This window comes from Mytilus edulis, chromosome 11 (genome assembly GCF_963676685.1).
Source record: "Mytilus edulis chromosome 11, xbMytEdul2.2, whole genome shotgun sequence".
NCBI classification, from domain to species: domain Eukaryota; kingdom Metazoa; phylum Mollusca; class Bivalvia; order Mytilida; family Mytilidae; genus Mytilus; species Mytilus edulis.
Window position 1 is genome coordinate 59,055,015 of NC_092354.1, and position 144,179 is coordinate 59,199,193.

A 144,179-nucleotide genomic window follows, 5' to 3' on the forward strand; every position below is an offset into this window, starting at 1 on the left:
TCCCGGTTGATATAACGATAACATGCTTTTAACGTAAATATGACAAGTAGTTATAAGTTAAATATTTTATTAAAATTAAATTTATCATTGAAAAGTGTTCAGATATAAAAATGCAAGTCATTGTATCAGTAAAATAATGTTCGATGAAATTTTAATTTGAACAAGTGTTTAATACATTAGAAGGCTACTAAATTATTTGATAGCTTTTGCATCGCTGTTACGTGTGTTATCCATTTACAAATTATTGGGTAGTGTAACAAATATAAAGCTTTGAGTGAATTTTTATTTGAATAATGATGTTAACCCCTGCGACATGAATTTTGCCGTTGATGATTGCATAAGATAACATGAAGATTTGTATGAAAATTTTAAAATCCTTTTAGCATTTATACAGCGCAGTGCGGATCCTGATGATACAGACAACAAAGAACGGATAGCATTGACTAATATATGTCTTTTAGGGTGTAAAAGAACTAAAAGAGGGACGAAAGATACCAGAGGGACATTCAAAATCATTAATCGAAAATAAAAATAAACTGACAACGCCATGGCTAAAAATGAAAAAGACCAACAGACAAACAATAGTACACATGACACAACATAGAAAACTGAAGAATAAGCAACACGAAACCCACCAAAAACTAGGGGTGATCTCAGGTGCTCCGGAAGTGTAAGCAGATCCTATTCCAGATGTGGCACCCGTCGTGTTGCTTATGTAATAACAAATCCGGTAAATACTAAATGATGATTACACACGTATGAACTGCATGACACTGTTGATCTGAAATAACAAAAAATAAAAAAGATACTTTTTGTTCTTCACTAATGTAGTGTCGTTCAAAATTATTTAAAAAAACAATAAAAAAACATCTCTTTTTTGATGTGGACTGTTTCATGGTAAAATTGCTGTCCTATTCTAATACCCACATTGTGCAGTGGCAGTCAAAACTATCTAAACTTTCTTTCCAGACGGTCTTAAGGGGGCTCCTGGGTATAAATGAATTTTTTTTTCTAATATAGGATTTCGCTATATAAATGAACTTTATCATATACTTAAAAGAAAAATGAAATAAAAAAATGGGGTCACCGTTCATTTAAGCTAAAATCTGCCTCTAGAAGAAGCATACATTTTTGTTAATGTCCTTTTTTTCTGTTGACCTAATAGGAGAAAAAGAGGAAATATCGAAATAAAAAAATAACCTAATATAAGAAATCGCTTAAATTTTACAATTATTTAGTTTATGTACAGCTTATTTGAAAACAATAATAAAAAATATAGGTCACCGATGAGTTAAAAAAAATATTTCAAATTTAAGGCCAAAAAATGGCATTTTTGCACCAAAGGGAGATAATTTGGAGCTTTTTCAATTTTTAAAGTCATCTGGGGCCAAACCAAATATTTTTTTTGGGTTGTTTTTTTGTACCATATCATAAAGTAACAACTAATAGTGTAATAAATAAAATTTGTAATGAAAAAATAAAGGTTTAATTTTTTGCTAAAATTTTTGTACCCATGAGCCACCTTAATTACAGTACCTGCCTTTTTGGTGTTGTTTTTAGATTACATTTTGTATTCTTATCCTGTACATGCAGCACATATCTGAGACTGGAATTTAGGCAAATTTCAATCGATTAGAAGTTCGAAAAGGTACACATTACGTAGATATAGTAAGATGTGGTATGCGTGCAAAAGAGACAAGTCTCCATCCGGGTAAACCATTATAGGTCAAGGTACGGTCTTCAACACGGAGCCTTTGTATCACACCGAGGAGCAAGCTATAAAGAGCCCGAATAAAATACTAGCGTACAACCATTCAAACTTGAAAACTAACAGTATAATCTATATAAAACATGAGAAACACTTATGAATCAAATCAACATACGACAACTACTGAACATCAAAATTCTGTCTTAGGACAATTGCTAACAATTGCAGCAAGATTAAACGTTTAATGGTCCATAACCTTTTCCCTTGTGTGAAACAATAGTGTACCATAACAACATAGAAAGACTCACTATAAAATATCAATTCGAATGGCTTAACTCAATTTAAAAACGAAGTAACACAAATGAACATACACTGAACAAAAATATATGATCTATGATACACTGTAAATACAAAGTTGATAAAATTAGGGATGGATAATTAAAGTAAAAGTGTTATACCGCTGTTAAATTCTTACAATTATAGAAAAACATCAATTTTGAAAAATCTACGTCATATTATACACAGGTACATTTTTAAATGAAAATAATGTTGTTGTTAAAAGCTAGATAGGGTCTTTTCCTCCATCTTAAATTTTGAAATACCAGAAAAAAAACGGTCTACATCTTAAATAAAATGAGAAAATTTTGCAGTAGTAGGTAATTCATGTGTAAGAATTTTCATTTCAGTATAGAAAATGACATGCGTCAGGCGTAAATATAAATTTTCAATCTTGGTCTTAATAATGATTAGATATATGAAGATGTGGTATGAGTGCCAATGAGACAACTCTCAATCCAAGTATCAATTTATAAATGTAAACCATTATAGGTCAAGGTACGGCCTTCAACGCGGAATCGTGGTTCACACCGAACAGCAAGCTATAAACGACTTTGAAAAATTACTAGTGTAAAACCATTCAAACGGGAAACCCAACAATCTAATTTATATAAAAACAAGAAACTCGTATGAACTACATGAACAGACGATAACTACTGTACATCCGATTCCTGACTTAGGACAGATGCAAACATTTGCAGCGGGATTTTGTTTATCATATTCATGGTTGTTTTTAACAAAAAAACAGAACAGTGTTAAATGATTGAATTGTTTTCCAACTTTGCCATATAAAGGGAGGCAACTCAAATGTTGGGGCATAAAGTTACTTTTACAATTGACTGTGAGGAATTTATATTTTTAATTATGTATCAAGAAACAGTTCCCGTGAACCCATTTTTTTCTTATCTGAAAGCATAATATTAGAGATACCTTCTCATGTTTTATCTCAAAATTCTATGGTGTAGTTTTCGTTTTATAGCAGAAAATTGGGTTTTCCATGCATGATCAATATGAAATTTGTCAATTTTACACAACCTATAGCGTGAAAATAAACCTCGTGACCCATTCTTTTTTATTAAGTTTAAAGGCATCTCGTATGTGGAATGTCGATATAAAAGGTGTACAAGTGAACCCCAACCATCGGAAACTGTCAAAGGTTACAGAGACATTCACTAAAGTCTTTCTGAAGAATACACTTAACATCCCACCAGAAAGCGCAGATAACATGCTTTTCACTGCAGTCCTCCGTCTACCGTCTGGTGATGAGGACAGACACAGTATTATGCTAAGCCTATCGAGTCTGATCGACCGGGATGACATTCTAAAGGCAGCTATAAAATCACCGCCTCGCTCAGGATATAGTATCATGCCAGATCTACCGCTCAGTCTCTCCGTTCGCCGAGGTGAACTTTTGAAAGAACATCGGAATTGTCACCAGAATCCAGAAAAAAACAACGAAATTGGTATACCTACGAGATGCTCCATTTCTGAAGCTTGTCACCAAGCGTTCATAGATTATAACATTTATTAACAATGAGCATAAATAAAATTTAGTTTTTTTCAGTTAATCTATATTCCTACCACTTTACAAACACATTTTCTCTCTGACATTTGATTATTTCATTAGAATAATCTAAATATTTAAATTGAACTGAAGTAGCCTTGTAGGTTTCTTATATTGACCTATCCTTCTTCTCTTATACTAGTCTAGTCATTTGGGTGCACTGTATAACCTACTGATCACTGAGATGGTTTGTATTGAAAGAAAAAAATGTAACCTGTAAATTTACATTTTGCCTAATTGTACCACATTGTGTCTTGAAAGGGAGTTGTGTCAATGACATTCATAACACATCTTCTGAATTTTAAAGCGAATCTGTTTTGAATGAAAAATTAATTGATTTCCAATATTGATTTTTTTTTTAACTCAAACCAGTTGAATCTAGAGAAAGTAATCTCCAATTATATATGTCATTCAATATCAAGGTTCTTGGTGTTTCTATGTTTGTTCAGTGTGAGCCAAGGCTTCGTCCGTGTTGAAAGACGTACATTGACCTATAATGGTTTATTTTCTTAAATTGTCATTTGAATGGAGAGTTGTCTCATTGGCACTCACACCACATCTTTCTATATCTCTGTATCAATTAAAAATAATTTTATACTCACTTACTGTCTTGTTAACTAATTAATTAGCACAACAACCGATTTGTTTTTGCAAGGCTAATTTAACACCACAAAGAAACACATACAACCCATACACCGTAGCGATTATATAAGACATCAGAGGAAGTTCAGTTTACACAGTTATGAGAACAGTACTAACTGTTGACCAGGAGCTTTTAATTAGTTTATATCAGTACATTATCAAAATGATCAAACAAAGCTTTGTTGCTTTTGATAAAAAAATAAAAATATCATTAATAAAACAAACTTCAAAATTTCATAAAATTATTTTACATGCATAAAAAACCTAATTATCAAATTTATACATAATCTATAAAAACCGAAAATTCATTATCTGATTGTTTTCACAAAAAAATAATTATTTTGTTATTTAAAGAGGAACATTTTAAAATTAATTACTACAGAAGTGATAAATAGTTCCCTGGCTAAGGTACATTGTAACTATAAATAGAAAGTATCTGTTCTTATCTCTATCTGCATCTGTTATCACTCGGTATCTTAAAATTTCATATTCAATATCTATTTAATTACATTTTTAATAACCATTTTTTTTTTATTAAAGTTGCAATATTTAATCACAAAAAATAACTGTAATTTAATCATATGCAAGAAAGATTTCCCTTTAATTTCAGTAAAAAAATAAATAGCTTGCTTTTTACATCATGTACATCTTCCCTAAACTTAAAGTCTAAAATAAAATGCTATTAATACTATTTTTAAAGATTTTATTTTTAATTATTTTCGTTCAGAATATAAATCGCATTGTTTACATAAAATCTTATCTCATATCTAAACACAGCTGGTTTCAACGTTTGACTCTAATTAAAATACACGCATGTAGGTTAATATTAGCAGCTTGTAATCGTGTGCAAGGAAATATTATATTATAATAAATTTCAGATCATACGTAAAATATCTCTATAGCAACTTAAGATGCTAATGCTTAATATTCAACAGATTAGTAAGTTATTGCGCATGTATTTGAAAGGTGGTCATAGTAGCCTGGGATCCGGCCCAATCTAGCTGCGCGCCGACTGACAAGATAAGCCAGGACCCCAGGCTATGGTCATAGAAGCTATTGCGCATGTATTTGAAAGGTGGTCATAGAAAGAACAGAAGTGTTCCGAATAACATCCGGTGTTCCGAAAGACTACAGATATCGTCCAATATATACGCAAAAAACATGTATACGCGTGACCTGACTAAATGACAACTAAAAATATTAAATCAGTTTACATCATTAGAATGCAGCCCTGTTCGGTCAGAATTAGGACGTTACAGAAGATGCCTCGTTTAAAGAATGCTATGCATAATGTCGTGCAATTAACTCGCCAATAAATCAAGCAATCTACCATGCATACATACAGTTGTCGTCTGTTTATGAAGTTCATATGTGTTTCTCTTTTGAATGGTTTTATACTAGTATCTTTTGGGGCCCTTTATAGCTTGCTTTCCGGCCGTACCTTGAGCTATAACCAAATTTTATTTGCTAATTGAAAATTAAGCGGAATAAAATAATTTAAGACAGCAGAGAAGATAATTCTGTTTTAATTGGTTATTACTAACCGACTTAAATAAAAGAGTGAGCTATTAATACTGTAAATGTATGATGTCTCTAGTCTGGTCAAAGGGTCAGAGTGTCCTACTTAATTAAACGATAAATTGTTGAAATTAGATAACATGTTTTCACGTGCAGAGAAATTTCGCTTATGACCAATGCATCTTTCTTATTGGTCAATGATCTTGCGGTTCAGTACGAGTTCACGTGTAAGTGTATTGTGGTCACTTCCTTTTATCATCAGCATTTGATGTGTTAACTTGTGATTCTTATCAAACAATTTGTTCAAAATTCCCACCCACATACCGCCCTTAATGTTATCTTTTGAATTAGATATGTATATATGTTTATTTATGAGGCAGATTTGTCTCCCCACCTTTGCTATTCTTTGTCATTTATTCAATTGACATGATATTAGTTGATGTAATTTCGTATTAATTATGTATTATTATTTCATATTAAATATGAACTTTTATGTCAAATGTGTTATTTGCAAAATGTATTTTTTGCATTTTATGATTTTGAATAAATGACCTTTTTCCGTCAGTTTAGTTTTTATATCATATAGCAAATCAAGCTCAGACTCTGGCTTGTTTATACATAGTATGTTTATGATATCTAGCTGTCTGTCTTAAAATGGTTTACTTTTATAAATTGTTACTCGGATGGAGAGCTGTCTCATTGGCACTCATATAACATTTTCCTATGTCTATGTTTCGATCCCATGTATTTGATACCGAATCATGGACATATTTTTTCCGACCGTTTTTAGAGACTAGATACAATGTGTTAAATCAGTCAACGAATCAAGAAAATAACTAGGAAATCAATCATGTTTTGGTCCAAAGTGTTGAAAAGATTATCCATCTTAGCTTATTCCTAGAAACCAGGTCCCATGTGTTTACTAAGTCAGTTCACAAACCGATTATTCAATCACCCAACTAACCAATTAATCGATTAGTCAATTAATAATTTATTTCAACACCATGTATTTAATAAGGATCACATTTTCGTTAATACCAGAAGAACTGGTAACATGTGTTTAATTAGTTAGTCAAGCAATAAACTAAGAATTCAATGCTTCTTTTTGTAAATTTATTGGGGTGTAAATGCGGAAGCGCTTTATTCTTAAAGTGTCCGCTTTTACAAAACTATAAGAATATTAAAAGGTACATTCCATACTTATAATTACATTTTTGTTTATTTCGGATCACAAAAACACATTTCCATCACGTTTCTTTTATTTACCTGTGTACTTTGGTATGGCAGCTTGTCTCATGAATGTACTTTTCATTTCGAAATAAACCTTTATTTCAAAATGACTTGAGATTGCTGTTATCCTATCAAAACAACGTACTATAATGAAAAATATATGTAATGCAATTTTTCTATCATGTTGCTAAGAACTTGGACCGTTTACAATTGATTTGTGTTTAAATTGAATGTGGATACTTTGATCTATTAAGTTAGGCTTTTTGAAACTGGTTTCTAAAATTGTTTTAATTTTATGCTGTTACGTGTAACAACACTGTCCTAGGTTATGGGAGGGTTGATTTTTATTTGCATGTCCCAAGATAGGAACCTGTAATTAAGGGGTCGTCGTTAATTCATGTCTGTCACATTTAGGGTCTGTCTCCTTTTGTGTGGAAAAAAATATTGATTTTGTTCTGATTATATTGTTTGTTCTTTCGCCAGTTTTATTTCTTAGGAAAAGAAAATTGCAAGATGTCGCTAAGATGTTTGGTATATGATACCGAACGAAAAATACGCTTTTCAAACTAAGAAAATTGCAGCTGAGAAAAAGAATAAGTTATTTCTGTTATCATCTGTTCCATGTGTTAACTTTAAATATTTCATTTTAAGACAGAACATATGTTGTCAGATGCAAGTAGACTTGCATGGTAACTAAGTAGCTTTACTAGTGATTAAGATTTCATGACGGGTGCCACATGTTAATCAGGATCTGCATTAGGGTTCATGAACACTTAGAAGCTATTCCAGTTGTTAGTTGGGTTCGTATTACATGTTTATTTACTGTCTTGATTTATTTGTACTGTTTGTATTATTATTACCATGGCATTGTCAGTTTAGTTTCGACTTTTGAGTTTGAACGTCTCCTTTGCATCTCTCGCCTCTCTTTCATCGCTTTGTCATAGAGTATTACAGCAACTTCAGTTTTACATTTGAATGAGTGACAAAAGTGTAGAACATAGAATAGTAGTAAACTACTGCAGAGTATGTTGTCAATAAATTCTGGATTACTAAAGTCATCATACATGTTATTTATATTTTTCAAAATGACAGTCATATCATTTTTTCATTGAGAAAAAAAATGTGTTTATTATACCTTTATTTGCATATTTTTTTATATACTATTTTGTGTTAGTGTAGTTTAAAATGTTTTCAAATACCACTTGACCTTTCGAATCTTTTGATATTTTTTTTTAAATGTCATTTATACCTTAATTGTAAATGTTCAAACTTAACACACAATTTTTCTGCAATATATTCATTAACCGGATTTTTGTGACAAAAATGTCGGTTATTGATTTGGAGATGTATGGCGGTCGGCCGGACGGTCGGGCGGCCGGGCGACCGGGCGGTCGGCAACCAAATGTTGTCCGTGCATTTACTCACGAACCGTTCAACCAAAGCTTTTAAAATTTTAATATGTTGTTACTGACAACAAAATGAAGGTCAAGTTCAATAATGACGATTTTGACTTTTACCGTTCAGGAGTTATGGTTCTTGAAAGATTGAAAAATGGCTTTTCCAGTCATGTCCGTGCATGTACGCATGAACTGTTGAACCAAAGCTTCCCAAATTTTAATATGTTGTTACTGATGACAAAATGGAGGTCAAGTTCAATAATGACGATTTTGACTTTTACCGTTCAGGAGTTGTGGTTCTTAAAAGATTGAAAAATGGCATTTCCATTCGTGTCCGTGCATTTACGCATGAACTGTTCAACCAAAGCTTTTCAAATTTTAATATGTTGTTACTGATGACAAAATGGAGGTCAAGTTCAATAATGTGGATTTTGACTTTTACCGTTCAGGAGTTAAGGTTATTGAAAGATTGAAAAACGGCTTTTCCAGTCGTGTCCGTGCATTTACTCATGAACTGTTCAACCAAAGCTTTCCAAATTTTAATATGTGGTTACTGATGACAAAATGGAGGTCAAGTTCAATAATGTTGATTTTGACTTTTACCGTTCAGGAGTTATGGTTCTTGTGATATTGGCAGGACACAAATAAATGTTAATAAATCCGGTTTGCTGTCGTTGTGACAGCCTCTTGTTTTGATTCTGTCATCCAAGGTCATTATTGGATGGTTCTACGCTAACATTCTACAATAATTTTATATAAATGACACATTTCCTATTATTAAGCAAATGACAAAGTACCACAACTGTTGCTAAAATCGACACTTTAAATACTTGAAAATACTTTTTTCATTAAGACGGAAGACAAATGTCACTAGCAGTGTTCATTGAAAAATATTTCAAAAACAATAAAATCCAACATGTTGGTTAGCTATGGTAAATAAACTCATCATAGATACCAGGACCAAATTTTATATATACGCTAGACGCGTGTTTCGTCTACAAAAGACTCATCAGTGACGCTCGAATAAAAAAAAAAGTTAAAAATGCCAAATAAAGTACGAAGTTGATGAGCATTGAGATCCAAAATTCCTAAAAGTGTTGCCAAATACAGCTAAGGTAATATATGCCTGAGGTAGAAAACATAGTATTTCAAAAAATTCAAAATTTTGTTACAAGTTAATTTATAAATATAACAATATCAATGATAATTCATGTCAGCACAAAAAGTGCTGACTACTGAGCTTGTGATCGCATTTTATTTTTATTGCAGCTTGACAATGAGGATATGGTGAGAGGGTTTATATTTCATTTCTATTCGCCAGTACATGTTGAGTTTGTGCCAATGTTTTTTTCAGTATTCGCTTCTTATTTTAATTTCTTCAATGTATTAGTAGCAAGATAATCTTCGAAACTTGTATGTTGATCAAAGTGTAAAACAGTGATAAATATCTTCTTTCTTATCTGTTCCATTCGTTCAGACAATATTGTGTTCTGCATTTATAGTTCTATACCCAAGAGGAAACATATAGTATGCACCAGATATGTACGATAGAATTAAAACATTACAAAATTTCTAGTAACCTATTTTCACCTTCCCTCTTTTTATTAAAAGTGCAGACGGTTGTTTTCAAATTTAACGTAGAACCATAAATTTTGTGGCTATTTCGGTGTATAACTCGGGCTACATATAATTGTTTTCTTTTACAAATTGTGACTTCGGTGGAGAGTTGTCTTTTTGCCACATCTTCTTATATCTATATACTTGCCTTTAATCATTTTTTAGAGTCGAGGTGGCGTCTTTGCTTTGTCGTTATGATTAATCCATTACATATTTTGCTACGGTCAGAAAAGGCTTCATTTAGTTGGTATTAGTAGAAAGAAAACCTCAAACCAATCAATTTTCGCGAGCGAGTTATTTTAGTGATTTTCGCGAAGACAAAAAATAACGCGATACAAAGTGTCACAATTTTAAAAATCGTGAAACTAAATTGCCGCGAAATGGGATAGTAAGGACTAAAGGCAAAATAAAGTATCTGCAAATACAAGGTGGTAAATATTAGCTATATTGTAGACTGTTTAAGACTATTAATATATGGTCTTTTTTTTTTATTATACTGAGTTTTATCTTATTAATAATTAATACTCATATCAATCAATGGAATAAATTAAAATTAATATGATTTTTTTTTATATTTAAAACGGAATGCTTGAATCAATAATCATATAGTGTCATGTAAAGCGTTGGAAGATAAAACAAAATGTTAACATTGATTCAAAAAACATAACCATGAACATTTCAGTTCCCAAAACTTAACATGCATTAGGCAGTTAATGGCAATAAAAAAAAATGTATAGTCTATATCTGTTATGATCTCGTCTGAATTTGAAATATTTGTCACTATTAATATTACGCAATCAAAAACTTGTAAAAGTGCATGGTTCAAGTATTTCCCATTAACCAGAACAAAATTTTTTCAATATCAAATAAACTCATTATAGATACCATGACTAAATTTAGTATATACGCCAGACGCGCGTTTCGTCTACAAAAGACTCATCAGTGACGCTCGAATCCAAAAAAGTTAAAAAGGCCAAATAAAGTACGAATTTCAAGACCATTAAGAACCAAAATTCCTAAAAGTTTTGCCAAATACAGTTAAGGTGATCTAAAATTTGTAAACAGTAAATTTATAAATATAACCATATCAATGACAGTTCATGTCAGCACAAAAAGTGCTGACTACTGGACTTGTGATACCCTCGGGGAAATAAATCTCCACCAGCAGTGGCATCGACCCAGTGGTTGTAAATAAACTCATCATAGATACCAGGACTAAATTTAGTATATATGCCAGAGTGACGTATATGAAAATGATTTTCTATGACATTTTGTGATATTTGGTCTCTTCCTTAATTCTAGGAAAATCGTCATTGATATAATTTTAGTATTGAATGTTTGTGTTTAAACAACGAATATTAACATGCTTGACCTAAATTGACATTTCAAAATAGGGAAACTTCAGATTATTAAGGTTAAGTTAAGTTTAAAAATGTTCTGAGATGACATTTCAAACTAATATTTTAATATCCTCAAGGTTTAGTTGATTTTAAAAATCTTTCAAAATGAAACTCAACGTCAAGAACGTTTGTAGTTTTTAAAAATGGAATAAAGCTCAAAATGTTTTGTTCCGAAAATATCGGCGGAACAATAACTCCTCTCAATAACAAACGGAGTAAATCTAATAAATCTGAATCAAATAACAATACAATTTATCATTAGAATATATGTTCTAGTCCTACACTATTGGCAAAATGCATTTAAATGTACAACCAAATGTTAAAACTTGATCATTTTGCAATTTTTTATGAATGATAAATATAGAAAAAAGTATTGGAAAAAAGACAAATGGTGTATCTTTTCATGGCATTAATGTATTGCCGGTATGTAATAACCCCCAGGCAAGGGTACAACTTCAATTTCTCTGTACTTCATTTCAATAAAACGTTTTTCAAGATTACATTTTTTGTCTTTATGACGGCTGCTAGTAAATCTGCCTTAAATTTTTCCTGCTTGCTCTTGAATCCAACACTGCGATGTCTTAAAGACCTCAAGACTGATTGATATCAAAATTGGGTCACTAGTACTCTTCTGTCCGGTTGTAGGATTTATGATGCGAAGTGGTACAGTTTGCTTTTGTATTTTGTATGAATGCGCTGTCAAAACCAATAGGAAAATTCGAATTAACAATCTGCCCTTACTCATCATGCAGCAGACATTATTCTTTCGATTTTTATTTTGGGGTTACTGACTTATTGACAATGTTTACGTCAACTTCACATCTAGTATTTGTCACAATTAAACTAGTGTATAAAATGTTAAGATAATAAAGACAACTTGAACTATGAAACACCATCAATGAAACCCTTGTTTGTTATTAGCTTATATAATTACATCGAAGAGGTGGTCAGTAATATAATTGATTGATTGATTGTTGGTTTTGTAACGTCCAGAGGAAAATATGTTATTCATGTTTATGACAAGAACAAACTTTCAGTATTACAATAGGAATGTACCGTAATATAGACTACCACTGGAAACTTAGGTTAAACAGGAAGTGGAAAACATCAAGTTTTGGTGATGTAAACTTCACAACCCAGTTCCCAAAACTTAACATGCATTAGGCAGTTAATGGCAATAGAAAAATATCTCTTTCTACATGTATAGTCTATATATTTGTTATGATCTCGTCTGAATTTGCATGAAATATTTATCACTTAATATTACGCAATCAAAAACTTGTAAAAGTGCATGGTTCAAGTATTTCTGATTAACCAGAACAAAAAAAATTTCAATATCAAAATGATTTTCTGTGATATTTAGTCTCTTCCTTAATTCTAGGAAAATCGTCATTGATATAATTTTAGTATTGAATGTTTGTGTTTAAACAACGAATATTAACATGATTGACCTAAATTGACATTTCAAAATAGGGAAACTTCAGATTATCAAGGTTAAGTTAAGTTTAAAAATGTTACGAAATGACATTTCAAACTGATATTTTAATATCCTCAAGGTTTAGTTGGTTTTAAAAATCTTTCAAAATAAAACTCAACGTCAAGAACGTTTGTAGTTTTTAAAAATGGAATAAAGCTCAAAATGTTTTGTTCCGAAAATATCGGCGGAACAATAACTCCTCTCAATAACAAACGGAGTAAATCTAATAAATCTGAATCAAATGACAATACAATTTATCATTAGAATATATGTTCTACTCCTACACTATTGGCAAACTGCATTTAAATGTAAAACCAAATGTTAAAACTTGATCATTTTGCAATTTTTTATGAATGATAAATATAGAAAAAAAGTAATGGAAAAAAGACAAATGGTGTATCTTTTACTTTATAATCCTGGTACTTTTGATAACTATTTATGGCATTAATGTATTGCCGGTATGTAATAACCCCCAGGCAAGGGTACAACACTTCAATTTATGTACTTCATTTCAATAAAACGGTTTCAAAGATTACATATTCAGTCTTTATGACGGCTGCTAGTAAATCTGCCTTCTTGTAGATTTTTTCCTGCTGGCTCTTGAATCTAACACTGCAATGTCTTAAAGACCTCAAGACTGATTGGTATCAATATTGGGTCACTAGTACTCTTCTGTCCGGTTGTAGGAGTTAACAATCTGCCCTTACTCATCATGCAGCAGACATTATTCTTTCGATTTTTATTTTGGGGTTACTAACTTATTGACAAGGTTTACGTCAACTTCACATCTAGTATTTGTCACAATTAAACTGTTGTATAAAATGTTAAGATTAAAAAAAAACCTAAACTATGAAATACCATCAATGAAACCCTTGTTTGCTATTAGCTTATATAATTACATCGAAGAGTTGGTCAGTAATATAATTGATTGATTGATTGTTGGTTTCGTAACGTCCAGAGGAAAATATTTTATTCATGTTCATGACAAGAACAAACTTTCAGTATTACAATAGGAATGTACCGTAATATAGACTACCACTGGAAACTTAGGTTAAACAGGAATTGGAAAACAATGAGTCCGGACCACTCCAAGAATTGTAACAATGGTTTTCTCAGATAACCCACATTTGCAAGTGTTTTACTGCTTGTCGGAAATAGACATGTAGTGACCATCTTTCTATTCCCATTTCAAACTTGGAGCAAATTAGTTAATGGTTTGAATTATTATATCCACAACAGACACACTAGTCTTAATATAACACGTGCATTATATTATTTGTATCTGCCAGTATGGTTTGTGTTTTATTGGGTTAAACTAAATCTATCATCGTGTCGGCCTCTAAAATGGGCATTGAGCAATAGTAAAGCAACTAAAGATAGTCAGTATACAATTCAAATAAAAGCTTCTTGTATTTACTAAATATTTAACATCTATCAAAATTAAAATTTGTGACAAAACAGGCCGGGGCTATTCTTTTTCAACAACATATTTTCATTAAAATCCAAGTTACATCAAGTTTTGGTGATGTAAACTTCACAACCCAATTTCCAAAAAGTCCTCGATTATGACAGTTGTTATCATTTTATTTGATGTGTTTGGGCTTTTGATTTTACCATTTTCTTAGCACCTTTCCATTTGTAGTTTTCCTCGGAGTTTGGTATTTTTGTTATTAACTTTTCTCTTGAGAGTCCGTCCAATTCGCCGTTTCAAAATCTAATGCATCCTGGGTAATATTTTCAAAGGCATACACCAAAGCGTTTTGATTGGTTTAAAACGTTATAAACAATGGAAATTAAACCAATGACGTAACATTATTTTCACTTTGGGGTACGAACAATGAAATTACCCATGATGCTTTAGATTCTGAAACGGCCAATTGTACAAGTTGGCCTCTCGTTGAATCTATATGTATATGAATTATATTTTATAAGTATTAAACCCAATTTAAATTACAAACCAAATAACAATATCAAATGGTACCCTTAGGGTGAACGGAGTATAAACGAATGTTCTTTTTCTAGCCGTTCGAAAAGAAAAATGATTATGTGGGGTATCCATTATTGACGTTACATCCAAAAATTGTGTAAGGGCCCGGGTATAATCTACGATCTGAAAAGGCCGAAATTGAAGAATTTATGCAATGAAAAAACATCTTTAAAAGTACTTTAGTTATACCTTCAGACATATTTGTTCCGATTATCTTGAAATTGCTGACAGTCAAAAACAAATCATTTAGGAATATAACTTCCATAGACAATGATAAACATACAAGTATAAAATATTTGTCAAAAAATGATGAATCGTTTTTCCAATTTTCATTAAAACATGTGTACAAAAATGTGAGAAGTTACCAAGATTGGTATTCAAAAGCATATGTTGACTATAAAAAAAAGCTTGCAAACATGTTACATAAAACTACGAAGAATTAACATGAACAAGATAAATATCAATAACCAAAGGTTTATTCTGAAACTATTGAATTAAACATTACATGTCTTAAATGATGCAATCATCATTTAAGTTATTGCAGTCATAGACTAAGACTGTAATAAACTACGTATATAAAAACATGATCTCCTCCGCTGAACCAACATCCTCCAAGTTGACACTGCCCAGTTTCAAGATTAATTCAAATTAACTTAAATAAATAGCGGTTGATTATTTATGTAGTATGTTTAAGACTTCTAACTTGACAATGAACGTCGGTTGAAAACAAAACTTTACGACAAACAGAATCCACCACGAATTGGTTGACTGTTATGGAAAAACCGTTTCACAGATGATATCGGATATGTTTTTTATGACATGACTACATTTCCTACATCTGCTTAACCTTTCGGAGCACCTGAAATCACCCCCAGTTTATGCTTGGGTTCTCATTGCTTAGTCTTTGGCTTACTACATTGTATCTTGTGTCTTATGTACTTATATTTTTCTGTTTGTCTTTTGCTTTTTAAGCCATGGTGTTGTCAGTGTATTTTCTATCTAATGAGTTTGACTGTCCCTTTGGTATCTTTCGCCACTTTTCATAGACTTATGCCAGCAAGTTAAGTTTATATTGTGACGTTATTATGTTCTTTTCATTTACATATTGTGCATGCTTAGTACCTACCAAGATATGACAAATGACCACTATTGATGGGGTATCTGGCATGGAACAAGAACACAAACATGTAGCTGCATAATCCTTAACTCCACATAATCCAAGATAATTTGTTATTGTGGAATCCGACATTGGTATTACTTTTACCGTGTTGTTTCATGTTCAATCTTTTTACTTGGGTCACTCAGATCTTTTTATCATTTTTATATTGCTAAAAAGCCAAAGGTGCGGAAACTGTATCACACCAATGACATGGAAATTACCGGTGAGTAACGAATGTTATGTAAATATAGGATCCTCAAAGAAACCATGATTGCGGATTTACAATGATAAAATATATTGGATAATTGGAGGTCAGGATTATACAGTGCAATTACAACAAAAGGTAGGACAGTACTGTACAATATTTTTATTCCGCTAATTCTAAAACGTCATATTGAATACATGCGGTTGATAGTTCAAAACTTTTTGACAAAAAACACGGTGTCAATTTTATCTGACACCGACTATAGTATATAAATCATACATTAGTAAAATGACAAAAATACCTAAGAACAAGGAAAATTAAAAACCTTCCATGTCAAGGTGTAAAGCTCAAACACAGAAAACAATTGGCCATAACAGTCACATTCCTGTCTTGGTACAGGCATTTCTTGAAGTATAACATGATTGATTAAACCTGGTTTATAAAATTGAGAATGGAAATGGGAAATGTGCCAAAGAGACAACAACCCGATCATATTTACTTAACCTTTCGCTTGTATGACAGTAGCGTAAATTTCTTTTGTACTGATAATAATTTGTGAGCAAAACAAAAACATAAATATTTAAAAAAAAAAAGTTCCAAGTTGGGGTACAGTAGTCATCATTGTGTTATAATCTTTATTACTATAGTGTTTCTCAAACATGCTAAAAAATAAGTAAAATTGAGTATCGCGGGCAATTCAAATTCCGGCCTCAAATCCAGACCAATCAAATTGTTGAAATTATAACTGTCTCATTAAAATACGCATCAAATTTTTGTCACTCAATATTAAGCTATCAACAACCTAAGACCCATTGCATATTGAATTTTGTCTTCCGAATTAACCAGAACAAACATTTTCAATTATCGAAATCATTTTCTGTGACATTTTGTAATGCTAACGTTTTTTCCTTTATTTTGAAAAATACGTCATAAGTAAAATACATTATTGGATGTTTGTGTGAAATAAACTAAAATAAACCCTAAATGACATTTAAAGAACGGAAACAACAGATTTCAAAGCTAAATTGAGTTTAAAAATGTAAAAAAAATGTGTCATTTAAGATGTCAGCATTTGCTCAGATTTAGTGGAGGTTCATTATCTTTCAGAATGAAACTTACTGACAAGAACAAAAGAAAAAAAAAGAGCTAAATATGTTTTCATTTTATTTATTTGATAGAAATAATCATATACATTTTTAGCATCAAAGGCACGTTTTCTGGATTTACATTAAGCAGAAACGCTGAAAGCCAAATATTAGAATGCCAAACATGTTAAGAGCAGAAACAGTTGAACAACAATTTGACCATAAAGGACTTAAAAATAATACAACTATGTTTTTAATCCAATGTGTCAAGGCATTTGTGAAAAAAGCAAACATGCGAATTATTTTCCCAATTAGAATTGATTTTGAGCAAATAATGATACATGATCTCCGTGAATCTATAAATGCTATAAATTTTCTACATTGATAAGAGATATAGAAGGAGGTTTGAGATCTCAAATAAACGTGATTAACCCCGCCTCATGTTGCGCCTGTCCCAAGGCTTGTATGATTTTTAACTTTAGTTTCTTTTATATATTTCGGAGTTTAGTATGACGTTAATTATCACTGAACTATTACATATTTTTGTGTAGGGCCTTCCGAAGCACGGCTCTGGGTGCAGGATTTTCTCGATGTATTGAAGACCTATTGGTGGGCTTCGGCTGTTTTTTTTTTTTTTTTTGCTCTTTGGTCGGAGGGTTGTCTCTTTGACACATAACCCATTTCAAATTTTAGTTTTATACAAAAATGTAGAAGATTCACAATGAGACAACTCCTAGCCAGGTAACAGATAGATAGTTTAAAAATTGTAAAATTGTATTCAGAGCTTGTTTATGTAAAGTGTTTTAAAAATAGATGTTGACGACGTGTTTTGTCTCTTTTCAAATCTGATTCGTTATTGCCTTTTAACCTAGATAGACGCATTTGTTGGTTTATATTTGAATTGGTGAACTATTTGTCGCGAAACAATACGCAAACAAACAAACCAAAATAATTCCCAAGGTGACTTTTGTTTGTGTAATTAAACAAAACCAATATTTTTAGCTATTAAAGAGTTATTTTCTTTTACATCTGCGATATTTAGTCCTATCCTTTTTTCAGGAACTTCGTTATTATCCCCCCAAACAATATAGACGGTTAACCTTTGTGTTGAACTATCAAATGACCTTTAAAAACATTTCAAAAAGATTATGAACAGATATGCACGGTTAAGTTTAGTTTAAAGTGTTCAAAACGACTTTTAACAAAGATACTTTAAAATTTTAATGTGTTTGGAAAAACAAACTGTAAGTTGTCAAACTAGATTTGTTTTTGAGTACACCATAAGTTGCCGACTAGATGTGTTTTATAGAAAACTTAGTTACCCACTGAATTTGATTTTGTGAAAATTGCAATTCGTCCACTAGATGTGTTTTTGGGAAAACTTTTATGTGTTTAAAAAAAAATATGTAAGTTGCCTACTAGATTTGTTTTTGCGAAAACTGTAATTTGCCCATTACATTAGTTTTTGAGAAAACTGTAAGTTTCCCACTCGATATGTTTTTTTGGGAAAATTTTCCTTTGCGCACTAGATCCTTTTTTAAAAAAAAAAACTAAAATGCCCACGAGATGTAAACTGTAATGTGTTTTGAAAAAACTAAGTTTTTTTTTTAGAATAATGTAATGTGTTTTTACTTTTATTTGTCATATAAATACAATTTTATTATAAAATCATATGAATATGTACTATAAATACTTATACACATCATATCAGGGCATACCTTCACCGCAGGGTCTTTCAACTAATTTAAAATTACAAATATTGTTTCATTCTTAAAAGAAGTTGTAATATATTATACATGTTATAAAATATAAGAAATGTTGAATAAATTTAATTTAAAATGATTTTCATTTTCATCACGTTATCTTTTATTTGTATATAAGAATTTTGATTTAGACTTGATTAGTATATTGGAGGACCTCTTGTCTAATTTTAAAAATAAACTTTAAATGTTTTTTTTAAATTTGAATCAGCTCACGCCGCTACAGCCTTTTTGCGTTGAGGCGACGAAAACAGAATACCAATCAAGCAATCTATCAACTAATTTGAAATATGCTTAAAGGATACAGGACTGAAACCGCGGACAATGAACATTTATTCTTAAAATTCTTAAGGTGGTACCCAACACTTTTGCTAAAATTAATTTGGCTCGTTTAATTTTCATAAAATTTTGACAAAATATATACTTTGACCCTTTAACAAAAATATAAAAATTTCAAAAATTTTGAACCAACCGTTTTGTCAGAAAAATTACACTAGTTATATAGTAGTTTGACAAACACCAATTTTGATCATTGAGAAGCTTACTATTCCCTTTACAACACAACGTAATTAAATCATTAAGCTGATTTTACAGACTTATCTCCCTGCAGTGTTAGGTACTACCTTAAATGTCAAAATGCCTACGTTGTTCAGCAAGATGAGTGCTTGTGATACCAGACGAATGTCTATTAAAGATTTATCATAAATGTACACACACAGTGCGGTAATTTTCAATTCAATTATCACATGAATCTAATAAATTGGGGAAAGAAGAAAACAAATTGTGATATTAGTTCAGAATTTATATTGGTGTTTGGCATTACGAAAATCTGTACATACATGATTCATATTAAAATTATTATTTCCTGTATTTGTGCTAGTACAAATAGCAAAAATAACGTTTAAATTGTTATCATGTTTTTGTTGTCGACAAAAGTTAATAACAGACTTATCGTTCAAATTCTTTAAACGTTAAACAGTTAAATAATTTAAGGCATAGTGTTTCATATCAATTTATTATTTTTTATTGTTTAGTGTTGCCTACAGCAAGAGGCTATGTGCATAATATCCGATGCACTACTGACGCCCTTGGTTAAATTTGATAAAAGTATACATTGCAATCACTGTACATGTACCCTGGCGGCAAGATGAATTTGTTTAGAAATAAATCTTTAAATAGATGGGAACTCTCCTCATGTGAAGGTGACTCGGGTGCACCATTAACATTAAGGCTAGCACCTCTTATCAAAATCAACTTCAACAGAATTTTACATTCATAGACAAACATAGTATAGTGGTAAAAAAATACGAAAGGAATTACTGAATTGTGTACAGTTTACATCAGCCTAGGTTAGTAGTGATAGGCCACTAAGTACGACTGCATATTTGATTTATAAATAATTCTTTTTCTTTAACACATTATTAATGTAAAATGTAGGCGTAATCATTTGATATATTCTTGAAAATTAAGTATAAAAAACAGAACGCTAACATCACCCTTAAATATTTGCTAAATACATATGGCAACAGACTTTTGTTTTTAGATAAGTTTAAAACAAATTTATCGAAGTTGACATCTGCTCACCCTTTCGTATAGCATTAAACTTAGTGATTCTGTTTTTAGGTTGATTGTTTGGTAGTTTTGTCACGGAATAGAAGTTCCTTCAATGGTACATATATTCTGGAATATTATTTCCACAGGAATAAATATTACAGTATATGTTCCTACCGGAATAAATGGTATAGAATATTTGTTCCAACAGGAATAGATATTATGACAATGTTTATAACAAAGTTTCCAATGGAACTTCTGTTAGGCGGAACAAATATACGTTGACAGTTTCACTCGCCACAGGCCGGTTGGAGAACTGCGTAAGCAATTATTCATGTGCCGGTATAGTGTGCTGAATGTGCTCTTTTGTATACTAACTTACTATAAAATAATGTTCATAAGAAAAAAGCGTGCACACATATACAAATATTCGTGTCTTTAATTTTAATTCTTATTATCACAAAATACATCTGAAATGACTCTCATAAATTGTAAAATAATTTAAATGCATTTGACTTACTTTTTTTGTTTTATATGAATATTATAACTTGAGTGTCCATGTGTCTTATTTAAAACAGAGATAACAAATTTGGGTTTTAAACTATATGTATGTATATTATATATGTCAAATACACTATATCGATCTACAATGTGTTTTCATTTGATCAGTGTTATTTAAATGCGCATATACAGACATTTGTTTTACGGGTGAATAAACTATAGGAAACGTATATGTAAACAATTTAGTGTTTACCAATAATTTGGTGCATTTAAATAGTGTGGACTAATAAAATGATCAAAACAACTTTTTGACTATTATTCAGGACATAAATCATGACAGGTAAGTGGCAAAAGAAGCCGGGGTTATAAGAAAGTGTGGTATGAACGCAATGAGACAACTCTCCTTCTAAGTCACAATTTATAAAAAGTAAATCAGAATTATAGTAAAAATGACGGCCTTCAACACGGCGCATTGGCTCAAACCGACCAGAAAGCTATAAAGGACCCCAAAAATTACTTGGGTAAAAACATTCAGACGGGAAAACCAACGATCTAATCTATATAAAAACGAGAAACAATTATGAACCACATCAACGAATGACAACCTGATTCCTGACTTCGGACGGGTACAAACAAATGCAGTTGGTTTAAACGTTTTAACAGGCGCTAACCTCCCCTAACCTGAAACAGGAGTGTAACATTACAACATAGAACACATTTTATGTACATTTTCATGTACAACGTAATAACTTACGATATCGTTGAACCCGGAAGTTATATTAACTTGAAAAAACAGTTTTAGAGTTCTAAGAATGATATCAAGAATGTTACACTGACCACATGGTTGCTTAACCTCAGCGAAATAGTTGTATTCGATGCAGAGAACATCCGGTTTGAAATTACCATTGAAAATAACCATTGAAAATAACCATTGAAAAGTACATTTACCATTGAAAATAATCATTGAAAATTACCATCATACTGATTACATATTCATTAGATGAATACCAGCTAACATTAACAACTTCCAAAGTAAAAGTGCGCTATCAAAAAAAAAATCATTTCAATTCGTTATTCTTACTTTGAGAAAGAGTGTTACATGTACAAATTATATACATTTAATGAAATTTCCAATTGGTGAATATATATATATATCTCACTTTCTTTTTCTTCGTCTTCACAAACTTTTGATGTAACTTCCTTATTTAGTGGTACATTTACAAAAAAGGGATTGTCGAACAATGTAGTGTGAACAAGGTAGTTTGAAGTAACTGTTTTCAACTGAACATTTAGCAAAATATAATCGTGTCTTATTCTTATTTAGCACAAACTAACAACAACACAAGTTCAAGAACAAAAAATTACATTAACTAAAAGTTTGGAAAACTTAATTAAAAGAGGCCCATCAGTTGTATGTTGTCCATTGTTCTTGCGTAAATGATACGGGGCCTCGGTGATCGAGTGATAGTTCTAAGTAGTCCAACTACTGTACATTAGCCTGTCAACAATCAGACCAAGGATTGAGAGTTCTAGTCCTATACGTGACAGATGCGTTGGATGATAAAACATCAATCTTTCAGCAGATCTGGGTGAACATAAATTATTTGCTTACCCTCCAGGAGCATATGAGACCATCCCCGGTTTTTGGTGGGGATCGTGTTTAGTTTCGCATTCTGTTGATTGTCGTTAATTTTTATCGTTTATTGCCATGACAGTTTCAGTTCGTTTTGATTCGACTGTTGAATTTGGTTATCCCTTTGGAATCTTTTGCTCCTAATATACAACAATCGCACTATATTAGTTAGATTTTACTCTTAAAAACAACTGGTACATATTGATCAAATATTTTACCAAATTCTAAATAAAACAGCATATCTTAATTCTGATGTATATACGAATACTTTAAAAGGAGTCGATTAAACCGACTCTTACCAAAGCGTCACTGAAAACGACTCTTACCAATGCGTCACTGAAAACGACTCTTACCAATGCATCACTGAAAATGACTCTTACCAATGCATCACTGATTAAGACTATAACCAATGTCTTCTTTTATTTGCATCAAGCCACGAGTTCATGGTTCCATCTCTTTTTATGATAAATTCACTAATAGCAGGCATTAATAGTAATTTTGTCTCAAGTTTAAATATAAAGACATGTCAAAACAACACATTAGCATAGCGTGTGCTTAAAAATATCCACATACAAATGTACCTTTAAGTGCATATAAAGCGCATTAGTTCCTGGAAGTCCAATAGTACAAAAAGAGCTGCAGCCTATTCCAGAAAAAGGTATATGCCATTCAACCTTTTTGAGTATTGGACAAGGGCTTAACAGGTCCTCTAGAATTTATGTTGTACCAAATTATAAAATGTTTTACATATCTTTTTAAAGTTATTGCTATGCGTACAAACTAATTTGTGTTCAATACTTTTTTTTCTAATGTTCCTTTTGACAGAGACGGAAAAGCGGTCCCTTAACTTTCGAGGATTTCAATTTTGATGGCATGCATGGTGTCACATTTGCAGCAGTTTTAGATTTGCTTCTGTGTAAGAATCTGTCTTTTTAATTTTGATAATATTTGGATTATCCTAATGGATAAAGTACATGTCTAATGGTTTTATTTTTATTTTAGAAACAGAAAGACAGAAACAAATAAATAAAATGTATCTAAGCGGTATAATATTTCTTGGATGCATGTGTGTTTGTCTAGCCTATGGAATTCTAACAGCTAAAGAGATAGGAAATTATGACGAACAGGAATTTGACGAAGACATCTTTCAAAGTCCCTGGAATAGAATATATATTGGAGCTTTTATCATTGCTGGTGTTGTAAGTATGAACAAGTAAATGTGTTTTCAAATATTTCTTTAGGAAAAGTAGTTATATACAAATGTAGTCAGAAGTCCAACATCCTCAGCTTTATTTGCTTTTCAATACAGATTTGTTTTTTCTTATTACGAATTTCCTACAATACAAACTATAAAAAGACATATAAAATGTCAAATTAAATTATTTTTTTGACGGTCAATAGCTGTAGAAAATATTTTATAGATATTCGTAACAATATTGTTAATGCAGAGCACCATAACCATCTTTAAAACATTTATCTTGATTTTTTTATACTTTTAAATTAAATTGATGTAAAATGTAGCAGGGTATAATCTCGCACTTTAAAGACTGAATAACTATTCAATCGCGTTGTGTATAAAGCAGCTACCATTTGATTTTTAAGGTGTGTGTGTGAGGGCGGGGGGTGGGGGGAAGGGGGGGGGGGGGGGTAGGATGAAATTTGAAAATAAGGCAGGATGACAATTTAGAATAGAGTGAAAAATAAAAAGGCAGGACAGAGCCTCCCCCCCCCAAAAAAAAAAATAAAATGGTAGCTTTCTTAATTACTAGTACATGTCCATAACCAAATGCATGCATCTTTCGCATTTCATTTCATATGTCACACAAATCTATTATCACATCATGCACGATATTTATAATGCTTTAATAAACATAAATTATTCACTATTATTTGAGTCATTTTGTCTTATATACATGTGTTACAGTGTTTACTCCATGTGTTAGTTATTTGCTGTATAGCTGATCACGAAAAGAAGAACAGACGTAAAGAAGTCGGAGACTGTGTATGTAGTTAATGTATATCTTAAGAAATATGATCGAGAAAAGTAACTTCCTGTGAATAGTTAAGATTTATGTTGGTTCTCTCAACTTAACACTTAAAAGCATCTGAAGAACCGACATACATGTATCTACCTAGTTTTTATACTTTTACAATTATGTAATGGAGTTTTATATGACAGCACAAACGGTTCCTTTTTTTTTTTTATCTTTGTTCATATATCTTGATTATTTTACAAAGTATTATTAATATTAATAGTATTAACAGTTCCGTGACCATAAAATGAGGTCAAGGACAAAGAATGCATGACTGACGGAAAAGCTCTTAACATAGCGTATTTCACATGCAATACAAGGTATGACCCATCTAGTAGGTCTTCCACCTTCTGAAATTGTGACAAAGCATGTACATCTGAACATGTAAACAGGACTACCAGTACTGTATGTATGTCACAACTTACCCCAACCTCTGTCTCAACGTACCCCGCATACGGGGTAGGTAGTGACATGCGACAACCCCCATTAAATCGTCAGATGTTGTGACGAAGTCAGTAATAGGATAAATATATTCTATTATGTAATTACAAAGTCAAGAAAGATTCTAAAGTTCAAATGTTCGAATGTTCACAAACTGTCTTTAAAGTTGAATTGTTCGAATGTTCACAAACTGTCTTTAAAGTTGAATTGTTCGAATGTTCAATATCTCACACGGGCACGTGATCGTATAGTGGTATAACTGTTCGTTCCTGTTAGAGTACTTCGGATATTAAGCGCATATGTTCCAGCCTACCCACGAGGGGGGAGACCTTGGCGGAATCTCCGGTACCAATCTCTTGTACCAATCTGTCCTCCTCGTCCAAGTCCAAAGCTGGATCTTATATAGTCTAGTGTCCATAAACATCGGCCCATAGCTGATGGCCGGTTACGTATTAGTCTGGATGTTGAATAGTTCTTGTCTGTGGTTAATTGTCAAACTGCAATTAACCCCTGAAGAATACATGTTATTTCACAGTATACATGGTCATTTATTGGCTGCAGGTTATATGTTTATAATATTCGTACAGATCGTTATTAAGTGTCCAAAGGGTACATGTCATTGAATTGTTCGGTTATGCTGTAATTAATTCCTTTTTAATGAATTTCCTAATTAATACTCCGGTAATAATAATAATAATTAATGATATGAAACACAATTGTGTTACATATTATGCCTCCTATACTTATGGAACGAAAGTTCAATAAAATACGGTATTTTTCTTCCTGTAGGTTATTTTAATAGCTATTGTAAGGTTTCCGGTAACCATCACCACATATCTAAGTTTATAAAGTTCTACAAGTCCAATATAATAAGTTCATCACATTCATCTAGTCCAATATCTGGATATATTTACACGTAGTTCATTCGAATCATAAGTTCAATATTTCAGTATAAATAGTTCATGTTTTATTTCCGTCACCATCATAGTATAATGTTCATCAACTACTGGAAAGGGCGCAAATCTGTGTACAAGTGTCAGTCATCATCATCTTCATTACGAAGTAGTTGGCGCATCTAGCTGGTTAGTTCGTCCTTCTAAAGAGGCTGTTAATAACATCGTCATTGGGTTAAGTTTCATCCTTGATCAATGGCGCAGAGGAAGACATCAGTCTCTCTGGAAGCAGTAACATCTGTTCCAACCAATTGCGTTGACACCATGTTGTGCCATCGGTTCGTGGCATTAGAACTAGAACTCGCACCCTTCTTTTTGGCTAACCAAGATATATTCTTAATAAATTAACAGTACAAAAATATGGCTATTCCAATGCAGATCGCACCTTAACCCCACTGATAAATTAAAACTTATTTCAATTTGGAAAACTAAAAATTGTCAACTTCCCCTTTGTTTCTTTTTTTTATTATTATTATCAATCGTCTGGTAAATCTCCTTTAGTTCTCTTGATTATTCAAGGCTAGCTAAATTTGATAAAACACTTTCTTTGTATCAATAAAAAAAAAAACTATCAAGTTATCTGGTTAAAACAAAAACAAAATAAACAAAAATAAATAAATCTTGTATACAACTTCTACAATTTTGAGAAAATGTACCTAATAAAAACAAGATATGTTTATTTATTCATTACTTTTAAGATATACATTTATATATAAATTTACAATCAAATAAGTTAATCAATCATTTAATGTAACACCTACACACATGAAAAAAAAATTTTTTTAATAAAAAATTATATTTTACCTTGTTAGCAATTGTAATACTTTTATTTCTTTAACCTTAGTGCCTCATTATTTAATCTTAACTCTTAGCTCTAAATATTAAAGACCAAAGATTTATTCTGATCACTCTTTAAAAAGCAAAACCATTTAAGATTCCTTTGATAAAATTTCAACTACGTCATGTTACTGACTATTTTTCATATTTGACAACAACAACACCAACAACACCTTGTTGCAAAAAAAAATGTCGTTCTCCTTAATCTTTTACATTTTTCCAAAATAGTATAAAGTGTCCTTATCATAATGATCCCTTCCCTTTTATATATCTAATAATTTTTTTTTTCATTTTTTTTTAAATTTCAAACCTACTGCCTATCCTATTTATACATTTCAATACGGCTCAGCGTTAGGGTATAAATTGAAATCTGATTTTAAAACTTAACTAACATCTTAAAAGCTAAAACAATTAAAAAAAAAAATATGCCTATTTATGAACAAACTGACACATCGTTAAGATTCTTTTTTCAACTCCTTAATTAATTATTTCCTTATTCTTATCTTAATCTATAATAATAGTCCTCATGATTGCTTAAGAAAAAAAAAAATTTTTACTTTAAAGCTAGTTTTCCTTTAATACCAATTATCTATTTCACTTAAATTTTCTCATTAAGTTCTGAAGTTCATATGTCTCTTATTTTTTCTTTACAAATGTCAGTCTACTACAACAATACTAGTAAATCCCTAAGGGCAAACATATCCATGTTTTTCTTTAATGTGCTACTTTATGAAGATACTTCTCTTAATCTATTAACAATATGCAAATATGGCGTAATCTAACACCATAAACAACTTGCGCCATTTAATAACTTAACATCACTTATGTTAATCATCCGAAGAAGGGGTTGGAATCTAAAATTATAGACTATTTGTTTTCTCTAAACAAATGTGCGTACACACTATCCAACTGCATAAACCCATTAATCAACAATGGCTAGAATACGCAAACAATTTATCCTTAACTTCATCTACCAAAGGTTCTAAATCAACCTTAATTTACACCGGTGCTCTACTAATTTTACGTAAAACATATGTTTTCTAGAATAATTGAATGTATCTTAAAAAAAAATAACCCATCATATGACCAGAAACCACCATTACATACGGAAAAAATGCTAATGTATCAGACATTTTATCTTTTTACATATTTACTTTAAACGAAAAACTAGCTTCTCTAAACTTCACAAAAAACGGTTTATTTTGAAGAATCATAAGTTTAATCTATCCTATCCCTTAAACAACACGTACAGCATAAAAAATAACACAAAAAATAACCTTTCATTCTTATCATGAAAAAAATATGTATTCATAATTTTTAAATTGACCTATATATATATAGTACCTAAAAATACCTAATAACAAAAATCGTGCCAACCACATTTCGTGAAAAAAACATCAGATTTTAAGCCTTTTAAAAGTACAGCCTCAATCCCTTTAAAATTAAAAACTTTACTTAATATGTGTAACATCCTTTGAAAAGCCTTTTCTTCTTTTTGTACTGACATAGAAATATCTTGATTTTCCATTAAGAAAAATGAAAGTAACTGAGTTCTTACCTTTTGTATTCCTTCGCGTTATTTTAGACAATCCAAGTCGATCCTGGTCAAACGGCATCAAATCGTGACTTATGTGACGAAGTCAGTAATAGGATAAATATATTTTATTATGTAATTACAAAGTCAAGAAAGATTCTAAAGTTCAAATGTTCGAATGTTCACAAACTGTCTTTAAAGTTGAATTGTTCGAATGTTCACAAACTGTCTTTAAAGTTGAATTGTTCGAATGTTCAATATCTCACACGGGCACGTGATCGTATAGTGGTATAACTGTTCGTTCCTGTTAGAGTACTTCGGATATTAAGCGCATATGTTCCAGCCTACCCACGAGGGGGGAGACCTTGGCGGAATCTCCGGTACCAATCTCTTGTACCAATCTGTCCTCCTCGTCCAAGTCCAAAGCTGGATCTTATATAGTCTAGTGTCCATAAACATCGGGCCATAGCTGATGGCCGGTTACGTATTAGTCTGGATGTTGAATAATTCTTGTCTGTGGTTAATTGTCAAACTGCAATTAACCCCTGAAGAATACATGTTATTTCACATTATACATGGTCATTTATTGGCTGCAGGTTATATGTTTATAATATTCGTACAGATCGTTATTAAGTGTCCAAAGGGTACATGTCATTGAATTGTTCGGTTATGCTGTAATTAATTCCTTTTTAATGAATTTCCTAATTAATACTCCGGTAATAATAATAATAATTAATGATATGAAACACAATTGTGTTACAATGTGACTTAAGAAATAACTTTAGTGGATTCAAATCCTTTTAAAAATGTACACGAGATGTTTATCTAGTTTGATAGGTCTAGTGAGAAAGCTGCGTATAATTGATTTGTATGTATAGACAAGAACATAAAAAGTGTCTCATTCAACCCCGGTCTCCCCTACAACAAATATTCAGCATCTGTAATGGCCGATAAATATAAACAAAATGGAGATATTGGCAGAAAGCCGCAACCAAACGAGACAAAAATAAAAAAAAAATGCATTTAGAGATAAAAGTACGGTTTTAAACAATATACGATTGTCTATAAAATGTTAATCTCTAAAACATCCTGATTCTATATAAGATTTGACCTCATGAAACAAGGCGTTTAAATGGTCTGTCTTTAACACAACATTATTACCAATTACAAAAGTCCACTACTAACAAGGTTCTTGACTTTGGACAGGCACATGTACGTGTGGCAAGGATAAAGTAGAGAATCTTTGACATTCGGGGAATTTTTGTTTATTTAAAAGATAAGTATTTATTAATGAAAAAAGGTTAACGTTGCTACAATTCTCAAAGTAAAGAAAATAATCAAATAAATCTACAAAAACACATTTGGCAACCAAGCATGAAATGGAATATTAAGAAGAGCAAAGTTAGGTTACAGTCATGTAATCGAAAAGAAATTGGCCGCCTTTGTTCAATATGGTCACAACAGTTCTACTCAAGTGCTCAAAGTTGTATGGCTTGACTAGGAACTGAGAGGACCAACAACTTTTTAACAAATGTTGTTGTTTTTTTGGTCGAGACTACTCCCGGTTTTCCGTGTAAACTTTATTCAAGTCCCACTGTCTTTTGTATTCAATATAAGATTAGATATTAACCAAATCTCTACGTGAATATATGTGTGCCGACCGGTGACATAAGTGGTCAAATGTAGAATAGTAATTGCTATACATGTAACTTAAAAATGATTATTTACATCAGCAAACATTCTCGCTTTTCCTTCATATCTCTTCCTTTTATTTCAGGTGGGACTAAGTGTTCTCCTGTTATGGGTTGGTGTGATTGCTTGTGGTACAGCGGCAGCTTTTGTTGGTAATTTTGCCGTCAAAACGCGTGTGTTTAATACGTGTAATGGGACAGCCCTTGAAGAAGACAGCACAAAACCGTGTTTCGAGCATCTAAAGACGCATACTGTGGTTTTAATTGTAATTCTCATTCTATTTTTTATCACAATATTATGTGGATGCGCCCAAAGAGATGAAAAACATGATAAATTAAGACATATACCTTCTACGCAGACTTCTAAAGTTACACAACAGCAACATACTACCCAGCCTGCAAGATCGATCCCAGCACCGACTGTAACTTTAAGACAGCAACAAACGCAACAGCCTGCGCAAACCTCATCATTTAATTTCATACAAAGTTTTAAATCTTCAAATGAGGAAAACAAACACAATACACAAAAGAAGAATCAGGTTTCTACGATTTCATCACCAATAAATAGTCATCGTGATAAGATCACTGATTCATCATCAATGGGGGGAGATTATACAAGTGAAGAAGTTAGTGATGATACAATAAGCGATATGAGTATTCCAATTAACCATATAGAACATCACAATGGTAGTGAAACTAATCAGAACATTTGGCTTTCACATAATTACTATATGCCACCGCCTCCGTCCTCGGCCAATATTGATGTTGGTCAAAATGATCCTTACAGTAGGGAAGCCACATTAGAAAGTCCTCTGCCACATGCGTCTGTTTTTAGAATGTCAAATCATTCTCAACAAACACGCCCTCCATTGCCTAGGTTTAAATCGGTGTCGACAATACCACCGGACCAACCGCCGCCTGCATATGAAGATCTTTTTAAATAATCGAAATAAAATTAAAAAAATAAATATGAGGTTGATGAATGTAAGAAACATTGCGGTAGAATAAACATTTGATTGGAGGCAAGACAAACAAATAAAAACATAAATAAACTAGAATTTGTTAAAATAGAATAGAGAATTGAATCGGGAATAGTGTCAAATAGACAACTAGGGAGCTACATGTACCATTTTATTTTTAGAAGTGGGGCTAAAATGAAAAATGTCCTGCATTTTTTGTTAGTTGTAATCTCTGTCCTGTCTTTTATTTTTAACTCTATTCGGTCCTGCTTTTTATTTTTTACTCTATTCGGTCCTGCCTTTTATATTTTACTCTATTCGGTCCTGCCTTTTTTTATCATGACTTTTTTACATAAGTTTCAATAAGGCACGAATGGTGTTCACTGAAACCAAAGTTTTTGATGGAAATGCAACGAACTTGAAAATTGTAAATTCGCCAAAAGTCATATCAAACGTCTTCGACTAACAATGTCTACACAGTCATAAAGGAGGGAGAGGACAGGGGATACCCTTCTCCCACCCCTCTTCTCCTTTCTCCTACCCCTCCTCTCCTTATTTTTTTTTAATTTACCGGAAAAAAGAGATATTTTATTTTTTCATATTTTATCTTTTTCTCCAACTTTTTCTCCTTTCTCCCAGCCTTCCTCTCCTTTATCCTACCCCCTTTCTCCATTTCTCCTTTCTCCTACCCACTTTCTCCCTGTCTCCCTTACCCCTGTCCTCCTCCTCATAAAGGCACTCGAATGAAACATCGGGTGTTTGTTGATCCAAAGACAAAAATAATAAAACCGCTATCCAAATACATTAATGTAGTAGAGGTTGTTGGTTTCAGAACAGAGTAACTGAGTATCAAGAATTAATTCAAAATCGGAGCCTTGTAAAATTATCACAAGTTTATTCAGAGTAGTCACAGAAAGTACTATGAAATACATACAACTGTATTTTTACAATGTAAATGGACGCAGTGAAAATCTTAAAGTGAGTCAAAGAAAATACTTTAAAAAAGAAAAGAAATAACAGTCCAAAATAAATGAAAACTTACCATGGTATGGGCTTTGCTCATTGTTGAAGGCCGTACGGTGACCTATAGTTTTTAATGTCTGTGTCATTTTGGTCTCTTGTGGACAGTTGTCTCATTGGCAATCATACCACATCTATTTTTATATTACCAGTTGTATTAATTGTAAATTTGAATTCGCCCTTCCTATGCACGACACAATGAAAATTTTAACGTTAGTCACAAACCTTGTTGGCAAAATAAGAAACCGAAGCCTTAATGTTAACAACCTACAATATTAATGACACTTTATTTCGGTATCATCTTTAATATGCATGAAATAGTTGAAAATTGACATCAAGCAAGTAACTACCGGATCTGTATACGGCGTTAAAAAAAAACCTCAACATCCCTTTTACAGGAACAAGGAACCTCTAATTATACATATTTTGTGCGCATGCTCGAGAGTTATGGTAGTGTTTTTTTGTAATACATTCCAATTTTACAACAAATCTTTTTCTATAAAAAAAATTTCATTACATTTCAATGTTATTTTGAATATGACATATTCGGTCATATAAATAATAAAGATTTCTTTTTGTTTCAACAGTTATTCACACTCATTCTGGAATTACATAATATAAGCTTTTTGAAGAAAACATTTACATATTGTGGTTCTCAAATATGGAACAGTTTACCAAATGAAATAAAGATGAGTAATTATACACTTGTATCTTTTAAAACAAAATGTTACAAATTTTTCATAAATTGTGCAAAGTAATATGCTTCTTCATTATTATCTTTATACAATTGTATATTGTGTATAATATCATTATACTACTGTATGTACTCATGAATATGTTATTATTATTTTGAGGACTCTCAGGAAGATTAGTTTTAACTAACATGACTAATGGATTTATCCTTTTGAAATAAAGATTATTTATTTATTTATTTAAGCTGTGTTTGCAGGCCTTTGTGGTATTTGGTAGGTTTTGGTTCAACATGAACTACAAAAGAATATTCTGCGTTCATTTACCTCAATTGACGATATAACAATCGACTGATTTTGACGAATCACGATATCTCTTTTATTTCTAAAAATAACGGTCACCCCTGATCTCAAACGAATCACGAAAGGCATTAGGATCATGTTGAGACTAACAGAAGCAAGAAAAACCAATTTGACGGCTGACAATTAAAAAAACATTCATATCTTCACGTGGCAACGAATCACTTTCATAAACTAAAGTGGACACGTTTAAGCATTTAAAAAAAAATAGAAAAATATGGAGATAATTGGAAGCTGTGAAAATGACACGTTTCGACGTTTTACACAAGCTAGACATCTTTGGACGTACCGTAACATCATTTGGACACATTTGTGTTTCATTTAAGAGATAACTGTATTGTATTTGAAGCTTTGCGGACGTCCATCAGTAGTTTTACTGTCGCAAATTTAGTTTACCGATGGACGCCAGCAAAGCTTCAAATACAATACAGTTATCTCTATTCTAATGCAAAACAAGTTCATAATTAAATTTCAATCATAATTTCGGTGTAAAATCTTCATTAAAGAAAATTCCGCGAAAAGATGTTATCTGCTTTGGTCCCTACACTAGGTGACGTCATAGGTATGCTTCCGACGTCTAACATAAACACCAGGCGTTTTCTGGCTTCTGTGCCGCTTCATAATGTAATAAAATTTGATAAAAAGAAGATTTTTAGGTGTAACATGTGAGTTTTTTGGCTTATAATTGTAGAAATTACATGTCAATACATTCAGCAATTAAAAATGTCGGCTTCCTTAGTTACACAGTTGGAAAGCAAGTCCTTGGAAACGTCCGTTGTCGTCAAGCTTTATCAGCAACAATAGCAGGGGGAATTAATTAGGTGGCGCTACAGTCGTCCGTAACGTCAAAAAGTCCGCCAAATCAATCGGCTAAAAGATTGACGTTTAAAGTATTTTTTGCAACTTGTCATGCTTTTATTACAATTAAATTTTAAAATTTGTAGGTTTTGTGACCAATATAATTTCTTTACGACATACAAACATTGCAAAAAATAGCTTGTTATTGCTATTCCTTTATCCTGTCAGTTCTAAAAAAAAATAGCCATCTTTTTTGTTCGCCAAAAAAATCGATTTTTCCTAATTTGACGTTTGCGTATCCAAATACAGAAAAGAACGGTTATAATCTTAAATGAAACCGGGAAACCTATTTCAAATTTATACACTGTTTTGAAGCCATCATTTTTCACTTTTATACATCAATTTTAGTGACCACCAGCCATGTCAATTTTTATCTGGTTTTAGCTACGTTTCTATTTCAAAACAGTAAAGTTTAGCTTCTTTTCATTGTACCTGTTTCAAAGTGCTCTAAAATACTGATTTTATTAAAGACATGAATGAAATTTTGAATGAAAGTTGTGGATTTTCACAATTCCATACGATACTTGTATTTTAAAGTAACTAAAACCCCTTTTGATCCCCTACACAAATTGACGGTGACATTGTTTTCTTTTTTCAACATACGTCATGTAACGTTTATAACAAAATATGTGTCAGGGTCATGTGCATAGTAAAGATTTACACATTGGAAAAGTGAAACAACAAACAAAGATCTTCTTTAATTATTGCGTTTAAAGCTAAACGTCTTGGAAAATTCTGACAGATCTGACAAACTATTGATAGCCTACTGTATGGATGGACAAAAGCACAAAAATAGCAATAGAAAATGCATTGCAAAGAAAATTCGGTAGGAAAAAAACATATGAAAAAAGAAAATGAAGGTCAGTTAATAAAATCTTGCTTATATTATTATCTCTTTACTTAGTAAGCTATATTTCCATTCTCAATTTTATAGTAATAAGAGCAAAAACTAGCTTATCAAGCCAAGTCAGCCAAACAAGAAGTTTATTCATAGAGATGTGTTCTTACAAAATTGAATTTATTCAAATGGCAAATTCTTGTCAAATTTAAGCATCTTTGATCATTATTGAAGTAAAATGCACAAAATTTGTCCCACCAGTTTCATTTCATTTCCTATTACTAGTATTCAGGTAAAGTATATATACACTACTTTGTTTATAAATATGATACAGTAACCTGTTCAAGAGAAGAAGCCCCATTTTTTCCAAAATGTTTACTTTCATAATCTATAAAATACCCTGAGAAATAAGACAAAGAGCTACTGTGCAAGCTAATCTAATAGTTTAATTTTACAATAATAATGATTCTGAAGTTCAAAATTGTGTCACTTTCACTTATAATTTAAAGCATATATTTTTTTACAGAATTTCTGTCAATATTTTTGGTATAAAACTTATAAATCCCTTTTTTGTATTTTACTGTTCAACTAAGACACATACGCTTGAGTTTAAAGGCTCTCTCAATTTGAAGAAATTTGTTGAGACTCTTGGGTCACACTTTATAGAATATAAAATATATATGATCAGTACTATTTATTTAATAATTATATCAATTTTCAGAAAGATTATTGAAATTGTATAAACTATGTTTTATTGCATTAAATATAATCAGAAGTGTTTTAAAAAATTCTGCATGTAGAATATTTCATCCGCCAGATCTAATTTCTTTCAATATAGCTAGGTTTTTAATTTTACATGTAGGCCCTAGGTCAGTAGGTGTCATTATCCACATTTCTGAATTGTTTTTTTTTACTGCAGTAATATTTTGTCTTTTAATATTTACATTTAGTCCTTCTCTGAAAAATAGAGGGAAGTATCTCTTCTTTATATTATCATAACATAGATATAAATCGAGTTTCGTTTATTTTCTTTCTAATTTTTGTAAAGTAAACTCCTTTTTTAATTTTTATGCATTTTGCTGGGTTTTTATTTTTGACTGGTGATATTAAGGGGAGATAACCACTTGCACAAATCGGCATAAAAACCACCGCTTCGGTTTGAAATCAATTTGACGTTTGCGTATCCAACATTCTATTGCCGAGATATTCATATCGAGTGTTTGTCTTAATGAGATGCTTTATTAAATTTAAATTCAGCCCATCATTTTTAGTTTCCTCGTAAATATTTAGATTTTTCGTTCAGGAGACTTGACAATTTTCACCCAAACTCCAAGTTTGCAGATAAAATAAAGAATAAAGGACTTTGATTTGATGTGTGAGCTTTGACGAGAATAAACTATGGATACTCAAGATTAGTTAGGTCAATAAGTTTTTATTACGACAATAGTATTCAGTGAGTTAAAATGAGGTTTGTCTCATCCGTTTTTTCACTGAATTTTCACGGTCACGTGACTCTATTGTTGCTGATAAACTTGGGGTCAAACCGTGACCTGCTTTCCAACTGTACAGACAAGGAGATAGAGACTTTTACGCTAACTGTCATCAGATCAGAACCATTGATACAAAATAATTGCATTAGAATATATATTATGATTTTACTACATTTTCTATATTTTTCGGACGAATCGTCTCTTATATGCTACTATAGTAATGAATGCCTTGCCACATGATATTTGTGCTCCATTCTTCATATATTCTTACAGTTTGCTTTCATTCAGTTCATTTTTTGTGATCAACACTGCAAGGATAGTGAAAATAAAAATAAAGTCAGTATGTTTTTGGCCATTAGGTTGATTTGAAGTATCTGATTTATATAAAAATAAGGAGATGTGGTGTGATTGCCAAAGAGGTTAAACTAAGTTACAACCAAAGTTTAAATGAAGTGGCTATAAGTAATAAAAGGCAACCGTACCGCCTTCAACAATGAGAAGAACCTATACCGTCTGGTCGACTATAAAAGGCCCCGACATGAAAATATGAAACAATTCAATGGACAAAAAATAACGACCTAATTCATAACAAAACAGTTTACGAAAAAACAAATATGACAGACATAAACCAACGACAACCACTGAACTACAGGCTCCTGACTTGGGACAGGTACATAGAGAATGTGTTCTACCCTCCCCTAACCTGGGACAGTGGTTGTACACCTCCTCAAGAATTTATTCATGATTCGCTTTAAAACAAGTTTGTGCATCCTGATGAAGGTACATCCTGAAAAGAGCATCGGACGAAACAAAATTAAATGTTATATTTTCATTTATTAAGCAACATATCATTTTCATTTTTTGTTATTTTATTACAATTTAGCTGGATGTTGAGTAAGTCAACCAATCTCTTTTCACCAAATGACACGTGCTGTACGCTAACTGAGAATTGAAACAGGGCGATATTAAATCCAAATTTAGAAAACACCGTATGTGCTGTATATTGTGATTGAAGACACAACGCAAGTTTTATGAAGATGTTCTATTTATATAATAATTTAGAAGACCAATACAAAAAATCACATTTTTACTCTGAAATATTATAGGCTCATGATGATATATGATTGTGCCAAACATCAGGTTATTCAATTTTTAGAAATCGTAGAAATTTCGTATACTGTAAGTAGTACCTTTTTTGTTTATTTATATAATATATCTTGACATTTTAATAGTCTCATATACTTTTAAACATAATGACCTTCATAATATGTGGTATTGTTTTACAATTTACAATTGTATATTGTACTTATTGAGAGAGGAGACATTAATAACGCATTGAACTAAATCAGATGATTAAAGTAGATTCAGGATTCAATATAGCTGTAACGCCAGTTGAAGTATTCTATACAAAAAAAAAGAGCCGGGAATTATCAAATAGACAAACGTACAACAATGTGAATGAGACGAAAATCGACCTGAAAGACATAAACCAACATACAAAACAATTCATAGAAAACTAACGACTGAACGACGGGATACAACAAAAAAATATGAGAAATTTCAACAATGAGCAAAGCCCATATCGCATAGTCAGCTATAAAAGGCCCGACAAAACTAACGGCTTAATTTATGTACAAAAAAAAATGAACGAAAAAAAAGTATGCAACACAGCAACAAACAACAACCACTGAGTTACAAGCTCCTGACTTGGGACAGGCACATACATACAGAATGTGGCGGGGTTAAACATGTTAGCGGGACCCCCTCCCCTTGTATTACAGGCTCCAGAGTTGGACAGGCACATACAGAATGTGACGGGGTTAAACATGTTTAAATTGTATGTTTACCTGGTAAATGGACGCAGTGAAAATCTGAATGTTAGGCGATCCAATAAAATATTTTTTACAAGAGAAGAAATAACAGCCCAAATATAAAAAAACCTACAAATTGTGTTTATTGTTTTTTTATATTTATTGTGGAAAAACGGATATTCAAGGCAATTTTCGACTAAAAATTGCCCCGAAACAAAGCTGTGTTTTGCACCGACACTGTTTTTTTTTGTTCTAATAAATGACCTGTAGATATGCTTGAAGCCAGTAATTTGTGCGTCAGGCTCTCTTCACACATTTTGAGCTTTTTAATGTTTGCTGATGATGTAGTCCTTCTCGGGAACTCCACGAGAACTCCGAGAAAGAACTACAGTGTCTGCTAGATGTAACAGCCACATTTGCATCAAAGTGGCATTTAAGGTTTAAGGTGAGGTCACTTGATCAAGTATGAAGGTGGTGTGTTTTTCAACAGGGACAGGAATACTCGATGTTATGACAAAGGAAAAAACACGTTGTAAGATGATCATAAAATTGAGAATAGAAATAGGGAATGTATCAAAGAGACAACAATCCGACCAAACAGCGGAAAACAGCCGAAGACCACCAATGGGTCTTTGATACAACGATCTTTTTGTTTATATAAGTCATCGATGAAAGACAAAATCCTGCAGCAGTAATACTGCAAAAGTGCGGGTTAATAAATAAAACGTTAGCTGCTTTCAAATAAATAGTTAAGGGATCTAATCTATGGAATCTTGGGAAAATATGAGGAAATTGTTAAATATTTTGCTTAAAGATCCACAGAAATGACAAAACAAGCTCGTACTACTATCGTATTCGAAAGTGATGTCTTGTTAAGTGCTTCAGTCTCTAATTGCTCAAACGTAAAAAAGAAATTTGAAAAATTGTAAAATGAAATATAAAGGCAGAACATTGAATTGATTACCTTCGTAAGAGGAGAAAACACGTGCGAGGAGTAGGACATTGGTTTATTTTTGTTTATTCTTCAAGTGTTAATTATTGAAGCCATACCAAGACGAGAATATACCTTGAACCCTGTTCTGCGCTAGACCGACACACTGAGTCTGAACATTTACATACTTGTTCAAATGAAAAAGTTTACAGGAAGGTATGTCAGCCTACCCGGACACATTATTCACTAAATAATTCAAAATTTGATGACAATGTTAAACGCATCTATCCCATCAAACTAGAGATAAAGGATACAACAGAAACAGATAAGTCTGCCTCATATCTTGACATACATCTAGAATTTGACAATGAGGGTCGGTTGAAAACAAAACTACGACAATAGAGATGATTTCAGCTTCCCAATTGTGAACTTTCCATTTCTATGTAGCAACATTCCAGCAGCGCCTGCATACGAAGTATATATCTCCCAATTGATACGCTATACGGGCTTGTATTCCCTATCATGATTTCCTTGATAGAGGGTTGCTGCTCATAAGGAAGCTATTAAACCAAGAGTTCCAAATGGTGAAGTTGAAATCATCCCTTCGTAAATTGTACGGACGACATCACGAGTTGGTTGACCGTTATGGAATATCCGTTTCACTGATGATATCGGATATGTTCCTTATGTCGTAACTACAATGCCGTTCCCTTTTCACGAATGTAACCTACTGAATTAGAATACTTACCGGGTTTGTAATAACATGAGCAACACGACGGGTGCCACATGTGGAGCAGGATCTGCTTAACCTTCCGGATCACCAGCGATCACCCCCAGTTATTGATGTGGTTCGTGTTGCTTAGTCTTTAGTTTTCTGTGTTGTGTTTTATGTACTATAATGTGTCTGTTTGTCTTTTTCTTTTTTAGCCATTGTGTTGTCAGTTTATTTTCGATCTATGAGTCCCTCTGGTATCTTTCGCCCCTCTTTTATTCTGACCCATATTCTGGAAACAAGTCTAATGATGGTAGACTTTCATGATAAATAAAAATATTAAGATGAAATAAGTGCTGTTTTATTGATATAATCCATATAAAAAGTTGTGTCTATCCGCAAAAATTATAAAAACAACAGATAGGAAGTTAACTAATACTTAGTACTGGACTTGCTTTTCAATTAATAAGTAACCAACCATACAAAATTAGGTTACTTTGACCTTTATTTCATGCTACACATTCTTTGGACATATAGTAGATGCTATAACATACATCCAAGGTATAATATGGGGATATATAATTGGCTGTATTTTCTTTTAAGATTTTAAGAAAAAAATGATTAATATCAATAATGTTACGGTATGCAGTTCTTACATTTGGAGATGTAGAAACCAAAGATGTGCCACCCAAACTTATTATGCAAAAAAAGAATAAACAACATTATGGTATGTATATCTGTATGTAAACCTTTTATTCATAGATACTTTAAAATAGTGAAAAACAGTTATGTCTATCAAATAGATATATTTAAAAATTCAATGTTTTATCTATAGCAATTATATCAATAAAAACATACATTTCAGATATGAAGATTAAGCTTGTTATGAGGGATTTTTTTCTCACAAAATCACTACTTATCAAGGATTTAACAAAATCCCTGATTTTAAAAATTCCCTGTAACACATATATTTATATTCTTTTCAATAGACTAGAAAATAAATTATTAGGAAAAGTCCCAAATGTATGTTACCAAGGCTCAATTACTAGTTAATAGTTTTATAGTTTGTCTCTTTGCATTTTATGTTACTGCATTATGCTTGACATAAACCACTATTGTCTTATTTATAACTCTTTTAATCATCTTTAGAATCTGGTGCTGTGATAAAGTTGTATTTTAGGATAATTGTATTTCATATATTGATACCATTTCCTGATTCAGTTAAAGACATGTGAGATTGTGAATGGCAGAGAGAAGTTAAAGGTTGCAACATTTGGAAACACATTTCAACTCTTGGCGAACAAGATAGTGACACGTTTATTTGTTCTAAATCATATATAAGTAGCTAAATATGACGACCTAACATTTTTGAAAGTACTATTTGACAGCAATTAGTTGTGAAAATGGTGATATATACATAACATAAATTGATTTGATCAATTTTTGCGTCTTTAAACTTTTGATAAAATTTAAGATCCTGTCATGTTCTGTAATCTGTCTGTCGTCGTCTTTAGTTAATACAACAATGAGGTTCTGAAGATGCTGAAGTGAGAGTGAGAACAACATTATTTGATATACATTTTAAATAAGTTAACAATTCTTAAAACAAAAATCAATTTTTTAATCATTCTTAATTTCATTGCATTTTTTAAAACATTTCTCATCAGACTTTCTGGCTTATACGTTCGGTATATACTTGTAAAATATTCAAAATAAATGTAACAGTTACATAATGAATATAAGGGGCCTCGGTAGTCGAGTGGTCTGAGTAGTTACTACTGCAACCACTAGCCAGTCACCACTGAGGTTGTGAGTTCGAACCCCGCTCGTGTGGCAGCACTCGACTCCAATTTCAATTGACTATGATTGTCAGTTTTCCTGTCGAAGGTCGGTGGTTTTCTCCGGGCACTCCGGTTTCCGCCGCCAATAAAAACTGGCCGCCACGAAATAGCCCAAAAACCGGTTCTTAAAAGTGGCGTTAAAACACCAAAAATCTAAATCAAATCATAATGAATATATACCCCCGAAATAATGTAAAGAATAAATTCAAGATTACACTTCAAACATAGAAAAATAGTAAAAGGTGCCTGTCATACCTCTATTTTGAAAAAAGATAACATATTAACATTGATATTTTAAACATTCAAAATTTACAAAATATGAAATTGTTAAATGCTACTGTCCTCGCAGTTTTAATTACAATAACGCCTTTAACTTCTTCCAATATAATACTGTCACTAAGCATATACATGTACTTTAAACATTGCAGAGAAATCATAATAGTTCTTACTAGACATGCATTTTGAAAAAGATATTGTCATTTAGCATAAATTCTTAACATTCAGAATGTGTCATGATATGTCTTTATGTGATAAAGAAATGTTTAAGAATTTGTTTTTAAATATTTGACTGTTTTTTTGCATCTGACATTTTGGACCGGTTCCATCATGAATTTAATAAAAAAAAATGAATACTTCTGAATTTTTACGACTACCATTCATTTTTAGGGAGTGGCGCACATATTTTAATTTTGGACTTACTATTTTATGTTCTATTCTTATAAATTTACCTGTGACGTCACTTTTTGTAACGTTGACACTTTCGATTGACGCACAATTTATTATTCTAATGTGTTGTATTTGTGAACTGTCGGAAATTAATTTTAGGTGTTCGTTGTTATTCTGTGGTTAACATGTTGAAACGTACTCATATATTAATTATCTATGTATTTCTCTGTCATGGATGTTCTTAGTAGATATAAGAAGATGTGGAATAAGTGCCAATGAGACAACTCTCCACCCAAGTCATAATTTGTAAACCATTATAGGTCAAAGTACGGTCTTCAACAAGGAGCATTGGCTCACACTGAACAGAAAGCTATAAAGGGCACCCAAAATGACAAGTGTAAAACAAATCAAGCGGGAAAACTAACGGTATAATCTATATAAAAACGAGAAACATTTATGAACCACATTAACAAACGACAACCACTGAACATCAGGTTCCCGACTTAAGACATGTGACAGGTTCACCCTAACCTGAAACAATAGTGTAACATCAGATTGCATTTATTTGTATTGTATTCCTGTCACGTAATGTTGTCATTTTAGCAGTATTTTTAACATTGCCATATAAGCGGGAGGTTTGGCTAGCATAAAACCAGGTTCAATCCACCATTATTTCTTAAAATAGGGCATTTGTTATCAAATAGTCCGTTTTTCATGTTTGTTGGCGTTTGTTTTTGTACAGTTCAGTGTTTCTGTTGTTCGTTTTGTTTCCTTTTATACTTGATGTGTTTCCCTCAGTTTTAGTTTATGACGCGGATTTGTTTCAGTTAAACGATTTATGACTATTGAACAGCGGTATACCACTAATGCCTTTTTTCAGTTTGTTTCTAACTCATTTGTTTTGCAAAAACACAGAGACATATTTATGTGCCTGTTTATGAAGTTTGAGGACTACTTGGTATATAACCGGAGTATGGCGAGTCATACATATTAACCAAAGATCGAGCTTGTCGACACACATGGTCTCAATTGTTCAATGCCAAAATATGTTGGCACCAAAATTGTCTATTTTGTTAAGCGTGACACCAGCTGTACCGACTATAAAAAAATATTTCGTTATATACTTAGTAATCTTTATATTTAATATTAAGAGAGAACGCGATAACAAGTATTGACAAAAAAAAAAAATAACACAGAAAAACTTATAAAAAAATTATAGTGATACTAACAAAATGCATGTATTAGGAGCAAACTACAGCGACAAGTATTTATGCGATTCCTAATCCTACCTTCTCATTGTCACAAATTATTTCAGGAAAAAAAACTTCAGCTACCGAAAAAAATATTTGAAATCTATATCTACAAGCGTTTGTAAAATTACCCTGTTTAATTATCCTTGCTTTCTCTGAGAGAAAAAAGAAACACAAGTCATAAAGCTCACTTGGATTTAAACATGAATAGTATTGTGACCTTGAATATTGATAAAAAGGATATATAAAAAATGAAAACGGGAATATTTTTTTTGGTCAGATTATCTAATATGTTGACAATGGTAAAAAATTAATAGAATCATTTACCGTAATTCCGCATAGGTATCATTACTTCCAAAGTTAACATGAAAGGATCAAACTATGACCTGATTCATTGAACATTATTGGAATTCGAAAAGAAACTAGGAATATGGCAACATATGTTTTAATCTATAATCCCGTTCCCTTTTTCACGAATGTGACCTACCGAATTAGACTATTTACCGGGTTTGTAATAACATGAGCAACACGACGAGTGCCACATGTGGATCAAGATCTGCTTACCCTTCCGGAGCACCGGACATCACCCTCAGTTTTTGGTGGGGTTCGTGTTGCTTAGTCTTTAGTTTTCTATTTTGTGTATTGTGTACTATTATTTGTCTATTTGTCTTTTTCTTTTTAAGCCATAGCATTGTCAGTTTATTTTTAATCTATGAATTTGACTGTCCCTCTGGTATCTGTCGCCCCTCTTTGTTAAATATAAGATTCCATTTATTGTTCACGAAAAATAACTTCTTCTTATGGTTGGGGCCTGTTATCTTTATCTTGCATGGAACGATATTTCTCGTATCACACTGCATATATTGTGATACAAAAGAGTTATACGAGAATCTGAGCTAATTTGATTGGCTTATCCAGCACAATAAGACGATTTTACCCCATTTCCATTGGCGATTCGTTAGGTCATTGATGACTTAAGGTTAAGACGATGTACATTTCGACTTTGGCAATGGGCATATTTGATTTCTTCAATAATGTACAAAACACTAACACATTTCACCTGACAATCTTCTTTCTGTCAAATTTTATTACATTCTGAAGCGTACAAAAAGTCTTAAAATGTCTGATGTTAAAGTTTGACACCGGAAAAGGACATATGACGTCAAACTGGAATGTGCAAAAGACTAGACCAACATTTCACGGAATTTTTAATTTAACACATTGAGAGTGTTGACCATAAGAGAAATAATTTTAACAACTTGTGAAAATTGGATATCGCTTGATATCATCTCTCTTTATTTAATATGAATAATAATAATAAACTCACCGAAGCTCGTTTGTTCTTATTTCGAAATCAAATAACTCGAGTTGATATCCATCGATATCCCATTATCACTCGTTATGAAACCTACAGTTACACATATATTGCTAAAATGGGGAATGAACTTTCCAAATTAAGTGCTATTGCAATATGCGTTAATATGGCTTTTATCAAGTAGCTTTAAATGAATCAAAACTATTAATATTTACATTCGGCTTATAAAAAATGTTCTCCTTTAACAAAAAAAAGTAAAATATTTCCGAAAATGTCAGCTTCACCCGTAAAACCTTCGATCGGGGTTCCCTACTGGACTACAGTATCAGTCAATTAATTGAAATACATGTGACAGCCATTTTCATCTTTTTAACGTATACTCCTCTGGTTTAAGTTGCCCGGTAAGGTTACAAACTACAGCCGTTCGCATTCAATCAAGTTCGACATTATTTAAAATTCCGATGCATATTAAGATAGTGGTAAGGATCTCTGCAAATACTTTATGCCTCATCAGACTTCACTTACCATCGTTGCACATATATTCATTAACCTAATTCAACAGTTTCAGATTAGGGCAAAACATACGTAAAACGTCTGTTAATGATGAAAACAACAAAGACATTGAAATAAAAATGAAAAGGCCAAACCATAAGAATCATAATTCTAAATAAAATGAATTAAGCTGTTTTCGAAGGATAGACGTATTCTGTTAAAAAAAATGGTAATCGTGAGTTTATTAAGATTTAATTTGATTTATTGTCATTTTATCAATGTATAAGAGATCATAGATTTATTCTTACGAGGAAGCTCCAGGCATGCTCCAACTATGCCCGGACTTTTGAAGTAGGCTCTTCTCAGCATATATATGACAAAAAGTATCATGATTCATTAAGATGTCAATCAAAATCTATAGCACTTTGATAAAAAGGAAAGTAAAGTATTGTAGAGGAAGCTCAATTAACACCTGTGTAAACCTCTTGTCTATATAAAAAAATCATATTTTTACTGTGTTTATATTGTATATTTCTAATCGAAACTTATTTTTTAACCTTGCATGTTTTTGGGTCACATAAATATCGATCACGAAATGCATATTTTACTTTTATAGCATTATTTTAATTTTTGGAGGATTTTTCAAGAATTTCAATTTTACTATGAGTCTTTTTGGAAAATGTAACTAGACTATTGAGGCAAATCGTTGGGAAGTAAAATTTAGATCAAAATTGCTGCGTATATTTTTCTTTCACAAAAAGTTTCATTTCTGCAAATTTCTTAGTATGTTAAAGTAAACAATGACACCTGTCAGGGAATGGCAAGGCATTACTCCCAAACAAACATCAATCTACAAGATGTATTCACTAAGATAATGCTGCGGCAAGAATATAGTTAAATTAAGGCCTTATATAGTATCTTTTTCTGTTTAAACTACACGTTTCCAATGTCTGCTGAGGCGACATATATGGATTTTAAAATGTTTATTACGCTACAGACAAATAACGACTGAAATTTCTGGATTCAATTGACAAGATTCCGTTTACCTATCACTTTACCAATAGCAGTTGCAATATTTTAAATTGAATGAGGAACTGTACTTCTTTGAAGATCGAAACACTAACTTTTTATAATGCTTTCAAAATAAATGCTATTGTCATACGGCTTTAAACGAAACATACCTTTTTCCTGTCTTATTCTTTCTGTGTACCTTAGTCTTTCTTCCTCTGCAGTAGATGTTGTATCATTATCAAGTGAGAAATATACATATTGATCTTTGTTAATTAGTCAATGCATTTACATATTAAAACAATACAAACAGGTCAAATATCGGTAGACTACATTGGTGCAAAGAGACGTGAACTAAATTTAGATTCTTTAACCCAATATTATAACAGTTTTAATCTAAATCAAAAGTGGCTTTTGGTTATTTCACTCAAAAAATTAATAAAAAGAAAAAAAAAGTTTAGGAACAACTAAAAGGTTTACAATGGCCGGGGTTGAAAGTATTTTACATTTCCTAATAAAAAGGTAGTGAAATTTTTCTACAGCTAAGAACTGATCAATACATTTATTTAGCTTCAAGAGGTTAATGTTTTCAATGTACTGGGAGGTATGACTTTGGTTTATTTCTGATTATTCCAGAATGTAGGTGTAAGATGCTACTTTAGGAAAAAAATAGTTAATATAAACGGGTTTGGTTTTATTGTAACATCACAACCAAAATCTCTAAACTAAAATATTCAGATCAAATTTACTTTTTCATTTATCTATAGAAGTTACATGAATTTGAATTAATTGAAGAACTTCGATATAATTTTATTGAAGGGGCCTCAGTGGCCGAGTGGTCTAAGTTGTCGAACTACTGTATCTCTAGAGACTCATTACTGAAGTTGTGAATTTTATTTCCGCACGTGCACTTGACTCAGAACTTAGTTGACTAGGGTTGTTAGATTTCCTACCGAATGTCGATGGTTCTTTTCGTGCACTGCTGCTTCCTTTATCTATAAAAACTGACCGCCAAGAAATAGCACAATAGTGTTGAAAGTGGCGTTTAACACCAATCAATCAATAAATCAATCAATCAATCATTTTACTGAAATTCCAGGAGCAAAATAATAACTCATCTGATATCTTTTGTTTTGAAATTACATTTTGCAGATATATGATATAATACTAGTTTTACCAAACAATTTTAGATGAACCATACCTGCCTGCTTTTTTCGGTTTTCTTCTGCAATAAAATTTGCATGAATATTAATTAAGGACGACGTATACTATTAGTTACATAGTGTGCTAGTGGCCTAATCCGATATATATGGGGTCAGTAAATTCCATATGGGGTGAGAGCGAAGCTCGAATCCCCATATGGAATTCACTGATCCCATATATATATCGTATTAGGTCACTAGCACAGTATGTAACTAATATTATCTTACCTCCAATACATTTCTAGGAACAGTATTGGTTAAAAGCAACCGCGTGGAGACCGTGTATATTACATATTAGGTTAGAAGGTGGGCTTATTTCAATACACGGTTAGTTTTGGTGTTACGTCCCTTTATTGAAACAATACGGTGTTGAGGGAAAATCTTAAAGGTTTCAACAGACGAAAATTGATGATGGAACGATTGAAATAAATTCTTAATACACATATAAAGCTAGCAAGTTGTTATCGTTGGCCTTTGTTTTTGTATATCAAATGGAAGTAGGTTCTTAATACCACCGGCATTGAAGACATGATCACTTTAAATGGCCACTATTCTAAATACCACATGTTAAGATAGTCGGTCAGATAAAGATAATATTTCATATTCGTCAGAACATTTACTTAGTGCTTACAGATAACGATATAAAGCATGTTGTTTTGTTTAAACAACCAACAAATATAACATATTAAGAGGGTATTATAAAAATAGGTTAAACAAAGATAAGTAGACAATTTTCTAAAAGTATCATCATTAAAAGTTATGAATTTTATTCAAATATAAGGCTTTTCCAAAAAGTTATTTTCCTAAAAATGCAAATGTTTTAGTTAAAATTTATTGAGGTAATTCTTTCACTGACTCATATTTCTTTTTACCTAAATGTATGAGTAAAACAGCTATTTTATGTGAAGTAGGGAGAATTTAACTGTTTGTGCATCACTGTGAAATATCAATTGACATTTCTTTACTTAAATATCCAGACCAAATTCAGATTCAAATATTGCAAAAGGCTATAACTTGCGGTAGATGCCGTTTTTAACTTTGGAAACTAATATGCATATATACTTGTTATATTAATAGCTATCTAAATTTCCAACTTTTAATATCTATTAATGCTAGCTTTAATTGTCAAAATTGCCTTTAGTCATATTTAACGGGTCCCTTGCAAATGATTCCAACTGGTTACCAACTACAACCGATCGCATACAATCAAGTTCGACATTATGTAAACATCAGATGCAAGGTAATAATCAGGTGGAATAATTCATAAATTCAGATAGTAGTAGATATCTATGCATATACCTTATGCCTTATCAGACTTCACTCACCATCGTTTGCATACATTAATTAACCTCATCTGAATTTCTATGTTTTCAAACACAAAACAAAAATGACCGATGAGAAACAACAAAGTGTAAAAAAAAACATTATTACAAAAAAAAGTATCATGATAGTAATCACACCTTAACATCAGCTGCGTACAAACTACCTAAATGTTGAAAAGATGTCATGTGCTGTAAGGGTTAACAGTTTCTGAACTAGCAATCTAGTAACCCGTTTGTTTCATGTAATTTTGATTGATAGGTAAAGCATACATAGCCACAGTGGAACGATTTGTTTTGAAAAATTACAAAATTCAAATTGCATTTAAAAAATATATATAAAATATATTATTATGAGCTTTATCTTCAAATGCAGATGCATGGTGATATTGCTTGAAAATGCATTAGACTAAACACAAGTTGGGCATTCTGATCAGACAAAAAAAAAAGCCAACCGAGAAAGTCCCTGAAAAGGAATCAGCGCTATTTATAAGGGATATAGTACCTTTATTTCGAATGATTTTCAAAATTTTCAACCAAAAAAATATTCACATATTCATACTAGAACATATGAACTGGTTGCTAGGATGAGCATAGCCTCTTGGACAAATAGTCCATCAGCAGAGGTATCGAACCAGTGGAAGTAATAAGTAAACATTATAATTTACTGCACAAGATACGCAATTTTTCGCCATTTTGTGCGTTGATGTTTCGTCGATGTGACGAGCACAAAAACTTTTAAATCGAAAACAAATATTTAGTTGCTGCAGGACAACAACGAGCGGAGAATGTGGCAAACATAGATTTTAGCTGATGAACACGCGCAAAAAAAATATCTCATAATATTTTATCTATATTAAAAACTGTTTTATTGATATTGGTGAAAACCGCTTTAATACAACTTTAAATGAACCGTACCTTCAAGTCTTCTCTTGAGATTTTCCTCTGAAATAAAATAAATAAACTAGAGGCTCTAAAGAGCCTGTGTCGCTCACCTTGGTCTATGTGAATATTAAACAAAGGAAGCAGATTGAAAATTGACTACAAAGTTCAATAACTCCTACAGGGGTCAATTGACCATTTCGTTCATGTTGACTTATTTGTAGATCTTACTTTGCTGAAAATTATTGCTGTTTATAGTTTACCTATATCTATAATAATATTCAATATAATAACCAAAAACAGCAAAATGTCCTTAAAATTACCAATTCAGGGGCCGCAACCCAAAAACAGGTTGTCCAATTCATCTGAAAATTTCAGGGCAGATAGATCTTGACCTGATTAACAACTTTACTTCATGTCAGATTTTCTCTAAATTATTTGGTTTTTGAGTTATAAGCCAAAAACTGCATTTTACCCCTATGTTCTATTTTTAGCAGTGGCGGCCATCTTGGTTTGATGGCCAGGTCACCGGACACATTTTTTAAACAAGAAACCCCAAAGATGATTGTGGCCAAGTTTGGATCAATTTGGCACAGCAGTTTCAGAGAAGAAGATTTTAGTAAAAGATATATAAAATTTACGAAAAATGGTTAAAAATTGACTTTAAAGGGCAATAACTCCTAAAGAGGTCAACTGACCATTTTGGTCATGTTGACTTATTTGTAACTCTGACCTTGCTGAACATTATTGCTGTTTACAGTTTACCTATATCTATAATAATATTCAATATAATAACCAAAAACAGCAAAATTTCCTTAAAATTAACAATTCAGGGGCCGCAACCCAAAAACAGGTTGTCCAATTCATCTGAAAATTTCAGGGCAGATGGATCTTCGCCTGATTAACAATTTTATCCATGTCAGATTAGCTCTAAATGCTTTGGTTTTTGAGTTATAAGCCAAAAACTGCATTTTACCCCTATGTTCTATTTATAGCCATGGCGGTCATCTTGGTTAGTTGGCGGGGTCACCGGACACAATTTTTAAACTAGATACCCCAATGATGATTGTGGCCAAGTTTCAAATAATTTGGTCCAGCAGTTGCAGAGGAGAAGATTTTTCTAAAAGATTACTAAGATTTACGAAAAATGGTTAAAAATTGACTATAAAGGGCAATAACTCCTAAAGTGGTCAACTGATCATTTTGGTCATGTTGACTTATTTGTAGATCTTTCTTTGCTGAACATTATTGCTTTTTACAGTTTATCTCTATCTAAAATAATATTCAAGATAATAACCAAAAACAACAAAATTTCCTTAAAATTACCAATTCAGGGGCAGCAACCTAACAACGGAATGTCAGATTCATCTGAAAATTTCAGAGCAGATAGATCTTAACCTGATTAACAATATTACCCTTTGTCAGATTTGCCCTAAATGCTTTGGTTTTTGAGTTATAAGCCAAAAACTGCATTTTACCCCTATGTTCTATTTATAGCCATGGCGGCCATCTTGGTTAGTTGGCGGGGTCACCGGACACAATTTTTAAACTAGATACCCCAATGATGATTGTGGCCAAGTTTGGTTAAATTTGGCCTAGTAGTTTCAGAGGAGAAGATTTTTGTAAAAGTTAACGCAGGACGACGACGGACGACGACGGACGCCGGACGCCAAGTGATGAGAAAAGCTCACTTGGCCCTTCGGGCCAGGTGAGCTAAAAATTGGCAAGGAAAACAATAAACGTTGAGCACATCGCACAGCAAATTAATCATCTGAAATCTATAGAAGGTTTGCTATGTATATATAGAATAAAGGACTTTTTTGTTTTTGATACTGCCTTTATCACAGTAAAATATCAGGTGAGCCCGAAGGCTTATTTATACAGAAGACAATGCAAGCTGATTGTAAATATTCTGAACAAGCTCATATCCTGTCGACTTCATAATTATTTCAAACATTTTAAGGGGTTATGCCCTGCGGTGACCTTTAATTTCAAAAGCGAATTTAGTGGTAGGCGACCCGGGTCACACTGTCTCACAGTCACCCTTCTAAAGGCTACAATTCTGGTCAAAGCAGACTTTTATTGTTTGGTGCCCCCGGTTACCCTACCCCCTTTTAAAATTTATCCTAGATCCGCATATTAATATCACGGACGGTTCACTTGTTTGTTCTTTGTTCTATGAATATCTGTCATATATTGACAATGAAACCACATCTTTTAAAATTGTATATGATGGTCTCTCAAATATGTGGAAAATGCGTTACTTTCATTTTTTTTCTAGCTTCTCTCATGCGATAGCGATACCTTTTTGGTAACTATTTATGTGTTGCGTTTAAATATGAATTGTTACACTTTATAGTGACTGAACAGGTAAAACAAATATTTCTCAAGAAACAGAAAAAAGACTACTATAAAAAAATTACTTGGAACAGCACCAGGCTATGTACTATTGTATGAATAAAAACTCAGCATGGTGTGCCTACATTGGCAGATTGTTTATCGATAAATGGACGATATTTTAGTTGTACTTCATAACGCATTTTTTTTAAGTCTATCGGGTTTTTCATGCATTTTCTGTTCACATTTTCACAACAATCTTTCAAAAAGGCTAAACTGACTTTTTGAAAGTTTCAAACAATGTCAAGTGTTTCATTCGCCAAAAATCTCGTGCGTTTCTGCGAAAAAAAATCACGCGCAATTTTGTGAATGAAAGGGGAAAGTAGATCCTTACGCGTTGCATTCGCGCATGTCATTTGCGTACTAACCCAATAATTTTTATATCACGGCCAGTCCACTGATACTGACATTATCAGTATACATCAAAGGAAACATGTACAAATTACCGATAAATATGTATATTGGTTTCAAATTCTTCAATACAAAAGTAAACCGAAATCATCAAAGAAATTGAAATGAATAAGTCGTGGGGCATTATTGCAAACGGGGAAAAAAGACAAACAACCGTTGATCACCGCAAATAAATAACAGAAAGGGTACATAGTTACTAAACAAAATAACTGAAGTACAAATGCATAACTTTTACAGGTAAATTCCGATGAGAAAAAATTAAAATTATGTACTTAAGACATCATTCTATCAATATCAAGTACAACGGGGCAGGTTATGGTTCGCTAATATTAAAACGGACCGGTTGGAGGACTTTAGTTATACTCATTAATTAAAGGCATTGTCCAAGAAACGGATGGACGCGTCATAATACACATTTTATTTTACGGTAGACATAAATTGTTTTCAGACAATTAAATATTCTACTCCAATGCATACTATGAGACGTAACCATGAAGAGGACGGACAAGAATCGCAACCACAAATTACCAAGAACACAATTGCAAAAGCAAAACTTTCTGGGGCTAGATTACCGAATATTTTTGAAATTAAATGTTAAACTATTCTAAAACCAATTGCTGGCATGGTATTTGTTATGTTCTTCTAGTATAATTCATGATTACATGATACTAAACCTTTAACGGTAGGGATTGTGGAAGATTATTTTTTTTAACACTTAAATATAGATTTATTGCACTTAAGCTGTTAACAATGACCTTACCGCTACAGCTTTAACTGTAAGGTACCCTGAAATTGTTAGTATCTATAAGAACAGGGTTTCATATAGATAAGTATCATTTTCTTATATTTCATATTAAAATAGTATGATTAAATATGTTCAATAATAATGTAATACACTAATCGGAATTTAATTATATACTTTTTTTTACAATTACGTACAATGTTCAATAATAATATAACACACTTATAAGAAATTGATTATCTACTGGCCGTTCATCTCGTTTATCAATTGAATGATTTAAGTGTGTGGAATATCGATTTTCTTGATCGGATGGTTTATCTTGTTTAAATGTGAGAGCATACTTTTTTTATGAATATTTATTGTTGAATTTGCCGATTTGATATATATTCTACTTGGATTTTAAACTTATTAGGTGATCAATTTATTTATTTATCTTACAAATATCATAAAAGTCTTTTGTTTTGTGGAGAAACACACATATATGTTCTTTAAATTAAATTTTGAAACACTTGGACTGTAGTGTATTCTTTGTCTAGATTGTAGGATCTTACGTATTCGTCAAATTCAGATTTAAAGATAATGAATACATTAGTAGATTTATTTCTTTGGTTGGATACATAGTACGACTTGTAGATAGCAAATCCTATGATTGTCAGAATTATATTGAATCCGATATACTCGCTTTCTGATATTTTGTAGCCTATTACAATATCTTTTAAGTTGACTTTTTTTTTTATTAAAATTCATTTGAGATAAAAAAAAAAAAAAAATATTGATCATTTCCCAAAATTCTTTCAGAAATTTACATTCAATAAAAAAGTGATGATACGTGTCTTTCAGTTGACAAAGTTGACAATATGGGCTAGGTTAAATTTTGATTTTATAGAGATTTTCTCTATTTGGTAATTTTTTTCGAGTTCTTTTTTCCATTTATTTATGCCAATGTTTGGAATAACATTTCATTTGATGGATTCTTTCGTAGCTAAAACATTTAGCCATGAAGTTGGTATTAAATTTTTGACTATCGAAATTTCTGAAATCCAATTTTTTAGTGTTTTGCAGTTTTTTAAATATTTTATCTTGGGAAATTTTTTCATCGTCAATAATATCATTAAGATAAATGAAATAACTTTGTATCCAATTAAGCTTAATAAGCGGCTTGTTTTGAAATTTGATAAATTTATTACCACCGATAACTTGCTTTCTTATTTCGATAAGTTTTTCAATTCTGTGTTTTTCGTTTTATGAATATCCAAATTTTTATTATATCTAAGTAAAATTCGGGAATATCCTTTGTTATATCTAGTTTTTGTAAGGTTTGGTTGTTTTAAATTCATAAGAATAAGGAAATTTTCCCTAATTTATTTTAAAAAAGCTTTGGGATCAATGTCCAATTTTCCTTTTTTGCCTGTTGCAATTTAGAGACCCATCTTATCTTTAGAGAGGAGAAGTAGCTTTTTGTGTCGGGCATATTTAGCGCTCCCTGGTTATAATCTGCTACTGTACCAATGTATATCTTTTAAGTTTATCTTTCTTACCATCCCATATAAAACTAAAGATTTCTCTTTCTAGTATATTCGAGTTACTTAAAACTGTAACGTTTGCTAAAAAAGTAAGTTGTGGTATAATGAAGGTTTTGACTGTTGTGAAAGATTTTATATGATGAAGTATAAAATTGAGAATGGAAATGGGGAATGTGCCAAAGAGACAACAACCCGACCATAGAAAAAAACAACAGCAGAAGGTCACCAACAGGTCTTCAATGTAGCGAGAAATTCCCGCACCCGGAGGCGTCCTTCAACTGGCCCCTAAACAAATATATACTAGTTCAGTGATAATGAACGCCATACTAATTTCCAAATTGTACACAAGAAACTAAAATTAAAATAATACAAGGCTAACAAAGGCCAGAGGCTCCTGACTTGGGACAGGCGCAAAAATGCGGCGGGGTTAAACATGTTTGTGAGATCTCAACCCTCCCCCTATACCTCTAGCCAATGTAGAAAAGTAAACGCATAACAATACGCACATTAAAATTCAGTTCAAGAGAAGTCCGAGTCTGATGTCAGAAGATGTAACCAAAGAAAATAAACAAAATGACAATAATACATAAATAACAACAGACTACTAGCAGTTAACTGACATGCCAGCTCCAGACTTCAATTAAACCGACTGAAAGATTATGATTTCATCATATGAACATCAGGCACAATCCTTCCCGTTAGGGGTTTAGTATCATACCATCATAACATATATGAGAAGAACATAACCCGTGTCATGCCAACAACTGGTTTTTGAATAAATGTGTTTAGTTCCGATGCAAAGACCCTATAAGTGAATAAATATTAACGCCAAAATATGCAATCTTTAATGACCTGACAACAGTCCCGTAACTATATCCCTTCTTAATAAGTCTATTCAAAGGTTTTGTTAGTTTTTGAGGTGAATACTGACACCTTTGTTCTTTATAAAGAATATTTCCATAAAAAATTGGATGTGAAATACCTGAACGTATAAGAAGTCTGCATGTTGAGCTATATTTACGAATGATGTCCTTATACCGATGATAAAATTTAGTAAATGTTTTGACTAGTTTGTGATATCGAAAACCCTGGTGTAATAATTTTTCAGTAATACATAAATTTCTCTCGTTAAAATCTAAAACATTGTTACATACACGAGCGAATCGTACAAGTTGAGATATATAAACACCGTAAGATGGTGAGAAGGGAACGTCACCATCTAAAAATGGATAATTAATGATAGGAAATGAAAAATCATCTCTTTTATCATAAATTTTAGTATTCAGTTTTCCGTTAGTGATATAGATATCAAGATCGAGGAAAGGGCAGTGGTCATTGTTAGTATTAGCTTTATTTAATGTAAGTTCAACAGGATAAATTTCTTTAATATACATGCTGAAGTCGTCATTATTGAGAGCCAAAAAATCATCCAAATACCTAAAAGTATTATTAAATTTGTTTATAAGATGTTGTTTCGATGGGTCTTTGCTTATTTTTGTCATAAATTGTAACTAATAGCAATACAAAAACAGGTCCGCAATAAGTGGTGCACAGTTAGTCCCCATTGGAATTCCGATAATCTGACGATATACGGAATCCCCAAAGCGAACAAAATGTTATCTAGTAAAAATTCAAGGGCATATATAGTATCAAAGCATGTCCAATTGACATAGTTTTTTTGTTTATTGCTACTAAAAAATGACCTAAAAGAGTTTGAACATATATATTCACATTCTGACTTTTTAAATGCCCATTTAATTAGGTGTGTGAATTTTTTCTTAATGAGAATGTGAGGCAATGTGGTATACAGGGTAGAAAAATCAAAACTTTGAACAGATTTAAAATCACCAATATAAGCATGCAATTTATCAAGTACTTCCAACGAGTTCTTGACACTCCAAAAGTAATTAATTCCACTATTTTCGAAGGCCTTATTTGAACAATTTATTATCAGGTTTTTAATTGTACCAAGTGTGCTGGTAAGAAGAATAGACAATTTAGTAGTGGAACAATGGCTTGAAGACGAAATAAATCTATATTTGTAAGGTGTTTTGTGTAGCTTCGGAAGCCAGTACATAGTTGGGACTTTCATTGTATTTGGCTCTGCTTGTAAAGCGGTAGCTAAAAGTTTATGTTTGTTACAGATGTCGTTTTCTGACATATTCTTTCGATCAGTTTTATTGATCTTGGGCTTGTATGTTAGGAACCGATAGTATCCCTTTATCATTGTGTGTTGTTTCTTGTCATTTCACTTAGTTTCTTCTGTAACCTATTGTAACAGACTCGAACCTCTGTAAATATGTATATGCTAAGTTTATCTTAAAGTAGTTTAATAGAAAATAATTACAATAGATGTATGTTTCATTATAATACGTTATTCTGATTGGCTACACTGCAATCTCGCGTTATTCCAATCAACTTCATTACACAATACAATTTATCATTCATGACGACAAGAGGTCCCACAATAATTAAATTAACGGTACCAATTTTCTTGCACCAGATGCGCATTTCGACAATACATGTCTCTTCAGTGATGCTCGTGGCCAAAATATTTGAAATCCAAAGCTTATATAAAAGATGAAGAGCTATAATCCAAAAGGTCCAAAAAGTATAGCCAAATCCATGAAAGGAATCAGAGCTTTGCATGAGGGAGATACATTCCTTAATTTATAATAATTTCTATTATTTTGTAACAGTAAATTTTTATAACACAAAAAATCCGTATTTTCATGCCAGTACCGAAGTACTGGCTACTGGGGTGGTGATACCCTCGGGGACTAATAGTCCACCAGCAGTGGCATCGACCCAGTGGTAGTAATTAAATTAACGGTACCAATTTTCTTGCACCAGATGCGCATTTCGACAATACATGTCTCTTCAGTGATGCTCGTGGCCAAAATATTTGAAATCCAAAGCTTATATAAAAGATGAAGAGCTATAATCCAAAAGGTCCAAAAAGTATAGCCAAATCCGTGAAAGGAATCCGAGCTTTATAAAGTGCACAGGTAAATTAAATAAAAACTTGATAAAAATCGTGTTTTCATGATCCTAGCTAAAAAATGTAATTATAATAAAATTGAGAATGGAAATGGGGAATGTGTCAAAGAGACAACAACCCGACCACAGAAAAAAACAACAGCAAAAGGTCACCAACAGGTCATCAATGTAACGAGAAATTCCCGCACCCGGAGGCGTACTTCAGCTGGCCCCTAAACAAATATATACTAGTTCAGTGATAATGAACGCCATACTAATTTCCAAATTGTACACAAGAAACTAAAATTAAAATAGAACAAGACTAACAAAGGCCAGAGGCTCCTGACTTGGGACAGGCGCAAAAATGCGGCGGGGTGAAACATGTTTATGAGATTTCAGTCCTCCCCCTATACCTCTAGCCAATGTAGAAAAGTAAACGCATAACAATACGCACATTTAAAATTCAGTTCAAGAGAAGTCCGAATCTGATGTCAGAAGATGTAACCAAAGAAAATAAACAAAATGACAATAATACATAAATAACTACTAGCACTTAACTGATATGCCAGCTCCAGACTTTAATTAAACTGATTGAAAGATTATGATTTCATCATATGAATATCAGGCACAATCCTTCCCGTTAGGGGTTTGGTATCATACCATCATAACATATATGAGAAGAAAATAACCTGTGTCATGCCAACAACTGGTTTTTTAAATAAATGTGTTTAGTTCCGATGCAAAGACCCTATAAGTGAATCAATATTAACGCCAAAATATGCAATCTTTAATGACCTGACAACAGTATCGTAACTATATCCCTTCTAAATAAGTCTATTTAAAGGTTTTGTTAGTTTCTGAGGTGAATACTGACATTTTTGTGCTTTATAAAGAATATTTCAATAAAAATGTGGATGTGAAATACCCGAACGTATAAAAAGTCTGCATGTTGAGCTATATTTACTAATGATGTCCTTATACCAATGATAAAATTTAGTAAATGTTTTGACTAGTTTGTGATATCGAAAACCCTGTTGTAATAATTTTTCAGTAATACATAAATGTCTCTCGTTAAAATCTAAAACATTGTCACATACACGAGCGAATCGTACAAGTTGAGATATATAAACACCGTAAGATGGTGACAAGGGAACGTCACCATCTAAAAATTGATAATTAACAATAGGAAATAAAAAGTAATCTCTTTTATCATAAATTTTAGTATTAAGCTTTCCGTTAGTGATATAGATATCAAGATCGAGGAAGGGCAGTGGTCATTGTTAGTATTAGCTTTATTTAAAGTAAGTTCACCAGGATAAATTTTTTTACTATACAAACTGAAGTCGTCATTATTGAGAGCCAAAATATCATCAAAATATCTAAAAGTATTATTAAATCTGTTGATCAGATGTTGTTTCGATTGTTCTTTGCTGATTTTTGTCATAAATTGTAACTCATAGCAATACAAACATAGGTCCGCAATAGGTGGTGCAAACCGCGCTTCATACAAAAGGTACTTCGGTCAACGCTTTTACACCCAAACAATGAAGTTACAAAAAGACGCATTCAATTCTTAAATAAAACCATGTTGTATAATGATTCCATTTTTACGTATTGAACCTTTAACTGATGTAGAAGTTATTTGAGTTTTGCCTCTAATCAATGAAAGATCTTTAGTTAAACGTGACAAGTAAATAATTTTGAATTAAAATATCAATTTTCAAACTGATTTCGTCCATTTTTTACACAGCAGTAGTGTGAACCATAAGCAAAATAGTTTTAAGAACTGTTGAGAATTGGTTATTGCTTGATATCAACACTATTATTTTTGATATCAATAAAAAGGCTCATTTGTTATTATATTTCAAATTAACAACAGGCGTTTTTATCAAGAAATATCCAAACAGCACTCGTTATGAAACCTGTCAAGATTACGTTATGAATACACAGAATATTATTTATATCCTAATGGAATCATCAGATTAAAAGCAGAGATTATTGTCTTTGAAAATTGAAAATATCATAGATTGTCATTAGCAAGATTGTTTTGGGATTTCTTCAACATACAAACTCCAGTTGAATATTTGGGGTAAAATATTTTCGAAAAAGTCAGCTTCACCCTTAAAACCTTCGATCGGGATTCCCTACTGGACTACAGTATCAGTCAATTAATTGAAATACATGTGACGTCATTTTCATCTTTTTAACGTATACTCCCCTGGTTTGAGTTGGCCGGTAAGGTTACAAACTACAGCCGTTCGCATTCAATCAAGTTCGACATTATTTAAAAGTCCGATGCATATAGATAGTGGTAAGGATCTCTGCAAAATACTTTATGCCTTATCAGACTTCACTTACCATCGTTGGACATATATTGATTAACTTATTCAACAGTTTGAGATTAGGACAAAACATACATAAAACGCCTGTTATTGATGAAAACAACAAAGACATTGAAATAAAAATTACAAAAAAATGAAAAAGCAAAACCATCAGAATCATAAGTTCAAATTAAATGAATTAAGCTGCTTTTGAGGGATAGACGTATCCTGTTCAAAAAATGGTAATCGTGAGTATATTAAGATTTAATTTGATCTATTGTCATTTTATCAATGTATAAGAGTTCATATATTTATTCTTACGAGGAAGCTCCAGGCATGCTCCAACTATGCTCGGAGCTTTTGAAATAGGCTCTTCCCAGCAGATTATATCACAAAAAGCATGAAAAGTATCATGATCCATTAAGATGTCAATCAAAATCTATAGCACATTGATAAAAAGTGTGGGTCACATAAATATCGATTTTACTTTTATAGCATTATTTTAATTTTTGGAGAATTTTCAAGAATTTCAATTTTACTATGAGTCTTTAGTCACTAGACTATTATGGCAAATCGTTGAGAAGTAAAATTTAGATCAAAATTGGCTGCATATATTTTTCTTTCACAAAAAGTTTCATTTCTGCAAATTTCCTTAGTAAGTTAAATAAAACAATGACACCTGTCAGGGAATGGCAAGACATTACTCCCAAACAAACATCAATCTACCAGACGTATTCACAATGATAATGCTGCGGCAAGAATATAGTTAAATTAAAGCCTTGTATCATATCTTTTTCTGTCAAAACTACACGTTTCCAATGTCTGCTGAGGCGAAATATATGGATTTTAAAATGTTTATTACGCTACAGACAAATAACGACTGAAATTTCTGGATTCAATTGACAAGATTCCGTTTACCTATCACTTTACCAATAGCAGTTGCAATATTTTAAATTGAATGAGGAACTGTACTTCTTTGAAGATCGAAACACTAACTTTTTATAATGCTTTCAAAATAAATGCTATTGTCATACGGCTTTAAACGAAACATACCTTCTTCCTGTCTTATTCTTTCTGTGTACCTTAGTCTTTCTTCCTCTGCAGTAGATGTTGTATCATTATCAAGTGAGAAATATACATATTGATCTTTGTTAATTAGTCAATGCATTTACATATTAAAACAATACAAACAGGTCAAATATCGGTAGACTACATTGGTGCAAAGAGACGTGAACTAAATTTAGATTCTTTAACCCAATATTATAACAGTTTTAATCTAAATCAAAAGTGGCTTTTGGTTATTTCACTCAAAAAATTAATAAAAAGAAAAAAAAAATTTGGAAAACAACTAAAAGGTTGACAAGGGCCGAGGGATGAAAGTTGTTTACATTTCCTAATAAAAAAAGGTATTGACATTTTTTTCTACAGCTAAGAACTTATTAGTACATTTATTTATCTTCAAGAGGTTAATGTTTTCAATGTACTCTGAGGTATGACTTTGGTTTATTTCTGATTTTTCCAGAATGTAGGTGTAAGATGCTACTTTAGGAAATTAGTTAATATAAACGGTTTTGGTTTTACTGTTACATCACAACCAAAATCTCTAAACTAAAATATTCAGATCAAATTTATTTTTTCATTTATCTATAGAAGTTACATGAATTTGAAAAGATTGAAGAACTTCAATATAATTTTATTGACGGGGCCTCGGTGGCCAAGTTGTCGAACTACTGTATCTCTAGAGAGTCATTACTGAAGTTGTGAATTTTATTTCCGCACGTGCACTTGACTCAGAACTTAATTGACTAGGGTTGTTAGATTTCCTACCGAATGTCGATGGTTCTTTCCGTGCACTGCTGCTTTCTTTATCTATTAAAACTGACCGCCAGGAAATAGCACAATAGTATTAAAAGTGGTGTTTAACACCAATCAATCAATCAATCAATCAATCAATCATTTTATTGGATTTCAAGGAGCAAAATAATAACTCATCTGATATCTTTTGTTTTAAAATTATATTTTGCAGATATATGATATAATACTAGTTTTACCAAACAATTTTAGATAAACCTTACCTGCCTGCTTTTTTCGGTTTTCTTCTGCAATAAAATTTGCATAAATGTTAATTAAGGACGACGTATACTATTAGTTAAATAGTGTGCTAGTGACCTAATACGATATATATGGGGTCAGTAAATTCCATATGGGGTAAGAGCGAAGCTCAATCGTATTAGGTCACTAGCACATGTGTAACTAATATTATCTTACCTCCTATACATTTCTAGGAACATGATTGATTAAAAGCAACCGCGTGGGAACCGTGTATATTCCATATTAGGTTAGAAGTTGGGGATTATTTCAATACACGGTTAGTAGTGGTGTTGCGTCCCTTTATTAAAACAATACGGTGTTGAGGAAAAATCTTAAAGGTTTCAACAGACGAAAATTGATGATGGAACGATTGAAATAAATTCTTAAAACACATTTAAAGCTAGCAAGTTGTTATTGTTGGCATTTGTTTTTGGATATCCAACGGAAGTAGGTTCTTAATACTACCGGCATTGAAGACTTGGTCACTTTAATAGGCTACTATTCTAAATACCACATGTTAAGATAGTCGGTAAGATAAAGATAATATTTCATATTCGTCAGAACATTTACTTAGTGCTTATAGATAACGATATAAAGCATGTTGTTTTGTTTCAACAACCAACAAATATAACATATTAAATGGGTATTATAAGAATAGGTTAAAAAGGGATGGAATTTTCTTTTGCAAAGACAAAAAAGAAAATTTGCAAAAAGTATCATCATTAAAAGTTATGAATTTTATTCAATATAAGGCTTTTCCAAAAAGATATTTTCCTAAAAAATGTAAATGTTTTAGATAACATTTATTGAGGTAATTCTTTTCCTGACTCATATTTCTTTCTACCTAAATGTATGTGTAAAACAGCTACTTTAAGTGAAATAGGGAGATAATAACGGTTTGTGCATCATTGTGAAATATCAATTGACATTTCTTTACTTAAATATCCAGACCAAATTCAGATTCAAATATTGCAAAAGGCTATAAATTACGGTAGATGCCGTTTTTAACTTTGGAAACGAATATGCATATGTACTAGTTATATTAATAGCTATCTAAATCTCCACTTTTTAATATCTATTAATGCTAGCTTTAATTGTCAAAAATGCCTTTATTCCTATTTAACGGTTCCCTTGCAAATGATTCGAAACACCAACTGGTTACCAACTACAGCCGATCGCATCCAATCAAGTTCGACATGATGTAAAATCAGATGCAAGGTAATAATCAGGTGCAATAGTTCAGATAGTAGTAGATATCTATGCCTATACCTTATACCTTATCAGACTTCACTTACCATCGTTTACATACATTCATTAACCTCATCTGAATTTCTATGTTTTCAAACACAAAACAAATATGACCGATGAGAAACAACAAAGTGTAATAAAAAACGAACAACATTATTACAAAGAAAAATATCATGATATTAATCACACCTTAACATCAGCTGCGTACAAACTACCTAAATGTTGAAAAGATGTCATGTGCTGTAAGTGTTAACAGTTTCTGAACTAGCGGTCTAATAACTCATTTGTTTCATGTAATATTGATTGATAGGTAAAGCATACAAAGTCACAGTGGAAAGATTTGTTTTGAAAAATTATAATATTCAAATTGCATTTGAAAAATATACCTATAATATAATATTATGAGCTTTATCTTCAAATGTAGATGCATGGTGATATTGCTCGAAAATGCATCAAACTAAACACTAGTTGTGAATTCTGATCAGACAAAAAAAAAACCAACCGGAAAAAGTCCCTGAAAAGGAATCAGCGCTATTCATAAGGGATATAGTACCTTAATTTCGAATCAAAAAAAATATTCAGAATTTCATACAAGAACAGATCAACTGGTTACTCGGATGATCATAGCCTATTGGACAAATAGTCCACCAGCAGAGGTATCGATCCAGTGGAAGTAATAACATTATAATTTACTGCACAAGATTCGCAATTTTTCGCCAGTTTGTATGTTGATGTTTCGTCGTTGTGACGAGCACAAAAACGAATATTTAGTTGCTGCAGGACAACGACGTGAGAAGAATGTAGCAAACATATAGATTTGAGCTGATGAACGCGCGCAAAAAAAATATCTCATATTCGTTTATCTATATTAAAAACTCAATGTTATAATGATATTGGTGTAAACCGCTTTAATGCAACTTTAAATGAACCGTACCTTCAAGTCTTCGTCGATTTTCCTCTGAAATAAAATAAATCAAAAATTGGCAAGGAAGAACATTAAACTTTGGGCACATCGCACAACAAATTAATTATCTGAAATATATAGAAGGTATGCTATGTATACATGTATATTGGTTTCAAATTCTTCAATACAAAAGTAAACCGAAATCATCAAAGCAATTGAAATGAATAAGTCGTGGGGCATTATTGCAAACGGGGAAAAAAGACAAACAACCGTTGATCACCGCAAATAAATAACAGAAAGGGTACATAGTTACTAAACAAAATAACTGAAGTACAAATGCATAACTTTTACAGGTAAATTCCGATGAGAAAAAATTAAAATTATGTACTTAAGACATCATTCTATCAATATCAAGTACAACGGGGCAGGTTATGGTTCGCTAATATTAAAACGGACCGGTTGGAGGACTTTAGTTATACTCATTAATTAAAGGCATTGTCCAAGAAACGGATGGACGCGTCATAATACACATTTTATTTTACGGTAGACATAAATTGTTTTCAGACAATTAAATATTCTACTCCAATGCATACTATGAGACGTAACCATGAAGAGGACGGACAAGAATCGCAACCACAAATTATAAAGAACACAATTGCAAAAGCAAAACTTTCTGGGGCTAGATTACCGAATATTTTTGAAATTAAATGTTAAAATATTCTAAAACCAATTGCTGGCATGGTATTGGTTATGTTCTTCTAATATTATTCATGATTGCATGATACTAAACCTTTAATATAGATTTATTGCACTTAAGATGTGAACAATGACCTTACCGCTACAGTTTAACTATAAGGTAACCTGAAATTGTTAGTATCTATAAGAACAGGGTTTCATATAGATAAGTATTATTTTCTTATATTTCATATTAAAATAGTATAATTAAATATGTTCAATAACAATATAATACACTAATCGGAATTTAATTATATACTTTTTTTTACAATTAAATACAATGTTCAATAATAATATAATACACTTATCCGAAATTGAGTATCTACTGTCCGTTCATCTCGTTAATCAATTGAATGATTTAAGTGTGTGGAATGATCGGATGGTTTATCTTGTTTAAAGGTGAGAGCATGCTTTTTAATGAATATTTATTGTTGAATTTGCCGATTTGATATATATTCTACTCGGATTTTAAACTTATTAGGTGAGCAATTTATTTATTTATCTTACAAATATCATAAAAGTTTTTTGTTTTGTGGAGAAACACAAATTTCTGTTTTTTAAATTAAATTTTGAAACACTTGGACTGTAGTGTATTCTTTGTCTAGATTGTAGGATCTTACGTATTCGTCAAATTCAGATTTAAAGATTATGAATACATTAGTAGATTAATTTCTTTGGTTGGATACATAGTAAGACTTGTAGATAGCAAATCCTATGATTTTCAGAATTATATTGAATCCGATATACTCGCTATCTGATTACTTAACTGATATGCCAGCTCCAGACTTTAATTAAACTGATTGAAAGATTATGATTTTATCATATGAATATCAGGCACAATCCTTCCCGTTAGGGGTTTAGTATTATACCATCATAACATATATGAGAAGAAAATAACCCGTGTCATCCCAACAACTGGTTTTGTAATAAATGTGTTTAGTTCTGATGCAAAGACCCTATAAGTGAATCAATTTTAACGCCAAAATATGCAATCTTTAATGACCTGACAACAGTATCGTAACTATATCCCTTCTAAATAAGTCTATTTAAAGGTTTTGTTAGTTTATGAGGTGAATACTGACATTTTTGTGCTTTATAAAGAATATTTCAATAAAAATGTGGATGTGAAATACCTGAACGTATACAAAGTCTGCATGTTGAGCTATATTTACTAATGATGTCCTTATACCTTATAAAATTTAGTAAATGTTTTGACTAGTTTGTGATATCGAAAACCCTGTTGTGATAATTTTTCAGTAATACATAAATTACTCTCGTTAAAATCTAAAACATTGTCACTCACACCAGCGAATCGTACAAGTTGAGATATATAAACACCGTAAGATGGTAACAAGGGAACGTCACCATCTAAAAATTGATAATTAACGATAGGAAATGAAAAATCATCTCTTTTATCATAAATTTTAGTATTAAGCTTTCCGTTAGTGATATAGATATCAAGATCGAGGAAAGGGCAGTGGTCATTGTTAGTATTAGCTTTATTTAAAGTAAGTTCACCAGGATGAATTTCGTTAGTATACATACTGAAGTCGTCATTATTGAGAGCCAACATATCATCAAAATATCTAAAAGTATTATTGAATTTGTTGATCAGATGTTGTTTCGATGAGTCTTTGCTGATTTTTGTCATAAATTGTAACTCATAGCAATACGAACACAGGTCCGCTATAAGTGGTGCATACCGCGCTTCATACAAAAGGTACTTCGGTCAACGCTTTTCACCCCAACAATGAAGTTACAAAAAGAAGCATCCAATTCTTAAATAAAACTATGTTGTATAATGATTCCATTTTTACGTATTAAATCTGTAACTGTTGTAGAAGTTATTTGAGTTTTGCCTCTTATCAATGAAAGATCTTTAGTTAAACGTGACATGTAAATAATTTTGAATTAAAATATCAATTTTCAAACTATTTTCGTCCATTTTTTATACAGCAGTAGTGTGTACCATAAGCAAAATAGTTTTAAGAACTGTTGAGAATTGGTTACTGCTTGATATCAACACTATTATTTTTAATATCGATAAAAAGGCTCATTTGTTATTATACTTCAAATTAACAACAGGCGTTTTTATCAAGAAATATCCAAACAGCACTCGTTATGAAACCTGTCAAGATTACGTTATGAATACACAGAATATTATTTATATCCTAATGGAATCATCAGATTAAAAGCAGAGATTATTGTCTTTGACAATTGAAATCATCATAGATTGTCATTAGCAAGATTGTTTTGGAATTTGTTCAACATACAAACTCCAGTTGAATATTTGGGGTAAAATATTTTCGAAAATAGTCAGCTTCACCCTTAAAACCTTCGATCGGGATTCCCTACTGGACTACAGTATCAGTCAATTAATTGAAATACATGTGACGCCATTTTCATCTTTTTTACGTATACTCCCATGGTTTAAGTTGGCCGGTAAGGTTACAAACTACAGCCGTTCTCATTCAATCAAGTTCGACATTATTTAAAAGTCCGATGCATATAGATAGTGGTAAGGATCTCTGCAAATACTTTATGCCTTATCAGACTTCACTTACCATCGTTGTACATATATTCATTAACCTAATTCAACAGTTTGAGATAAGGACAAAACATACATAAAACGTCTGTTATTGATGAAATCAACAAAGACATTGAAATAAAAATTAAAAAAAAATTAAAAAGCAAAACCATCAGAATCATAAGTTCAAATTAAATGGATTAAGCTGCTTTCGAGGGATAGACGTATCCTGTTCAAAAAATGGTAATCGTGAGTATAAAAAGATTTAATTTGATCTATTGTCATTTTATCAATGTATAAGATATCATATATTTATTCTTACGAGGAAGCTCCAGGCATGCTCCAACTATGCTCGGAGCTTTTGAAGTAGGCTCTTCCCAGCAGATTATATCACAAAAAGCATGAAAAGTATCATGATCCATTAAGATGTCAATCAAAATCTATAGCACTTTGATAAAAAGTGTGGGTCACATAAATATCGATTTTACTTTTACAGCATTATTTTAATTTTTGGAGGATTTTTCAAGAATTTCAATTTTACTATGAGTCTTTAGTCACTAGACTATTAAGGCAAATTATTGAGAAGTAAAATTTAGATCAAAATTGGCTGCATATATTTTTCTTTCACAAAAAGTTTCATTTCTGCAAATTTCCTTAGTAAGTTAAATAAAACAATGACACCTGTCAGGGAATGGCAAGACATTACTCAAAAACAAACATCAATCTACAAGACGTATTCACAACGATAATGCTGCGGCAAGAATATAGTTAAATTAAGGCCTTGTATCATATCTTTTTCTGTCAAAACTACACGTTTCCAATGTCTGCTGAGGCGAAATATATGGATTTTGAAATGTTTATTACGCTACAGACAAATAACGACTAAAATTTCTGGATTCAATTGACAAGATTCCGTTTACCTATCACTTTACAAATAGCAGTTACAATATTTTTAATTGAATGAGAAACTGCACTTCTTTGAAGATCGAAATAATTACTTTTTATAATGCTTTCAAAATAAATGCTATTGTGATACGAGCTCATACGACTTTAAACGAAACATACCTTCTTCCTGTCTCATTCTTTCTACGTGCCTTAGTCTTTCTTCCTCTGCAGTAGATGTTGTATCGTTATCAAGTGAGAAATATACATATTGATTCTTTAACCCAATATTGTAACAGTTTTAATCTAAATCAAAAGTGGCTTTTGGTTACTTCACTCAAAAAATTAATAAAAAGAAAAAAAAAATTTGGAAAACAACTAAAAGGTTGACAAAGGCCGAGGGATGAAAGTTGTTTACAATTTCTTATAAAACTAGAGGCTCTCAAGAGCCTGTGTCGCTCACCTTGATCTATGTTCAGATCAAAGAATGGACACAGATAAATTTATGACAAAATTGTGTTTTGGTGATCATGATGTGTTTGTAGATCTTACTTTACTGGACATTCTTCTTGCTACAATTGTCTCTATCTATGATGAACTTGGCCCAGTAATTACAGTGGAAAATATATTCTAAAAATGTACAAAAAGTTACAAAAATTGATGAAAACTGTTAAAAAATGACTATAAAGGGCAATAACTCCTTAACGGGTAAACTGATAATTTTGGTCATGTTGATTTATTTGTAGTAGATCTTACTTTGTTGAACATTATTGCTGTTTACAGTTTATCTCTATCTATTATAATATTCAAGATATTAACAAAAAACTGCAAAATTTCCATAAAATTACTAATTCTGGGGCAGCAACCCAACAACGAATTGTCCGATTTGTCTGCAAGTTTCAGGGCAGATAGATCTTGACCTGATAAATAATTATTCATGTCAGATTTGCTCTAAATGCTTTGGTTTCAGAGATATAAGCCAAAATCTACATTTTGCCCCTATGTACTATTTTTAGCCATGGCGGCCATCTTGGTTGGTTGGCAGGGTCACGCCACACATTTTAAAAACAAAATACCCAATTGCAAATGATGATTGTGTCCAAGTTTAGTTAAATTTAGCCCAGTAGTTTCAGAGGAGAAGATTTTTTAAAAGAATACTAAAATTTTAGAAAAATGGTTAAAAATTGACTATAAATGGCAATAACTCCTTAATGGGTCAACTGACAATTTTGATCATTTAACTTATTTGTAGATCTTACTTTGCTGAACATTATTGCTGTTTACAGTTTATCTCTATCTATTATAATATTCAAGATAATAACAAAAAACTGCTAAATTTCCTTAAAATTACTAATTCTTGGGCAGCAACCCAACAGCAGGTTGTCTGTTTTGTCTGAAAATTTCAGGGCAGATAGATCTTGACATGATAAATAATTATTCATGTCAGATTTGCTCTAAATGCTTTGGTTTCAGAGATATTAGCCAAAATCTACATTTCGCCCATATGTACTATTTTTAGCCATGGCGGCCATCTTGGTTGGTTGGCCGGGACACGCCACACATTTTAAAAACAAAATACCCAAATGATGATTGTGTCCAAATTTGGTTAAATTTGGCCCAGTAGTTTCAAAGGAGAAGATTTTTTAAAAGAATACTAAAATTTTAGAAAAATGGTTAAAAATTTACTATAAAGGGCAATAACTCCTTAATGGGTCAAATGACAATTTTGGTCATGTTGACTTATTTTAGATCTTATTTTGCTGAACATTATTGCTGTTACAGTTTATCTCTATCTTTAAACCATTGTGGTGACGTCAACCTATTCATTTACCGTGGATTCTTTTTCTAGAATCAACGCTTCCTAAATCCGTCGCTGAAATGGACTCACCAAATTATATTCAATTGTGTTCTTTGTGTGTCTAATTTCATTAAGTTTGAATTGGCCAATTTACTGAATTCTGTTCACTAATAGAATTATTTTAAAAACTTACCTTTAATCTTTGTAATTTCTGTATGCCTGCACTGGGAATCGAACCCGTCCATGAATTCTCATAAGTGTCACTAACATCATCATATCGACGAAACCTCTCGACTACCAATTGGTTACGATTTAATTGTCTAACGTATATATATAAATGAATATTTGATATACATCGGTACAACGGACACACATGGATTGTACATTTATATATACAATAATAGGCATTCGTAGTGTATCAGTTGGTAGCCGCGAGGTTTCATGGTTATGCTTAATGAGTTAAGACTTGGCGGTTTAGGTTCGAATCCTTGTGTTTCTTATTTTGTTGACTATTTTCTTTAGTTTTCCGGTTTTGTTTCTTGTTTTTTAAGTTATTGTGGATATTTTGTTTAATAAAAGCGAGTTTATCCGTTTATAATCGGTTCATTGTTAGCTATTCCACATGTTTGAAATGAAAATGTTTACATTCTAGGTGTTCATTTTTGTTTTATAAATCAATATAGTATGATTTCATCTGTTTATTCGCAAATTCCTATGCTAGAAAATCGGGCTATGCCTAGAAGAAGACTTCTTGTTAGAAATTTCGGACACATGCTTTAAATATATGCTATATATGTTTTTTGTCAAGTTGTTGTCCCCGGCTTTGACATATTCCCCATTTTCATTCTCAATCTTTTGAGAAATAAGATACAATATGTCTCATTTTGCCAAAAATGTTCAGATGCCTGACAAATGAAAATCTTTAACGGCAGACGTGGTGTGTTCAGCATGTATTTGTATTGTTTTAACCATTTAATTGTAATATATATAATTTATTGTAATGCATCGTTTGTCACGATAACCAGGTTATTTAAACTCACTTACAATACCTTCTAATTAAGAATAGGCTTTAATTTTGAATAGATATTATCACAATAGTTTAAGTTATAGATACAATGGATAAGCGTTGATTCATGAAAAACAAACCATTCGCCCTGCGGGCTCATGGTTTCTTTTTCAAGAATCAACGCTTATCCATTGTATCTATATCACATAATAGTATTCAATATAATAAGCAAAAACTGCAAAATTTCTTTAACATTACTAATTCAGGGGCAGCAACCCAACAACGAATTGTCCGATGTGTCAGAAAATTTCAGGGCAGATAGATCTTCACCTTACAGATTACTTGACCCCATGTCAGATTGGCTCTAAATGCTTTGGTTTTAGAGATATAAGCCAAAATCTACATTTTACCCGTATGTTCTATTTTTAGCTATGGCGGCCATCTTGGTTGGTTGGCCGGGTCACCGGACAAATTTTTTAAACTAGATACCCCAATGATGATTGTGGCCAAGTTTGGTAAACTTTGGCTCAGTAGTTTCAAAGGAGAAGATTTTTTAAAAGAATACTAAAATTTTAGAAAAATGGTTAAAAATTTACTATAAAGGGCAATAACTCCTTAATGGGTCAAATGACAATTGTGGTCATGTTGACTTATTTTAGATCTTATTTTGCTGAACATTATTGCTGTTACAGTTTATCTCTATCTATAATAGTATTCAAGATGATAAGCAAAAACTGCAAAATTTCTTTAACATTACTAATTCAGGGGCAGCAACCCAACAACGAATTGTCCGATTTGTCAGAAAATTTCAGGGCAGATAGATCTTCACCTTACAGATTATTTGACCCCATGTCAGATTTGCTCTAAATGCTTTGGTTTTAGAGATATAAGCCAAAATCTACATTTTACCCCTATGTTCTATTTTTAGCTATGGCGGCCATCTTGGTTGGTTGGCAGGGTCACCGGACAGATTTTTTAAACTAGATACCCCAATGATGATTGTGGCCAAGTTTGGTAAAATTTGGCCCAATAGTTTCAGAGGAGAAGATTTTTTAAAAGAATACTAAAATTTTAGAAAAATGGTTAAAAATTGACTATATTAAAAGGGCAATAACTCCTTAAAGGGTCAAATGACAATTTTGGTCATGTTGACTTATTTGTAGATCTACTTTGCTGAACATTATTGCTGTTACAGTTTCGTTCTATCTATAATAATATAAGATAATAAGCAAAAACTGCAAAATTTCCTTAAAATTACTAATTCAGGGGCAGCAACCCAACAACGAGTTGTCCGATTTGTCAGAAAATTTCAGGGCAGATAGATCTTCACCTAACAGATTATTTGACCCCTTGTCAGATTTGCTCTAAATGCTTTGGTTTTAAAGTTATAAGCCAAAATCTACATTTTACCCCTATGTTCTATTTTTAGCCATGGCGGCCATCTTTGTTGGTTGGCCAGGTCATCGGACACGTTTTTTTAACAAGATATCCCAATGATGATTGTGGCTAAGTTTGGATTAATTTGGTTCAGTAGTTTCAGAGGAGGAGATTTATGTAAAAGATAACTAAAATTTACGAAAAATGGTTAAAAATTGACTATAAAGGGCAATAACTCCTAAAGGGGTCAACTGACCATTTTGGTCATGTTGACTTATTTGTAAATCTTACTTTGTTGAACATTATTGCTGATTACAGTTTATCTCTATCTATAATAATATTGAAGATAATAACCAAAAACAGTAAATTTCCTTAAAATTACCAATTTAGGGGCAGCAATCCAATAACAGGTTATCCGATTCATCTGACAATTTCAGGGCAGATAGATCTTGACCTGATAAACAATTTTACCCCTGTCCAATTTGCTCTAAATGCTTTGCTTTTTGAGTTATAAGCCAAAAACTGCATTTTAACCCTATGTTCTATTATTAGCCATGGCGGCCATCTTGATTAATTGGCCGAGTCACCGGACACATTTTTTAAACTAGGCACCCCAATAATGATTGTGGCCAAGTTTAGTTTAATTTGGCCCAGTAGTTTCAGAGGAGAAGATTTTTGTAAAAGTTAACAGACGCCGACGGACGCAAAGTGATGAGAAAAGTTCACTTGGCCCTTCGGGCCAGGTGAGCTAAAATGGTATTGACATTTTTTTTTCTACAGCTAAGAACTTATTAATACATTTATTTAGCTTCAAGAGGTTAATGTTTTCAATGTACTCTGAGGTATGACTTTGGTTAATTTCTGAGTTTTCCAGAATGTAGGTGTAAGATGCTACTTTAGGAAAATAGTTAATATAAACGGTTTTGGTTTTACTGTTACATCACAACCAAAATCTCTAAACTAAAATATTCAGATCAAATTTACTTTTTCATTTATCTATAGAAGTTACATGAATTTGAAATAATTGAAAAACTTCGATATAATTTTATTGACGGGGCCTCGGTGGCCGAGTGGTCTAAGTTGTCGAACTGCTGTATCTCTAGAGACTCATTACTGAAGTTGTGAATTTTATTTCCGCACGTGCACTTGACTCAGAACTTAATTGACTAGGGTTGTTAGATTTCCTACCGAATGTCGATGGTTTTTTCCGTCCACTGCTGCTTCCTTTATCTATGAAAACTGACTACCAAGAAATAGCACAATAGTGTTGAAAGTGGCGTTTAACACCAATCAATCAATCAGTCAATCATTTTATTGGAATTCAAAGAGCAAAATAATAACTCATCTGATATTTTTTGTTTTAAAATTATATTTTGCAGATATATGATATAATACTAGTTTTACCAAACAATTTTAGATGAACCTTACCTGCCTGCTTTTTTCGGTTTTCTTCTGCAATAAAATTTGCATAAATATTAATTAAGGACGACGTATACTATTAGTTAAATAGTGTGCTAGTGACCTAATACGATATATATGGGATCAGTAAATTTCATATGAGTTGAGAGCTAAGCTCAATCGTATTAGGTCACTAGCACATATGTAACTTATATTATCTTACCTCCTATACATTTCTAGGAACATGATTGATTAAAAGCAACCGCGTGGGAACCGTGTATATTCCATATTAGGTTAGAAGTTTGGGCTTATTTCAATACACGGTTAGTAGTGGTTTTATGTCCCTTTATTAAAACAATACGGTGTTGAGAAAAAATCTTAAAGGTTTCAACAGATGAAAATTGATGATGGAACGATTGAAATAAATTCTTAAAACACATTTAAAGCTAGCAAGTTGTAATTGATGGAATTTGTTTTTGTATATCCAATAGAAGTAGGTTCTTAAAACTACCGGCATTGAAGACATGGCCACTTTAATAAGCTACTATTCTAAATACCACATGTTAAGATAGTCGGTAAGATAAAGATAATATTTCATATTCGTCTTAATTTCGAATGATTTTTAAAATTTTCAATCCCAAAAAATATTTAAAATTTCATACGAGAACAGATCAGCTGGTTACTCGGATGATCATAGCCTATTGGACAAATATTCCACAAGCAGATGTATCGATCAAGTGGAAGTAATAACATTATAATTTACTGCACAAGATTCGCAAGTTTTCGTCAGTTTGTATGTTGATGTTTCGTCGTTGTGACGAGCACAGAAACGAATATTTAGTTGCTGCAGGACAACGACGTGAGAAGAATGTAGCAAACATAGATTTGAGCTGATGAATGCGCGCAACAAAATATCTCATATTCTTTTGTCTATATTAAAAACTCAATGTTATAGTGATATTGCTGAAAACCGCTTTAATGCAACTTTAAATGAACCGTACCCTCAAGTCTTCGTCGATTTTCCTCTGAAATAAAATAAATAAAAAATTGACAAGGAAAAACAATAAACGTTGGGCACATCGCACAACAAATTAATTATCTGAAATATATAGAATGTATGCTATGTATATATGTATATTGGTTTCAAGTTCTTAAATACAAAAGTAAACCGAAATCATCAAAGCAATGGAAATGAATAAGTCGTGGGGCATTTTTGCAAACGGGGAAAAAAGACAAACAACCGTTGATCACCACAAATAAATAGCAGAAAGGGTACCTAGTTATTTAACAAAATAACTGAAGTACAAATGCATAACTTTTCCAGGTAAATGCCGATGAGAAAAAATAAAAGTTCTGTACTTAAGACATCATTCTATCAATTAAGTACAACGGGGCAGGTTATGGTTCGCTAATATTAAAACGGACCGGTTGGAGGACTTTAGTTATACTCATGAATTAAACGCATTGTCCAAGAAACAGATGGACGCGTCATAATACACATTTTATTTTACGGTAGACATAAATTGTTTTCGGACAATTAAATATTCTACTCCAATGCATACTATGAGACGTAACCATGAAGAGGACGGACAAGAATCGTAACCACAAATTATAAAGAACACAATTGCAAAAGCAAAATTTTCTGGGACTAGATTACCTAATATTTTTGAAATTAAATGATAAAAGAGGGACGAAAGATACCAAAGGGACAGTCAAACTCATAAATCTAAAACAAACTGACAACGCCATGGCTTAAAATGAAAAAGACAAACAGACAAACAATAGTACACATGACACAACATAGAAAACTAAAAATAAACAACACGAACCCCACCAAAAAACTAGGGGTGTTCTCAGGTGCTCCGGAAGGGTAAGCAGATACTGCTCCACATGTGGCACCCGTCGTTGTGCTTATGTGATTACAAATCCGGTAAATATTCTAAAACCAATTGCTGGCATGGTATTGGTTATGTTCTTCTAGTATAATTCATGATTGCATGATACTAAACCTTTAATATAGATTTATTGCACTTAAGCTGTGAACAATGACCTTACCGCTACAGCTTTGACCATGTTAACTACGTACATGTAACCTGAAATTGTTAGTATCTATAACAACAGGGTTTCATATAGGTAAGTATTATTTTCTTATATTTGATATTAAAATAGTATATTTCATATTACCGGATTAACTTTTGACTATCTAAAAAAATCTCAAAATGTTTTTTCTACATTTTTAAAATTAAACGTTTGATATGAGTTAAGATTGTAAGATATACTGAGTGCCAATGAAAACGCAACACTTGTAAATTTCAAATGTTTTAAAAACAAAATAAATATTATTCTTTTTAAATGTTTACCTATATCGGTTTAAAAATGAATCGTCGGACTTCTTTCGACAACTATACGCTTGAATGACTTTAGAAAAAAAAGTTACGTGCTTGGTTACAGAAAAGGGGGATGAGTGGAGTGCATCCGCTATTTTACGCATGAGTGATTTTCGCATTGTGTGTTTTGGAAAGCCTCGCTTAAGAATTGATTTTTCCCATCCCCTTTTGTAAGCCACTGTAATAAACTAAAGCGTAGATGCCAAGACTTTCAGACAACCAAAGACATGAACTTTGAGGCATGGTGCAAAGAGGCATTTCATGTCGTGAAATTGCACGTAGTATGCAGTGTTCATCCTCAACAATTACCAGATTTATTCAAAGATTCAATCAAACTGGATCTTTGAATGATAGTGTCGAGATTACCACGGGATTACGACGTTCCTAAGTTTGTACATTACCATTGGCGACGTTGGCGACTTCAGTGACGTCGCCGTGGGCTGTTTGAGTTGTTATTAAAAGTTATGACTGAACAGACGTATTTGTTATATTAGCGAAAATATCCTACTTTTAACCTCCACATTTATGGTACCGTGACCAATTGATTTAAACAAGCTCAAGTCGATACGATCCGGGAACAGAAGTGCTGTTACAAAACTCATTCGAAAGATAGATGCAGCGAATCATGATACAGATTTCGATCCAGAAGAATTAACCGCAACATTTGACATCCTTATTCAGAAGCAAAAGTTATTGAACAACTTTAACGAACAGATACTAAATCTAACGGAGACGGAAGATATAGAGAACGAAATCATAGATTCAGATGAGTATTGTATAACGTTAGAAACAAAAATAAGACACATAAGAAATTTTATTCAAGATACTAATACCACATAAAAGACACGTCAGAGTGAAACTTCATCGCAAATATTAAATGTTGAACATCAACCGTTCGTCTCAGCAAACCTAACAGTAAACTCATGCACGCAGTCGTCCCAATATCCGTTCTCTCAAGCTAGTAACACAGTGAGTACTAATTTAAATCCGTATACATCCGCAAGCAGTCAGAATCACTACTTACCCAAACTCTCAGTTACAATATTCACAGGGAATATATTAGAGTGGCAAACTTTCTGGGATTCGTATGAATGCGCCATACATTTAAACCCTTCATTGACCGATGTCCAGAAATTTAATTACCTCAAAGCACAATTACAGAATGAAGCATTACGCACCATAGCAGGTTTTGGGCTCACTAATGCAAACTATGCGGACGCCATTATTTTATTGAAGGAGAGATTCGGACAAACACAAAAAATCACGCAAGCATACATACAAGCATTATTAGAAATTCCATCACCACGAAACCATCTTATCAGTTTGAGATAATTTTATGATCCAATGGAAACTTACGTCAGAGGGTTAGAGTCTTTAGGCCAGTCACAAGATTCGTATCGAACATTACTTGTACCAATTATTTTGAATAAATTACCGGGAGAAATTAAGAAAAACTTTGACGTGAACATGGAACAGAAAACTGGTTATTACGAGATCTCCGGAAAAGTATTTACAATGAAATAAAGATAATTGATGCGGGACAAAACACTGAAACTTCTAACAATTTACAAAGTACATCATCGTTCTTTACTGGAACTAAATCAACAAAACCCCGCCAAATTCAAGCTCTGAATACAAGAAATATACGCCAGAATTTAGACACTAAACCTTGTGTATTCTGCCACGATGTACACGCACAAGCGCATTGCGCGAACGTATCGGATCCAGCATCACGTATGAACATTATAAAACGGAAGAAATTGTGTTTCAACATCGTATACATGAATGTAAGTCAAAACACTTATGCCGAAATTGCAACAAAAGACACCACACAAGTCTGTGTACTGTACGCCAATTTAACAACAAGAACCACGATAATGACAGGAGTAGACAAAGCGTGCAAAATACAAATTGCAGCCAACAGCATATGATTTTCAATGGTAACAATGGACAAGCTAATCAGACATCTGTACATTTGGTAAATGGCACGAATCAGAAGGAAGAGGACACGTCAATTTTATACTCATCGTCAGTCGAGGTACGTACAAATGTTCTTTTAAAAACTGCAGAAGCACCCGTATGGTCAGACCACTCATGTAGAGACACCCATATACTTTTTGACGAGGGAGCACAAAGATCATTTGTGACCGAAGATTTAGCACAAAAACTTAATTTACATTCAGAAGGAACTGAAATTATACAGTTATCATCATTTGGAGATAGAAACAAAAACGTAAGACATTTAGATAAATCGACAGTGTTCGTAGAAACAGATGCAGGACAGAAAATACCGATACACGTTCTAATTGTAACAATGATTGCCGTACCTTTGCAGAACAATATTCGCCACATCAACAGAGGACTGAAATATTTACGGGGACTTAAGTTAGCACATCCGGTAACACAGGAAGAGTCTTTCGAAATATCGTTATTGATCGGAGCTGACTACTACTTAGACTTAGTCGAGGATGAAGTTATACGGAGAAATGGTCCAACCGCCGTGAGGTCAAAGTTAGGTTTCTTACTTTCCGGTCCAGTAAGCGACAAGAGGGATGACTCGTTGATGGGTACTAGCATTTTTAATATTCTTATTTCTCATTAAACGGAGGAGCATGACAAAGAAACATTTTGGAGATTGGAATCGATTGGTATTAACTCGAAGGAAACAGACGAAGACGATACGGATTTTTTGGAAACATATCAAGACACTTCGATTGAACTCAGAGGTAATAAATACTTTGCAAAATTGCCATGGAAACAGGAAAATGACGAACTACCATCAAACTATACAGTCACAAGAGGAAGAACAGAGAACGTAATAAAGAAACTTAGTCAAGATCCTAAATTACTTAAGAAGTATGCAGATATAATCGCCGAACAGGAACGCATGGGATTTGTTGAGACGGTAGATGAAAAAGAACAAAAAGGCGGGAAAATTCATTACATTCCACACCACCCTATACACAAGGAATCTAGCACTCCTATACGAATAGTATACGACTGCAGTTGTCGTCAATTACCAAGTCATCTAAGTCTAAATGATTGTCTGATGGACACACCACCGAAATTAAATGATTTGACAAAACTCCTAGTACAGTTTAGAGCCAACCAGTTTGCTACATGTACTGATATTGAGAAAGCTTTCTTTTCTGTACCCCTATTTTTGACATGTTTACTCTTTGAGTGTGTTTGTTTTGTTCATGCATCGTTGACAATGTAATGGAATTTGATGCGACTGTCATACAAGTGAGAGGTTTAGCTAGCGATAAAACCAGGTTCAATCCACCATTTTCTACATTAGAACATGCCTGTACCAAGTCAGGAATATGACAGTTGTCATCCATTCGCTTGATGTGTTTGGACTTTTGATTTTGCCTTTTGATTTTTGATTTTTTAATTTTCCTCGGAGTTCAGTATTTTTGTGTTTTTACTTTTTACATGTTGGATTGAGCGAAGAAGATAGAGACGTTACCCGATTTTTATGGCTTAGTGACCCTACAAACCCAGGAAGTCAGCTGAAAACTTAAAAGGTTCAAAGCAGTGTTATTTAGAGCGACGTCTTCGCCTATACTCAACGCCACAATACAGAAACATTTGAAACAATTCGGAAACAATGAAACGGCTTAAATTCTATAAAGAGATATTTACGTTGATAACATATTGTCTAGTATGAACAAAGAGGAAGATTTACTTACGTATTTCAAAGAAGCAAGGAGCTTGATGGCTGGAGCTGGATTCAACTTGAGATCAAGGAGTTCAAACAGTGCTAAATTACTAAAATTAGCTAAAGAAGAAAACGTCCTAGATACGGATAAGTATACAAAAATACTTGGAATGTTGTGGAACAGTCGAAGCGACGAGATATTTTACCCAAAGCGTGAAATTCCTACACCGGAACTACTTCAACATGTTACTAAACGATAAGTTTTGAAATATTCTACAAAGATTTATGATCCACTCGGCTTACTTAGTCCGGTTACAATTAGAGCGAAAATCCTGATACAAGAGTTATGGAAATGTTGATTACATTGGGACGAACTTATACCAGATAATTTAAAGACTACGTGGATAGATTTGACCAGAGATTTGGAAAAAGCAATACAATTCACTATTCCTCGATATTATTTTAGCAAGCCATCAGCATCAACAGAATTAGTACTTCATGTATTTACAGACACAAGTTCAAAGGCGTATGGCGCAGCAGCTTATTTGAGTAACGAAAAAGAAACAACTTTAGTAATGGCGAAAACCAGAGTAGCACCAGTCACATCTTTAACCATCCCACAACTTGAACTTATGGCAGCAACCATCGGCGCACGACTAGCTGCACATCTTCATTCAACACTTAATTGTCCAAAAATTGTATTTTGGTCAGATAGCAGCATTGTTCTTCATTGGCTAACATCTACGAAGACTTTGAAACGTTTTATAGCTAATCGAGTGAGGGAAATAACAGAATTGACGCATCCATACAAATGGCGGTATTGCCCTACTGAAAACAACCCGGCAGATCTTCTTACAAGAGGACTTACAATTGAACAATTTGACCAGAGTATACTTGGGCGGAAAGGACCAAATTGGTTAACAGATAGTACAAAATGGCCAGAACTAAACAGCGCAAAAACACCGTTTTGACGTCACTGGTAGATAACAGAGAAAAGGAAGAGGAATTGGACAACTTGGATATGACACACCAAAAAAGTCTAGGCAGTATAACAAACATATTGGATATTTCGAACTATGGATCTTATATGAAATTATTACGTATTACTGCCTAGGTCATCCGTTTTATCCGCAACTGTAGACGGGATAGGATTTCCAGTAAAAGCGGACCACTGGAGGTCAATGAAATTCAAACAGCAGTAACTACATGAACTACTTGGATTCTAGATTGTCAAGAGTCTACGTATACAGATGAAATGTTATGTTTGAGAGGAACACAACACAGAAACACAAAGAAAGTACCCAGAGTCCGATAATTGGGACTTTTCTTAGACGAATCCGGTCTTATCAGATGTTACGGGGGAATACACAACGCACCAATACCAGAATCAACGAAATTTTCGTACCTTATACCGGCAAATCATCCGTTAACTAGACTAATTGTATTGGACGGACACGAAAAATAACTTCATAGTGGAATGAATGCTACAGTCACCTATATATTAGACAAACGTTTTGAATACCAACTATTCGACAGTATGCAAAGAAATAACTCCGCAAATGCGTTATTTGCCGCAAAGTGAATGGTAAATCGTACGTTGCACCAGACCTTTACCATAAATCAGATTACAGGAAGCACCCCCCTTTACAGTCACTGGAGTGGACTTTACAAAAGCATATATATGCCTGTTTACCTGCGCTTCTACCAGAGCCGTTCATCTAGAGGTGGTACCGAACCTAACCGAACATTCGTTTGTTCAAGCTTTTAGACGTTTCGTAAGCCGCAAATCAATACCTAAGACACTTATATCAGATAATGCAACTACTTTCATTGCAGGAGCAGAGGAACTAAAAAGAATATGTGAATCGGCAACATTAAAAGAAACGTTGTCTATACGAGGAATAAAATGGAAGTTCATACCAAAACGCGCACCTTGGTATGGTGGATTCTGGGAGAGACTTATTGCGCTAACAAAGACAAGCTTTAAAAAGACACTTGGACGAAATCAAGTTAGTATGGAAAATCTACAGACTGTCGTGACAGAAATAGAAATAATTTTAAATGACAGGCCACTTACATATTTTTCATCAGATATCAGAGATTGCGAGACGTTAACCCACGCTCATCTTTTGTATGGTAGAAGAATATCAGCGCTGCCATATCCGCAAATAGACAACGATCCAATCTATATGAATCATAAAGAACTCAACAAATGTGCACACAGACAAACTTTATTAATACAACACTTCTGTACCAGATGAAAGTCCGAATACTTAACTTCATTGCACGAATTTCACAAAACTTTAGGAAAAAACGAGCAATCTATTCAAATTGGGGTCATAGTTCAAATACATAATGAATCGCCTAGATTTAATTGGAAACTAGGTATAGTAAATGAACTTATTTAAGGCAATGATGGACTTATACGGGCAGCACGGATACAGACAAGCAATGGTGAGACATCCCAACCAATCGTTAAACTATTTCCGTTTGAGGTATCGGGGACACATTCGGATGCTACAAGCGATCACACTGACGAGTAACACGAAGACACAACGCAAAGAAGTACTAGACGAAATGAAATGCGAGCATGAAGGCCCGGGAAAAGATACGAAAGTGGATAACCAATGAAGACGAAAATGATGAAGAAGACTAGAACTTTGACAATTTTAAAATTGACTTTCGAAGTTAATTAAATTTTTCATTGATGTGAGCAAGAACTGAGTTAATTCAATTTAGTTCATTCATGGAGATAGAGACTTTTTTAATTTGATTTATTTATTTACAAATATGGCCAGTTAATGTGAAATTTAAGATAATTTGCACTTCTTTTGCGGCCCCCAGTATGTCGAGATTACCGCGGGATTACGACGTTCCTAAGTTTGTACAATACCATTGGCGACGTTGGCGACTTCAGTGACGTCGCCGTGGGCTCTTTGAGTTGTTATTAAAAGTTATGGCTGAACAGATAGTCATTTGTCTTCAGCATCATGCATATATGTTAGATAGGTTCCGTACGGCTGTCCAAACAGCAAGGGAGACTGTCAGTATCCATAAGAGACGAATCGGAGCAAACACGGTAAGACGCCGATTGCGCAGCAGTGGATTAGGGGCACGGAGGCCTTTCCGTGGTAACATGCTGACAGCAGTACGACGCCAAAATCGCCTTAGATGGACACAAAAGCGTCAGAGATGGTCACACAAGCAATTAACAACTGTCTTATGGACGGACGAATCAAGATTCCATCGTCGCCGTAGTGATGGACGAACTCGTGTGTGGAGACGAGAAGGAGAACGCTATGCAGATTCGTGTATCCAAGAGACAGATCGTTGGGGTTGTGGTAGTGTCATGGTATGGGGAGGAATATCATTCAACCATAAAACTCCCCTCATCACTATCAATGACAATTTAAACGCTCAACGCTACATTGATGACGTTTTACGGCCGACCGTTATACCGTTGATGACTAAGCATCAAGATGTTAATCTTTTTCAGCACTTCGCACGACTCACAACTGCATTCATCAACAACAACCATGTTCAGACATTACCATGGGCAGCCTTTTCGCCGGATATGAGTCCAATTGAACACGTATGGGATCAAATTGGACAAGCCGTAAAACGACGACAGCCACCACCAGTTACGCTACGCCAACTTGAAATTGCATTGCGGGAAGAATGGACAAACATTCCTGAACACCGTATCCGACGTCTTGTCAGGTCAATGCCACGTCGTTGTAGAAATTGCGTTGCAGATCGCGGTAGACACATTCGTTATTGAGACTGTGAGTTAGTGAATTGTAGCGTTGTGTTGCATAAACGTATTGCATTCGAATCGTGATAATTGTACATTTTTGTTTGACTTTTATCTTTAGATAAATTCTTTAACTGTTATTAACAATATTTGTAAAGAAATATTATTTTGTATCAAAAAAACTAAGTGTTGAGTTTTCATTGGCACTCATTATATATATTTTTAATAATTTGCCAAATGGAAGTTACTTTTTTTTCAAGCTACAGGTTGTACGAATTGTCAAGATAATCAATGTTGTGTTTGGAAACAATTCAATTTTTTTTAGATGAATCTAGAGGAAAGATAACTTTTATAATATGCTTTCAAAACAATAAAATAAAAATTGCAATCACGGGATTTGTTTGCCTGCTACTAAAAAAAATGTGGGTAAATGTACTACACATTTCTTTAAAAATGTTAGATTATCGTAATTTTGTTTTTCTTGAACCGCTTAGAAGAGAACGATAATTAAAATCTAACAGTTGAGTGGCAACATGTCTGAACACACGAATTCAATTTAACCCCTTAGCAAGAGATGGATTACGCATGAATTGTGCGTGTTTGGTTATTTAAAGGAAAAGAATCTCAAGAGTCAAAGTGAAACAAATGTAAATCATTTGATTGACTGATTCTATTCACAAAAAATCGTTCTTATACAGGTAAACACGATGATTAACATATATTCTTAATCTACAATATGAAATTAATCAGACCTAGAAAAATCCAATTGCACGAGTTTCCATTTCATTTATATCTATATATATGTTTATATCGCTTATTTTAACATCGTAGGTCTTCGGAGGTCAACCCGATAGGTAATTACATTGCATCAAGACTAGAAAACACGCGAAATGAAGCTACATATTAAGAATAATTATCAAGCCCATGCCCTGTAAATTGTTTATTTTAGACTTTTTACAATCTGGATAAATGTTTCACATGGTTATAAATGAAATGAGAATTTGAGTAAAATCAGTGAACATGAATTTGACAGCTAGTGCCCCTTTAATTTGATCCTTCCTTTTCATAGATTAGCAGAAAGGTGTGTTCTTTATATGTTACATCATCAGGTATGGTGGTCTTTTAACATGACGTCACAATAAGAAATTCAGGAGAAAATTAGAAAATCTGACGTCATATGTAAATGTCAACTAAACATTTGCCGAGAACAAAGTTTTCTTTAGGGATGAGCAATTTTTTTTCTCACACCGATCGAGAAATGAGAAAAAAGCATTAAAAATAAAGAAATATTTTTTCCTCTATTTAGATAAAAAGTTGCAACTGAAGTACATCCCTCGAAATTTTATACTTCATTAAAGATATAGATTGCTTGGGTTCTGCTATTTTTACAATCCAAGATGGCGGAAGACATCTGATCTACTGACTGTTGAAATGAACCCTACATTCAGATCTTCTTCGTTTTCTGTCTGAAATGATAGTCTTTGAATTGTTGAAAAGGGAAGCTACCTATATCTATACATATATAGATAGCTTCTATATTTAAAATGAAACAATATTTCAGGTATTTCAATAAAAAAAGTCAGACGAAACTAAAGGGACAACGAAAATATATCAACTCGACGAAAGACTTACAATGCTATTGCAAAGCTTAATAATAATAAAATAACACGACCAAAGGAAAAAACTGTGGTGCACACTTAATAATCCCCGTAGCTTGTTATTTTAAAGTGTGCACCAAATTTTTTATGTTATTTCGAATAAACAGAAAAAAAAATCATTATAATTTAATTCTAAATTCCATTTTAAGCCGGAGTAAATCGTGAACAAACGTTGATGACGTTACAGTCACATGACAAAATTATGTCTATGAGCTGATGGACGAAATGTTGTCAGCAAATCTGAAGACGCGTTACATCCAAAATTAAATCATTTTAATTTACATTTCAAATTCAACGTTGTTGTGATATTAACTAATTTTGTCTTTATTGGACCTCTTTAAATAAATCAGAAAGATAAAATAAGACTTTATAATGGTTTGCAAATAACTTAAGTCAAAGTAAGTCATTGACAGATACATATGTAGTGTATATCAAAGCGTGGTGCATATCTCTAAATCGAAGTTATGAGCCACTTTAAGTATTGATCAGTTTGCTATATTTAAAAAGAAAAAGATTTTCGAGTTGAAGAGTTTTAAAACTAAAAAAATAGCAAACATCTTGCGAAAGGGATCCTACTATTTTCGAAGTATTATAAGACATGAGTGTTGACTGCTAAACTGGTGATACCTTCGGAGACAAAAGTACAACAATAATGACATTGATTTGATTTTTCCAGATTTATAGTCAAAGTGTAATATGACTGTGTTAACAGCATTACTTTGATGTCGTTCTATAATACATCCGATACATGAAAAAATGAATCATTTGTTTACCCTGATCGTTTTATTTTTGTTATCATTCTGGAAATACACATAGTGTCCTGTATGAAAAAGATATACTTACTTATATCTAAAAGTAAATTATAAAAATAGGGTTGTATTGAAGGGTCGCTTCCTAAATCTGTGGGAGATTGATTCAATATAACGAATTGGCTTTATCTAATTTATCTAATAATGCGTTTCATCATAGGTCATTTTGTATTTAGTAAGAACTTGAATCAGTGATGTAGTATTTCTAAACGAACTGTTTCTGGTGTTTGTTTTTCTTAACAGTAAGCATTTGTTTTTGCAAAAATACAGCAAGGGAAGGATAGAGTGTGTATATTCCAGGAAAGTTTCATCCAAAGTTTCTATAAAACATAAACAAAATCATCAAAACAAAGCTAAGAGCTTTCTACAAAAAGGAATATTTACGTTTTCCAATGACTTAAGGTGGATCATCGGTATATATTTTCTCAGATAGAATTCTTATACTTTGGCAGAATGAAAAATTGAATATGCTTTTCTCAAAAATATAGTAAAAAGTATTGGTCATTGTTCTATTTTTTAAGCTACAATTCGTGCAAAATTTGCATAGATTGTTCATGAAAAAACAAATATTGAGAATAAAAAGAAATCTTTGAGATAGAGTTTTGAAATAAAAATATAGGAGAATAGGTTTTAATTTATTCTTTAAGAAAATAAATAGAAAAAATGGCGTCAACGAACTTGTTTTCTAGCTACAATTAAAAAATGAAAATTTCACTATCATTCCAGTATAAAACTTTTACTATAAGAGTTATCTTCCCTTTCATCGTAAAGTTGAAAAATTGATTATCAAAACATAAATATTTGGTATTTGTTTAAACATTTCGGCGAATGCAATAAAACAATTATATTACTTTATACAAATAAACAGTCTTACACATAAATTGCAAATCTGTCTCAAAATTTACAGATTTAGTCAATGAACTAAACCGATTATGTTCTGCTATTGTACAATTAATTTTGAGCACCTTATGGTTTGAAATAAATCAGGTAAGGGCATATGTTGTTACTGTGTCGGTAATGACGTTGCTTACGCAAAGAAGTTTTTTTCATGACTTCACACTGAGACATATTGGGTAAAGATGCATTTTTCGAGAGATTTTAATCAATAGCTTGAAAACAAGTACATGGGCTTTTTTTCAAAATTATATTTGACTTGATATTGTATCGAGATTATTTATTAGATAAATATGCTGCAAATTTTTTTTCTTCTAAAATCTTGAAAATTTTATAAAAAAAAATTGTTTCCTAAATCTTGAAAATTTATTAAAAAATATTTTTTTTCCAGAAAAATGTTTTACAAATTAAGAACATACTTTTGTAAAGAAGATATTCCAAATCGTTTTACAAATATCTGCATGTGTATATCTTTTGAAACAAAAAAGTTCAGTTTGTTCAAAATTTCGACCCCATTTATCTCTAAATTTAGCACATGAAGGTATATTTTTTATAACATATTTGAATTGACCAGGTGAAAAATAGCTTGTATGCACATTTTCGTGAAAAAATCACCGTGGGATCGAAACTGTATCGTACGTCTCTTTAGGTTTTTTTTTTATTGCGATTTACATAATAAATGTCTTCTACAAATCAATCAGGATGATTGAACGTTTTTTTTAATGAATTGATTCTAGATTCTAATATGACGACCTATAAATCGTCAACCAGTATAATCACAGTATATCCACTTTGAGCGCAAGCACATAAATACACAAAACTGGCTGTTCCGCGGTATGCCCAACTTATTTATTTACCAGATATTCTCAATTTGTGATATCAAAACCCACAGTTTATGGAGGTCTACATTCAGATACAATAAAGTTATCTCTATTCTAAAGCTAAATAAACAAATCAGTCCATTTCAATTGATCTTTTGGTGTAAAATTTCTTAAAACAAAAAATTCCGGGATATGATCACTACAAACCAATAAAAGTCTGAAATGGCCTATATCTGTACTCGACTGTACTGATTTTTACTCGACCAGTCTGAATTGGTCTGAAATTTACTTGATAATACTCGACTGTAGTCTGACCCATACTTAACAGTTTAAATTTGTACTTGACCAGTAGTTAACCATTTTATACGAGTCTGAACTATACTCGACCTTGTCTGAACCGTACTCGACCTAGTCTGAACCGTACTCGACCTAGTCTGAACCATACTCGACCAAGTCTGAACCATACTCGACCAAGTCTTAACCAACCTAGACCTATTCTTTGTATCTATCAACTGAATGTTATCAATTTAGGAAATAATTTTAATAAGAATGAAATTAAAAATGTATTCAATATAGTATTAAAATTTCACAATAATCAATCATAATATAACACAATATTAATCAACACTTACATAATAATATATATCAACTTTAAAATATAAATAAAACAAGCTGATCAAATAATCTAAAAAATGAATTGTGACTAATATTTTCAGTATTATTAAAAATTTTATGAATATTTCGGAAGTATTTTATGGTAACTAGACTATTTTCACCATTAACTTAAGCCTAGTATAGATTTATGGTGTCAGTTGAGTTGAGTTAATAATGCAGTGAATGTTTTTTTTTTAATTAATATATATATATATATATATAATAGTATATGAAACAATTAAATAGATTTAAAAAAAATGAGACCTTAATTGTTTTGTTTTATTAAACCAAGAATTTAATATAATCATGATAATAGAATTTCCATAGCAATCCTTGATAACCTTTTCAAAAAGGAAATATGTTCTAAAGAAACAGTAAAAAATTTAATTTAGTTTAAGTTACTTTTGTCAAATTAAAGACATGGCATACACAAAGCACTTTTATATGGTTTCATTACCTCAGTACATGTGTGTTTTACAGGTAAAAAGAAAGACCTATGTTCTTAAATTCGCGTATTACTTATCTAGTATATTCGAAAGGCCTTGATATTTAAGTTAAACAGGATGTTGCAATTTTGAATAAATGTTATTTAGAATTTAATACCTCTGACCAGGTATGATCTTATTTATGAGTTTGCCCAAAGCAGAAGTAATACTTATATTTCACTACTAATCAATTTTATTTATTTATTTAATTTTATCCCTTTTTGACATAAATTGTATATAATGTATTTTTTATCCTAAATATAATAATAGATTTTTGGTCTAGTATGGTTCAGACTGGTCGAGTATTGTTCAGACCTTTGGTTAAGTATGGTTTAGACTGCAAAAATAGGTCGAGGACAGGTCGAGAATGGGTTATAGACTGTTTCAGACTGGTCAAGTAATAGTTCAGACAATTTTCAACGGCAAAGATAAGGGTCAAGTACGATTCAGTACGGTCGAGTATGGTTCAGACTGGGGTCGAGTAATATTAAGTAAAAGTCAGACCAATTCAGACTGGTCGAGTAAAAATCAGTACAGTCGAGTACATATATAGGCCATTTCAGACTTTAAAGGTTTGTAGTGGATGTTATCGTCTTCGGAAACTAAACAACGTGACATCATATGTATGCCTCCGGCATCAAATGTTAACACCGAGCGTTTTAAGCTTCTTGTACGCCTCAAAATGCATTAAATTACATTAAAAGAACATTTTAAGGTGAACATGTGAGGTTTTTTTTAAATTTATTATTGAATAATAAAATATTACTAATATTATCATACGGAGGTAACACGGAAAAGCCAAAACAGTATCGTGTGTATTGTGCTTTTCAACATTACAGATTTTTTTCTATTAGATTCGAAATGATTCATGGCAGCTGTATATTTTTTTTATTTAACCATGGGTTGGCCATTTATATTCGTATTCAACTCCTCGCTAACGCTCGGAATAAAATAATCGACGCTTTGGATAAAATAATCGAATATAAATGCCCAACCCATGTTTAAATGGAAACAAATATACGGCTGCCTTGAATTATTTCTTAATTTGACACAAACATATTTCCTTAACATTTATTTAATCAAAACATTCTAATAACCTATTAAATAGATTTTTCTCAACATTGGACGATTTCGAACGAAAATTAGTTTTTGTAAAGGAATGCGTATATGTATACAGAATTACTTAAAAAAATCCATCTTTCTCTTTCATCTACTGGTATGTACAAATGAAAGTATATAATACGAACCCTCTTCCTCAGGAACTAGAACTGCGTGTACAGCTTTCTTTCCAAGGAACTGCTGTCCGTTACCTGTTTTGGCAACAGTGTCAAACAATTTTGTGAAAACTTGCTCTACTCTCTCGCCCGATAAAAAAGTACTGTTCTTTATGTCAGCATGTAGTACTATATTGTCATCATTACCAAATAAGCTTGGACCTCCTTTTTCATTTTCCTCCAATTGATCATGGTCACATTCTTCTATCAGTTTAAAATTCACATTAACAATATATAAACAGCGCAAGGAAACACAGATACAGAATATTTCAAATCATATCGATTCACACAATAAATATCATTTATTCCAATGATATACAATCGAAAATAAACTCATCATAGATATCAGGATTACATTTTGTATTTACGCCAGACGCGCCTCTACAAAAGACTCACCAGTGACGCTCCAACTCAAAAAAGTTCAAAAGGCCGAATAAAGTACGGAGTTGAAAAGCATTGAGGACCAAAATTCCTAAAAGTTTTGCTAAATACAGTTAAGGTAATCTATTCCCGAGGTAGAAAAGCCTTAGTAATTCAAAAATTGAAATTATCATTTAAAAAAAATATTAAACAGAATAATATTATTCATAATGTTGACTGCTGTACCCAATTTTGACGTTTTTTGGAATTTTGGATCCTCAATGCTCTCCAACTTTGTACTTGTTTGGCTTTATAAATATTTTGATTTGAGCGTCACTGATAAGTCTTATGTAGACGAAACGCGCGTTTGGCGTACATAATTATAATCCTGGTACCTTTGATAACTATGTTATCTATTATGTCTGTTTGTTTTGCTCGCAAACTGTTGTAAATATAATGGAATTCTATATGACTGTTATACAAGTGAGAGGTTTAGCTAGCTATAAATCCACATTTTTCTACATCAGGAAATGTCTGTACCTTGTCAGGAATATAACAGTTGTTTTCCATTCGTACGCTGTGTTTGAGCCTTTGATTTTGCCATTTGAAACAGGACTTTTCGTTTGGAATTTTCCTTGGAGTTCCTTATTTTTGTTATTTTACTTTCTATAGAAATGGGCAAAACAATGATTTTATCTCACCTTTTCTTTGAATCAGTTTCCTTTTTTTTTAAATGAATAAAGATAGTAATATAAATTGACAACGCTACATATCGGTCGAACTTTTTTTGCAGAACCCACATATTGTATTAAATGTAAGTTTGTCTAGTATGTTCATACTATGTTGCCACTTCACGATTAGCAAGCACAGTCATTCATATAAAGAAAGGTTTCTAAGAAAATCTAGGTGAATGCGGCAAAAGATACTAAAGGTACATTCAAATTCACAGGTCGAACGCCATGGAAAACCGAAAAGGACCAAAAGACAAATAAAAATATATAAAACAGAACATTGAGATTAATATAAGTTGCAAAACTTGTTTCCCATAATAAATATGTTTAAATTAAATGAATGAGCAACACCATTCCAACCAAATCCACCGTGTTGCTCACGTAAGTACAAACCCCGTGAAAAGTGTAATTGCTTGGTCAAATTCGGGGAGAAGAGGAACGGGATTGTGGTTACGAGTATTGAAACATACCCATCGTCATCTATGAAACAGTTATTGCATAACGGTCAACTAACTCGTGATTGCGTTCCTAAAATTTTCGACGAAATGATTTCAACTCCCCCACATTGAACTCTTGATTTAACAGCTTCCTTGTTTAGCAACAATCCTCTATCAAGGAAATCATGATAAGAAACGCCAGCCAAATAATATCGTATCGACAAAGAGATATACCCAAAATGCAAGCGCACTTCTGGGATTTTGCTAAATAGAAAAGGAAAGTTCACAATTGAGAAGCTGAAATCATCTCTTTTGTCGTAAAGTTTTGTTTTCCGCTGACCCTACTTGTCAATGTCTAGATGCAAGTCAATATTTGAATGATATGATAGATTTTATTCTGTTGCGGAATGAAGCTCGACAACACTTACGACTTAATGTATTAAAAAAAAGAAATCTTAATTTTCTGAATGTTAATTCATAATCATGTCATTCAGTTTTCCTTCCAGTCAGAGTGACATATTTATATTTTAGCATAATGTAAGCAATTTTGTTTCATTTACACTTTTGTTATAGTTTTGAGTTGGTTTTTTTTTTTAAATTGATTGGCTTTAAATTTTACTAACATAAATTGCTGACCTTATCAAGTGTGTTAATGCTGCTCTATCGAAATTAAAAATCTTGTGATACAAGAGAGTGACGTTCAGTTTGAAAATGCCTGTACCAAGTCAGGAATATGACAGTTGTTATCCATTCATTTGATGTGTTTGGACTTTTGATTTTGCCTTTTGATTTTTGATTTTCCTTTTTGAATTTTCCTCGGAGTTCAGTATTTTTGTGTTTTTACTTTTTTAGACATGGTCTTAAAAGAATTGAGGTTTATCGTTACTTATAAACTCTGTCTCAAGTCAGTTATCACTGGCCTTTGTTAGTCTTGTATGTTTTTTTTTAAATTTTTCTTCAATGATATGTTTCGGAGTTAAGTGTGAATGAAGCCCACCTCTGTGTGCGGTATTTTCTCACTGTGTTGAATACCCTTTGGTGACCTTGTGCTTTTTTCTTCTCTTTGATCGGGTTGTTTTCTCTTTGATACATTCCCTGTTTTCATTCTTAATTGTATCGGCCATTCTAGTTCTGATGCACTTAAGAATAGATATCCACATGAGATAGTTTAATAAAACCAATAGTTCATACCTTTGTCGGAAATTACGACGGCATATGTTAATTCATCACCTTTGCAGGTTAATTTGCACACACAAAATACTTTTCTTATTAGACAGTTTACTTCCTTCACAAACAACAAATCATCTTGAAGCGCCTTATTCCTTATGTCAGCAAAAAGTATGATGCAGCTTTTCTCTGCCCGTTTGAATGTGATATTGTCACTTGAAAGTTCGTTCTTGAAGGAATTGATCACGTCGACGTTGTTGTCACTGCAGTCTATACCGTGTATGATAATTTTGATCGGTGACACGCTTGCACCTAAAATATATCACTATATATATGAAATTGGAACGAATACTATGTACTTATTTTGACACAACATGAATACGAGAACGAATACCCTATTTAAGCAATTATCTGCCCTAAAAAGGCATGTAACATATATTGATTATAAATAGAAATCATTTAAGAAACAATTACGATTATGAAAATAAGAGTTCAAATAAATCAGTTGTTTTACATTTATTGTAAGATAAATCCACAAAAAAGATATGTGTTGCATATTTCCTCATGTTCATATGAAGAAAGCCAAATAAGTTTGTTGACTGTATCTAAAGTTTTGAAATTAATACATTTTTTTTAATGTAGAATCTAACATAACATAGCAGTTGTTGCTAGAATGCTGGAAATTCCATATAAAACAAATATGATCTTCAATTGAATAGTAATTACAAATACTTTAACTTTTGTCAATCTTTTTACGACGATCGATCCTGCTCAATCACTTATTTATAAGCACAAATTCTCATTTGTGTGATGCGCCTGTCATGTTTCAAATTATCCACAACATTTAAACAAGTCTCCCCTTTGAAAATATTTTCAAATAAATTCGTAATTTACTTTTTCATTCTGAAAAACATTATCTTTCAAACATTTAATATACCTTTTCAATTCTTCAAAAAAAAAATATTATCAGATAATATCAATATACAGTGGTGTACGTGCACTGCAAAATTAAAAGATTCGTATATACTTATAACATTTCATGCATATATTTTCACGAGGAAATTTACTGCAATTTGGCCACCAATTATTATATTTTGATTTAAAATATCATGTATACTTTTTTTAAGAACTATATAATAAAACTGGCTTCATTTTCATAGGCACTTGGGGAAAGGACAATTTTTTTAAGACTCCCCTTTTTTCGTAAATCCATTATTTTTTTGTTTTCAATTAATTTTGGTCGATGCCACTGCTGGTGGAGATATATTTTCCCGAGGGTATCACCAGCCCAGTTGTCAGCACTTCTGTGTTGACTTGAGTTATCAATGATATGTTCATAATTATAAATTAACTGTTAACAAAACTTTGATTTTTTTTAAAACTAAGGCTTTTCTACCTCAGGAATAGATTTCCTTAGCTGTATTTGGAAAAACTTTTAGGAATGTTTGGTCCTCAATGCTCTTTAACTTTGCACTCTATTTGGCCTTTAAAACATTTTTGATTCGAGCGTCACTGATGAGTCTTATTAAGACGAAACGCGCGTCTGGCGTAAATATTAAATTTTGATCCTGGTATCTATGATGAGTTTATTTCCGGGTTTTTCTGTATTATATGAATATAAATATATTACAAATAAATTGTACATGCTAATTGCTACCAATTCCAAGTTTACTATCCACAGGGGCTACTGATATATTATATAGAGAGAATGTATCTCACTTCGTACCTAATCAACTAATTTCCCACGTGAATTTTAGGAGGAATCCAAATCACAATTCAAGGACTTATCTGCCCCTGTCATGGCGGCACCCACGAAATTTACTAGCTAAAGAAAAAAGTAATATGTCCACTAGAAAAAAAGTAATTTGTCGGGAAAAAACAATGTAAACAGTTGACAACTTAAAAATTACGTCTGCTTTAATTCAGAATAATGTGTAAATATCTTTAATTATATGATTATATGATTACATAATCAACGTCAGATGTGAGAACATTGATTGTTTACATCGGGACTTGCCAGGTCTACTACACGATAATATGACAACTTTAGAAGCTATGGTCTGTTGTCATGGGTATTGATTCAAAGGTAACACTCTTTACATCAAGGCTAGATTCTGTCGAACAAAACTTAACACATCTAATTACTGAGGTCAACTCAGATGTGGTGCAAGTAAGGTCAGATCTTAGCACTACACAAACTGAGGTGGAAAAGCTTAGAACAGATCATAACGAGCTAGAGAGAGGTATAGGGCACATAGAGTCACAACTCAATACTCTAGAAATGGAAAAAATGGAATGTCTGAAAAAAAACCTTGACGACAAACTTTTCGCATTGAAAGAAAATCAACTTTTTCTTGAGAAACATGAGCGTAAATACAATATTCTCATTTACGGTATAAAACAAAAACAAGATGAAAACATATGGCAAGTTGTAGACAATTTCTTTGTGAAAGATTTGGGAATAGAAAAGTTCAAAGCAGAGAGTTCCTCCCTTGCAAATGCCCACAGGATCCCATCAAGAGCCCCAGTTGTTGGCCAAAAAAGACCAGATGCTATTATTGTGAGATTTATGCAAACAAGTGATAATGCAAAATGCATACAAAGTTGCAAATAAAAAAATCAGAATAGTTGATGATTTACCTGTCATAATGAAAGAGGCACGAAATGATCTCGCAAAAGCTGCATTTAAAATAAGAAATGACGAGAAATTACAAACCAGAATAAAAGTAAGAGGCATAGTCCTGGTCCTAGAAACACGACTCAACTCAAAGGATGTGTGGAACACGCGCAAAACAATTAATTGTGTGAGATGATACGAGTACATGTATGACTGTGACTAGTTATAGAAACTGTAAATACAGGCTACACGATAGTATATTGTGCTTTTCTTTGTTGTTTCTATGACTGAAATACTTATCATACAACTTATACATATTAAATGTGTTCAATCTTTTGTAGGACTTGCTTGTCAGTAAGTATATTGCTGCTTTGAATTTGTTTTTGCTTGTGCATCTTTTTTTTTTGCTTGTGTGCTTTATTTTCATTTATGCTTTTGTTTGAAGTTGCAATCATAAAGTACAATGTATATATACATAGACTGCATGTTAGTTAATAGTCTTATTATTTAAGCTTAATTTTTTCTCTTCTTTAGTTTAAACCATAAATACATGTGTTACTTATCATCTTTCTTTGGTACATACAGGAGGACCAGAATACTGAAAAAATGCCCTATGAGTCCATTATAAAAACAGATGTTCTAAAAAAGGAAAAAGGAAAAAAAATGATGTAAAAATTATCCATAGATGAGTAAAGAAATAAACTTAGATCAATATTTTAGCACTCTAATATTTAGTGCTTTCATAATGGCCAATCCTGTGAGATTTGAACTACAGGGACAACAACCCAACAACACGCCTTAAATCAAACAAACACAAAGTGTTAAATCTGTAGTGTTTTGGAATTTGAAAGGGATATATTCTTTGGACTAAATTGTTGATACTTCAAACTTTAAATTTTCTTTACCTTGTATGTTTTACATCAGCATTTGCACCCTTTTATCAAAATTAAGACTACATAGTACTGTATGTACCAACCATGCTCCTCCTTGATACATGTATGTACAAATGTACTAAAATATACTGTTAGAATTATGAGTTTTAACAGGATTTTTGAAATTCTATTCATTGCTCTAACATAATTTAATGCTTCCTTATGCTGTATTTTTAGCTTTCACTTTAACTATTTAGTGCTATTTTGCTGTACTTAGGTTTAACATGTGCATTTGACAAGAGCCACTACTTTGCAAGTCTCCTGACTACATATATACATGCACTATTTATAGTCTGATCAAAATCAAACTATATATTGTTTTAAGATAAGAAATATTAAGTACCGGGATAACAAACTATGAACCTGAATGCATAAAGTACCAGCTTTCTTTCTCTCTAAAACATATACAGCTGGGCAAAAGAGTGAAATCTCTGTACACACAAACCATACATAGATGGCTGATTTTTGATATAAAAAAGAAATAAACTGTTTTTCTTCATTATCTTTAACTTTTTGAACAAACCTTACTACAATGTATTTGGATATATATTTGGATAATTTAATATAAGAAATATATACATATATATATATTTAAATGACTGAGTTAACTATCATATCAATCAATGACTCTCACAGATCATTATATTGATTTATGATGTAAGGGAGATAATCATCTCTAGCTAGTTTAAATGGTAAGGATATTACACATAGAGAACACCATTTCTGTTATTTAAAAGAAAATAGAACAAAAGTGGATATATTACTTTTTGAACAACATAATTTGTTTTTAACCATTTGATTTTCTTGCTTTGTCTCTTTTTGATTATATATGATCTCATTTTTTTCTTCTTTCTATTTTTACATTTTACAAATTGTATGTCTTTTTTCTCTATTTTATGTTATTGGCACAGTAATCATGGTAATGTATAATATATTATGCAGCATTGTTGGTGTATTCTGGTTACAATTTGAATTCTTCTCAGACATGGCAGGTGAGATCAGACATCTCAAAGATATTTTCACATTCACACACTTTAAGTACACAGCTGTATGGGTTTTTTCTTGGTTTTCTTTTATGCATTTAACAAAATACATATTTTTTGTTTTTTAAAATAGAAATAACATTTGAAAATGAGTAATAATAGTATAAAATTTCTCTCATACAACTGTCAAGGTCTTAATTCAATAGAGAAGCGAAGATATGTTTTTGATTATCTTAAATCAAAAAACTGTAATATATATATTGCTTACAAGATACACATTTTTCAGAAAATGATGAAATATCAATAAAAAATCTATGGGGAGGAGAGTGCATATTTAATTCATTTGCTACAAATCAAAGAGGGGTAGCAATTTTATTGACAACAAACTTTGAGTATAAAATACATAAAGTAAAAAAAGACGATCAAGGAAATTTGTTAGGAATTGATATGGAAATCGAAGGAAAGAGAATGACCCTAATAACCTTATATGGTCCAAACAAAGATACACCAGATTTTTATATAAAACTGAGTGGAATGATAGAAACTTTAAACAATCCATCAGTTGTTATAACTGGAGACTATAATTTAGTACAAAACCAAAGTCTTGATACATATAATTATCAAAATATTAATAACCCAAAAGCTAAGGAGAAAGTTCTAGACTTAAAAGATCTTTATAATTTAACAGACCCCTTTAGGGAAATTAATCCAGATTTAAAACAGTTCACATGGAGAAAAGCTAATCCCATAAAACAAGCAAGATTAGACTTCTTTTTAATATCCCAAGACCTTAATCAAAATGTAGTTGATGTACAAAATCACAACAGCTATAGATCAGATCACTCCCCAATAATATTAAATCTGAAGATGAATGATTTCATACTTGGAAAAGGATTATGGAAATTTAACAACTCACTTTTACATGATATTGAATACTCCAAAACTATAAAAGACACTATACTTAAAGTAAAAGACCAATATGCATCATTAGTATATAATAGAGAAACGTTAGAAGAAATTAATGATTTAGACATCCACTTTACAATAAATGACCAACTTTTTTTAGAAATATTACTTACAGAAATCAGAGGAAAAACTATTTCCTATGCATCTTATAAAAAGAAGGAAAGAGATAAAGAGGAAAAAATATTATCAGAAAAAATTCAGAAATTAGAGAAAAGCATCTTAACAGAGGAAATATTAAATGAAATTGAACACCATAAGTCGGATCTTAGAATAATAAGGAAAGAAAAAATGAGGGGATACTATATCAGGTCAAAAATGCAATGGATTGAAGAAGGGGAAAAGCCATCTAGTTTTTTTTTGAATATGGAAACTAAACATTTTATAAATAAAACCATCCCCAAACTAATTAATGAAAAAGGGGAGACAATTTTCAAACAAGATAAAATATTAGAAGAGGCCAAAAATTACTATAAAAAACTGTATACTAAAACAGAAAGCTTGAGTGAAGTAAATCTTAATAGTGAAATACCTGATTCTGATATTAAAAAATTAAATGATACTTTAAAAGAATCTTTAGAGGGGGAGATAACTTTTAATGAATTGACAACAGCTATGCGTAGAATGAAAAATGAGAAAAGTCCAGGGTCAGATGGCTTTACAAATGAGTTCTTTAAATTCTTTTGGACAAATGTAGGAAAATTTGTTTTCAGATCTATAATTTATGGTTACAAAAGGGGGGAATTATCAATAACTCAAAAACAGGGTATTATTACTTGTTTACCAAAAGGTGATAAACCTAGATAGTTTATGAAAAATTGGCGACCAATAAGTCTTTTGAATACAACATATAAACTAGCATCAAGTTGTATAGCAGAGCGTATCAAATCTGTTCTACCCATTATTATTAGCAATGATCAGACAGGTTTTATTCCTGGAAGATATATTGGAGAAAACACTCGTCTCATATATGATATTTTATTCTATACAGAGGTAAATGATTTGCCAGGTCTTCTCCTTCTCATAGATTTTGAAAAAGCTTTTGATTCGGTATCATGGAAATTCATAAGTGAAGTATTAGACTTTTTCAATTTTGGACCCTCTATAAAACTTTGGATAAAGACTTTTTACACAAATATAAGCTCATCAGTATCCCAAAACTGTTTTTTTATCAGATTTTTTTCAGATTCAAAGAGGCTGTAGACAAGGGGATCCTTTATCACCTTATATTTTTCTTTTATGTGCTGAAATTCCAGGAATTTTAATCAGAAAGAACAAAGAAATTAAAGGAATTAAAATTGATGACACAGAATATCTTATCTCCCAATGTGCAGATGACACATCAATAATACTTGACGGTACACCTGAATCTCTAGATGCATCTCTTCGCTTACTCCAAAAATATGCCGAAATGTCTGGTCTCCATATGAACTTGGACAAAACAAAGGTGCTGTGGATAGGCAAAAAAAAAATATAGTCAAGACACAATGTGTGTAAAATGGGGATTGGAATGGGGTTCCAGTAGGTTTACATTACTAGGAATAAACTTTTCTGTCAATTTGCATGAAATGGAAATGTTGAATTATGGTCCAAGAATTAAAGAAATTGAAAATATAATAAAAATTTGGTCTAAACAAACATTGACACCAGTTGGAAAAATAACTATCATTAAGACACTAAGTATTTCAAAATTGAACCATCTGTTTTTAACGTTACAAGCACCATGCAAAAATACTTTAAAACAACTAACTGACAAAATTTATTCATTTATTTGGGAAAACAAACCTGACAAGATAAAAAGAGAAATATTATGTTCTGAACACAAATTAGCGGGGCTGAAAATGATAGATATTGACAAATATATAAAAGGATTGAAACTAACTTGGATAAGACGGTTGTTGAAAAACAACCCAAAACTAAATAAGCTATTAGAAAGTACTGAAAAAATTAGTATTGAAAACCTAGTTTATTTAGGCCCAACAAAAAGATGTAAAAACCCTTTTTGGGAAGAAGTTTTTAAAGCTTGGACAGATTTACAAAATAAATTCATACCAAAAAATGAAGAGGAGTTTTTATCAGATTCTCTCTGGAATAATGAAAACATAAAAATAGGAACAACATCCATTTTCTATAAAGACTGGATAGATAAAGGGATCTTTTTGATAAATGATTTATTAAATGATGAGGGAAAACTAATGACTTTTCAACAATTCCAAAACATTTATAAAATTAAGTCAAACTTTATTACTTATAATGGGGTCATTTCATCAATAAAATCATATAAAAAGGCTTTAAAAAACTATATATCCACAAACAATTGTTATAAAACACTAGGACCAATTATGCCAAATAATATAAGAATATTTTTTTTATCAAGAAAATGCTCGAAAGATATGTATAATGTTTTATTTGAAAAAAGCAGTACTAAACTTAGATGTGAAGAAAAATGGTCCTTAACACTCAACAAAAATTTTGATTGGAAAACTGTACATAATATGTCTTTTTACTCCACAAAAAGCTCAAAACTCCACTGGTTCCAATATAGAATAATACACAGAATATTGGGCACAAATAAATTTTTATTTAAGATAAAAATAAAACAAAGCGATAAATGTACTTTCTGCAGTGAAGTTACTGAAGATATTGAACACATATTTTGGACATGCCATAAAATAGCAGATCTGTGGATAAGACTCATGGACTGGATTTATAACCAAACACAAATAATTATTCCATTTAACATGGATATTATTTTATTCGGAAATTTAGGAAAAACAAAAAATAATAAAATAAAAAACTTAATAATACTTTTATCAAAATTCTTTATCTATAGAACAAAACTGTGTGAAAATCAAGTAAATTTTGCAGGGCTGAAAAACTATCTAAAAGAAAATCTAATACTAGAAAAGAATATATTTTTTAAAACAAAGCCTCTTCACATTGCCAACCTCTACTGGGACCCCTGGCTTCCATTATTAGAATAATTTACACTTAAGCAACTTAATTAGCATTACCCTATGTAATGTTATTGTGCATTATATTTTAGCCTTCTCACACCAACATATATGTTTTTATATAATATACTGTTATATGTTGTTTATTGTTTATTGTCTTTTGTTCTTGTTTTGTGCCTAAAATGCATATACATTCTCTAATATCTGTTTTGTGTTTGTATGAATTATTTACAATGGAAAACCAACTTTGCCAAGTCTTAAGAAAAAAATACTGCTGCCAAATTCCACATTTCAAGGACTTTCTATTTTTTATTTTTATTTTTTTTCTCTAGTATTTATTTTTTTGTTTTTTTTGTTTTGCATTTGTGTTTTAATTATTTATTATTTTCTCTTCTCTTCTCACATTCTCTCTTAAATAAAATTCCCACTTTATTGATCAATATTGAAATAATTGATACACAATAATATACTGTATATATATTTTATAATTTTGAGTACTAACAATTACTAACAATTTTTCTAAATATACAATCTAATGTTTAACGAGGCCGGGATAAGGTACCGGTACTTTCTGTATCAAACTAACAAATGTGAAAGTTTTCAACAAAAAAAACAAAAAAAACAAAAAACAAAAAAACAAAACAAATCACAATTCATAACATATTTACTATATTTGGGTTAGTGGACATGACTCGTTTCCGCTATTACTCCTCTTTGTAGACAGCTGGCACTTTAAATTAAATTCGACGTCTGTTGACAGAATGGACCAATTTTGCCCGTCGTGTCGTCTTATTTTGATTTTTAAATGACGGAAGTATTGTATTGGCGATAACTGTAATTCCCCGCCAAATCCTACTCCCCTAAGCAAATGCTCCGAATGGTATTGTACAGCACGATAAGGTACGAGAGTTCATGGCAACAGTATAAAGTATAAATAAACTGCTGAACGTATTACCGGGTCACTCGAGACCCAGTCTAATTAGGCATACGCTTCATGCCACAATGGGGTAAATCTGTTAATGGATTCTCATTGGTAAATATTCTTAAAATATAGCTTGTCTCATATAAATGAAAGACTTTCTTAACGTCTGATTGGGTAATATTTAGGGGCATCTATTATATGCGAGCGTATCCGTAAGTGAGGCCGGAAAGAAATCATGAAAGTAGGTTATGAAATGACAGTGTAGTGTTCATTTAAGTTGAAAGTGAAGTGATGAATCGCTATTTCAATGCCACAATGTCAAACACAAAAGTGATTCAAATTTATGAAATTTTGTTCTGTTGTTATCATTCAATTGTGTTTTCATCAGATATATATATTATTTTAACTTTCTAATTCATTATTACCTTGTTGACCTGTATTAGTTATCATTCATGCGTATCGTTATACAGGATAATAATTTTACACGCTTATCTATAAATAGCCGAAGAATAAGTGATTTTGCTATGTATTAAATGCACACGTGGTGATTTAACTAAGTTATGCTATATCTAGAATCAGACTGTCGTGATTGTGCAGATCCATGGACAAATGTTCATACATACATATATAAGAAGAATCGTGTATGCTTCTGTTTTTAGCTAACAAAAATTTAAGATGAGTATATATTAATTAATATAATTTTGTATAAAAAAACGTGAAAACAGGTACATTTGTATCTTCAAATTGTTTATCAAGTTTTGATGAATTTTAATGTTCATTTATACAAGCTCTGTCTGAGAGGTAGGTTGATGTAAACAAATGTCGAATTCCTTATCGACGCCCATCACAACACAGTGTAGTCCGAATAATAGATAGGTTTTTTTGCGCTGGAAGGCACAGACAAAAATAGCTTTTCAAGACGTTCAATTCATTCAACTAGGTACAGTGAAGTTCTGATGACAAAACGGTCTACTTCTGAGTTCAACTTCCATAGGGGAAATACTAACACGTGTGATACAGGTATTATTTTTCGGTGAGCAGTATTTTAAACATAAGTGTCGGTAAAAGTCCGTTTTAAAAGCAATAAAATTAAAAATGGAAATGGAGAATGTGTCAAAGAGACAACAACCCGACCATATAACAGACAACAACAGAAGGTCTCCGATGCAGCAAGAAATTTTCGCACCCGGAGGCGTCATTCACCTGGCCCCTAAATAAAGATATATACTAGTTCAGTGATAATGAACGCCATACTAAACTCCAAATTATACACAAGAAACTAAAGTTAAAATTAATAAAAGACTAACAAAGGCAAGAGGCTCCTGACTTGGGACAGGCTCATGTATGTAAAAATATCTAAAGCGTTGCAAGATATATCTGTGTAAATAAGAGGATACGTCATTTATGTAAATAAGAGGATACGTAGGTATCATAAATAACACAGCAACCAAATTAACAACAAATCTAAATGAGGTCAACACTCGTGTGTCTTCAATGGATTTCCTTTAAAACCATATTTTAAGCAATAAATTTCAAAAAATGATTGTGAATAAATTTTTAAAAGACTCAAAAATATGCAATAAACACAAAATCCATTAAATCGCAAAATTAGATACACAAATTTAGGAGAACTTAAGGCAATGAACAGGAACGAACTCTGAACATCGAAGAAACAATAATTACAGTTTGATGTATATGTTTGTATTATGATGTTTTGACAACAAATGGTATATAGTTGAACATGAATAACCATGTTTGCGGATGCCCAACCCATCCCTAACCTAGTGCAGTGGTGTTAAAGCGCAACAAACATCGTTAAGCGCTGTTCCTGTAGGTTTTGTATTTTAGCTGTGATTTAGTTGTGCGTGTAGTTTTTGAACCGATTTTGTGTCCTAAATGGATACCAAATATACTTTCTTTTTTTAATATATAAAACTTTAAAAACAAGTTGATAAAGGGTTGACTCAACGAATTGATTCAAATCCAAGAAAACGATTACCAAGAAGACCAATATACTCCTCCCTTGTAAGATCTACCCTAGAATATGCTGCTCCAGCATGGAACAGACACCACATAACTATCACACGAGATATTGAGCAAGTACAGGGACGAGCTTTGTCTAAAACTGATATCAGGACAACTCTCCAGGATGTGTAACAAAATTACTGGACCAACTTCCGTCCTATGAATATAAGACAACCTTGCAATATTTTGCTTTACAAATACAAAGTGTGACCTAGCTCATTTAAAAAAAAACCTAAAAAAACACTACGCTAAAAAAGGAATTAGATTGATTCATTGCTGTTTTTCTTTAAGTCCAGTATCAAACAATTCATGCATGTTAAAGACAAAAATAAACTAATAATAAATACAATATTCTGAATGGATGAAATCACACAGCAAAACATAAAAAAACACTTGTCAACATAACAAGCTAAAAACCGGTAAGTTTTTTGGAAAAGCTATTACTTGTTTATACTTTATAAAGTTACCTCAAAATCTCGTATCGTATCGTAGTGTACAATTAAACCGGCCACCCGCTGATTATTATTTCGCAAGATAAGAGCGAATCGACAGCGGGGGTCCAGTTTACTGTACAATGACATTCAGAACATTTGTTTTAGGGAACCGGATTTGGCGCGGAACTACAGTTGACGCCTAAAACATACTTCCGTCATTTAAGAATCAAAATACGACGACACGACGAGCAAAATTGATCCGTTCTGCCGAAAGACGTTGAATTTCATTAAAAGTGTCAACTGCCTAAAAGGAGGAATGTTAGCGGAAACTAGTCATGCCCAAAAACCCGAAGGAAATTAAATATGTTATGAATTGGGATTTGGATAAAGAACGGATTTAAAAAAATATTGTTGAAGCAAAAGGAGGCTTCTTCTTAGTGCATTGGTTTATTTAAGGAATGACATCCTTTTTATCAGTATCGTGTAGTCCTTTCTGATAGAAATAGTTCTCCATAATTCCAAATTTGACGAAGTTTGAGGATGCAATAACTGTTACTTTTTAAAACAAATTAATCGATATGTAGCTTTATTCACAAAATTCTACGTCATTGTAAAAAAGAAAGACTACCTGCAATGGACTTAACGCTTTCCAAAACCTCGTTCATTGATTTTCCTGTCATGATATGCACCTCTTTCTGTTGGGATTGAAGGTCACATATGCAGATTGCTGAAATTATACGAATGAATATGTACTACTTTGTCATAACAAAAATCATGAATTAATGTAGAAAGTTATATTGATATTTGTTGTGGTACCTCATTTGAAATACAAATTTTAATAATATGAATGATGAAAACCAATTCATCTGTTTACTGATGAATGAGGATAGGTATGTCATTGAGATCCTTCAACAGCTGCTTTCAGAACTATTTAAAACAAAACAAGAACTGATTAATAATATTCAATAATACAATAATAATAACAATGACATTCACAACGCATGAATTCATGACTAATTTGGTTGAGATTGCAGTGTGTTACTTAAAAAAACAACATTTTTTGACAATTTTGTCATTACATTATTATATTTTACTACATTCAGTTTTTATAACACCTTATTTTATCAAACCAATTATTTTGTTATTTTATTTAGTTCAAATATTATGTTGCATTGTATACTTAAAATACACCTTGTCAATAAGGTACTTAAGTATAAATAAATATCATTTAAAGGGGCACTAGCTATGAAACAAATTAGAATACAATTGTGTTTGGTTCAATCATTAGTAAGGGTGTAATAATAAATTATTAATTCGTTTTAAGCAGCCAATTTGGTTTAATTTTGTCAAAAAAAATAAAGAAATGTCGCTAATGAATTATTAACTTGCAATTCGACCTCATTAAATCCGTATTCATTTGACCTTCATTTGAACCCATTAGCTAGAGATTGCAGTTGGTTACGCATGCATAAGTCGTGTTCAGCCTTTCAAAGGAAAAGAATGTCAACATTGAAAGTGAAACAAAGGTGAACCATTTCGTTGACTGATTCGATCTACAAAAAACCATTATATACAGGTTAAAACTTTAATTCACTTAATTCACTTAATTTGTTAACCTATAACATGAAATCAAACAGACCTATAAAGATCAAATTGCACGAGGTCGCAGTCTATCTATATTTATGTATATGTTTATACAAGGTTATGTGACCCACGGCAGTATTCGACGGCCATCTCGATAGTTCTTTAGATGGAATCTAGACTAAAATACACACAAAATTTTGATATATATTATCAAGTACCATGCTTTGTTAACTGTTTATTTCAGACTTATTGTAATTTGGATATACGTCTTATTATGTTATAAATCAAATATGAGAATTTGATTCAAATCGGTGAACATGAATTTGATAGCTAGTGCCCCTTTAAGGTATTTAAACTCAATAATGTAGTTAGGAAAGTGTAAGTATATCCTAAATATGGTATATGTAGTGAATGGATTGAGGAGATAAGTATCAGGGCCCGTATGCATAAAGCTACTTAAGTTAAGATTTTCCTTAGTAAACACTTAAGTTAAGGAAACTCCGCCCTTTTTATCTAAGTGGTATGCATAAAAAATCTTAAACTAAGTATTTCCTAAGTAAAATCTTAGTTGTTTTAAGTCACGCCCACAAAACTTAAGTGGTATGCATAAAACTCCTTATACTAAGGAAACGCCTAAGATAACACTTAAGTCTAAGGTACCTATAGAGCTACCTTAAATTTTCAAAAATAGTTAAAAATTAGTCGAAAGTTTGCGTTTTTGGTAGAACATTATTATGTTACCTACAATTTGATTGATTAATATTTATATCAGTAATAAACTAATTATTCGTTTATTTATTGCTAAATAATTATAAGTAAATATTAAAGATCATCGTTATTTTCTTCGAATCACGTATAATCAACAAATCAAGAGATAACAGTGGGTAGTTATATATACTATTTCCTAATCTCGATGTTATGTATACCGAAAAGTACTGAGTGTTACACACATGTAATTCATGGTACTTTTTTTCTTTTGTTTACTTTGTACGTGCACGTTTTTTTCCTTAATTATTAAAATACACCGCGCGGTATCAATTTTAACCGTTAGTTTAAAACCGAATCAAGGAATGAAGAAAGCATGAAAAACCACACTTTATATATGTGTGGGGGTGGTTTCTGTTTTGCCGGGTGGATGGGGTTGGGTGGGGGGTGGTGCGTCATTTGAACTTTCAATTCAGTTTTATTCTAAAGATGTAGGGCATACCCTAATTTTTTGTTCACTTACCGGGACAAAATCGAAAAGTTTTAAGACTTACCCAGAGGTGGATTTCTTTCATATAAAAGGGGGGAGGGGGGGTGTATGAAACAATTAGATTGATTGTTTGGAATCACTGTTACGGCAGTCAGAAGTCCCCATGGAATTCGTCGGTTATATAAGGTATTTGTGATACCTTACTCGTTTTAAATTATTTTTTCATATTACCTTATATATTCAGAGAGATATATTACGGTTCAAAAATATTCGTTCGTTAAGATGTGGAAAATATACTTACTGTAATAATTTGTTTTAGTAAAGATTGTAGGACTTTTGAAATATACACTAGTTTGTATATGGATTTCTGGAAAACAATCTACCCTCCCCCTTTTTTGTTGTAAAAGGGAAGTGATAAAAATGTTAATTTCACATCAAAATAGATTTTTTTTAAACTATAAGCAAATGTAGGCAAGGGTTCTGAACAGGGAGATGGCAGCGCATAATAAGCTCAACGATAAGTGAACATTTTATTAAAAAAAAGTGTTTTGTAAAATTATTTGTTAGCACATGCATGCTTACAATGGTGTACTCAGTCTTGTGCTATGCCACTGATTTAACCTTGATCATGTTTTGTTAGAGTTTAAAACATATTGTTGTCTCCACAAAATATTACACCCATGAAAGGTAATTAAAGATTAAGTAGAGGAAAGTTTTGGATTAACAATGCTCATCCGTCAAAGCATCAACAATAAAAAGCGTTGTCTTATATGCGCCAATTGTTCATCATTAAACTATGTTACGTTCTATTGAATTGTTTTACATGCAATTGATCAATAAATTAAAATAATCATAACAAACTTTTACACGGATGAGTACATGTGATGAACTAATATTTATCATACGGTAACTTCAGAAAGGTTCCGATTTAAGTATTCCTTAGTTAAGTGTATACTTAAGTAAGTTTATGCATACCATTTAAGAATTTGACTTAACTAAGGAAATTCGTAGTGAAATCTAAGTTTAAGGAATACTTAAGTTAAGATGTTTTATGCATACGGCCCTTGATTTCTAACTAACATAACTAATTGTTTGATTAACCCATTCGTTTAAGATATTTTCAATTGATATTTAAACACAAAAATTGAGTACCATACATTGCCTGTATTTCTTCCAATAAATATTGATTTTTCTGGGTCGGTTTTGATAATACTCATATGCTGTAAAGCTTAGCGAAAGTTATTGCGACGTAATCAGTCAACCAAACTTTATTAGATTAACTCTTTAAGGAACGATCGTTTTCATTGGTCAATTCAAACCTTCGACCTCACACCTGCGAAAATAGAACACACGTACTATAACGTTGAATGGACTGATCAATATTCACGTAGCTGGTCAAGGTCGTTTAAAGCTTCCATCGTCGTATTCTAGCTCTTATAAATATGCATATGAAATTCATTGGTTTTATAATTTTCTGCAATTGATAGTAAAATTTTAAACTTTAAAATCTTAACAGTTTTCACATCGAAATATTTAATTCAAATTTGTCCTCTGGATCAAGGGACGACATCAAAAGTTCAATGAAAAACTAAAAAAAACTCAATCCACATATTTTTTTCATTGACGTTTACTTGAGAAAAAAAATTCCGAAATCATAAGTAAATTCATAATATGTAACCAACCATGCTTTGTTAAAAAAAAAACGCAGATGGCAAACCATGGCACAGGGGAATAAATGTAGTTTATAAACTCCAATGATATACTTCATGAGGTTTTGCTATTCTCGGTTGAAAAACGAACGTAAATTATATATAATAATTATAAATATGTACATGTAAATAGAAACAATCAGTTTTTTAAAAAAAGTTTTTATTCATAAAATGTTTTGATAAAAAGGTGAGTTTCTTCTTGTACATGCGTTTAGTCATCTTAATTTCTTGATATTTTGTTTATCAGTTTATCATACATGTTTCGTTTTGTATTTCATTTTAAATACGAATACATACTACATGTACTTTAGCGAATAGTTCAACAATTTTATGCAGCTCTATTCTTACAGTATAAAATAAAAAAATAAATGTTCATTCATTTAAAATCGAAAACAGTACATTTATATTTAAAAAGGAAGATGTGGTATGATTGCCCTTCTGACCCCTTCTGTCCGGTGGGCGTCCGTTTTTTACAGATGTGTTCTTAAAAAGTGGACAAATTTTAACTGCGGGTTAATACCTTGTATACTATAAATACATATATAAAAGAAGATGTGGTATGATTGCCAATGAGACAACTCTCCACAAGAGAACAAAATAACACATAAATTAACAACTATAATAGATCACCGTACGGCTTTCAATAATGAGCAAAGCCCATACCGCAAAGTCAGCCATAAAAGGCCCCGAAATGACAATGTAAAATAATTCAAACGAGAATTGTTCCTTGTAAACTACGACATTTCTCACAAGTATTAATTTATTATTTTTTTCAACACATGCAAAAGAACTGATTAATCTTCGCCGATGTAACTTTTCAATTTATTACAACAACATGCCTTTACTGAATTCATTCAGGTGCACAAATGATACGATTAAAGTTATTTTGTTTCTATTTTGGGGGACAATTTCCTCAGTTTATGGTACGCTTAGCTACTGTGTGTATGTTTTATAGCATGAAAATAATAAAAGAGGAATATCAGTGCAACCCATCATTAATTATTGTAATGGATCAGTATTATGAGATACTTATTATAAGTGACTACGACATTGTTAGGATTATAACCTATCGTCAGTATGAAAGAAATTAAAAGTGGTTCATGTATTCATTTGTATAAAAGCGGCACATGCATTTTATTTTATCCGTATATTTCTCATTATGCGGTACACGATAATTGAGTTGCTGCATGCATAAAGAACTTAAAATATTACTGAATACAAAATATCAGTATAATATTTCGACCCCACTATTGGAAGTTAACAAAAGATTTATTTAATTCTTGTGACCAAAGGTTTGTAAATTAAACAAAATCCTTGGTTTTACGTTCGTAGTAACATAGTACATTCCTTTGTCGGTCACCTGTGTTAATTCACGTGCACATTGACTATATTGTTTTTGTATCTGAATCTTTCGGCCAATGAAATGAGACGTTACAAGTTGTTTGTTTATGATATGCCAGAATGTTATCAATGAACTATCAAATGCTTAACTTCACTGCATTTCACTGTAATTGTGTGTGTGTTTTTTTGTTGTTGAGGGAATTGGATATTTGATACGTACTTTTCAAACTTTCTTCTTTTCGTCTCTCTTCTAGTAATTTTTCTATGGCTGTTTTGTCAAGTAAACATGATTTGTATCGTCGAATTCTTTCCTCGTAACTGGAACCCTCTGGCTTTCTTAAGTATTTGTCAAACCTTTTACTAACAGTTATACTGTTTTCAAAGAACTCAGTAAACGATTTCTCAGATACGTTTGCATCATATTTGTGAACTAAATAGTTTCTTGCCTTTTTTATCCTCTCTATGTCATCTCCAAGTTCGGTTTCATTTGGTAATGGATTAGATCCCCAATTTCTAGTTGGAGGGCTTATCAGGTTAAAAAACTTAATGATTTTATACATAACACTGATATCTAGTTTCGTAAATCCATCTATAGTCATTGTTTGTACAGTTGTTCTTTCATATTTTTTTAGATTTATTCTAGGATTGTTCTTGATCATGCGGTATAGTACTGACGGTGGTAGATCTGTTGCTGCTAATAAATCTTGTATCATTTCTGGAAAAATGTGTAGTACAACAAATGTACACTGTGCACATCTTATGTTATCATCTGATGCCATTGCCATTATGTTGAGTTGTCTTGTACGGATTGAAACCTACATGTAGGAAATGATATTATACATATATACCAAATAACAAACATACTATATTTTAATGCTTTAATTTGATACTCATTCGGTAAATAGTTGGAACTTTTAGCAGCCGGTTCTCTATTCATTATTCTGTATTCAATATCCAACCGGCTGCCAATGATCGGTTCGATATTCATATTTTCTATATATATGTTAAAAGAAATCAATGTTCTAATATTCAATAGAATAAAACATTATCGCCATAGTAAACAAAAGTACATATTTGTAATAGATCTTTTCAACAATTGTCTACACCTACAGTTGAGTACGACTACGACATGTAAAATGTACAGGGTCGTCTCAAAAGTACAAATTGAAAATAATCATACTGACTTTATTGCTTGAAATTTATTTTATTGGCAAAAGATTCCAAAAGATTCTAAATAACAGGTAGTTTTTATTTTAAATTTAGTATGTAGAAAAGGATAGGCTTTATATCCCATTTCATCTTTTTATACGTTGAGCATAATGTCAAAATATCACATCATTAACTAAAACTTCCACTGTGTTAAAGACGTACAAACTACAAACATATTCAGGACTTTTTCAGGCGCACAAGATATGCGATAGAGATTTACTGCTCTTATCGGATAAACTTCCTTATGTATTGTCAGAGATAAAATTTATGTCCAGGAACAAGATTTTCCCCTCCTAAAATTGAATATTTTCATCAGTTAGGTAAAAATTGGTACAAAACATTACTTGGTCGTGTTTACAAGTGTATGACAGACTGTCAAGTAATTATCTTTCATAACTTTTAAAAAACGTATCGGGGAGCAACCATTTCACTTTCACTTAAAAAAAAAATAGGGGGTCTCTCAGTCAAATTTGTTTTCTCTCGAAATTGTTTAGTTTATCAACGCAATCTATCAAATCATTTTTTTCAAAATTCAATACTACAAGGTATTGGAGAAATCTGCATCAATAATTTTTTTTGGTCACCTGACGGACCAGAATTTTTCTTCATCAAATTGGGGATTATATCTCTTTTGTGAAAAAAAAAACGTGACCCTCCTACCCCCGAAGTTAAGTTTTCGATCACTAAAAATTGTACAGATAAAAAAATTATCGTTATTGTAATGCTGTACAATCTTTGGAAGACTCGCATACTCATAAATTGAAAGGAAAGCTGAGCAGAATGCCGAATGATTGCAGAGATTTTTTAATCAATTAAACGTAAAATGTCGTGTAAATACATATAATAAGCATATTATTTCGGCCCTCTTTTATATCATAGTGAAATATATTTTTGTAATATGTAATATATCTTCTGTAGCTATATAGTCAATACAAGATAAAACCGCCAAATCGAATATGCATACGTTTTAGATAATCATGATGGATTTTTTTTTTATATTATGAGACGACCCTTCTATTTTACCTGTAAACTGTAGGTGTCATTCGTCGGTGTCGAGAGATGTTGAAAAGGTCTAATAAGAGATATAGGAAATCATTTTGTGACCACAACAAGTTGTCCCAAATTCTCATCATCATCCAATATAAACGGCTACGCAAGGCAAAGAGTACCAGATCAATATTCAAAATATATTTCAAAACTATCGTCGATCATTAACAAACTGTTAACCCTTTTTGATCTTTCCTCATTTTATTTAATGTCAGTGAGTAATAGTTGACACGTACTTTACTTTTTTTTATCAGAAGTAGTCATGTAATCTATATACTGATCCGTAAACATGATATTTTGACATCACCTGTAACTACGGGAGAAAGAAAATGATTCAATTAATAGTAAACTAGTCATCGGATATAAAAAAAATCAGGTTCTGTTTAATATTTAGGGATGAAACAGTGTTGGTCAGATTCATTAAAGGAAAATATATTTGTAGCTGAAAAGCAAAGAACGTGAGAAAGATTACTAGTATTATTATTGTCATTTGTACGATGTTCGGAATGTGACGTAATTAGATATAAATCCTGTCTGAAGATAAATGATCACCTGCTTTGGAAAATGACGTCTGACGATCTTGTTATACAGGGTGACGCCTGAGTCTTTAGTTTTCGTGATAATCATGGTATCATGAAACTGAGCAGATGAACGTCGGGATGTCCACAAACAGCAACATCGACCCATTGTTAGTAAAAGATTCGTAAGATACCAAACGGACATCTAAGCCGAAAAAGGACAGTCAATCCCATGGAAAATAAACAGCTGTGCCATGAGCGCATGATACGCCCGACGCCTTGTGTGGCAGTTTTATGCAATAATCATAAATAGTTTCTAAGAAAGTTTTAAGCAATACTCATATATTATTTTTGAGATACGGAGGGACATGTGAAACCCCTCCACCATCTTTTATTTTTACAAAAAACTAAATATCAGTAAAATAAATGTTTTAATCAAAACCAAAAAATATACAGATCTTTAGATTAATAGTAACAAAGAAGTGTGTAAAGTTTTAAGCAATAATCATAAATTGTTTTTGAGATACGGCGCGACATGTAAAAAAACCTCACCCTTTTTTTACAAAAACTCAATAACTCAAAAATAAAATTTTGAATTATAACCAAAAAGTATACAGATCTTCAGATTAATATAACAAAAAAGTGTGTAAAGTTTTAAGCAATAATCATAAATCGTGTTTACGATACAGCGCGACATGTAAAAAAACTCTCCCCATTTTTTACAAAATACTCAATAACTCAAAAATGAAATTTTGAATCATCATCAAAAAGTATACAGATCTTAAGATTAATATAACTAAGAGGTGTGTACAGTTTTAAGCAATAATCAAAAATCGTTTTTGAGATACAGTGCGACATGTGAAAAAAACACCCCCTGTTTAAGTTTCGAAGTGCCGTAACTCAAAAAGTTTTAATCTTATTTTCACCAAAAAGTATACAGATCATTTGACCATCATACGAAACAACTATAATAAGCTTCATGAAATTTGGATAAGTCGTTCTCAAGTTACAGTGCGACATGTTTACGCCAGTCAGACAGACGAACAGACGGACGCAGGACATTTATATACCATAATACGTCCAGTTAAAATTTTGACGGGCGTATGATAACGAAAATCCATGAAAACACAAACAAGTCAAACAGCCCTAACTTGAAACCTAGACAATGGGCAACAGTAATACCATCAAAAACCTGGGATGATCTCAAGTGATCCTGACAGGTAAGCAGATCCGGCTACATAAATTGCACCCGTCATATTGATTATGCTAAGAAAACATATGCTGTTTTAATAAGGGACATAACAATTTTGGGAAAGGGATTATGATTGTCGTTACTCCAATTTCAACATTTCAATGGTCATCTTTGAAAAAAAGATATTCCTAACAGTCAATCAACTCGTGATGGCGTCTGTAATATTGTCTGCTATAAACCTAGTAAAATAAAGTAATATTCCAGATATTTCGATCTACCTGAAATACTGCTTAGCGTTATACAGATGTCATTCGTTATAACGAAAGATAGGGTGATGTTGCTCAATATTTAGTTTTCTGTTGTTTGTATTTTGGTTATTTTGTTTGCCATGATGTTGTCCGTTCATCTTCGATTTATGAGTTTGAATATCGCTTTAGTATCTATCGCCTCACTTTTATTTACGACTTTGGAGTTTGAATGTCCCGTTAGTACCTTTCGCCTCTATCTTACAAAGAATTTATGCGATTATGTTTTGGATGATACATGTATGTATGTTTAATATTGACCCCATATATAGACCTGTTTTCATACAGGGGAGAATTCTAATTAGGATCTAAGGGACATCGAATGATATCCACGCTACTTGTCATGGTCCTCAAAATTAGTCCAATAATAAATAAATAACCATCTGGGACTACCACTCTATATTTTGATACAGAAAACAATTATCAGGAATGGTAGAAAAGTATATTTAACAACTCTTAAAACCATAAATTTAATATAACCAACCCATCAACTAAACTAAAACAAACAACATGGCCGACAACTCACATTCCGGTGCTGTTTCAAAAACAGCAAATCAAAATCATGTCAATTAACATGATAATTTTGAAGACCTGTCCTCAGTAAAACCTGTCTTCATCCTTGAGACAGATTCATTCGGCAATTAAATACTTCAACAAAAATACTTCTTACCACACGAAGAAGTATACAAACGTATTGACACAGAGATACCAAGATACCAAATGTCAGAAATGTCTGAAAAAGAGACACAGACAAGAAAATAGCCGACACAATTTGGTTTGTAACCAATGTGGAACAGAATGGCATAAAGCAAAATAATGCCAAAATCCAACTGCAACTGCATCAGACTCTGAAGTGAATAACAACGATGATCAATCTGATTCAAGTGGAAGTGAAAGTGGGAATGAGACTGACATTGGTGATCATGTTGATCACAGTGAAATCCCATCTTCACAGTCCATATCTCAACTTACAGATGCAATAACAGAAACATCAACAAATATCAGTTAAGACACCAAATCAAAAACTGAGTCCAAACTACAGGAAAAGAAACAAAAGAAAACAAAAAGATAAAACAAAATACAAAAAACAAGGCAAAATCAAAAGCTAAAGGTCCAAGTGAAAAATTTATTTACAACCCCAACCGATGAATATCACAATAGAGAAACTGACCCGAGCAGAGCTTCCAAGAAATCGGTCTAAGAACAGTTATCAACTATCATTTTCTACTGATATCTTAATGATCTATGAAAAACATTAAAAAAGATTAGTGTATAATACAATACCCTTAGCTTGTATATACTCTGCACAGTATCATTACAACAAATACCTTGTATATAGATGTTTGTCCAATATAGAATATATAGATCACAATATCTAGATTGTTTTTGGCACAAACATGTTTAATGTGTTTATATAAAATTGAGAATGGAAATTGGGAATTGGTCAAATGTGAAATCACAAAAATACTTAACTCCGAGGAAAATTCAAAAAGGAAAGTCCCTTATCAAATGGCATTTCAAAACCTCAAACACATCAAACGAATGAAAAACAACTGTCATATTCCTGACTTGGAACAGGCATTTTCATATTACGAAAAAGAGACAACAACCCGACCAAAGAGCAGAAAACAGTCGAAAAGGTCTTCAGCACAGCGAGAAAATTCCGTCCACGAAAGCGGGTTTCCGCTGGCCCCTAAACAAAATATGTACTACTTCAATGAAAATGGACGCCACACCAAACTCCACAACATATGAAAGAATTAAAAACATACAAAACTAAAAAAGGCTAGAGGCTCCCGTTATGGGTTAAGTATTATACTATGGAACGCCACAGCTGTCTTATGTGGAACTCTGATATTACTTTATGTTGTTTTATCATTACTTAATGATATTTTGTCTTTACTTGATATGGTTTTGACATTACGTAATGCTGGTTTAATATAACTCAATATGGAATAGTCATTACTTAATGATATTTCGATATTACACGATATGGTTTCGTATTGACTTGATATAGTTTTGTCATTACTCAATATGGTTTTGTCATTACTCGTTGTGGTTTCACCATTATTTAATATGATTGTGTCATTAGTCAATGTGGTTTTAACATTACTTGATGTATATGTGACTTAACGTAATGTAATTGTTTCTTACATGATGTGATTTTGTTATTTCGTAATGATGATTTGTCTATTCTTTATATGGTTTTAATATTACGTAATGATGTTTCAAAATTTGACCATTTTACACTACTTGATGTGTTTGTGTCATTATTTGATGTGGTCTTGTCATTCTTTGATGTGGTTCTGTCATTCTTTGATGTGGTTATCCCATTACTTGATGAAGTAAAACCACGTGACCAATTCGGAAAAAACCCGTAATATTTTTAGATAGATTTCCATATTGTATGTGCCTTGAATGCGTTTGGCCATCCATCTATTTAGTGTTCAAATTAAAGTTCGGGTTACTGTTTGAGTAAAACTTTTAGTTAGTTTTCTTATAATTAAAGTTCTAGTTAGCATTGAGTTTCGAGTTGGACTTCGAGTTTGAGTCACATTTAATGGCAGTTCTAGTTATAACTTTGAATTTGCGTTACTTCTTGAAGTAGGGTTTGAGTAAGATTCGAATTTAAGTCTCATTTTTATAAATAAAAATTTCGAGTTGAAATTCGAGCTATTTTATATGTTTTTTTGAGTTCGTAATTAAGTTTTCTATCGCGGAACAATGGCTTTTGCTCGGGCTTCCGAAAAGAGGGCTCCGGGATATGCGTACTAAATAAACAATGTTGCAGTATACAAAACGCAAAATAGGAGTTGAAATAAAGTTAGATGTGGTGTGATTGCCAATGAGACAACTATCCACCAGATTTTAAAGGCATTTGATTTAACAAATCATATATCGGCAACCGTACAGCCTTCAACACTCCGTATAGTCAGCTACAAAAGGCCACCATGCACTATGTGAAAAAAAAAATCTATTTTTTAACAGATTTCAATGTGTCGTTTGTTTAATGTGCTTTGGGTGGGTATCGCCGAAGTTAAAAATCAAATTAAAGTTCGAGTGGTTGTTATTTGGTATGAAAAAGGGGAACGGCAGACAATAATAAAAAAATAAAATCCTAAAAATTTTACAGTATTTCGGACATAATTGGGATATCCCGAAACCACTTGGTACTGTTATTTGATCCGAAGTTTGCAAAAAGAAGCAGTATTATAATAAATTTGTAAAAAAGTCCACGGAACGCTGTGCCTCGCCTGATATTGCTGCTTTCAGTGTAAAAGCGTTATGATGATCGGTAAAAAAAAATTTAAAAAAAGTTTTTCTGTAGTTGCTTTTTCTTGATATTAAGTTTTAAAACACTTCATGGAGGTAATAAATTTATCATGTTACAATTGAATTCGATTTCATTTAACTAAAACAAAACTGTATGGTTTTCAACAATGAGCGAAACCCATACCCAATAGTAAGCTATAAAAGGTCCCGAAATGACGCCACTTTCGATGACGTTGTTGTGTCTCACTGCCGCTACATTTATGTCGCAGGCTCGACACAAATCAAAGGACTAATACTTTTTGGTTAAAAAATGAGACATTTCAAATCAACTCACACTTAAGTCACAGGAAAATCGGAGGAAGGGGGCTCGGACTAAGCGACAAAGCATCAATACTATAAAATAAGAATTCTCTAAAAAAAAATATAATGATTATTTGAACATATATACGAATATCAATCTTTTACTTTTAATCAATTGAATTCTCTGATCTACCTCGAACTAATTGAAATTAAACTTTTTGGGATATCTGTTTCACATGTGACGACAAACATGTTCCAGTTGTCGTAACCATAATACCTTCATCTTTTACTCGAATGTGAACTTCCAAATAAGACCAAACCACTCGGTTTGTAATTTCGCGAATAACACGACAGATGCCACACGTTGAGCAGAATCTCCTTACCTTTCTGGGGAACCCGAGATCACCCCGATGGATTTAAATTACCCAGTCATACCGATCTATTGAGCCAGCCAATTGAAACTGTTTTTTAGCCACCGCAACTTTACAGCAACTGAAAGTTGGGGGCATAGTGTTTAACCTCTGTCCGTCCGTCCGTCTTTCCGTCCCATTATGGGTATATAGTTATTCCGCATAACTCCTCCGACAGTTTGAATCTTAGGAAGTTTTCTCTTTACTGTCTGTGTGTACATATATTGAAGGTGTGCTGCATGTGGTCAGGGTTTACTTCTTATTAATATGTGCTCTTTTTGGAGAAAGTTGAACTTTGGTCATTTTTGGGAAATTTACTTGCATAAGTAGGGCGTTTTCAGATAACTCCTCCTACAGTTTGAATGCTAGGAATTTATCACTCTGCTAGCTGTTTGTACATGTATTGATAGTGTGCATGTGGTCAGGGTTTTTTCTTTTTATTATTTTTCCTCTTTTGGGAGAAAAATTGAACTTTGTCCTATTTGGGGTATAAGCGGTTAAATGAGTGGAGTGCGGGTGCATCGATTTGTCTAGTTTACATTTTTTTCTCGTGTTGTGCTGTTACACTACTGTTACAGTTCGATGTTCTCTCACATAAATGTTAAACTCCGCCACGTGCACTTTCTTTATGTACCTGACCCAAGTCAGGAGCAAGAAGTTCAATTGTTGTCGTTGTATACATATGTGTCATATTTGTTCTTTTGTAAAATAGACCGTTAGTTTTTTCGTTTGATTTTTTTTCACATAGTGCATGGTGGCCTTTTGTAGCTGACTATACGGAGTGTTGAAGGTTGTACGGTTGCCGATATATGATTTCTTACATCCAATGCATTTAAACTCTTGTGGATAGTTGTCTCTTTGGCAATCACACCACATCTAACTTTATGTCAACTCCTATGTTGCGTTTTGTATACTGCAACATTGTTTATTTAGTACGCATATCCCGGAGCCCTCTTTTCGGAAGCCCGAGCAAAAGCCCTTGTTCCGCGATAGAAACTTAATACGAACTTAAAAAGACATATAAAATAGCTCGAATTTCAACTTGAAATCTAAATAAATCTATATGAGACTTAAGAGCATCAGATACAGTTTCTCGATATAATGTCATTTTTATAATTTTGAAATATGTTGTAGGCCTTGGCGAGTTATAAAATAAAACACAAAATAAAACATAGGTCACCGTGCTTGTTTTCGAGAAAATTGAGGCTGAAAATTGGGGATTTGAGCAATTTTGTAAAAAAATTAGGCAATGTTATAAAATTTTTGGAGCAGATATTCTTCGTCATAAATTATTAAGATCGGGTTCAATCTGAAGCTGTGATAAGTGGCAATAAGGACAAAAATAAATCACTACACGAATAACTATAAAAATATTCAAGTCCTGCTTGACATTGCGGACCAGATGCTCAAAGTGGTATTTTTCTAAACCTAAAAATTGGAAAAAAACTGTTTCTGAAAATGTCATTTTTATCATTTTTCTGCATAAACTGCATTTTGTCATGCTTTCTCCAAATCTCAAATAAAAAATATAGGTCACCGTGCTGGATTCCATGATAATCGCGATTTATCCTAAAAAAATTGCGTATCCCCTTTGTAACCTCAACGTTAGCGCTAAAGTGCACGACGTCGCTGGCAGACAATTTCGACGTTATCGCTTCAAATTGCCGGCGATATTTTTCAGATGTATAAATATTGCTTGTATAGTACTATTTATAAATTGGTAACATTGTTTTCGGAAGTAAAATTACGTCAATAACAAATATCTCTCTGTGTTTGTGGTCTAAGTGAGAAACATCTCAAGAAAAGTTATTACGGACTGTTGATAATTTTTACGGCTTTCAAAAATTAAAGACTCGGCAATTTAGAACATGACATACAGGTACATTTACTGTACACACTCGTATATTATTTCATACTGTATATTGACCTCAAGATGTTGTTCTTTGATTGTTTTGTTTGGTTGGCTGCTGTTTCATTACACATACCGGTACTCCTTGATATCCTTTAATTCACGTTTTTATCACTGAGAAAGTCCGTTTTTGTTGATACGAATTTTAAAAAAGTTAGCGTCGTTTGGACAGTAATCAAATTTGACGCGCATTGCAATTTGAATTAGAATTTACGTTAGGACGTAAAACATTTCGAATGCGAATTAAACTAATTCGAATTACGTGTGAACTCAGCATTATCCTGTAAACGGAACTTCTTTTTTTGTACATAAATTGCAGCACATACATAAATTATGCCGTTACTTTTCTCGTTTGAGTTGTTTTACCTTGTCGTTTCGGGACCTTTTAAAACTGACTATGCGGTATGGGCTTTGCTCATTGTTGAAGACCATACGGTGACCTATAGTTGTTAATTTCTGTGTCATGTTTGTCTCTTGTTGAGAGTTGTCTAATTGGCAATTATACCACATCTTCTGTTTTATGTGGTCAGAAAACAGAAGCAAAATCTTACAAAGGAGAATCTTCAATTTGCTAATGGATGCTTTTGTCCAGACAGAGAAACTATAATTTTGAAATTTTTGATTTGGCAAAAAACCGATTGAATTAATAGCGAGAGGACTGGATATATACGATTAATTGCGATTAAAATCATTCTCTCATAGCGTAATTCTATTGGTAAATAACTATATATTTTTTTTTCACCACAGCGCGTACATAAAATAACGCATGTCCACTCCCCTGTCTGTCCTTCCGGACTTCTGGTTAATTAGATTTTTCAAGTGTACAATTCTTGCCAACTTTCTATAAAACTGATATCGTATGGACACGTTCGAAAATCAGTGCATATCAACTATTCTTTAAAAGAGTTATGCTATTTGGAAATATTAATTATATTGAAAAATGCATTATATTTTCTGTCATTCCGTCATTTCTCTAATATATCTATAAAAAAAAAAAAAAAAAAAAAAAAAAAACAGCTGCGTTTCGAGCGCATGAAACGCCCTTCGTCTTATGAAAAAAACCCAACATAGTAATATATGTTTTTAAAATAACACGGGGGTTGTACGGGAAGTCATGCTAGGTATATCCTGACTCATTCATTATTCTTGCTCAATAGGAAGTTTATATATCACAACATGTTTTATATGATCCCCAAATTGAAGCTCAATAAAAATTCAAGAACTCAAAAATGAATTAAAGAATCATCACGAAAAAGTATACAGATCTTAAGAATAATTTAACTAAAAAGTATGTGAAGTTTTATGCAATAATTATAGATAGTTTCTGAGATACGGCGCGACATGTGAACCCCAACCCCCTTTTTGTCATAAACTCAATAACTCTAAAATCAAATTCTGAATCATTCTCAAAAGTATATACAAATTCTTCAGAAGTGTGTAAGGTTTTGAGCAACGTTTTCTAGATACAGCGCGAACTATAAAAAAAAACTAGTTTCAAACTCCTGTAACTCATAAAGTTCACCAAAAATGATATAGATCGTTTGACAATCATGACTGAAAAAACAACCATGTTCAGTTTAATGATAATATGTTGTACCATATTTACGACGGACAGACGGACGCGGGCATTTTTATACCATCTTACGTCCCGTCAAAATTTTTACCGGTGTATAAACATATTGTTCGCTATTGCCTTTTGTAAGATAAACTATGTGCAACGTGGAGGAAATAGAAACTTTGTTCTTTTATAAAAGTTGTATCATTGTTTGTATTAGCGGCATACCATTATTTTTTTTACATAACTAAATTGAATAAATTGTTCAGAAAGGAAATTGACTTCTTCGTGTACATACATTTTCGGTATTAGTTTTAAAACATCATTGGTTTTCTGTGCTGTAATAAAAAATCGGACCCGGACCAAATCGTGGATGATGAATGATAATAAAATTTTAATTGACATGCATGATATTAGTAACACCAAAATGGTCAGTCGTCTTGAGATTGCTCACTATACGATATTTGTTTACAGTAATGTGTTTTATTTCTTATTATGTTATTAGACTGTTATCCTGGTAGAATCAAATGCAAGTTGACTAATATTAATGGCGTAGAAATTAGCATGCGGGAGAAACAGAAATAGGAGCATGGAAATTCCACATTACGTTTCTTATTACGGAAAATGACACGCATTACGTCCCGCAAAAAGTGACGTTTTGCGGAAATTCAAGCGCTTAACGTCGCGCCAAGAGTTAACTCCCTTGAAACTGTATCGGATGCCCTTAAAGTCGAATCTAACTCAAACTCTACTTCAAGAAGTGACTCAAATTCAAAGTTGTAACTAGAACTCTGCCTTTAAATGTGACTCAAACTCGAAGTCCAACTCGAAAATCAATTCTAACAGAACTTATATAAATATGACTTTCATTCGAAAACTAACTAAAAGTTTAACTCATCAAGTAATGGGATAACCACATCAAAGAATGACAGAACCACATCAAAGAATGACAAGATCACATCAAATAATGACACAAACACATCAAGTAGTGTAAAATGGTCAAATTTTGAAACATCATTACGTAATGTTAAAACCATATAAAGAATAGACCAATCATCATTACGAAATAACAAAATCACATCATGTAATGAAACAATTACATTACGTTAAGTCACATACATATCAAGTAATGTTAAAACCACATTGACTAATGACACAACCATATTAAATAGTGGTGAAACCACATCGAGTAATGACAAAACCATATTGAGTAATGACAAAACTATATCAAGTCAATACGACACCACATCGTGTAATATCGAAATATCATTAAGTAATGACTATTCCATATTGAGTTATATTAAAACATCATTATGTAATGTCAAAACCGTATCAAGTAATGACAAAATATCATTAAGTAATGATAAAACAACATAAAGTAATATCAGAGTTCCACATAAGACAGCTGTGGCGTTCCATATTATACCGTCATAAAATTTATGAGATGAACATAACCCGTATCATACCAGCAACTGGTTTTAGAATAAATATGTTTATTTCCGATGGAAAGACCCTATGAGTGAATCAATATTAATACCAAAATATAACAGTATCATAGTTATATCCCTTCTGAATAAGTCTGTTTAAAGGTTTGGTTAGCTTGTTTAGAATATTACCATAAAAGATTAGATGTGAAATACCTGAACGTATAAGATGTTTGCATGTTAATTTATATTTACGAATGATGTCCTTATACCGATGATAAAATTTAGTAAATGTTTTGACCAGTAATGTTAGTGATATTGAAAACCCTGGTGTAAAATTTTTCAGTAATACAGATATTTCTTTCGTTAAAATCATTTACGTTGTTACATACACGAGCTAATCGATCAAATTGAGATATATAAACACCCTAAGAACATCATCTAAAAATGAGTAATTAACAATAGGAAATGACAAATCATCTCTTGTATCATAAGTTTTGGTATCCAGCTGCCCGTTAAAGATATAGATATCAAGATAAGGAAAGGGCAGTGTTCATTGTTAGTACTAGCTTTTATTTAAATTCAGTTCAGCAGGATAAATCTCTTTAGTGTACATACTGAAGTGGTCATTATCGAGAGCCAATATATCATCTAAAACATTTAATTAGCTTTCGACTGAAAAGCAGGTATTTTTTTTTAATTTATAAATTTTGCGGCCGTATGAAGATATCGTCATCGTCCGACGATATTTGGTTGGCAGACAATAACTTTATTTTGAGGGTAATAGATTAATCGTTAAGGAATTATGGGCTAAACACAATACTTTTCTAATACTTACAAATTGCTTATTTCTTGACAAATTTCAATTGGATTTAATTCAAAGTCTTGATTTTCTGATGTCCTGATATACATGCTGAATCTAACCATGATAATAGATTTTTTATTTAAGGCCTCTTCGGGACTTTATGGTCTAAAGGGTCTGGTTACTAGTAATGTTTGAGGCAAATGATACTTATAAAAATAGTAATCACAAATTGAAATAGCAAGATCCTCTCCATAACACGGCTTTCCATTTATTAATTTCTAAGTGTTTGCAGGTGGCATTATAACAACGTAAAACAAGAATTCAAAGTAATCAAAAAAAGAGTGTAAAGGCTTTTCACATGACTCTAGATCTAAAAAGGGGAGGGATTATTATGGAACGCCACAGCTGTCTTATGTGGAACTCTGATATTACTTTATGTTGTTTTACTATTACTTGATGATATGTTGTCTTCACTTAATATGGTTTTGACATTACTTAATGATGTTTCGATATTACACGTTATGATTTCATATTGACTTGATATAGTTTTGTTATTGCTCAATCTGGTTTTGTCATAACTCAATATGGTTTTGTAATTACTCGACGTGGTTGTGTCATTACGTGATGTGGTTGTGACATTAGTCAATATGGTTTTAACATTACTTGATGTGAATGTGCCTTAACGTTATGTAGTTGTGTCATTACATGATGTGGTTTTGTTATTTCGTAATGATGATTTGCCTATTCTTTATATGGTTTTAACATTACGTAATGATGTTTCAAAAGGAGTAGGTTCAGTAAGACCCCTTTTTGGCCCCAAAATATAGCAGTTTTACAAAATTGTTAAAATGTAAACTTTTAGTTATTATTGGACAATAGAATGCTTCTGCTACATAAATATGGGCTGTTTTTTACAATACAATTCACATATATTCGGTACTAGCACCATCAAGTCATGCTAAATTACTGAAATCTTCACAATTCTAGCATTATAGTTAAATTTTAGACGGTTTTCGTGTAAAACGAAAGTGGCCGCATTCGTGTTCATCCTTAATATTGAAATGTAAGTTGTATTTGATGATAATACATAACATATATAAAGGTTGAGGATGAACACGGATGCGGCCACTTCCATTTTTTCCAAAAACCATCTGAAAAGTGACATGTTTAGCCATATTTGGTAAATTTTTCATATATGAGCTTGCATCGGATCGTTTTTAATGACTAAATCAGTTAAAATCTTTCCCATAAACTAATTAATTCAAATAAAATAGACACTTAAGTGTTTAAAAAGTGGCCAAAATCTTTCGTCAGATGAACCTGAAATTTGAGGCCAAAATTGGTCCTTACCGGACCTACTCCTTTGACGATTCTACACAACTTGATATGCGTGTTTCGTTATTTGATGTGGTCGTGTCACTCTTTGATGTGGTTATCCATTACTTTATGAGGTAAAACCACGTGACCAATTCGGAAAAAAAATATGTTCTATTCTTAAACAGATTTCAATATGTCGTTTGTTTAAAGCCCTAGTTTTTGGTGGGGTTCGTGTTGCTTATTCTTTAGTTTTCTATGTTGTGTCATGTGTACTATTGTTTGTCTTTTTCATGTTTAGCCATGGCGTTGTCAGTTTTTTTTTCGATTTATGAGTTTGACTGTCCCTCTGGTATTTTTCGTCCCTCTTTTGTTTAATGTGCTTTGGATGGGAATCGCTATCCATTGAGTCAAAGTTCAAATTTAAGTTGAGTTATTTGGTATAAAAAAGGGGAACGGCAGACAATAATAAGGAGAAAAAGTACTAAAATTATTACAGTATTTCGGACATAGTTGTGATATCCCCTAACAACTTGGTCCTGCCGTTTTTTCTCTCTTAGTTTTCAAATGGAAGCAGTATGATAATAAATTCGTAAAATATTCCGCGGAACCCTGTGTCTCGCCTGATATTGTTGATGTCAGTGCAAAAACGTAATGTTGACCGGCTGTATATTTATCGGTAAAAACAAAATAAAAAAAAAAGTTTTTCTGTAGATGTTTTTTCTTGATATTGAGGACACAAATCAAAAGACTTGTACTTTATTGTTAACAAATTAGACACTTTAAATCAACTCACACTAAAGTAACAGGGAAATGGGGGAGGGGGAGGGGTTGGGCTCGGACTAAGCGACAAAGCATCAATACTATAAAATAAGAATTCTCCGATGTTTTAAGTGTGAATGATCATTTGAACATATACAAATATCAATCTATTATTTTTAGCAATTGAAATTTCTGATCTACCTTGCACTAATTGAAAAAAAAAACTGTTTGAAATATCTGTTTCACATGTGACGACGGATATTTTCCAGTTGCCGTAACCTAAATACTGTCATCTCTTCCTCCGATGTACACTACCAAATAAAACCACACGTTGGGCAGAATCTCCTCACCTTTCTTGAGCTCTTGAGCACCCGATATCCCCCCCCCCCCCCCCCCCCGATAAATTTGTATTACTCAGTCATATCGATCTATTGAGTCAGTCAATTGAAACGGTTTTTTATGCCCCTGCAACTGAAAGTATATAGTTATTCCGCATACTAGTAACTCCTCCTACAATTTGAATTGTAGGAAGTTTTCTCTTTACTGTCTGTGTGTTCATATATTAAAGGTGTGCAGGTGGTCGTTTTTTTTAAGGATTTGCTCTTTTGGGAAATAGTTAAACTTTGTCATTTTTGGGGTATAAGCGGTTAAATGTTATAGTTATTTTAAAATAACACTTTGTTATATATAATACAGCTACTTAAGAGAGGGGTGCGGTGGTAACACTCTGTCTAGTTTACATATTTTTTTTCATGTTGTGCTGTTACACAACTGTAACAGTCCGATGTTGGGTTAGGATTTATCGGTCACATACATGTTTAACTCCGCCATGTGCTCTTTCTGTATGTACCTGCCCGAGTCAGGAGCATGACGTTCAATTGTCGTCGTTGTATCATGTGTGTCATATTTGTTTTTTGTAGGTTTTGTTTATTTATAAATTATACCGTAAGTGTTTTCGTTTGATTTTCTTCACATGGTGCATGGTGTTTTTTTGTAGCTGACTATACGCTGTGGTGAAGGCTGTACGGTTGCCTAAATATGATTTCTTATACCCACTGCATTTAGACTCTGGTGGGTAATTGTCTCATTGGCAATTACACCACAACTTCATTTCAATTTATATGTTGCGTTTTGTATACTGTTACATTGTTTATCTTTTGTACGCATACCCCAGAGCCCTCTTTTTGGAAGCCCGAGCAAAAGCCCTTGTCCGCGATAGAAAATTTAATTACAAACTCAAATAAGATAGCTCGAATTCAACTCGAAATCTTAATTACTCTACATGAGACTTAAATTCAAATCTCACACAAACTCTACCTCAAAAAGTGACTCAAATTGTAACTAGAAATCTACCTTTAAATGTGACTATAACTAGAAGTCCAACTCGAAACTCAATGCCAAGTAGGAGTTTAATTCGAAATCGAAGACTAACTCAAAGTTTAACTCAACAGTAACCCGAACTTTGATTTGAACTCTAATTCGATCGATGGCCATAATCATCCAAGGCACATACAACATGGAAATCTATCTAAAAATAGAACAGGTTTTTCCTAATTGGTCACGTGGTTTTACCTCATCAAGTAATGGGATAACCACATCAAAGAATGACACGACCACATCAAATAATGAAACAAACACATCAAGTAGTGTAAAATCGTCAAATTTTGAAACATCATTACGTAATGTTAAAACCATATAAAGAATAGGCAAATCATCATTACGAAATAACAAAACCACATCATGTAATGAAACAACTACATAACGTTAAGTCACATTCACATCTAGTAATGTTAAAACCACATTGACTAATGTCACAACCACATCGAGTAATGACACAACGACATCGAGTAATGACAAAACCATATTGAGTAATGACAAAACCATATTGAGCAATGACAAAACTATATCAAGTCAATACGAAATCATAACGTGTAATATCGAAACATCATTAAGTAATGTCAAAACCATATTAAGTAAAGACAAAATATCATCAAGTAATAGTAAAACAACATAAAGTAATATCAGAGTTCCACATAAGACAGCTGTGGCGTTCCATAGATTATACTTGGTTCATCAAGTTAACATGTTAATTGCAGAGTTACATGTTTTCTTTGCAAGGGTTTGCTAAAAAGTTATTTTGACCTACCTACTACAAAATGGCAGATATTGCAGCCCCTGTTATTTGCTTTGTTGTGTGTTATCTCAATTCAGAAATAGATGTCTATAAATAGATATTTTGTTGTGTTTGCGCAATCATTTAGACCTTGTCATGTCATGTTATCTGTACACCCTTAACATGTGTGTGTTCAACAAGATATTATTCAATTTCCAATGTCTCTTATTGTTAAAAGAATTTATCAGTTTCTAAATTGCTGAAAGCTTTATAAATGTGGCAATGCTTTTTGACCTTTAGGCTATAACAGAACGGTCATTTTAGTTTATATATATATTTACATATATATGCAATTATGATAGTTATTCTTAATGTCAAGAGTATTATGGTTTATTCTGGGTGTGACAGGTAATAAGTATCTGTCAACTAAAAACCCAATCCCTAATCATGTTTATCAAAACACTGTAATACTGTAAACCATGCAAAAAATGTAAAATACCAATATACTGTTAAAAAGAAAAATTAAAATTATATTTCACTAAATAAATATGTAATTTTGTTGTTAAGAGTGGGATAATTGTAATCAAATAAAAATTCTTTAACACCGTATTATACTTGCGTTTTTATTATATAGATATAAGAAGATGTAGTATGAGTGCCAATGAAACAACTCGCCATCCAAGTCACAATTTGTCAAAAGTAAACCTACAGCTTGAAGTATGCATACTCCATGGCTTTGTGATATAAAAATGTTCATTAGATTCATAAAACACAGCCATGGGATGAGCATACTGCAAGTTCACTATACGAGTAATAATCTATAGATTCTCTCTAGATTTTTCGTATATAGATAATGGATCTAGAAACAGAAAAAGTCCGTGACCTTTTTCTGAGATATAAGCTACTGAAAAATTGTACGGAAATGATTCTCTCTAGATTTTTCGTTCTCTTAATGATTGACACTCTTGTTTTCTAAAAAACCTTTTTAAAAAATAACAAGGATTTTATGAAATTTTCAAATATGGCTTTTTAAACTATATGTAATAAATGAAAAGTAGGGGTTAGCGGGTTAAATATTTATTTGCACTACATGGATAAAACCAAAGGATTCCGAATATCTGACAAAAATTCAAAAACAAGAGGAGTAAATACCCTTAATGTGACTGATAATTAAGATCATCTTACTGCCAAGGGAATAAATAGTAAATAAGCTAGATTTGAGTAAAACTTGGCACGTTGAACTATAACGGAAAATAAAAAAAAGGTATATTACTGATATACTTGCTGAATTTTAGTAAATTAAAAACATATAAGGGGTTGAACATTTGTACATCAATTTTAACTAAATTAACAAGTCTCTGTTTCCGGTTTTTTTATGCATACGTATAACAGGCATTTTCAAAATTTCGAAATTTATATATATGCTTAAATATCTGTAAATATCAGTCATTTTACATATTGACTTTTTTTTATGCCCCACCTACGATAGTAGAGGGGCATTATGTTTTCTGGTCTGTGGCTCCGTTCGTTCGTTCGTTCGTCCGCAGGTTAAAGTTTTTGGTCAAGGTAGTTTTTGATGAAGCTGAAGTCCAATCAACTTGAGACTTAGTACACTTGCTGCTTATGATATGATCTTTCTAATTTTAAAGCCAAATTAGACTTTTGACCCAATTTCGCGGTCCATGGAACATGGAAAATGATAGTGCCAGTAGGGCATCCGTGTACTTTGGACACATTCTTGTTTTGGTCCTACTTTCATAGATCTGAAAGTATTTTATAGAATAAGATTATTAACCAAAACGGACCCACTGAGAGTATTGAACAACAGAGCAGTTTTATCTATGCCTAAGCTGTTTTTTAACGCTTACATTTCAGGAGTTTCAAAAGCTAAAAATATATGCTACTGAATTATTGAAAAGTTCAACAAGTTCTGAACAGTTTGATTTGTTACCCATTTGTTATTTAAGAAATAATTCATGGAAGCCATTGATGTGTTGGAAATTTATACATGGCCTGGACCGTGATATTCGAATTGTATCCTAAGCGTTAGCGAGGGATACAATCTACGAATATCATGGCCCTGGCCATGTGTGAATTTCCAACTTATCAATAGCTTCCATGAATTAATTCGTCTAATAGGACAAATACGGTTATTTAAAAACTGAAGCGAGGGTTGGTATGCCGTGTGTGTGGCAGTTCTTTTAATCCCGTTAGATAAAGCTAAAAATCCAATAAATGTATAGCTTGAATGAATTATTTCTTAAATAACCGCTAGAAAAAATGTGTTTAATTCTTTTAATTCTGAACCCCAACGTTTGCTAATTTTTTCTCGTAAGCTACCGTTAAATCCACAGTTGACATTTCGTAACTAAGAAGCCGCAATTTGAAATCAGTAAATGTGAGAATAATGCAATAGAATAGAATATAAAACAACACCTACCTCAAAACTCCATTTTATTGCTATATTATCCGAATTTCGATGGTTCACGTAAAGGAAAAACCTTCAGCTTTAGCGTTTTCATTTGTATGACGTCATGTTTTCAAATGACTTTATTGCGCAAAAAGCATTTATGGACTTTCTCGGATTTTTTCTATTTTGATTTTGTACATTTCTCCGAGCTCTTATGCATTAATTCTTTTTGTTATGCATCATAATACAAATAACGGTTCTGTAGTCATTTTTCAATTACAATTTTTGACACAACAAAATCGGCATAGCGTTTGCGAAAAGGTTCCGATACATATGTAGATGTACGTGGGAAATATATTATAACAGCCATTATTATGTTTATTTCTGGGTCTGCGCTAAGTAAAGATATATCGAGAACTTTATCACGGTGGGATTACATAGCGAAAGAAGGACGTCATAGTACCAATTTTTTTTATGAAATACATCGTGTGGCGTTGAATCTGGTCTTAACATTACAACCAAATTTGGTAAAGCCTGAACATTCAGCTGTTAGAAAACCATGGATTTGCGCACGCATCCCACGTATGAATATTATTTAATGCAATGCGGATAAGTGTCTGATCTTGTTTATTTACAATATAAGCTTTCAATGTTACCCTTGTTATCCTCCCTCAATTTTTGAGAAAAAAAAACAACAGTAGCTAGGTTTTAATTTGATATCTATATACATTTGTAAAACAAATAATTGCCAGAGATACATAGGCTTAACACAAGTTTATGGATTATCGAAAAACTAATGTAACCAGAAAATAATTACATGATACAGATTAATCTTTACATGCAGTACATGTAGTGCACGTTATTCTGAAAACAAGTTACGACTACAGACATAGTTTCCAAAATTATAGAAGTAAATAATAAGGTAAGCTGTTAAAGCTTGTTTAGCTCAATGATTATCTATCACGTATTGCATACATGATACCCTATGTACCCTAACAACAAAAGAATGATTTGCCGTCACAGGGATAGTAGTAATGAACTTTAAACATTTATCGATAGAGGACAATATTTTGAGAATTAAACTTGTCAAATTTTAAAGGGACACTAGCTACGAGATATGAAAAAAATTAAAATAGGATTTCGTTTGGTTCAATCATTAATTAAAGTGAAATAATGAAATAATAATTCGTTTTTAGAAGATGAATTATTCACTTCGAGTGAATTATTTGACCTCTTTTACGCCGTATTCATGTGACCCTTAATTCAACCTATTAGCAAGAGATTGGTTACTCATGCACAAGTCGTGCTCATCCATTAAAAGGAATATAATGTCAACATTGAAAGTGAAACAAAGGTAAACCACTTCGTTGATTGATTCGATCCACAAAAAACATTCTTATTAATTAACTTATTTTTTTCACCTATAAAATGAAATCAAACAGACCTATAAAAATCCAATTGCACGAGGGTTGTTATCTATTTAAACCTATGTTTATATCGGGTAATGTGACCGTCGGTAGTATTCGGAGAACATCTCGATAATTAATTAGATGGCGTAAGCACTAAAATACACACGAAATTCTGATATATTTTATCGAGTACATGCTTTGTTAACTGTTTATTTCAGGCTTATTGTAATTTAGATATACGTTTTAGTATGTTATAAATCAAATATGAGAATTTGAGTCAAATCGGTGAACATGAATTTGACAGCTAGTGCCCCTTTAAACTTGACATTTAAAAGTTCCTCTGGGAAAATGAGTAGTAGAGTCAACGTGACAGAAAATGAGAAACAAAATCTGTGATACCGCAATAAAAATCCAGACATTAGCAGGAACAAGTTCAAACATGGACGCTTAAACCATTTCTCTTGTCCTACTTTTTGGTTCTCGACCGACCTTCATCATCAAAAAGGGACAATCCATTAAAATAAAGAAATATAGCTAGCTGTGATGCATAATCCGAAGCGTATTGTAAAAACAACGATATTACTTTAACAATTATTACCAGATGGTGATTCGGTTTCAAACAACATGAACAAAAGAAAACATGATAGCCCTAAAGCACGGTATGCTATAAATTTCAGCACGAAAAATTCTCCGAGAAACAAATAAGCTGTCATATGTCATACATACGTATATAAATGTTGTCGTTTTTTAGAAAAAAAAGAATTGTGATGCTGAAATATCTTTAATTGTTTTTCATCTGTTCATATTCACCATAATATGTTCATATTTCAATGGTTTGATCGACTTCATTTTTAGTTTACCTCACTTTAAATTTTAACTTGGGCTTTTGCAGCGTGTACAAAGGTTTAGACTGCCACTTGTGTGCACAACCTTATCATTTGAATTAAACATGTAGCATCCCAACTGCTATCTATTATTTCATTTTATGCATATTATGCCTGATTACTTATTTTGGGGTAAAAAGCTGAACCTTATCAAGTATAAGTAGTTTCCAATTTGCTTGTATTATTAAGTTGATTCCCATAACCTATTTCTATCACCTTGGTTACGTCTCCTACTTTCGATTGAATAAGATCACATTTAACAGTAAAATTAAGACCACACTTATAACTTTGAGCGGATGCGTTATGCATTGCAGAATTACACATCACCAATATGATGATGTTTAAACATCCCTTCGATACGTGTTGCTGCTCTTGATATTAACATGCACACAATTTAGCTTTAAAAAGTTATGTCTCTATGATTTTACTTTAAATTGATTGTCATCTTGGTCGTAGAAGTCAAGCTGATATTGTTTTGCTGTCTTTAACACTACCAAACACCAAAAATATACTAGGGGAAAAGTACAATAAGAAAATTACCGAACTTCAAGAAACATTCTAAACGGAAAGTCCTATATCAAATGGAAAACTTTAAAGCTCAAACACAGCATACGATTGGAAAACAATTGTTATATTCCTGACTTGGTACAGGTATTTCCTTATGTAGAAAATATCGAATTGAACCTGTTTTCATTCCTCGCTTAACCTGTCCTTTGTTTAAAATTCCATTATATTGTCAACAATGTGTGAACATAAAAAACAAGACATAAAAGGTAAAAGTGTAAAACAAAATTGGGCACAGCAGTCAATAATATGAGGCAGGCATTACCTGTAAATGGGGACGAAGTCTGTATGAATTATTATTTTGTAACTCAATTATTTGTCCAAAAAAAAGACACGGAAATACAGTAACGTTTCCGATTTTGGTTCTGTTGTTAGGGATTTTAGTTTTGACGTTATTTAAATTATGACGTCATATGCAATGTAAACAAGAAAACGCTATCATTAGGTAACGTTTTTTCATATCAAGGAATTATTAAAAATAAAATAAGTATTGCGCGTTCCTTCCTATTTTATACTAGACTGATAAATATATATTTTACTCAAAGTTTCATACAAACGAGACCGGAAAAAGGAAGTATATTGTACATTTCTGCGCAGGTCCGGGATTTCAAAACATGACATAAAAAAAATTGAACGATTTTGAGTTCATTAGTACAATGAAAAATTCGGGAAATTTTCCCGAATTTTTTTTTTTATTGAATTTTCTACTGTTATTGGGGACTTCGTCCCCATATTATGGTATTATTGCGTAACAATTTTCATATTGGCTTAGTTATAGGTCCGAGGGTACCATATTGGCCTGAGGCGAAGCCGAAGGCCAATATGGCTGCCCGAGGACCTATAACTAAGCCAATATGAAAATTGTTACGCAATGATACCTTTATTAATTAACCAGTCCAATATGAACTCTAGCCGGGCCAATATGAAGATTGAAAATAGTGTGAAAATCTGACATTCAGGACTTCAATAGTAGTGATTTGAATATGTATCAATGAAAATTGAGGATTTTAATCAAAACAATAAAATAGTAACAATTTTATTAAATAATCAACAGTAAATAAACACAACAAGTAAAAAACATGTTTTTATCTAGTTTTCAGATTAAAGCTCTTGGCTGCAGTTTATAGTATTCTTTCTTTCCCCTGAGTATATGTTAATATTGAAAACACCACCTGTTATAGTTGCACCTGCAAACATGGCCATTGGGTTGTCATGTTTGTTAGCAGTTTGATTATTTGTATTTGATACATTTGCATTTAAATTATTATGAACTAATGTATTTGAGTTTGAAAGTTCACAAGGTTCCTCTGAATCTGATGTCGTCTGTAAATCTGAGTTCGGCAACATGACCTTAGATATTGTGTGAGAAGCTTGTTGCTGTTGTTCAATAGACGGTACTGAATAATGAGTTAAGGTACTAATGCCTTTCCAGCCTCCTAATTGAGCAACTTCATTGGCAGGTCTACCATTTTGAAGTAGTGTGGTAGCAAAAGTTTTACGTCCCGAATGATTAACCTTTCTTCCTTGAAGATCTCCTTTTTCTGCCATATTTTTTACCATTTTACCTAATTTATCTTTGCCTATGGTTTGGCGAGTGTACCATATTTCCTCATGTTTATTATCTAAAGGCCTCAAATAAAATCTATGTTCATCAGTTAATGTGTCTTGAGGTCTATGCCGTTTGTATTCCTTGTAAACATGAATAGGGCAATTACTTCCTCCTTCCCCGAAAATCTTTGGCGTAATATCCCGGAAATCCCTGCTTTTTGCTCCACTACGGGTTTTGGTGCTTCTTTCTGAAAAAAGTATGCTTATGTCAATATTTAAAGAAGAATTATCCTTCCTGTCTGTACAAAACTTTCACTTTTATATAACAAAAAACATGTATTGCATAGTAAATAAGATTTGTTTTGATAAATATAAAACAATGGTTAATATCCTTAAAAGCACAAATTACCAACTTTTGTCAGGACTGTTGTACATGTACATCCATTATCCACAGAAGTATATATTCTGTGATTTCTAAAAGATTTAAAATATCAACTATTTAAATGATGGAAATCATAACATAATCTCACCATTAAATTCCAAATACTCCTTTCCATCAGATGTAGCTTTTAACTTGACATCTCCCCATGTCATGTTAACATGGTCTTGTCGACCTCGTAGACCAAAGTATGTTGCATTATTTAAAAACACAGCATTCAGTAATGCATCAGGGTTTTCTGGAAAAAGAAAAAAAAAAAGAACTTAACTAAAATACATGTATCTTAATGTAAATATCCAACTTAAAATAGTATTTAAAGGACAAATACTGTATCAAAATGCAAAAGACCTCTGGAGACACTCTCATTGTTCAAGACCTTATGTGTATTTTAAACATTTTTTATTAGAACAACCATTTAATAATCAGGGATGGATAGAGGGCGACAAGGAGATAAAATAATTTGTTTGCCACAAGGTTAGAAAAATGTTTAATTAAAAGTTACTGACTGACACGCTGGAATACAACATTTTTTTTAAACTTACGTGTTCCAATAACGCCTTTCTCCCTCAAGATTTGGATTTCCCCAGTCGTCAAAGGTTCAGCTCTGTTTGGCTTACTGCCCTTGCCCAATGACTTTAATGCCTTTCGCTTCGCTTCTAATACCCGTCTTGTGTGGTTGAACTCAGGATCCTTTTTAATACTGAAACATTAAAGAAAAGATATGCATAATATCTGACATGTAATTTTTGTATGTACATGTTTTATACTTATAGCAAAGAGAAACCAAGGAATATTCATTGTACACAAGCTTAAGATCATCAAAACCACATTGACCCAGATGATATATATAGTTTTTACCAAAAAAAATGACACAAGGCTAAAATTAAAATATTGGCACTGAATATTCGAGTCATAATGCTTGACAGAATAATGCAAAGGCTATCATGCTATATCAAGACAAGGGAGTTACATGTCTCACAGATATCAAATAATCTACATGAAAATAATCGTACCTTATACTACTTTTTGAGTCCTTCAAATGTCAATCCAAGCTGTTGAACATAGAGGATAAAGAGTCAGGCTCATATTCGTCACCATTTTTCTTCAGGACTCCAAGAAAAAATCTTGATAACAGACTGTCCAAGTCTTTGGCAGGTATTTCCACTGAATCACGCATTTCTCCAACAGATATGAAAAAATCCAGCATCACTTGCAAGTCACTCTTTTTTTTAGTTTTTTTGTTCTTGTTAACACTTAAAGCTAGAAAAGAGTCAGTGTCTTCATCAGTGACAGAGCGAAACCTCTTGCTACTCGAGCTATTTTCTTTGTCTGATTCGTCAATCTCATGATTCTGTGCATTTTCAATGTCCTGCAGAATTTCATTTGGGAAGTTGAAATTCGCTGAATCAACTTATTCCAGAATCAAATTTCCTTCCCCATTGACATCCGCGAGATTTCTCTTGATGTACTCTGCCTCCCTATTAGATAAATCGTCGTAGTGAAAATAGTCTTCAACTAACGCATCCATCGCATCATCTATATTTTTTATAGAGCTATTGCTCCATCGTTTTGTTGTCATTTTCTCCTGTCAGACGACACTAGCCGTAGTTCTCTAGAGTTATCGGGATTTCAACCGATTAGTCTAGAGCTAATCGAATATGCTAATATTGGGCTTGCTAAACCCGGGCCAATACGGAAAAATCCGTATTGGCCTTATAGGACAAAATTATCGATTTGGCAGTTTTACTCGTATTTAGTCAAATAAGCTCCAGTTAATTTTAATAAATAGTAGTACTTTGTTAATTTATTATCATTGTCATTTTGATTAGTTTCTTTTGTTTCCTACTTGGATTTATTTTAAAGTGCGTTTCACTGTGTGTATTGCTGTGGGTTTGTTTTTTCTACATTTACTAGATGAAAAGGGGAAGGGTTGTGATCGCACGAAATGTGTTTACCCCGCCGCGTTTGTGCGCCTGTCCCAATTCAGGAACCTTTGGTCTTATAAGTTTTGTATGATTTTAATTTTAGTTCATTGTTATATTTCGCAGTTAAGTAAGTAAGACGTATATTATCACTGAACCATCACTGCACCATCACTGAACCAGGGTCGTGTTCAGGGTACCCCTCTTTTCTCGTTTTGATATTTTAATCAAAAATCTAAAAAATCAAACTTTCAAAAAGTGAAATAATCAAAATTGCACATTAGGTTTAGTATTTTGAAAGTTTGATCAAATTTCTAAACTATCAAATTTATAAACGATATTTCGAATTTTAATATTTTAATTATTTGGTTAAAATTTCAAAATTTCAAAACTTTTACACGATTTGGAATTTTGATATTTTGAAACTTTGATCAAAATTCCAAAAATTTAAAATTTTAAACTTTTTAAAACTTTTAATTAATAAGTGTTACACGGACCCTGGATTTATAGATGTTGAAATAATTAATAAGTCAATTCTGTATATATCTAAAGTATGCAATATCATAGTTTATAAGGACCAAATTTGAAGGTATTAGTGTTAAAGATGAATACATCATATCAAATTCATTTATTTATATCAGCTGAAACATGCTAAAAGATCAAAAATTAAATATATTTCACTTTTTATCAAGCATCAAACAAATAACTTCAAAAAATAGTATAAAAACACCATGAATATTTAAATTGACCAGTATTTGCCAGTATTGACCATTTAAAGAGTACTGTCAGGGGCGGTAAATACCGTTCAACCTTGAAGTTCAATAACTAATACTAGTACTGAAGATAGAAGCTGATTTTCTCTTTTCTAAGGCCTGAATACGTCATGACGTCAATGTTGTTTATTTTATTAAATAATTTTTAATATTAAAAAGACGAATGATTTGTGTCGAAAAATTTATTTTATTTTAGTGTAGAGAAAAAAAACCAATAACACAGAGGCAAAACATACAGAAAGACATTCGCACTCTTAAGTTGAAAACATACTAACAACGCCGTAGCTATAAAAAAGACCAAAAGACAAATAATAATACTCAAAAACACAACATAGAAAACTGGGGGTCCACGCCCGTCATGTTACTGATGTCAGTACAAACCCGTTAATAAGTCTAATTCGGTAGGTCACGTTCGGGAAAACAATTCGTGACTAGGCCACCTGACTGCATCATTCAAATGGTGTAATGTGTGTTAAATGAATAAGGAAGTTGTGTTTACTTCTTTGTTAGATAGACCTTTAAGTAGATTTACTTTTGTTATCTAACTATTTAAAAAGTACTGATATCTATTACAAATCATTCACGGTGCGATAAAGAAGGACGATTTAAACACCTATAAGACTTGTTCATAAGTTTATGTCAAATTTTCAAATGTGTGCATATTATAAGCTTTAGCAAGTTTGTATGATGAAGTCCAGCTTTTCTATTTGGTTTAATATGAATTGAATTAGAAAACTTGATAAAATAGTTATTAGAAAAGTTATCTTCTTATATTTAAGAATGAGGTCCTAAAATGGGGCATATATACCTGTAACACATGATATCTGTCACTAGTGGCAGATCTATAACTTTCAAAGTTACGGAAGAGTAGATTAAAAAAAACATAAGGTAAAAAATCAGGCTAAACAAATGATCTCGATTCACATTTTTGGTCATAAGATCCCTCATACGCCCATTTTCACAAAAATCTACAAATTATTGTTTTCCTCTCATAAAGGTCATCTAGTGTAACAAAAAATGTAGATCTTACGATAATTATATTGCTGTCTGTTTTATGAAAAGTAAAATAACAAAAATACCGAACTCCAAAGAAAATTCAAATCGAAGCCTGAAAGTCCCTTAACAAATGACAATATCAAACATTTCAAATGAAGAGAAACACAACTGTCATATCAAATATAATATATATCTTTATATATATTTCACAAAAATAACTAAAATTACCTTTAAAAATAGTCCTCTTGGCTGAAAGGAATGTCCACTTTCGTTTCCTTTATAAACATTACCTTTTGTCGACAAGTCATTTCTACATACGGGTATCTAGTATGTAATACAATACCCTTCAATGAACAAATTAAAGATCACAACTTTAAAATAGTTTAGTACAGAAACGTATTACAGTGTATCGTCATGCAAACTTTTTTTCCGACGTAGTCGGTATAGTTTCGGTTTGTGCCCTTTGAACTTAAGGACGCCTAACTATGGCAACAGAATACGCATGCTCGAAAATCCCTTCTGTGATTGGAAAAAATGCTGTCATGGTGGGTGATTTGGTTGTGTTTGAAAAAACGTCTCGTTAATTATATCGTGATGGAAAACAAGTGAAAAACTATAAATATTTGAACTAGATCTTACAAAGATTTATATTTTTATTAAAATAGTTGTTTCTTTGCATCCATGACAGCTGTTTATTCGAGACAATTATATAATTTTTAATGCAAACTTTGTTATACGAACGTACATGACTTTTAGAACGCACCTACGCATGTGAGATTTCCGCGGGGTTTTGGTGAATGTAAACAGAAAGATACCAGGACCGAGAATACTGAAAACAAACAGAGAAAACGTTATTTAAATGGTAAATCACTTATTCAAATATCATCGGAATATTCACAAAACAATTTGTAACGTTCTTTTGTTGGTAATTCATTGATTTTTAGATAGTTTGATCATTGTTGTTCACAAGATGAAGGTAGAAAACGGGCGTTGCCACCAAGGACAAATTATGTCAAACTATGCAGGTGTTCAGTGCACTTATGCCCTTTATGCACTCAGATTGAGATTTAATTAAAGAGGTCCTGCATCATTAAGTCATTGTGCTTCTGAAGGTTATCGAAATGATAGTTTTAAACATATACTCAACTTTAAATACGTCGGATAGCTTTTTTGAAAGATGGTTCTTGTTATGTTTCCTTCTATGTTAGCGAGAGTGTTTAGTGTTAAGCAAATAATCATGGCATAATATTGAGATAACAAAGAACTTGGTTAACTGAAAAAAAACACAAAAAAACCTAACTGTGAGTCAGGATCTGTATGAGGGTCCTTCATTTCTTTATCAAAAAGATGTTTAGGTCATTTTCTCTATTCTTTTTATGTTTTGCCAATTATTCTCTGATTTTTATAGTTTAGCAACCCATTATTCATGTTATTCTCAGTTCTTTATATATTAAGCAACCCATTATTCATAATTCTTTATTTTTTTCCATATTGTTCTCTTTTCTTTTTTCTTTTGCCATTTGTTCTGCAAACATTTTACCCATTAATTTAAATTCTGTAAACCCCACCCATACCCTCTTCAATGTAGCAGAATTCGTATATTTTCCCATGCACACGGTCGTATAAATCTTGTGAAGTTTGATAAGAATAAAAGCAAGCACTCGTATGAGCCTTGTGTAAGACTGATTAGATCCAAAGCAAGCGCGTGTTTGTATTGGATACCTAAGCTTCATAAAATTCCGTACAAACACCGGTATATTGCTGGTTCATCTTCATGTTCCACTAAAGAATTGTCCTTTAGATTTACTAAATTTTTGTCCGCAGTGAAAGAGGGTCTTCAGAAATACTGTGAAACTATTTACTCGCGTAGTTGTATTAACCATATGTGGATTCTTAAAAATTCTAAAGAACTTCTAGATTATTTAAAATCTACCTGGACTTTTTCTGAAATTAGCTCTATCAAAACTTTTGATTCTTTCACCCTGTATACCACCATTCCCCATGTGAAATTGAAAAATCGCCTGCAAGAAATAATCCACAATGACTTTCAACATAAAAATGGTAGCATACGCTATAAATTTATTACTTTGGGATATTATAAGGCATATTTTGTTAATAGTGAAAAACAAAAACGTAAAACATGCTACACAGAAGAACAGGTGATCAGTATGTTGGTGTTTCTTAGCGACAACTATTTGTTGAGTTTGGAGGTAGACTTTTTCAATAAATTGTCGGCATTCCTTTGGGAACAAACTGTGCGCCTCTCCTGGTAGACCCCTTATTTTCATATGAATCAGAGTTCCTTCAGACACTTGTCAAAAACAAGAAGATCAAAGAAGCCAGATTATTTATTTTCACTTTCAGATATATTGATGATATTCTTTCCATAAACAATTCGAACTTTTCTGATTAGGTTCCATTAAAATATCCCCTAGAACTTGAAATTAAGAAACAACAGACACGGCTTCCTCCGCAACATTTTGAGACTTATATCTCGAATTTGACTTACAGTCATCTCAGTACCAGAATCTATGACAAAAGAGACGATTTTAATTTTGAAATTATAAATTTCCCCCACCTTAGTAGCAATATACCAACTTTACCTGCATATGGTATATACATTTCCCAACTAATTCGATATTCAAGAGCTTGCATCTCCTTCTCAGACTTTGTAAAACGACACCAGTGTCTGAGCAGAAAGTTGATGAACAAGGGGTATGTCAAAGTACGTCTCGTCCTTTTTCTAAAAAAGTTAATCGGAAAGTACCAAGACCTTGTTCATAAATATTGCGTATCAACTTCACAAATAATACATGATGGCCTTGGTGTATAGATTCTGCGTACTGATACTGTTTATCATTTTAGCAACGTCTTATATTGTTCTTCCATCTGTCTTTGTTGTATTATTGATATTACTTTCAGTGTTGGATTGTGTTCTGTGATTTACATTTAACGTGGCTCGGTACTTATACATCCCGTCAATGTGTGTGTATTATCTTTCATTTTTGCTGGTGTGTTTTGTAAATGCGACTTTTTGTGTTTCTTTGGTTCTTACAACGTGACTCTGTACTTAAAAAGATCCTGTCAGTATGTTATTGCTCTATAAAATGTCATTATGTAATATTTCTATTATAAATTAGAAAACAAAACAACAAACGTCAAATTTTTTCAATCACGCAGTGGAATGAACCATTTGTGGATTCTTCTCAATTCTATAGAACTTTTGAACTATTTGAAATCTCGGACTATTTCCTAAAAAAATTCTTACATACTTTTGATGTTTAAACCCTGTATGCTAACATTGCCCACGTGAAAATCTAAAATTGTTTGTATAAACATTGAACGACAAAAATATGTGACGTATAATTTTTTTGACGTCAGACACAGCAATGAATGTGTTTTTAATTTGATAGATGCTTTTGTGTTCTGTTCAAATGTTTCTTTTAAAATTGTAACACGATGATGACTGCTGTACCTATATGTCAGACACAGCAATGAATGTGTTTCTAATTTGATAGATGATTTAGTGTTCTGTTAAATTGATTCTTTTAAAATTGTAACACGATGATGACTGCTATACCAAAATGTCAGACACAGCAATGAATGTGTTTTTAATTTGATAGATGATTTTGTGCTCTGTTAAATTGTTTCTTTTAAAATTGTAACGCGATGATGACTGCTTTTTGGATTTTTGGATCCTCAATGCTCTTCAACTTTGTAATTGTTTGGCTTTATAAATATTTTGATATGAACGTCACTGATGAGTCTTGTTTAAACGCGCGTCTGGCGTACTAAATTATAATCCTGGTACCTTTGATAACTACTGTACCCATATTTTGACTACTTTATTTATTATGTCTGTTTAGTTCACGCATCATTGTAAATATAACGGAATTTGATGACACTGTCGTACAAAGTGAGAGCTATAAAACCAGGTTTAATCCACCATTTTCTACATTTGAAAATGCCTGTACCAAGTCAGGAATATGACAGTTGTTGTCCATTCGTTTTTTATGTGTTTTGTCATTTGATTTTGCCATGATGAGGGACTTTTCTTTTTGATTTTCCTCTGAGTTCAGTATTTTTGTGAGTTTCCTTTTTTC

The 144,179-nt window shown here is 32.2% G+C and overlaps 3 protein-coding genes across 3 annotated transcripts; 1 reads left to right on the forward strand and 2 right to left on the reverse strand.

Moving 5' to 3' along the window:
- Positions 1-21,287: 21,287 nt before the first annotated feature.
- LOC139495931 (uncharacterized) lies at positions 21,288-31,227 on the forward strand. Its single transcript, XM_071284346.1, has 4 exons — positions 21,288-21,477; positions 23,773-23,969; positions 24,695-24,772; positions 30,346-31,227. The coding sequence occupies exons 1-4, from the start codon at positions 21,471-21,473 to the stop codon at positions 31,201-31,203; spliced, it is 1,140 nt and encodes a 379-aa protein (XP_071140447.1). The 5' UTR covers positions 21,288-21,470; the 3' UTR covers positions 31,204-31,227.
- Positions 31,228-45,676: 14,449 nt separating this feature from the next.
- LOC139494430 (putative autophagy-related protein 11) lies at positions 45,677-111,808 on the reverse strand. Its single transcript, XM_071282592.1, has 11 exons — positions 111,216-111,808; positions 105,795-105,893; positions 93,361-93,648; positions 90,615-90,845; positions 75,243-75,266; positions 74,272-74,295; positions 68,846-68,890; positions 49,939-49,965; positions 47,701-47,724; positions 46,673-46,717; positions 45,677-45,705 (listed from the first exon to the last, which is right to left on the reverse strand). The coding sequence occupies exons 1-11, from the start codon at positions 111,778-111,780 to the stop codon at positions 45,677-45,679; spliced, it is 1,401 nt and encodes a 466-aa protein (XP_071138693.1). The 5' UTR covers positions 111,781-111,808.
- A 23,578-nt stretch (positions 111,809-135,386) lies between these two features.
- Positions 135,387-138,138, reverse strand: LOC139495932 (uncharacterized). The gene is made up of 4 exons (XM_071284347.1): positions 137,399-138,138; positions 136,928-137,085; positions 136,477-136,623; positions 135,387-136,194 (listed from the first exon to the last, which is right to left on the reverse strand). Exons 3-4 carry the CDS (start codon positions 136,538-136,540, stop codon positions 135,500-135,502), a joined length of 759 nt encoding a protein of 252 aa, XP_071140448.1. The 5' UTR covers positions 136,541-136,623; positions 136,928-137,085; positions 137,399-138,138; the 3' UTR covers positions 135,387-135,499.
- Positions 138,139-144,179: the final 6,041 nt, after the last annotated feature.

Bases quoted from the DNA above. Each gene is read 5' to 3' on its own strand.
- LOC139495931 (XM_071284346.1), top strand. The intron at 23,970-24,694 runs GTAAGTATGAAC...CATGTGTTACAG, and splicing joins CTTTTATCATTGCTGGTGTT to TGTTTACTCCATGTGTTAGT. The intron at 24,773-30,345 runs GTATGTAGTTAA...CTTTTATTTCAG, and splicing joins GTAAAGAAGTCGGAGACTGT to GTGGGACTAAGTGTTCTCCT.
- LOC139494430 (XM_071282592.1), bottom strand. From the start codon at position 111,780: ATGGCAATGGCATCAGATGATAACATAAGATGTGCACAGTGTACATTT. The intron at 75,267-90,614 runs GTTCGTATTATA...ATTTTATTTCAG, and splicing joins TCTAGTTCCTGAGGAAGAGG to AGGAAAATCGACGAAGACTT. The intron at 46,718-47,700 runs GTATGGTTCATC...CATCTACTGCAG, and splicing joins AAACCGAAAAAAGCAGGCAG to AGGAAGAAAGACTAAGGTAC.
- LOC139495932 (XM_071284347.1), bottom strand. From the start codon at position 136,540: ATGACATGGGGAGATGTCAAGTTAAAAGCTACATCTGATGGAAAGGAG. The intron at 136,195-136,476 runs GTGAGATTATGT...TACTTTTTTCAG, and splicing joins GGAGTATTTGGAATTTAATG to AAAGAAGCACCAAAACCCGT.